Source organism: Marmota marmota, unplaced genomic scaffold, assembly GCF_001458135.2.
Source record: "Marmota marmota marmota unplaced genomic scaffold, marMar, whole genome shotgun sequence".
Lineage (NCBI taxonomy): Eukaryota > Metazoa > Chordata > Mammalia > Rodentia > Sciuridae > Marmota > Marmota marmota.
Window position 1 is genome coordinate 18,206,612 of NW_025999932.1, and position 139,939 is coordinate 18,346,550.

The 139,939-nt window shown below is 35.6% G+C and overlaps 1 long non-coding RNA gene across 1 annotated transcript; it reads right to left on the bottom strand.

Moving 5' to 3' along the window:
* Nucleotides 1–22,476: 22,476 nt before the first annotated feature.
* Nucleotides 22,477–109,362, bottom strand: LOC125616087. The gene is made up of 3 exons (XR_007346702.1): nucleotides 108,929–109,362; nucleotides 30,334–31,979; nucleotides 22,477–23,389 (listed from the first exon to the last, which is right to left on the bottom strand). It is a non-coding gene; the product is annotated as an uncharacterized LOC125616087 (long non-coding RNA).
* Between the last annotated feature and the right edge of the window lie 30,577 nt (nucleotides 109,363–139,939).

Here is a 139,939-nt window from a genome sequence, read left to right on the forward strand (position 1 = left end):
TTTTTTTTTTTTTTTTTTTTTTTTTTTTTTTTTTGGTAATAGTGAAGCACACCAAGCTATTTGGATTTCCTTTGTTGAAATATCTTGTTTTCTTTACCAATTACCTCATGTCTCTGATGGAAAAAAAACAAAACCAAAACAAAAACCTACCCCGTTTAACCATATGGATTCCTCGGTGCAGATGAAAAACTTCCCAATATTCCTTGCTTCCTGGTAACAAAAAGCCAAGCCTGTGCGAAGTTCCATGATGAGACTGGAGAAAATGTCCCAGAAGGGGATAGTCAGGGGATAAGATATCAGAGATAACAACTGACAACTAGGCAGATCACTGACTCTGTTTTTGCCTTTGAGAGTATTTGTTACTACGTTCAAAAACTATTTTTCTTGAAGCTGGGCCAACCCAGCTCTCCAGGTAAGCAAATTACATATTAGTGTATGAATATGTGTGTGTGTACCACGAATCTACTTTCTTCTAACACCACTAGGATTTATCTTTCCCCTCTGCAAAAAGTTAGACAGGTTTCTCTTAAGTTATCCAATTTCTGTCCCTCAGGGGTACAAAATGGTATCTTAGACTATCCCTGGTCCTTTTCCTAAAACTCCCCACTAGACTCAGTTCTGTTAAGTAGGCTTTTCAACTGTTCCCAGTACACATCCTGCTTATTTCTTTTCCTACCAGAGATTCCATACGCAGCAGGTTTACTTACTGGATGAACAAATGGATTCCTGACTGAGGGGACTTGCCTTGGCTGATCCCCAAGGGGGATCAGTCATGGTCTTTTCTGTATTTGGTTTCAGGTCCCCAGGTCCCTATTTCTAGTTCTCTTTTCTCATGACAACTGTCTAACTCTTTCCTTTTCCGTAAGGCCTTTCATCCTGGAGGTAATTATTGTATACTTTGGTACTTAATCTTATGATTACTTTAGCACTTTAGTGCATAGTTTATTATATTCTTTAATTCTCTGTGTCACAGAGAGTTTTAGTTACACCAAATTCTAAATGTTGGTACTCTGTCATATCTTTTCTTTATGTCCTCTAAGGAATTTATCACTCACTATCAAGCCTATAATAAGCTTTTAAAATAAATACTTTCAGAATTGGGAGGATTGATATGGATGAATCGTTTTTAAGTGTGATCAGTTTGTGTTTTTGATGCAATCCAGTTTGGTACTTGCTTCTGTCCTAGTCCCATTAAACTAATGAATCACATGCTTGCCCACAGAAACAGTAGTCTGCTGGAGGATTAGTTTGAAGTAGTATGTGATTCAATAAAAAAAAAAAAAGAGGTAATTTGTTCACCTTCTTTCCCAACCATCAGGGAAACCATCATAAACAGCTGAAACTGCCCTTACTCCCTCCCTACCAACGCTGAGCAAGGCTCTGTTGTTAAATAGTTACCCTGATTTTAATGACTGCTTTGCCATTTATGAACTGTGTGACCTTGCACAAGTTATGGAACCTCTCTGAGCCTCAATTTCCTCATTTTAAAATGAGGGTGATCATGTACCCTTTCACAGACACTTCTGGGATTAGCAGTAAAGTCTACAGTAGTCATCACTTATCAAGATTACCATGTGCCTGGCAGTACACTGTGTACATAAATTCTCTCCCTTAATTGTTACAACGTTTTTGGCACAGCCTTCTAGATGCTTAGTAACAGTGGCTATTATATTTCATACCTTGGCTTACATGTACACTGAGTCAGACTGGAGATTTCCAAAGACTCGTTTTTCATTTCCCAGAATTGGCAGAAAGGCTTACTAAAGTCAGGCTACCACCAGGGGCTTGCGGCCAAAGGCCAGTGTTATGGTTACTCTGAGCAGAGGCAAAAATTCTGGGTTTTGCCATGGGTCCGTGAAATGGTCTTGCAACAGGGAAGCTTGCTCTCACTGGTTTAGGAGATAAGCAGCATGCTCCTTTGAGTGGCTTATTAGCTGATTGACAGTACAGATTGGTAGAAATGGTTGATTTCATTAAGTACAAAAGAAGCTCACCTTGTATAAATCTAGATGACATTTGAAGGATGGAAAGGGGTAAAATCTGGATGTTGTGAACAGTTCTTGTTTCCTTTGAGCTAAACTAACTCTGAGCTATAAAACTGGGACTTAACTTTCAACAGGAAGGAGTTAGATTAGACTCTGGTAAGAATTTCCTAATTGTAAAGTTTTGAGCCAGTAGGCACATGAGCCACCCTACCAAGAATGTATTCAGGGCTTTTATCTTTTGTGTACAGATCCTTTTTTTTTTTAAAGAGAGAGAGAGAGAGAGAATTTTTTTAATATTTATTTTTCAGTTTTCGGCGGACACAACATCTTTGTTTGTATGTGGTGCTGAGGATCGAACCCGGGCCGCACGCATGCCAGGCGAGCGCGCTACCGCTTGAGCCACATCCCCAGCCCCTTGTGTACAGATCTTAAGGTGCATTTAGGAAGTAGAAAAATGACCCAGATGACCTCACACAGTAACTTCGCTGGACAGTGATTCTGTACAATCTCCTTTTTTTTTCTAAAATTAAATTTTATATAATTATGTTTAAATTATATTTCTTTCTCCTGTTAATCCAGCCAAGAGGTAGACTTCTGGGGTTGGGCTTGGAGATTGGTGTTTTTGAAAATAACTTCAAGTGATTTCATCTTGCAGCCAGGTCTGAAACCATCACTTTGGATAAAACACAATCCAGAGACTGGGAACTGGTCTCCAATCCTGTGATGATTTGACTGTGAGGTTGTCCCTTTTACTGTCACATTGTGGTTGCATCTTCCATGATGATCCACATTGTCAGGGCTGAGGTGCAAGAGGATTTTCTCCCCATTGGTCTTGCAATAATTTTATTAAGTTCCTGAATGTAGTAATCTTAATCTTTGTTTCTTACAGAGCTACTGTTACATCTTCTATTTAGTTCTTACTTGCACCCTCTCATGGGGGAAAATTGTATAACCTTTCCTTGTATGGTATCCACCAGAAGCTTCTGTGACTCAGTTAAGCACAGTCATTGAGATAATTAAAGACATTTTTTATGTTCCAAATTCTTTAGCATCCTCATTATACAGAAGATGTCCATGAGGCCCAGAGAGGTGAAGTAACTTGTCTAAGGTCATAAATCTTGTAAGTGGGAAAGCTTGATTCAAAGCCCCAAAAGTCGAGTCCATCTGTCGTCCTACTGAGGTCATGGTAGTAGGATCCAAACACTAGATGGCTAGAGATTGGCAGCCAACTGTCTGGTCAGATAAAAACTGGGCTATAGTCCTAGAAGGGTTTGCTGGGATTCTTTTTTAAACCCCAGTATGGAACTTCAGAGTAGACACAAAAGGAGAACTTCTTCTACTCACAAGGTAACAGCCTCAGTAGGTTGTGGCTCAAGGTAAAGGGGGTTGACTGGACAAACTGAGTAAACCAGTCAAGATCATTGATGCAGAAACCTTACATCAGGACACTCCTCAACTCTGGGAGCAAGAGAAATAGCAGATTAAGAATCTGTTCAAACTACCCGCCTGCAATGCCTGTGTTGGCACCACAGTGGGAGGGGAAGGGGCTGCAGTCTCAGTGTAAGAGCTGCTGGCATTTTATCAACACTTGCCCATGTTCCAGGCAACATAATAAGCAAGTTGGAGGCGTCAATCATTCCTTCCTTAGAGTAGCTCTGTGAGGTATAGAGCATTGTCATTACCATTTTTGCTATCACCAGCATGAAACTGTAAAAGATTTACCCAAGTCCAAAGATGGTAAATGTTATAATTGAGATAACTGAGATTTTAAAGAGCCTTACTCTCAGCCCTCCCCACATAATATGTTATGATCCCCTCCCCCCCAACACCCAATGCTTCTGTTTTGTGATGAAAAGATCAACTTGGAAAACTAAATTCTGGATGTTTCTGTTTGTCAGTCTAAGTTAAACTGATAATGTTATGAAATATTCAGTGTCTGGGGCGGCCATTGATGTGTCTTATTTTGTGTATGGGGGGCTAAAGGAGGAGCTTCTGTCTTCGAGAAGTCTAGCTCCCTTCCCCATTGCAAGTCTGTAAGCTGTGGTGAGAGACATGGCTACTTCATTCTAGAAGTGGTCTTGTGACTCAGGGTCAGTCAACTACATGTCCTTGCCTGGGACTTTGCTCTTAAGTGAAAATGTGACTGGGGAGGAATTTTCCAGAATGGTGATGAGGATGTCTTGAGGGCCCACTGAGTGTGGTGTTAATAAGAGAATATCCCAATCAGGATGCTTAGTGGGGGCCTTTAGCCATCTCCTGTCCCCTGGGTGTCGGCACCTATTTCTCAAACTCATTCTCCAGTGCCCTTCTCCCCCAAATCAGTGATACCCTTTAGTAGTTCCCCTCCTTCCTTCCTTCCTCCCTCCCTCCTCCCTCCCTCCCTCCCTTCCTTCCTTCCTTCCTTCCTTCCTTCCTTCCTTCCTTCCTTCTCTCTTTCTTTCTTCTTTCTCCTTCCTTCCTTCCTTCTCTCTTCTTTCTCCTTCCTTCCTTCCTTCTTGGTTTCTTTTCCTTTCTTTGTTCTTCAGTTTGAGTTGGCTCCTGTTGCTGAAAGCCCATACTGATTGCTACCCAGCAAGACAACTTACAAATAAATTAATTATGTACACAAAATACACAGACTCCTGATACCTATAAGTAGCTTTCTTCAGTGTTGTTTGACGCCCTTAAAATCATGTCATATTATAGAAAAGGTTTTATTTTCCTTCTCTTTTAATTCACTTCCATTTACTTTACTCTCAATCTTTCTTTTTCATCTACTTTTCTGATTTATTCTCCAGACTTCTTTCCAGCCAGGTGGGCCCCATATGGAGTCTTTAATACTTCCGTCAGCTCTCTCTCTGGGTGTTCTGCACCTCAGCTTCCCTAATCATAACCATGATTGCCTTGTGCTTTTACAAGACATTTGCTTATTTAATTTATTTAGCATACTGTTCAATTAATGACTTAGTCACAGTCTGCTTAATGTTTCTGTACCTCTCCAACTTGGAAATAGAATAAAAGAAGTGTTGCCTTTTTCACATCTCGGAACTGGTTTATATTGAAACAGAAAATGAGGATTTTAATTCTTTCATCACTGTTGTTATCTCTTATGACTCTGAGTTAGGCTGTTATAAATCTCCCGCAAAAGCACTTCTGAAGCTTGAGGGGTTTCATGGACTCTCTGGTTATTATGACCCTGACATAACGAACTACATTAGCTGTTGTTGAATGAAATAAAGTAACACCGAGGGGGAAAAATGCTAGTTAAAACTACAAATAGCATAGATGCTTTTGCCCCTAAGGAAGTGGCATAATTTTTCTCTGGAGTCTTTTGTTTAAAAAAATGTTTAATGGTCTGACCTTGGGAACTGATGCTTATAGGAATTGGAAGGAGACAGCACAACAGAAGGTTGGTAAATTGGGTTCAAATAAAATAAAAAAGAAATTGGATGGTGGGGAGCTGCCCAGAAGGGAGAGGGCCAGTCAGATAAAGCAGGAGTTTACCCAAGTAAAAGGGACATTTAGGAAACATTCTCTAGAGATAGTGATGGTTCAGGGATTTTTTGAGGCCAGAATGTCTAATGTTAAATTTTAAGAGGTTTATTTAAATATTCCAGAAAAGAAAGTTATACATACCCTTGATTCAATTCCTTTAGTGGGTATGAATGGGTGGGCACGATGGCCCACTGGGGAAGTAGAGGTCTCAGAGGGGAAGGAAAGTGGTGCAGAGTGAAAATGGCTCAGTACTGGATGGGAAGCATATAATACAGAGGAAGGGGAACCTGAGGAGGGTGAGGGTGGACTAGAGGCAGTTGAGTTATCATTGTTGTTACATAGCCAAAATTTGGGGGGAAGAAATTGACCCATTGGGAAAGCTGAAAAGGAAATACTATAACAATAACATCGAGGAAAGGATCAGTTGGATGAATAAAAGCAGAATAAAGGTCATGCTTTCCTTTTTTTTTTTCTCCTTGTCTCTTGCAATGCCTAAATGTGACAGAGTCTGCTGTTTCAGTAAACATAGGTCTTCAGTGTGTAACCACGTGGCATTGACTGTGTTGAGCACCTTCTAAAATGAGACGACCAGATCCAAGATATTTTCCTCCAAGAGCATTAGTCAAAAGCAGAAAATAGAAAAGAGTATTTAAATATCTAATAGAAATATATACTTAGAATGTAAATTTCTTAGTGGGAGTGTTTGTGGAATAAGATGATTTTCTTACAAATGATGGGCAAAGACCATTATTTGTTATTTTCCAATCCTGTTCATGATTTCAAATACAGGAAATATGACCATAGCCATAAATATTTAGTATCAGTCTTCTATGACGCAGAGCAACATTCAAATTTAAAAGATAGGACTAAAGTCCAGGGGAATGAACAATTCCTCAACTAGATTTCTAATAATCTAGACTAGAGAGACATAATGGTGGGGAAGGATGAAGTACTGATTAGGAAAGAAAAATGAATGAAGAGAAGGGCTGAAAATATTCTTTCCAACTTTTATCTTGTTTGGGATAGATTATAACCTTTAGGAGGTACAGGAAATAAAATTTCTTCTTGAGAAGTAAAAATGGCTATTTTATTCTAGGCTAACCCATTACATTATGCAGCAGCTGCTCAATAATCATGAAATTTTAGCTATACTAATGGTGTATAATCACCATACACAGAAAGCTCACAGGTGCCTTACAGTAGTGTTGAAATAAATGTTTTGGTTTAATGTTCCTATATTTGAATACTGTAAACTTTTAAAGAAATTCTTAATACTTAAAGTATTTATTCAGTTCAGAGTTAAAACTTAGAAAACAAATTTTATCATACTTCAGAGGACACATAGTTTCCATAGGGCATTGGCAGACACCCAAGCCCGAATTTCCCTACACCTTCCCTGAAAAACCACACACATCAAAAACAGTAGTGAATGGATCACCTATAAGCCACTTTTACAGCATAACTAGGACATGGTGACTTTATCTACTTAAGTTATGTGTAAGCAGGGAAGGACATGTACACATAGTTAAATCTAGAAGAGTCACTTCCTTAGCCCACAGAGAATGAGGATTTGGTTGGAAACTGAGTAGAAAACTATCAGAGGCCTGGCATAGATGAAGACTTCCCCAGAAGTAGACTGTTAGTTGATTATCTTTCTAAAAGAAAGTATTTAGATATTTTCAAAAACAACATTATTTTTCCTAATACAGATCGCTGCATTGACTGGGGACTTGGTGAAAGAGAAAAACAACCTTTAGGCAGAAAGGCATCAATTTGTGTGAACTGAAATCTGTTCATCATATTCAGTGTGTCATTTTGCTTCCTGTTCCTCATTTAAAAGTAAAATGTAAGGGAGAAAGAAAAAAAAGAGAGCAAAACATGACTCATTAGTTTAAACATTAAGTGCAATCCAATACAGTGAAAAGATAGAAACACAATTGATAGAACCAGCAGAAGAGACCAGATAAGAATCCTTGTGTAATCAAACAGAACTAAACAATATGGACAGTCACTGTGACTCGGGGAATGGACAGGGAAAATGGTTTTTATGGTACAGTGGTGGGCGAGAGCTCCCAAAGCTCAGGTGCTCAGTTGAGTACCCTTGAAGAGAGAGACAGTCCAGGGGCAGGCCACCATAAGGCCGAGAACAGAAGAATATCATTCTAGTTGATGTAAATATAACTCCTGCCACCTGTGGATGAAACATGCCAATTTTCAGATAAAACAGTTTCCTTTGTGGTAGGATCTGTTACACAAACACTTCTCTTCCAGCTCTCAGATTCTGGACTTGACCAGAAGCCCAAACCCACTTCCTACTTCCATTCCTCCCTGCTCCACCTGACTCCACGGCTCAGCATCCCATATTGATCAGGGGTCTTTCCCGTTTCTGGTGTCCATTGAACTTACTTTCCTCTTTACCCTTCTATGGCATTGTTTCCTGTTTACTTATCTTCTGCTGGACTGGAAGTTTGACTTATTTGCCTTTAAGAACTCGGTGTCTATCATGGTGTTTGGCACATCCCATAGACTCACCAAGCATTGGCAATGAGAAGACCTTCGGTATTCTCCAGAAAAAGAAAAAAATTGAGCACAGATGATTGAAACTTCTAGAGGTCTATATGAAAATATGCTTACAGTTGTGGTCACTTTTTCATATGTCCTGTGCACATGAATGAATAGAGTAACTCTCTAACCTATTTTCCAATAATGCTACCCTCCTTGTATTTTTCTGCAAATATAGGCAATATGGTTCATCTGTATGGTAAAATACCACATTCATAATGTTGTTCAACTGCTACCTTTCTCAAGTTTTAAAACATTTCCTCACTGCCAAATGAAATTCCATGCCCAAGAAGCAGTTCTTCCCCATTTCCCCCCTCTTCCCAGTCCTTGCCAACCACCAATGTGCTTTCTGTCTCCATGAATTTAACTATTCTTGGTATTTCATATAAATGGAATTATATGATATGCGACCATATGTGTCTGACTTCTTTTCTTAACATAATATTCTAAGTTACATGAAGGTTGTAGCATGCATCAGTACTTCATTCATTTTTATGGCTAAATAATATTCTACTGCATGAATCTGCCATGTTTGTTTATCCATCCATTTGTTGATGGACATTGAAGTTGTTTTTATTCATTGATTATTGTGAATGTTGCTTTTATGCACTTGTGTGTATACATTTTGGTTTAAGTACCTGTTTTCATGTCTTTTGCAAATATAAGTGGGAGTGAAATTTCTAGGTCGCATGACTATTCAAAGCTAAATTCCTTGTGAAAGTTCCAAAATATTTTTCATAGCAATGGAACAACCAGCGATGTAGAAGGTTGCCAGCTTATCTACATACTTGCCTACATTTCCAATTCATTTTTTATTATTATAGCCATTTTTAGGGGTATGAGGTGGTATTTCACTGTGGTTTATTTCCTCAATGACTAATAACCTTGAGAATCTTTTCGTGTACCTTGGAGTGATATCTACTTATATCCTTTGCACACTTAAGAATTTCATTGTTTGTCTTTTTGTTGTTGAGCTTAAATATTCTGGATAACAAACTCTTATCAGATATATTATTCACAAAGATTTTCTCCCATTTAGTAGACTGTCCTTTCATTTTCTTGATAATGTTCTTTGCTGTGAAAAAGTTTAAAATTTCGTTGAAGTCCAATTTATCTATTTTTTAATTTTGCTCATGGTTTTGTTGTCATCTGAGATTCCATTGCTAAATCCAGAGTTATGAAGATTTACTGCCATGATTTCTTCCACGTGTTTTATGGTTTTTAGCCCTTGTATTTAAGTCACTGATCTATTGTGAGCTAAGTTTTCTACATGGTGTGTAGCTGAAGTTTCCCTCTTTTTTTTTTATGTCTTTCATCATCCAGGCAAACACAAATAAATGCCCCTGAAATGAATTCCTGTCTCTAAGGCTTTGTTGTTTCTTCTGCCTACAATGATTTTCCTTATCTTCATCCCACCTAGGCTTGCATTTCCCATCATTCAATGTGAGGCACAAATACTAACTCTAACTTGTAATCTTTCTTAAACTCCTGTGGCCTCTCTCCACTTTCATCTCACCAAAATCAGCAGAAATAGTTTGAACTCTGAATTCCCAAGACCTCTTTTCCAGCAGTAATTTATATACCATTCACTTATTATCCAATCAGTTATCCACACATCCAAAGATTAAAAAAAAAAAAAAAAAGGTTGGGCACCTACTCTGCTAAGTACTATAAGCTTTTTAAGTTCTGTCATATGTCACACACACACACACACACATATTTAAATATTTATTTTTTAGTTGTAGTTGCATATAATGCATATAATAATATTTTATTTATTTATTTTTATGTGGTGCTGAGGATTGAACCCAGGGCCTCACATGTGCTAGGCGAATGCTCTCCTGCTGAGCTACAACCCCAGCCTGTATGTAATATATTTTTGAAGTTGCCTTCTTCTCTTACTGGTGAGAAGGTTTTAAAAGAGGCACATCATGTCATTGATCTCCCCCTCCCCGACAGCAACTGAGAGAATTAATAAATATACAAATGCAAGCATTATTCAAGCATACTACCACTTTCAATGTAGACAACTGGCTCTAAATTCTTGACCTTCCTGTATCTTGTACCAGCTTGAAGTCCTGATCTCAGCTGAGGCCAGGGAAGGTTGTAACAGTACACTTCTCCCAAATCTATCAAATTTACTGCACTATTTCTCCTTTGGACCACTACTCATCCTTTGTATGTTAGTGGGATTTTCAGTTTTTCCCGGGGGGTGGAGGGTATTGTTGCAGCAAGGTAATCATCAACTATTTTCTGGGAGCAAAACCCCTCAAATACAGTACTATTTCTCCTTCCTTGCTTATAGATTTGTATGAACGATGGTGCTAAATACATTTTAAGTTTTAGTAAAGCCATTTAACAAAATGCCAATGGGAGGAGTGGTTCATGCATCCTGAAGTATTTCTGAAATATGCCTTATGCAAATACTAGAGGGAGCTCTGACAGAAGGGTTCACATCTGGGGTTTGTCTGGAGGTGTGTGTGTGCCTGGGGGGTGGGGTGGGATGGGGTGGGGTGGGAGGAGGGAATGAGTTATCTTTCTTTTCCTTCTTCCTTTGTAAACAATTTTTCATATTTTTGTTTCTTTAGTCATCTTGCAGTGATGAAGGTGGTGAATTCAGGATTGATCACTTCTAACACAACATCCGACATTTTAATCATATCGCATGTTGCAGAAAGACACATTGTTGGATCTTTTCTAGGCCTTTGGAAAAAGGCCTAGAGGTTTTTGAATTGATAGATTTCAATTACCTTATTTCTCCAAGTTACATAAAATATTCCTCTGATAGGAATTTTCTGAATTTCAATACTATTGAATCCACAGTAGTGGTAAAATTTAAAAAAAAAAATCTATTGTTTGAAAAAGGAGAAGATAAAAGAGGCCAGGAATCACCGAATAAAGTCTGTTGGTCTGCTCAAAAAGAAGGTACAAGAGCCGTGACGTATTTCAATAGTTTATTCAATTTAATCTTTTTTTTTTTTTTTTAAAGAGAGAGAGAGAGAGAGAGAGAGAGAGAATTTTAACATTTATTTTTTTTTAGTTTTTGGCGGACACAACATCTTTGTTTGTATGTGGTGCTGAGGCTCGAACCCGGGCCGCACGCATACCAGGCGAGCGAGCTACCACTTGAGCCACATCCCCAGCCCTTCAATTTAATCTTAAAGTATAATTCTGATAGCAGCATTTCTAATTAGGTGGCTATTTTCAGTCTCTCCCGCTTCCCAGCACAAGTTCCCCAAAATACCTGCTGATTTTAAGCAGTGCATTAGATGGCACTATTCACATAGTTTAGAGCGGCATCGGCTTCAGTCATTTTTATTGCACAGACCCAAACATATACCTTCATTTTGAATTTCACACTGCTCCAGCTCAATTTCTAAAGCTGCTATTTTCCTGGCTTCCTTTTATGCCTTTGGTGAAACTAGGGTGAAAACCCCCCACATGTTTAAGAATGTGAGTGCTTGGGGATATCCCTTGACAGACACAGAGCATGTTAGATGTCTTCTGAGCCTTGATAGCTTACTTAAGCAATAAGGAAATATGGCAAATTATGGCTGTTGCTTATTCATGGCTACTTAAGATTCACAGAAATATGCCTTGCTCTTTTTTGCTTATACAAACCACCCAAGTTCACCTAAAAGTAATGGATGTCTTTATTATTTAAAAAAAATGATTAGGTTTAAATCACATTCTTCACTAAAATTTTTTCCTAATTTAAAACTCTTATTAGATATCTCTATATTTTTTCTTATTACTTTCTCTATTGCCTTTTAATTGAATTTGACCCTTTGGCATTTAAAAAGAAAACCTCTATTCTATCCCTCCTTATGCTTCTATTTATTTTTAGCCTCAAATCCAATAAAGATCATTTGCCAGGTCCAAGGCTGACTTAACTTCCTCAGAGCAGCGTCCATGTGGCACATGGACCAGATGCCAAATAATTTAATATGTCTTAGATGCCATCAGGAAAATATCCCAAAAGTCTAAATCAAGATGCCTTACATTAGGGCATAACTTTCTTTTAGAAATTTAGCTTGAAAAAGAAATCAAATCATCAAGTCATTATTTTCCTCCAAATAGCTGAGGAGTCTGCCCTCTTCAGTTTCCACCACCCAGCAAAGTCTGTTTTCCAGTTTTCCTGAGACCCTGGGACCTCTTGACCTGGGAAGGTACCACACCATATGTTAAATCCACTTAGACTAAATTTAGAAGCATCTTTTCCCCTACCTCAAGTGAGATCAAGCAGACTTCGAGCATGGGATAGACAGGGAGGGCTTCCCGAAGTAAGGGCTGCAGGGTCAGAGAAAGAAAGGGGGCTTTGTAATTCCTGAGACTTAACCCTTCTTATTCTTTCCAGAAACACCAGAGATTTTAGGACTACTGATTATAGCACACATTCTTTAGAATACCATCTTCCAGTGGGATGAACTTTCAAAGTATGTTTGTTAAACAAATTCCAGCTAATTGCCATATAATAATATATATCTCATTACAGTTACGCAATTTTCACAATATAGACGCCTGAGATTCTATTATCCTATTTCATAGATGAGGAAACTGAGAATTAGAGAAGTTCAGGTTCACAGATCTAAGACTAACACCCACATCTTCTGACTCCTAGCTGAGCATGCTTTTCATCAAACTCTGAAAGCTTGTCAAGTTTCAACACTTTATTGCCCCCACTCAATGATGGGGATTATGTGTGTCCGACTTAAAAGTTGGCTTAAATTTGTCTTGACTTGTTTGCAGAGCAAAGCTACAGTTCATTCTCTTCTCTGGTCAGGATATAATTATGGTGCTAGCTAGAAAGGGCCCACGTTCTGCTTTGGCTGGTTTGTCCCATAACTCCCAGGTTGATCTCAATACTATTAGGAGCTACCTTTGTTTGGGTAAGGATTTTGGAAGGGAGGGTTAGTGTTTTAGAGAATTCATGTCTTAAAGGAAAACTCAAGCAGAGAAATGCCCTTTAAGTGAGAGTTTCCATCCAAAACCAAACAAAAGTTTAGGGAGTTGTGATAGACTACATTTGCTTTTTAATACCCACCATATGTCTGATTTTATTCAGGGACTAGAGGAGTGGGCAAGTGTGTATTTTCACAGATTATATAAATAACAGCCCTGCAATCACTGATTTCTTCTAGGTGATAACATTTTGGATTGTACTAAATAAAGTGCTAGGGAAAAACTTAAAAACCATCACTAATTACTGATAGAGACAGTCCACTGATAGGTCTTTGGCTAGTGCCTGCAATAGTTTGCGCTGTGAATTTAGTTTAGAGTGGATTGTTTACAGCTAGAGATAAAGGTGGTCCCTTTCAGGGGTTTCAATAGTAATATTCCCATTTCCTGTTGTTAATTTCTCCTCTCCCCCCCCCCTTTTTAATGTTTCACATGATGAACTATAAATCTAAAACTGAGCTTAAAAAAAAAAAAAGGTCCAGCCATATTCTCTCCTTCTTCTGGGTCCTTTGTCTTCTTGGATGGCAAATGTCAACTTTTCCATTCTCTTTTCCCTCTATCTCTCAGTGGTGGAAGTGCAAGGAGATAGTGGGGCTCTGGTGCCCAGAGGGAAGGAAGGCGTTAACATTTGTGGAGTGTTCCCTGTGTCCAGGCACTGGGCTAACCTGTTACATATGTGGGGGTATAATATTTCAAAGTGCTAATTGTCTGGTATAACTGCCAATTCTCCCCAGCGTGGCAGCTAAATGGAAAAGCAACATGGCCGTGGGGACGATTTACAGGGGGGAAGAAAGTTCTTTCGCTTTTAAGTTCAAAGGGCACCATCTGGGTATGAGACAGGAAGAAAATTTGAAAAGGAATGCAGTCAGGGAGAACAGGTTTTTCTTCCTCATTTGAGACGAAAGAGATAAAGGAGCCTAGAGCTTGCAACCAAGTCATCCTAAAGTCACCCAGTTCTGAAAACACTGACTGGGTGTTCCTTTTAACTTTCTTTCCTTCCTTGATATGTGTTTGTGGCTGGGGCTTCTGAGGCTTTCCAGAACCTATAGTTTTGCATAGGATAGCAGATTGAGCTCCTTTCTTTGGTATTAGTAGCAATAAAGGGAGTACATTGATACAATAGACGTTTACTGAAGACCCGATTAAGCATAGTGGGCTAAGTGTTTGAGATGTTGCCACACTTCTTGAGGACTCAGGAGGTTTACAGGCTGAACTCTGTTGCAAACAACATCATCTCCTAGGAGGGTGCCAATGAGTATTGTCTAGCCTTTGTGGCAAATCTTTGTAAGTTCCCAATTTTTTTTTTTTAACTACATTCTGCTTATCCACCCTGGGTCCTCATAACTGACCATCTGGCTTTTTCTCTCTCCAGTTCAATTCTCTTCTCTGCATCTTTTGTCCTGTTTCCTCCGGCACCTGCAGCACACTGTCCTGTGTTCATTCTTTGGCACTATGCAGAAAAGGAAGGATTGTTTATTTTCTTTAGTAGACTGTCATTTTGGAAGGAGACGCCTGACTTCTAGGAGGGAAAGAGTTAGCATGCAGCTAGGAGAAATCTTCCCCATTTCCTCTTTCCCCAGAAAATAAACCAAACCCCTTTTGAGTTATTTTCTGGCCTTCTATTTTTAAACCATCTCTAAAGCAGCCATTTTCCTACCACAGTGACCACCAGCTGCTGGGATTGTGGAGCGGAGATAAGAGATTTTTAACTCTCTATTGCACATGCTATGTTGGCTGCTCTAGCACTGTGGCCACCTTGAGCACGCTGGGCTAGAGATTTGGGTCTTAGGTTCACACATAACCCACTACAAAGATGTCACTTTAGACAAATCATTTGTCTCTGTCTCAGTTCTTCGTCTGCAAGATGGATTTCTACTGCTACCAATAGGATAGAATGAGATGAAAGATATGCAAACATTTTCAAGATAAAGGTGTTTTTCAAATGCAGAGGAGTGGTATTATTCTGTGGAGATAAGGTGATAAAAAATACCCACTATTTAAAATATGTGTACTAGTTAGACTGGATGTCTTTTAAGATTGTATTTTAAAGGTAATCTATTTGGAGGACAAGTACCATTTGAACTGTTTTGGACACCTTTGTGTTTCATGAATCATTTAAAGCAAACAATTTTTATAAAGTAGAGCAGATTTTCTTGGCTATAAGTCACTTTCTTCCATTTTAAGCTAACAGGATAATTAAAAGGCATCATGTGTGGAAAGCAAGTACAAAGGACAATGGCTATGGGATTCTTTCTGCCTGTGATAAGTTGTGGTTTACTTCTAACCTTTGGAAAAAAGTTATCACTTTTTATATTTGCTGGTGACAATCAAATGGAAGAAAACAGTTTTAAAGAATAAAAATCTAAGATGTTTCATGGCTATGCAGATCTATTTTCATTTTCACAGATGGAAATTCTGCAGAGTTGGTTATAACATATTTATTTTATTCAGAACAATCCCAGTTGTATCTTCCGTTCTATAAAAAAAATTGTAATTTAAATGAAAAAGTATGCATTCATGTCACATCGTTGTCCTCTGTGGCCTACATTTTGATCTTGGTAGGTGGTGTATGTAATATTTTATATCTTGTTAAAAACCATAATCAAATTGTAAGTTTGTTTCTTTATGTGTTGTGATGTGGTAGAAAAATAGGAGAAGACTTAGTCAGGGATTAAGGCTGATGTAGTCCAGGTAGTTGCAATATGAGAAAGAAAGGGGGAAGTAGGTGACTGCAGAAAAAACATCTTTCCTATCTGCAGGAGAATGATGGAAAGTGGAAGAAGACTGAATTTGCCTCAGAAATGTAAAGCCCTCCCAGGATTCCATTAACTACATTCCTGGGATGAGATTCACAACTATCATTTTTCTCATTTCACCCCTGCACCCCCCAAATATTTGCCCAATTTTGACAGAATTTTAAAGTTGCATGCACAATGACGTCAATATTTTAACTTGGAATTGTGAATCTGCTGAAAGGCAAGGCACTTCCTCTCCTGCAGTTTGTTCCACATATAGGTGTTTTCAGTAAACATTTCTATTTCCTGCACAGAGTTACAAATCATTTTGAGATCAGGGAAAACTCCTCCTCCTATGGTTAATTGTATCTAGGGGCAGGACTTACTGCCATACCATGCTGATTTTGAGTGCTTACTAAATGCTCTTAGTGAAATATTGAGAAATGATATGTATCTCGTTTACATGGAATTTGCTTACAAAAGGTCTAGACACATCTTCACAATGAGTAGAATAATGTCTATCATACAGCCAATTAGGCAAAGGCCCACAGATAATTGAAGAAAACTAGTGAAAATTTTCCCCCAAATTAAGTATGATTTTAAAAAGAAAATCTTGCTCTTGGAAAAACTAGAAGAAATTATTCCCATGTGGAAATAATGGTAGGTTATCCCATTTGCCTCTAGATCCTATTCCTGAGGACATTCCCTGCTTTGGTCTGTTTTCTAAGAACACAGCTTCTATGAACTTTCATGTATAGGGTTCTGTGTGACCATACATATGTTTTTATTTCTTTGGAATAAAAGCCCAAGAGTACCCTTGCTGGGTGGAGTGGTAAGTACATATTTAGTTTTGCTCATTGGTTCCATTTTAACCTCATCCACAGCTTTATAAATATTCTCTTCACAGCACTTTGAATTGGCCATATCTTTCGTCTCAGAACTGATGATACACTGCGGGTTGAAATGCTGGAAATCAAAGAAATCTCTAATGTCTATAGAAAATGTTTAGCCTTGTGCTCTTGGCATATAAATATATATGCCTCCATTTTACAAAAAGCAAATAAACTCATATCTGTAAATATAAGATGGACAAAGAATAAAATTGCCCACCACATATCAGATGAAATCCAAAACAGCATTATTTTATGAAATATATCAGCAAAAGCTTAATTAGGCTCCAGTTATATCTCTTAGATATTGTCTTCAGTAGATTTTATGGATTCTATATAATAAAAAACAAAAATGGAAATATCAAAAGGTTATAAAATTCAAAAAAAGCACTAAAAAAGAGAATCACCTACAAATAGCTGAACATGTTGAATCAGGAGTTGTCTTTCACTGTCTGGCACAACTGTGTAAATTGGTGTGAAGTGCAGAGAAAATATCCCGTGTCTCTGGTATAATTGTAAAGTTGGGAATACTCTGAGCTTTTCCCTAAATCCAAGTGCCATGTTTGTAGTACATGTATCTTCATGTATTTATTAAGAGAAATATACATACTGTGATGTGTCTTTGGTGTATGATATAATGGATTTTTAAAAATGTATATACTCATGTAGATGACACTTCAGTCAAGATACAGACTATTTCTCTCAATCCCCCAAAGCTCCGTTGGCCACATTTTGGGCAATCTTATATTCCGTAGATGACCATTATTCTCAGCTCTAACTCCAGATGTTTAATATCTACTTCATATAAATGAGTCTTATCTCATGTAAAGTTTTATATATGGTTTCCTTTATTCCACATGAAATATTCCTACCACATATTAGTAGCTTATTAGTAGTGTTACTTTGTATGAGTGTTTTCCTATTGATGTAAAATTGAGCTATTTCCAGTCTGATATAATGAATAGCACTAATATAAATCAGTTATATGTACACATGTTCTTATTTTTCTTGGGAGAAAAGCAATCAAGTGAAATTGCCAGGTCATGGGATGCATATTTAACTTTTATAAGAAACTATCAAAAAGTTTTCCAAAGCCATTGAACTAAGGATTTACAATTCTAGGAGTTTGTTTATATGTAATATAATCACCAATATATTTGACATTAAATCTGCATTCTTATTCTTTTGTGTTCTATTACTCTGCCTCTTTTTCATGTGGGATTTTTTGTATCCCTTGAATTCTATGAAATTTAAAAAAAATTTTCCTTTTCCTTCCTTAACTTTTTAGTTACACATTAAATAATCACATTAGAAATCATAATATGTATCTGTGACCTGTAAGGGTGTTATGTCAATTGTATGTTTATCACTTCTCAGATCATATAAGGATCTTAGGCCACTTTACCACTACTTATTGTCATCTTTGGTTTTGTATTACATTTCTCATGCATTTTAATTCTATAACTTATTATTATTTTATTTTATGTTAAATTATGTTAAGGTGAAATGATAATAGCTTTCAGTCAATATCTATTTATATTTATCCACACACTTAAGATTTCATTGTGTTTTATTCTTTGTGGCATTTCTGTGCTCACATTTGTTATAATTTTCCTTTTGCTTAAAACTTATTTTAATATTTCTTGGATTTAAGTGTATTGGCAGCAATTTGCTGCAGTTTTATTTTGTCTAGAGATGTCTTTATTTTAGAAGACTGCTATCACTTGATATCCATTTCTAAGTTAGCAGGTTTTTTGCTGTGGTTTTAACCTGAGAGATATCATTTCATTGTTCTGGTTCATTTATTTATTGCAGTGCTGAGGTTCAAACCCAGGGCCTCCAGTGTGTGAGGCAAGCCTCTACCGTCCTACATCTCCAGCCCTTGTCTTTATTTATTTCTATTGAAAAATTCACTATGGGATTATTTTGCTCCTTGAAAGGAAAAGTTTATGATTTTTCTTTAGCTGCTTTGATGGTTATCTGTTCTTTTGTTTTCATCAGAACTTAATAGCATACAGAGGTGTGGTTTTCTTTGTATTTATCCTGCTTGGGGTTCATATTGCCTTTTGAGTCTGTTGCTTGTGTCTTCTGTGTGTTTGAAGATTGCCTTGATATTATCTTTTCAAATATTGCTTCTTTCTGTCTTGCTGTTTTCTCCCCTGTGGGACTCTCCTCGCACATTTATTAGACTATGGTAGCTCCTCCCACCTTCTCTTAGTCTCTTTTCTCTATCTTCAAGTTTTGTTTTCTCTAAACTTTAAGCTGAGCATTTCCCCTTCCTGCTTTGGACCTGTTTGTCAGATCCTTATCTTTTCCTCTGTGTGTTACTATGCCTATCTATTGCATTCTTCATTTCAGCTTATTATATTTTTTTAGTCCTACAGATTTTATTTGATTCCCTCTTAGAACAGTTTCCAGCTTTTAAATGATATTTTGCATTTGCCCAATATTTTCTTGAGCTACTGTACAGTCTGTGCATCAGGACCGCATCCATTATCTCTAACACCTCTGTATCTGCTTCTGTCATCTATTTTGTCTCCAGGTCCGGTCTCAGATTAGTTCTCCTCCATGCTTGCCTACTTTTTAGGAAAGTGGCCCCTTAGGGCCTAAACTTCAGTTTTATGAGTTTGCAGAAACTTCTTCCCAGTCTGATTCCTCATGTCCACATAATCCTAAACTTCTCAACCTACATTTCTATGCTGTTTACGAAGGGCAGAGAGTAGAAGGAGAAACGTGGCATCAAATGTGAAGCTCATCTCAATGAATTTTCCTACTATTTGGAATCCTGGCTCCTTTAAGTCTGGGTTGCCCTAATAGCTCTTCAAAACTTTTAAGTGGATTCTTAGTGTTCTGTCAAGGTTTTCTAGTTGTTCTTGGTTGGAAACATGGTCGATGCTAGTCTGTCATGGTCGAAAGTATGCATCTTATGTTTTCATAGCAAAGCCAAATGATTTAATAGCCACAGAATCTCTGGGGTTGTGCCTCAGTCCAGAGGCCCATGAAATTTTTAGCTTCAAGGCAGAATCAAGTTGCGTCAAGGAAAATTAGGCCAGCTGTTCTTCCAAGTCAGCCAGCAGCAAAGCTGAGAATAAATCAGGAAAGAATGTCCCTGGCCTCAGACACACCTGTAGAAAGAGCACACAGTTGATAAAGCCCATTCTCAGGAGCATTCCTGGTCCATTCATGAATATTTCAAACTACCTGAATTTGCACAATTATTTGTCTGATTTTTATATTACAACAATTATAATAGAAACAATTATAATGGAAATATTATAGAGCATGATGCAATCCCCTTTCACCCACAGATAGAAGTGGAAATTGATAGACATAATTATCTCATCAACTTGGGCAATGTCTGTGGAATTAGTTGAAATATTTTAATTAAATCTCCTGCTCCCCCTCAAAGCACATATACGTGTATACGCAAACACACATACACAGAAAATCCTCCAAAATTTTTATGTGTCAATTTAAATTTAGGATGCATGAAGAGAAACATTACTAACTTCTGATTCAATTTTAATTAAACTAAAATAGTGAGAGAATCCCTTTTTACTTCCTAAGCTTTCAGAGTTTTTTGTTAGTAAAAATAGAATTAGTATAACTAAAACACTAAATGCACAATTAATAAATAATTGATTAATTAGTATGATCAATCAGAGTAACAGAATTAGAAAATAAGCTTATAAAGACAAATATGGCTCACTCATTTCCTTTCATTTATAAACAATTACATCTCTTTCTGTCTTAAATTCGGGCATTTTAACTTTTTATCTTTTTCATTTCCCTATATTCTTAACCCATTATGTCCCATCATCCAAAATGAGAAATACCTATAAAAACTTGAGTTGAGCAACAAATATACTACTTAGGGTAACTTTGACATATTTTGTCTTTAGAAGTCTGTTGTTTTGAGAAAATAGGTGAATGATTTGGCCATTTGAAAAATATATTTCATACATAAGGATATATGAAAATATATAAATGATATCTGAGCTCTAGATCATGATTTCCATCTTATTTTAATGCCTCTGCATCAGTTTCACTGAAATATTTGCAGAGTTGAAAACTTGGGACTTAATGGGTTAAGATTAACCTCAAATTCCTTAGGAAAAGAAAACAAACAGCAACAAACAAAATTTAAAATATTAGGAACATTTTAACCATTTAATATACTTAGGAAGAAGCATTTCCTAACAGTTCTGTGTGTCTGTTGTTGACATAGTGACGGTCTATGATGCATTTCTTCATGAGCAATTTAATTCTTTCTTTAAAAAAAACACAAATATTTTCATTGTGGTAGGGGAGTTTACCATTTAAACAATCCTATAATAAGTGCATAAGGAAAAAGAATTCCTTTAGTAAAGTCAACTCCTGTTTTCCATTTGTGCTTTCCCTATTTGAAATATCCTTTATTGAATTTTAAGAAGTGAAACATACATATTTTAGAGTAGGTGTAAATTAGTCATTCTGACACCCTAGTCAAGAAAATTGAATTGTATTTGAGGGAACATGACAGGTTTTGAGAACACAATTAAAGCCTTTGATATTAGCAAATGCATATTTATCTAAATTAATGTTTGGTACCTAAAATCCTTTAAGGGTGGTTGTCAAGAGAGTTCCTATGTAGGAGGGACACCTGTCTTGCTCTGCTTCTGAGAGGCAGTCTTTGACACCTAACATGCTCTTAAATGTTGTGATAATAAGGACTTGTGTTTTAATCAGAAGGTTAAATGCAGTCTTACATGTTCTTACGTTCCCTTTCTCTTTACGCACTCTCCTTTGGTAGTTGTCTAAAAGCCAGCACCCTGCAGGTTATTTTGCTCAGAAATGTTTGAACCAGACTGCCAAAAACCTTTCCCCACAGCTTTTAAAAAACCATTTCTCAGATGTATAGGAATTTTTATTTGTCGAAAATCTGCATGAATCTAAAATTAAACACAACAACAGCAATTCATGTTGAAAAGAATTTATAAAGAAGGAAACCATGGCAACCAAATCACTTATTTTTAGCTGCACCAACCCTTATCTCTACCTTCACCCCAAAACTAAGCATGCTAAAGCCATAGTCTTCCCCATGCTGCCTTACTCCCGTTGTAATTCTGAAAGTCGAAAATAGCAACAGGAATTGCCACATTTATGCTACTAAGTACTGTGCAAGCCATGCTTCTCTTCCTATTTACTTGCTCACATTGTCCTGCAAACAGCCTTTGAGGAAATTTTGTGGTTGTCCAGAGGAAGCTCAGCTATGGCGTACTGCTGGGTCAATGCCACTGCTAGTGCCAGCAGCAAATCTCTCGTGGTTAGATTAGGGTCTGATGTAATTACCCAGACTCCATATCTTATCATAAGTGAGCTGACTGCATAGGGCAAGAGCAGATGTCACTGCAGTGCATTCCAATATAAGATCCCCTTGGTGCCCAGGGATCCTGTCAGTGCTCGGTACCCGGATAGCCCTGTGTTTACTGTACTACAGCCTGTTAAGACCCGGTGTCCCATCAGAATGTCAGGCAGATGGACACTTAACAATGTCTATGCTTTCCTTAATCAAAGATTTACAAACTTCAGGCAGAGACTGTTTTTATTAGAATGTCTTTCAAAGTACTCTTCAGAAATTTTCACGATTGGATGATGCCAGAAAACATAAACCTATTTTCCTGTTAAGACTTTAAATAACAGTTCACTCTCAAGATTTATATATGTATTTGAAAATCATGTCGCCTGTTTTAATAAATATCAACCAATAGGACATGGGTATTTGAAATATGTCTTTGGTAATTCCTCTGTTTTGATTTCTGTATGCTCAGTTGTATGAAAAAAAAAAAAAAAAAAAAAGAAACTAAGGGTGTCCAAAGACAAGGTTCCATTACTCATTGATTCAGTTGAACTAGTCATCCCAGAAGGGACCTAAAAGAAACACAGACTTTATGATTGAAGATCAAAGACCTGCGTGATAGAAACAGGCACAAGAATATGTTGAAGGCGTGAAGGGCAATAACTCAATAATCCAATTGAATTAGATAGAAAATTGATCTTAGATTTTCTGTAATAAATGGAAAATGTGGTGGTTTAAAGGACAATGGCTTCTTGTCCATGAATCATGCTCAGTGTTAAATAAGAGACTAAGGAAAGACTGCATCTTATCACAGGAGTAGGAGAGCAGAGGCCTTGGCTCTGGGGGGTTTCCTTTTAGCCTCTTCCTTATTTGTTTCTGGGGCTCATTTTTCAGAATTTACCCCCATTAGATAGGTCTGTTTGCGTGACTTCATCTCACCCAAGGCTTCCTGGGTTCTGAACTATGGCTTTCAGGTCTATTTGCTTAAATACTTTGCCAAATTCTCAGATAGGTGCTTAAGAAAAGAACAAATACTTACCACTGATAAAAAGTGTCACATTTCCTCTGAAGCAAGAATACGAAGCAAAACAAAAGTATTGATTCTTTGAAATCAGAGGAAGTCAGAATATATTGTTTTTCAGCTTTAGTACAGAGAAACAAAAACAATCTTACTTGGAATTATGAAAAGAAAAGTGGGAATATCATACAGTTTATTTATTTCCACAGCTGCTGTTAGTTTATTTTCTATGATTGCATCTTTGTTTCCAATATCTCCTATTTTTGGTAGCAGCTCGAAGGATTTATTCAGCAAATATTTATTTTGCCCCTGTGAAACATGAGTCACTGGCATGATAAATGATAACTGCAGAAGTCCAACTGCAGATGCGTGGAAACATGAGGGAATCCAGGTGTGAATATGGTTTGGAACAACCATCTCTTGCCATCCTAGAGAGACACAGAAAAGAAACTGCTTATTCAGCAAGCAAAAATGTTAGGAGTGCAGAAGTAATGAGAAAGGAAAGATTTTTTTCCCCCTACTTTTTGAGGAATATTGTGAAATGGCTATCTTTGGAAAAAGCCAAATTTTGACACTATAATTCAGTAAAGTAGTAACAAAACCAAGTTTCTCATTTTTGAGCCTCTGGCCAGCTTTGTTACAGTCAAACTTTATTAATTTGGATGACTTTTTCATTAAAAAAAATATTTAAAAGTCAATAAAGCCCAGGCTAAGAATGTTTACGATATGGATATAAAGTTAGAAATTTATTAAATATATTATTTAGGTACTCAAGCAGCAGGGAAATTTTGAAATATTTATCAAACTGTTCTTCAGTTTCTGAGGTTCACTCATTCTCAAGAGTATTTAAGTTATTTGTGTGTGTGTGTGTGTATGTGTGTGTGTGTGCTAGAAATTGAACTCAGGACCTGGCATGCACTCTACCACTGAGTTAGACCCCACCCCCTTAAATTCTTTGTCATTGAAAGCAAACACTACTGAGAAAATCCTAAAGTGGGCACAAGATTTAAAGCTTTGTACCTTGATAGTTGGTGTATAGTCAGTATCTTTCTAAATGGATGTTTTAACGTGTCTGATGCACTATAGCATGATAATAAACATGTGAGACAGTTGAGGCAAAGGGAAAAAGCAGCATAGAAAGCAACTGAGATGAACTAAACCAGAGGCACAGGGGTGCAGAAGGTGTGAATGTCACAATGCACTGCTCCTTGCCGGGAGACAGCCTCAGCGCTTTCTAGCCACCATATGTGGGAAACGTTTCGCAGTGTCCATGAGATAAATCCAGAGCAGTAGTTCAGATAAAAGCACAATTATTCCTGAAACGTGTACTTGGGAAAAATTTCTCCCTCCCGGGGGGCCTCATAAAAAAGCCAGTGAGTCATCTGGTAAAACTCCTGCATAGGGTCCTTTTGGGGTGGGGGCAGGGTATTTCATTAAGGAGATGCCTCACAGCATGCCTCTTGGGGACCGAAGTCCATTCTGTCCTCAGTAAAGGAAGTCACTTAACCTCTTAGTCACTGAGATGCTTCCCCTGGAAAACCAGGGCTGGCTGACCTCTTGGGCTCCATCCAGTGGTAAAATTCTATTTCTTGGATTCTGATCATTACAGTAGGTTTTTTTTTTTTTTAAAAACTGTTTGCTAACATTTTTCAGCTTAGAAAGGCAGAATATTCTTGAAATAAGACTGTGTAGGTGTGTTTGGGTGTATGTATTCAAACTTCTTACTCATTGATCTACAGTACCAGACGGAGTCCAGGAAGGAAACAGAATTCACACCATTGATATAACAGGGAATATTTAATATTTAATTAAACTAACAGCAGGGAGTAGCCACTATGAGATAAAAGGGTTCTGAAGGACAGTACCCAAGGAAGGGAGACACTTGGAAAGGGGCATCCCTGGCAATGCTGAGATTTAGACTTCAGCAGAGAAGTTGCTGCTGAACCTTCTGGCTAGCAGGGAAGTTCACTGTGCCCCAGGATAAATCTGGCCCACTGCCTCCATTGCCTGAGGCTGGAGAGAGGAACTGGCATGCAGAAATCTTTCTACTGGGGTCCCAGCAAAGCTTTCTGGAGGGCATGCATCCCTGGACTGTTCACAACAGCCACACTCCAGGTGCAAGAAGAGATAAAACACCCAACTCAGGAGAAGTCTTTTCCTCTGGCGCTGACCCTCCTTTGATACCTTCTACTGACAAAGCTTAACATGGTACCAGTTGGCACAGGATACATCCTTCAGGGTTTCAACTCCAGTCTTACAAAAGAAGACATGGGAGGGCGAATTTAGAGCTCACAGGCAATAAATGGAATAGATAACCTACTTACCTTTCCGTAATCTTTAGGCATTTTATGTGTCAATAGGTGATGTGATGCTTTCTGTGGTATTCAAGAAGCTTGGATAAGAAATAATAGCAATGGTCCAGGGCATCAGTAATTTTTCCCACAGTCCATCAACAGTTGACAAAACTTGCCAACTCTTCAGCATTGACTTTCTAATATTCATGGCATGGAAGTTGTGATTTAGACATCAAAACCTTTGTCAGTAAGCATTCCTCTAAGCAAGGAGACTATATTTTGGCTAAATGTTAATTCATTTTTTTCAGTCAGTCAATAAATATTAGATGAATGCTTACTATAAGCTAGGTACTGGGGGCACAGAATATAATAAAATTAATAGACCCAAGGACTTTATAGTGATAGTGCTTTGAAGAAGACGCGAAAGTACTATAAAAGCAAATAATAGGGAGACTTCAGCTACTCCAATAGGGGAGGTTGGGAAGAATTCCTAATTGCAAAAATGAAATGAAAGGAGAAGTTAGTTGACTAACAACAGGGTGTGATGGGAAAATCACGGGGCTTTGGGAAGATCATGTGACCTATGGAGGGAAAGAGGGTACATTCAAGGAACTTAAGGAAGGCAAGAAGGGACCACGGAGGAAGGTGGATTCCTCAGCCGACTTTCTCTTCACCATAAGCTGTCCCTTGGCCTCTAGATTGCTGCCTCCACTGCAGATTTGGACTCACCAGCCACCCTGATTTCATAAGCCAATCTTTTATACTAAATTCCTTCCTCTCTCTATATATGAACGTCCAATGTAATGTATTGTGATGTATTGATGTATTTTTTGCTATATCATACCTTCTGGACACTTCTATTTAATCTCCATTCTCTGGAGAACCCTAATACAGATTTTTTTTTAAAAAATGATACTTATTTTTTGTAGTTGTAGTTGGATACAATACCTTTATTTATTTATTTTTATGTTGTGCTGAGGATCGAACCCAGGGGCTTGCACACTCAAAGCGAGTGCTCTACCCAGCCCACACCCCCATACAGATTTTTATAGGTACAAAAACACATTGAATCCTTCCTGAGGATTTAATCTATGCTTTGGTAGTTTTCCCTCGGGGCAATTTCTCCTTCCTGGGTATGCTTGGCAATGTCTCTAGACATTTTAGGTTGCCATCACTGGGGATGATGTCACTGGCATAGGCTAAGTCTCTTCAGATGCAAAAAGACAGTCCTGCAACTGAGTATTACCCCATAGTTGAGAACCTCTAGTCCATGGGAATGGACAGCCATAGAGATATGTCAAGCAGGACTGGGGTTGGGTGGGGTAAAGGGAAGGGCAGGCAGTGAGAGTGAGTAATTTTATTTCTAAACTATCTTGCTCTGGAGGAAGCCCCAGAGTAGATGCATTGAGATCAAAGGGATCTTAAAATGACTGTTAATGTTAGTTGTAAAACCAAGTAAAATGTGTTTGCTATCTTTCACACTATTTTTTTTCAAATCATGGCTATTAAAACTGTGAACTCCATCCCTCAGGTGAAGGAGAAAGTCAAGGACATCATTCAAATGATTTAACATTGGGGAAAAAAAATCAAAACATGGATAATGTTCATTGTTCAGTTATCTCATTCAAATGATATGTTACAGATTTCCATGGAATTAAGGGACTGATATTTTCTAGCATTTCAACTTTCAGATCTAAAAATACTTTCAGGTAACAATGCAACAAATTCCCCCAAATTTTCATATGGCTAGATATTAGTAAAGCCTAGCTCTATATGATGTCATGAATATTCCATCAAAAAAGTAATGAAAGATAAATTCTGAGAGTTCTAATTTGAAGTCACAGGACACTTTAGCTCATCTGAGGGAGACTATTTTGACTACCGTGGAAAGATTTTGATATTGTGGTGGTGGATATGAAAATCAAGAAAAAGTACATCCAGATGGGCCAGGAACTCTCTTGTACTCTTCTTATCAATAGCTTTTCAGCCAAGGCAACGCACCTACCTTTAACTCAAGAAGGGTAAGGTTTTAACTGTTGAACTTTTTTCAAAATCTCATTCTTTCTATTATAGAAATTATAAATTATAGATATACTTCTATAATCAGATTTGTATAATATTTTTAAAAGATATTTTAAAAATATCTCTTTAGAACAAATAAAAAACACTGAAAAATCTCTGTTGCAAAGGATTTAACTAGACTTGAGAGTTTGGCAAGCTCTTAATTCTCTTTCTAAATTCTGATTGAACAAGGTATGTTGGCTCCCCTAGAACTAACTTCATCAATGTGCCAATTTTCTCTACATTTTCAAATTATCAAATACTTTTTTAAACCTCAGAGAAAGAAAAATCATCAGGAATAATGAATGAATGTTAAAATGCCAATGGAAATATCTAAGATAAAACTGTGCCCCAAACAAGCATTAAAAATTCTTCTATCTTGATGGAAAAAAGAATGAATCTCTATGCTGGCTCAGAAACAGAAGTATTTCTTAACTAAATCCTGGAGTATCACAATTCCAAAGACTCTATTCATTCTCATGCTGGTGGAAAAATATATATCATTTTTTGCTATATCATACCTTCTGGACACTTCTATTTAATCTATATTTTTCAACTTCATTTTTCCACTTAGTATTTGCTTCAACTAAGCAAGCAAACAAGTCAACTTGAGTATTTGAAAGGAAAACTTGTGAAAACTCAAAGTCATTTTTTACTGATCAGCAGTGTGTATAAAGACAGTTCTTCCCAGTTGATATCATAATGAGATTTGGAGCTTGGAACTGTGTGTATTAAGCATCTGAGCAGTGAATCCAGAGGGCTTCTACGTGCAGCTGTACAATTATGAATTTGCTGGCTTCCTTATCTGTACTTGATTTGGCTCTAACAGGACATTTTAATGCCCACTGTTTACACATATTCCCCTTTAACTCACAATTCTGATAAGAGGAATTGCATTTCTTAGAGATGGAAGCAATCTAGACAGTGGCTACCAGGAGATGCTTATGAACATGCAGCTGTGAAAGGTCTGCAATTTTTAATGATTAGAGTGTAAAGTATTGGAAGTCCAATTTATAAAGGACCGACTGTCCCTTCTCTCGCTATGACACATTTTAGATCAATGAAAGCAAAGTTTTAAAAGAAGGAACATGTGGCCAAGTGTTCACAATATAGGCTTTGAAATCAGTCTATTCTACTACAGGAAACTTTAAATGTTAGAATATTTTCCTTCATGTTTATTTATTTACTTTTTATTCTTATCTTCCCTAGGCCTGAGTGTTGGCCTACAAACTATTCAAACATTTATGTGACTTCTGCTTATGTGTTCCAGAGGAGAAAAAAAAACCTTTCACTGTAGGTAGTAAAAATCAAGCAAAACAGACAGGGTCATGATTTGCCAAAGGTCAAAGGTCATAACCCATGAATGACTCAAGAGGCCCAGAGGTCAAAGGTGCAACTGGAATCCCATAACCTTCACTCCACTTTTGCATCACAAAGGACAGCAGTACTTTTCAAACTTCTGTGAAGAAATCTATATACATGTTCACATTTTCCCTTGAAAAATTATTTCAAAATGATTCTGCCCATGATTATTTTTCCTCTTGAAATCAAGTGGTATGAAATAGGCTCATTTATAAATTGAATATCTCCTTAGTCTTTTATTAGTATTCTATATCTGTAACCTAGAGGAGGAAGAAGTAACAGATATTAATATATTTTATAAATGGAAAATAAGCACAATTTTTAGAAGATTAAAACCCAGACCAAGAAGTATATTTATCTTCTTTGTTATTTCCTTTTTTAGTCTCCTGTGTGTTTACTGACCTTTCCTAAAAATTTGTTTTTCTTGAAAAAATAATGAAGTAATAGTGATCTCTTTGTTTTCCATTTGGAAATTATGTTTATGCAAAATTTTTAATACAAGTCCAAAATAAGTTTTTGCGATAGGAACCATTCTACTGCTATCTTAATATCTTTCACTAATTTAAAACAACTAATACTTCAATGATGCCGGGACCACTATCTAGGTCAGAATGTCTGCGCAGATCTTAGGATGTATTAGTAGCTGCAGATAGATCTACAGCATGTGAACTGGAGGGAAGATACAGGGCCTTGCTTTTCAACTCCATTGGTTTCTAACCTCTCATGAGCACTTAATTCCTCCCAGAGAAGGAAAGAGCCACAGTGTAGAATCCTGTGGCCCATGAAGGGTAATTGGAAAACATCTTTTGAAAGATTTACAAGGCTGCCAAGGATTTTGCCAGCTTTAAACCTGATTGATTCAGTGTGAAAAGATCTGAACAATTCTGACCTAAAAGTTTAAAGACAGACCTTTCCTGTGAAAGTATAATTTAGAGCCTGTAATAAAATCGTATTGGAAAATACCACATTGAAGAATACAGCCATAAATTGCAAAACTTAGCATTATGTTAAAGGATCTTTTCCCCCCACTTAAATCCTCTGAGAGAACACTAATTGTCCACCAGATACTTTAATAATGAAGTGTTTTGAGTTTTGCGTTTCTTTTTTCCCCTTACATAGAAGAAGTTCCTAAAGAAAGACAAAATGAGTCAACTACTTTGCCTTCCTAATTTGGTATCTTGGTTATAAATAATAATGGAATTTATACAACTTTTATCTTAATAGGTAAAACAAAGGAAAGTGAAATCTTGTTTATCTTTAATAAACAAAAGTAGACAAAATAGACTTGTTCCATATTTTAATTTTTTGAAGTGCTAGTTTTTATCATATATTAATTTCCATCTTGACAAAAATATATATACTCATAATTAGTGTAACATTTTGTGGATAGGCTTGACTACTTTCAATGACTCAGATAAATTAATGATTAAGCATCTTCCAGCTAATTATTCCAGGCCATTAATTATTTATCCAATCCATAAGTCTATCATCTATATTAACCTCTTTTTTTTCCTACTGTCTATTTTAGAAGCAGCAATTTGGATTAAACTGTAACAGAAATTTTAAGAACACAAAATTAAGTAGAATGCATTTTTTTTTCTTTATCTCGTATTAGGAAAGTTGAAACTTTGGTACTTAGACAAAAGTCTACTTACCTTTAAACAATACTTCCTTTGTGGGATAGTTTCAACTAACTTTGTGTTTCCTCCTCGAATTTCAGTTTGAAGTATTCAGGGAAAAATGCCATGTGCCTTGCTTGCCTGCGATTTGGGCGATATTCCATTTGCCTTTTGAGCCTTGGAATCATATGGACTTAAGCTTAGATGTTTACAAAAGGAATCTTGATTGATTGGTATTTTAGTCACTACATACATATTTACAAGTGACCAGGAATGATCTTTTTTTGTTTTAAATGTAGATTTGTGACACTAATTTTACAACAAAGTGAAAGCATCATTCTTCCTACTGTCAAATAAATAGATAAGTAAAAAATAAAAATAAACAATAGTGGGGCAGTGATAGGAAGAGAAAAGTAGAAAAGAAGTTTCTTTAAGAAATACGTAAGGGAGGGAGTCCTCTGTGGTATAAACTAGTGAAAAGGGCATTCAGAAAGGAAGGAGGGGCCAGACTGCTTGGTTCTCACATTTCTTTCCTGAAGAATTAGGTAATAAGTTGGCTCAGGCTTTCTTCCCCTTCCACATTCCAACTGGAGTTTCATGTCAAGGAGGTAATTTAACAGTCATCTGCAAATCCTCCCTCTCTTGCGAACTAGAAGACTCCCCATGATTGAAGCCATCAAGGGTTGAATGAATTCCACTGTATCAACTTCCAGCAGGCCTTTAGCATTTTCTGCAGGATGGTTGCTCATTATGTTGGCCTAGAACAGTTCTCTAAACGGGCATGGATCCCAAAGGTCTTCAGAACTTTGCAGTCAGTTAAGCTGAAAACTGTTAACTGCTCGAAAAATACCCCAGGGTAAATGAAGAGTCAGGTTAGCAATTGGCAATAGAAACCATGTTTTGATATGTTCCCATCACATCACAATATTACAGGAGTCATCCTACAGTAAGATTGGAATAGTGAAGGTTTTAGGGGGTTCTGATTTTGAGTTCTGGTGCCACCTAGTGGGAAGGCAGGGGAAGAGAAGATGAAGAGCAAACTGGCTTGGGTCCTCCTTCAGTGAAGACTTTTATCTGATTAATTTTCTTCAAATCTTTTCATTAAAACAAAAGAAAACAAAAACAAACAGCCACAACAAAATCATCAAAATTTTTATCACTTTACTGAGGAGAAACTTTCAAGGATTTCCTATTAGTTGAAGAATTAAGACCAAAGACCTATTTTGCCTATACCCTGGCCTCCTTTGAGTCCAGCCTGCCTGCGCAGGGTTTCTTGAAACTGCTCTTCTCCATGATTTTTTTCGTAACAGCTGGTCTGGTCTGCTTCTCAGAAATGTTCATCACCCTTGATCACGTTATCTTCCTATCCAGATAAGATTAGACTGTTCTCTCATTTTACAACGTCCTGTTTGGAAGCACATGGAGGTTGGCTTTGATGTCTCCAGTGTTTGTGTCTCTCATAAAATTCCCTTTTGAGAAATCCTCCACCTCTTCCTACATCTCTGGGGCAGTGCATTCAATCTCATCTGAGTTATATTATCAGCAATCACTGGGAGAAAGTGCTTTCACCTTCAGTTGGAGAGCAAGGTGAGTGCTAGAGGTAGGTGGGGGTTCAAAGTCCAAATCTGTAGTTTTCTAACTGTGCAGCCTTGAGCACATAGTTTCTCTGGCTCATTCTTCATCTGTAAAATAAGGATAAATATAGTGCTTACTATCATGTAATGGTTGTAAATCACCTTATACATATGAAAGTACTTACAACAGTGTGAAACATGTAGTTAATGCCTTATAAATATTTGCCGCACTTATAGTTTTGGGAGGTCATTTCAACAGGGTGCTGGTTACAGGAATGGGAACAGATGAAAAACTTTATTGAACAAGACGTTTCAACATGTGTACTAGAAACACCCAACCTATAGAATACTCCACTAGTTAAGGTTCTATGGGAATATAAGCTTGTGAAATGCCTCATGCTACATGTAGCTACACACTGTATAGAGGTGTATGATCTATGTATATATATATGTTAATTAGCATAAAAAAGGCTATTACAACCTATCTAACTTTGCGTAACTTGGCATAACCTAAAACCATGTGACCCAAGAATCCTTTTTAATATTACACCCTAACATCTCATTATACATTTGTGTTTTGGCAGAGGGATCCTTCACTCAAAACCTTTAAGGACAAAGTAAATAACGTGAATCAGGGAAGTGAGTCAGGTAAAACAGAGTGGGGGGCAGAGTGAACTGTGGAGAAGGCGAGGACATGGACCTCAGAAATGCATTTCAATTTGGCTTCTGAAGAAACACTGTGCCAGAGAAGACACATCTGACTTCTGCATGGGCCTGTAGAGTGGGAAAAGGGAACCAACTATGAACTATGAACTAAATATGTAATCTGGGAAGATTCATTTTTTAGAGATAAAAGAGAGAAACCGGATGAAGAGATCACGAAGGAAAGAGCTGCATCTTCAAAGCAGAAAGAGGTAAAACTTCTGTGTCTAGAAGTCTGCCGCGGTTGTGGCTGGTTAAAATCAAGGGGTCAGCAGGGCTGCCTTGCTTCTGAAGCAGGCTCTGGGAAAGAATGCACTTCCTACCCTTTCCTGGTGTCTATAGGCTTCCTGCAGTCCTTGGCCTGTGGTGCCTGTCTCCACCCCAAGGTGTGTGTAGCTCTTCTCTATGGCATCACCCTGACCTCCTCCAATCTCCCTCTTCCACTTTTTAGGAGACTGATTACATTGAACCCACCTGGATCTTCCAGGATGTTCACTTTGTTTTAAGGTCAGTGAGTTAGAAACATTAATTCCACAGGCAACCTGAGTGTTCCTGTCATGGATAGTCTCAGATTGAGGAGATTAGAATAGGGGTTCCTTGATGGGGAGCTACTCCTCCTAAGACAGAGAGGAAGCAGGAAGGATACTGAAGACATCATATGTAGGTGACAGCCAGAACTGGAGCTTCTTCATCCTCCCCTCCCCCGACCTACTGTGTGCATCGTCCTCTTACCTGATGATAATGGGAAAGGAAGTTGGGAAAGAGAAGGAAACTGAAATTCATTTGGCAAGAAATTATGCGGGCAAGGATGTGACTCTAAATAAGGGTGGAATGCCTTCGGGTAGGTAGGGAATTGTTCAGGCATCTGCTCTATGAAGCCCATGCTAATCAGAATAAAGATGGTCCTCCAGGAGAAAGGATCAGAAGAGGCTGTATTAGAAAGATAAACTTGAAAAAAAAAATATATATATATATATATAGCCTTCTTACAACTGAGGCTGGTGATTCCCAAAAGATGCTCCTTGTCCAGTCCTCTGGAAGATGGCATGCATTGGCAAGTGGAGTAGCCACATAGCTCTTGGATGGGTTTGGTTTTATGGGGCACAGTGATGGGGCAGGTGGGAGATGGCCTGTGTTCTGGGGTATTTTGAGAAATTTCTTCTCCCCCTCTGTCATGCTTAGAAACTGGCTTCTTCTATGGCCCTCTACAGATTCCTAGGTGTTTCTCAAATTGTTCTGTACAGAATTCTAGAATACCCCATAGCACAAGTTAGCTCGGTTTCTTACATAATCTTCTTGGCAGTGACTCCCCGAAAGCAAAGGACATTTAATTGTATTTTCAATCTCAGCAGAGCGTCTGCATTCATATCATTAGATTTACCACTCATGGAATATATGAATGATTTACATGATATAAAAATAAGCTTTAAAACAGTGCTGGGTAAAAATTTAAGTGTATATCAGAATATATATGTGGAAGCCTGGTATTCAAAGTGTGTTTCTCAGCCTCATTTGGGAGCTTGTGAGAAATGCAGACATGGGCACCTCCCCTAGACTTGATGGTATTGGAATCTTCCTTTTGGCTTTATCCCCAAGTGACTTGGGTGCCCATGAAAGTTTGAGAAAGTTCAAGAGAGGGTTTGACTCAGTATCTGGCACATAACATCATGAAGAGTGGATCACATTAATAAGGGTTAGATGGCTTATTTATGATTCATTTGCAGAAAAAAATAACACACAGGAGTTGCCTAGATACGGAAAAAGTGTGAAAGTTCTAAACAAGTGACCGAAGTGTACGAAATGGTGAACTAGCACACAAAGGTGACTATGACTGTGTTGAAGGAGTCAGGTATTTAATTTCCTATGTATACCCTTTGATACTACATTGTTACACTCACCTAATAAGTACCTGTTTTTTTCTTCCTTTCCACCTTTCTAATTCTTTTTTTTTCTGTGTCAATCAACAAATATTTACTGAGCCCTTGGCTATGCCCCATTCTGGGTATTGATAATCAAGCTGAAGTGTCTGACCTCATAGATATAATTGTGTCCCCATACAGTGATCCCTGAAATTCCTTTAGGCACTTAAAGTAACTCTTTTATTGCTGGCACCTTAACGAAGAACAGGCCTCACTTTCTTCTGGGTTGATCCGATCATAGAGAGAAATGAACACACACATATTTATTATAACACTTAAATTATAGATGGAAGTCCATCAAATCATATAATAAAATTCTAGTTTGCATGTAAAACAAAACCAGTTAGCCAATGTGGGCAATCCAAAATTCCCCTCATTCCATGGGCCTGAGGCAGTCTGGACTCTGCAGTAAGTTCATTCTGACTTTATGTGCCCAATCATCAGCTGCTTTGGACTCCTTCAGGCAATAACAGCAAGAACTTAGGAAGCACTCAAAGGACCCCTTGCTCTGAATCATTGCTAGCTTCTGCTTTGGGACTGAAACTCAGGGCAATATAGCTTTACTCTAAAAATCCTGGACACTAATTCAATCATATTGTCCTTAATGTAACACTCACTCAACCAGGAACTTCAGTAGCAAAATATTTGATGTATCATTCTCAGATTTTCAGAATAAGTCCACTTCATGATTCATATCCTGATTCTATGTTGTCTATTTGTGAGTGGATTGTTTTTGATATAACATTAGGGAGAGTGTTAGACTGTGGTATGCTGGTTTGACCTTTCTAAATGAATAAATCAAGTAATTTCATAAGTGGTTTGGAGTGTGGGTTTAAGATCAAGAAGCAAGGAGCATTTGTAGCCTAGAATATTATTCACCTCTATTAAATCTTGATCATTTAAAAATTGAAGGAAATTGGAAGTCAATCCTTTATTTCCTGGAGAACCGATTCAACAATCTAATGCACATCAAGTAACAATTATTGATAATTAAAATAGCTTTTTTTATCTAAGACACTTGAATGCTCCCTAACTTCTATTTTATTGGAGAAATATTTGAGGTACAGTTCATTTGAATCCAGACAATTCAAGGAATAAGTTCAACCCTTTAATTCTTTGATTCACTCCTTGTCATTAACTTATGTTTAAAAAAAAAACATTTATAATGTGTATGAAGCATGAGTCTATCATTACCAGGGGAGAAAAATCTGATAAATAAAAATTAAAAAAAATTGAAATGGAAACCAATTCATTTATACTAATATGAATAAAAGATAGTTAAAATGTTTGTGAAGAAATATTCTTGAGTAAGGAAAATTACAGGGAAAAAAATCTTCTGAGTAAGAAATCATGGCATATCCTCTGGTTTTTAATCTTTATATTTACATTTTTTTTTTACATTTATCTTAAAACTTAAATCAGTATTTTCTACCGAAATCATGTCTATCAACATATATTCATCCCCCATCTCTCTCTTCCTTTCTCTGTGTCCACACACACATTCCACTTTTTCATTTATAAAACACGTACAAATCATTACCCCAGCCCTTTTTACCCCACTTTATAAAGCTTTCAGTTCTATGTTTGGAAAGAAGTGTGATAACAGAATGAGCCTGCAACCAAAGAGCCCTTTGGTTCTCACCTTTGCCCACTGCTACCTGGATGTCTTATGAAGACTCTAGCCGACTCTGACAGACTGGGTTATCATAGCATGAAACACAATAAGGACCGTTTATTTTTTTTAATTTTTTTTAAAGGTGTCCAGCTTGTGGAGGAAGTGTAGGAGGTGGTCCTCCTCCAAGCCTGTTCCTAAGATCCTGGTGAAAGTCCAAGTCCAAGTGTGAGGTGCTGGTTAATTCCCAGCCCCACTTAGGCTCACTTGAACGCTCAGTCAGAGATTGCACGTCTTCACAGATAGCTATGCTTCCAACATATAGTGGCCTTGAGGGTGATGGAAAGTAGGGAAACTGAAGATCTAGTTAAATCCAGTTCCCAGAAGTCACTGAAGTCATAGAGCAGGAGGCGTGTGGTGTCATCATTACACCATAAAGTCAGTACAATCACTAGAAGAATTTAAAGGTATGTATGGTTATGGTATGTATGGTTATAAAGGCTATGTATAGTTTAAGGCATGTATGGTTATAAAGATTATGACCATAGATGCAATGATTTTTACATGGCAACAGGCCAGTCTAGATTGCTTAGATTTCTGTCTTTTGTGTTTTTCAAAAAGTAATCTATATTTTTGGCATTATAAGATTATTTTTAAAAATCTGAAACAAGATAAAAAGGTTTTGGATAATTTTTCAGCAGTCCTAATTTGTCTATGCTTCGCATGTATTTTTGTATAATTAAAAAAAATATTTTAAAATTCTTTTAGATAACTTTTTTCGAAATGGCTTCTTTTAATTGGCCTCTTGATATGATTGTTGCCATTGTGTAAAGCCACAGTTAGAGAAAGATTTAGAAGGACAGAGTTAGACTGGTACTTACCAGGGGCTGTAGAAGGGAGAGGTTAGCAAAAAGGACATAAAGTATTATTGAGTAGAAATAAATTCGAGGGATCTATTGTACAATCCATGACTATAGCTAATAGTAATATGTCGTGTTTTTGAATATCCTGAAGAGAGTAGATTTTAGTTGTTCACAAAAAATAAATATATGAGGGAATGTATATATGTTAATTACCTCAATTTAGCTCTTCCATAATGTATATATATTTTATAACCTATCATATACAATAATATACACATTTTTATTTGTCAATTAAAAAAGAAAGATTTGACACTTTGAAATATGAAATAGTTTTGGCATATGAAAAGTCATTTATAATCACATCTCAGGCATTAGCTGCTAACATTATTAACAGGGACAGTTATAGCTAAAAGTTCCTTACACAGTTATGAGGGAAATTTCACTAAATATAGTCAGTATTAATGAAAAGTGTTGACAAGAAGAGTTGAAAATAAAACCTCAAGACAACTTTTTGATTGAAAATTCTATTTGTGTTTGCAAATGTCATTTTTGAAGAGCATCACTTTATTGTAACAATAAATAAATGAGAAGATAGACCAAAGAAAATATGATTTAACCCAATATAGCAGGAGTCTTTTAGTAGGTACATACAGAATCCATAAGAAAGCATCTTGGTCACCCATTGGCCTATTCAGGTGTCCTGCCTAAAATCAGTGGTTGCAACGGTCTTCTTATAATTTTATCCAAATTACATAAAATTGTTTGTTCTTGCAACATAATCTGGATTTCCTTCAATTTAAGAAGGTAATATTTGTATATTTATTATAGAAGAATATTTGAATTTCTTGCTGAAAACATGCCCCCTCTTAGGGTCATGTAGGTATTTTGCTGCTAATATTTAACTGGAATATTTTCATTAAATCATAACATTTACAGGACATAAACCTTTGGGCACATGTTGAAGACTATAGACTTTTGGATGCCACTAAAGTAGATGGTTTTCCAGTGTAGCACAAGTCTAGAAAGGTTAGGCTCTATTTTACATGAGTTCTTAGATAATGCCAAATAAACTCCAAATTTATATTTCTTGAGTCATATCCAAAGTACAAGATTTTTCTCTTATAACAACCCTTATTAAAATAGGAGTATTAGATCATTTGTAAAAATTTTTGAGGTGCAAAACTGCATATCTGTAGTTTGCAAAAATGCACATTTAAATAGAAAATTTTCTGAATGTTCAGCTCTTAGCCACAGCACATTAAGTAGCACAATTAATTTTATATTTAATTTTATCTGAAAAACACAGAGAGTTGGTCATTCATTTCAGGGTCTTTTCATTTTGTTTATATAATCTGAACATAATTATTCCACTAGGCCACTTCCAACATGCTGACATGACTAAAGTGAACATAAATCTTAAGTTTTAGAAAGCAAAATTTCTCTGTTGATATTTTATGTATTTTTGACATTGCTATAAGGCATATTTCATAAGTAAACTATGTGCAGAATAATGATTAAATGAATGAATTAAGAGCCAGACTGCCAGAGAATGAACCAACTCTTCCACTGTGCAATGAATTATTTATCTAATGTGTTCCAGAGATTTTCATGTGTAAAGTGGAGGGTGCTAAGATTGTGTTACTATATATAGAGGTATCACCAGTATTAAATTGAATTCATATATGCAAGCCACGTAGAATAATATCTGACACATAATCAATAATCAGTAAACGTGTATCATTATTATTAACTTAAAAATATACAAGAACTTTCCCTTTCTTATGCCCCACTTATAGTAGCAGTTTTTTCACAAATTTCTTGCCTGTGTGTCTCTCAAAACTCTAGCTTATGTTACCAGATCATTGGTTTTCTTATTTTCTCCTAAATTCAGCTCTTTTCTTTTTTTATATAAACCAATTTAGATTTTATAGGCAAAATTCTCTACCCATTATTCTAGTCAGCCCAATAAATGTCTGGAGTCTGTGCAAGTCTAGAGCAGGTAAATAAAGTGTCTTTCCCAAAACAAAAAGTGACTGGCTTAGGAATATCAGGCTGTGCTGCTATTTCTTACATTTTATAACATGTATATTTTGGTATATTCTTAGAATTTTCTCAGTTGTATTTGTATGAGGTGTGTGTGTATGTGTGTGTGTGTTTGTGTGTGTGTGTGTACACGCACGTGCATGCCTGAATTCATTTAGTTTTTCTTCCAATACTTGAAAATATATGCTGACAGTTATTCTTAACAATTAATGGAATGTAATTTAATGGGTTGAGTCTGGACTGGAAGGCAGAGTGTTTTATTGATTTCTCATTGACCCTGCAAAGTACTCTTCTTTCTTCTGGAGTCCAGTGGAGTAACACATTTAGAAATGACCTTTTTGAAACATTTTGAAAGTTCACTTTCCTAAAATTATTTTCAATATGTAAGAACCTGATAAAACTGTACTGTGGTATATATTTTAGCAACATATTGTACCAAAAATATTAACACCAGTGATTTGATTCTCTTAGGCTTTTCTGTACTTAATTTTACATTTCCCTTGAATTAAAAGAATATTATTGTTAAGTAATTGTATTATCCTAAGGAATCTGGGGGATACCTTTTCAGTTGCTTATGATAGTACAATTATCAGAGACATGTGGCAGAATACTCACAGAAATATTTTTTATAACATTGGTGGAATACTCTCAGACATATTTAAAATCAGTCACATTGAAAAGCATATCCTGGGCTGGGGTTGTGGCTCAGTGGTAGAGCACTTGCCTTGCACATGTGAAGCACTGGGTTTTATACTTAGCACCATATAAGATAAATAAATTGAATAAAGGGATTGTGTCCATGTATAATTTAAAAAAAGAAAAGAAAAGAAAGCATATCCTTATCAGCCTCAGAATTCTAGTCATGGAAATTTAAAACTTTAACACAAGATCCCATGTTATTTGATTAGACTCTGTATTTCTTTTGCTCTTGGATTTGAATGGCCCTCTTTGCAAATGATAAACACCCTCAAGATTTGGGGGGATTCTGTATCACTCATATTATTCTCTTCAAGGTCATATTATTTTTCTTTCTCCAACGTCTTTTGCAAGGGCAATAGTAGGATATAATTTCATTTTGAATATCTCTTACAGAACTATTTGATTCAATTTTCACAGATCTTTGTACTGTCAGAAAGGGATCTGAGGCTTTCTGTTAGTTTAAACAAGATATAAATGGCAGTTCCATGATTTTACTGAAAAAGGACTGGAGTAGCTGCATGTGGAAGGGAATGCATGGATGCTATTTGCCCAATATTCTTTTTCTTATTACATAAATATTCTATCAAATTGTCTTCACTATAAATCTAAAAATTATGTTATTAGGTTGGAATATGGCATCTTGCAATACTTTTAAACTTGTCTATTTGCAGATTGGATGACAGCTTCTCTTAAACTCTCATCCTCCCCAGATCATGTTAAAAATTCAGTGTCACTGATTTCTCTTGAAAATATGTGGACCATAAACACAATGGGCCCATAGATCAGACTTTGCAGAAAGCTACAGGAAAAGTGTAAAATGCCTGCCAAGCGGACTCTAACATGGGCAGAGGGGAGTTTGGCGTGTGCAGGGGAGGAGAGACAAGCCAGGGAATGGTAGGCATGTAAAGGAATATTCTTTCAATCCTATCTCATATCTTTTTGTATTTTGATGGAAAATTATTTGAAAATAATGTTCTTTACTTTTGAATGCTTACATGTGGCTAGAATATTCACTACACAGATCATGAGTCAATCATGACAGTTCAAAATATATCAATAAATCTTCGAAATGTTCGGAAGAGGTGACACTTGGTGAGAGCTGGGTAACTTTTCAGTGTGAGGCAGGTAGGAAGTAGAACCACTGTAAATCTGTTTAAAAAAGTTATCTCAGAAACTTTACCAGCCCACTGAAGTTTTTAAAAATATATATCTAGGGCTGGGGATGTGGCTCAAACGGTAACATGCTCGCCTGGCATGCGCGGGGCGCTGGGTTCGATCCTCAGCACCACATAAAAATAAAATAAAAATGTTGTGTCCACTGAAAAACTAAAAAATAAATATTTAAAAATTCTCTATTTTTTTTTAAAAAAATATATATCTATTTCAAACAATACTTCTTTTTGTGGCTATTCTTGCCTGGATATAGTTTTCCCTACTTATTGCTCAAATTTCTTTGAGATTTTTTTTTCAAATAAAATGTGCTTATCTCTTGGGGAAATCTACATACTTAGAAATGATGTATATACACATAAATTGAAGTAAACAATCTGAGAATTTTAAGCTCAAATGTTTTTGATTTTTGCTTTTAGCAAAAAATACTAATGAAAGTGTTTCCTTAGTATTTGTGTTTGTGTTATCATGGTTCCAGTTACTCCCTTGGTAAATAGTTTTGCTTGAAACAAACTTTAAATGTGCTCAAGTCAGTAACAATTAGCTTTGAGGGACATGCAACATTTTATAATCAGTATTTTCACTGTATCATTGTTTTTGTTGTTAACATCTGTGTTAACAATATCCTCTGATCTGATGGATAGGGCACAGCTGTAGGTATTAGCTTAGAAAAGAGGACATTGATCTCAACTAGATTTTTTTCCCCCTTGTACAAAAAGGGAAAATGCTGTAGGCACGTAAGACCATTACTCATACTTGATGGCTTGAAAGTTAACACCGTGCAGGATCTCATTGATGGGCCTAAACAGATTCAGGGCTTAAGACAAAGACAAAAACAAAAGACAAATGCATGAAGGTGTGCTTGCACATACATGTGTATGTTTGTGTGCGTGTATGTCCTTGTATAAATTGTTATGTTTGATGTTTAAAACAGCTAGGAGTCATTTGGAACTCTTACATTAAAATTTCTTAAACATTTCTTTAAAAACCTATCAGTTTTCCAGCAATGAACAAGTCCCTTAATCTCTTTTTTACTTTTCTCCCATTCACTCCACATTTCCCTAAGCTAGTACAACTACCTCTAAACTGAAACTGTTTGTTTAACAGTTTGGTCAGTAGACACATATTTACTTACTTATGATTTGATATCGACCACATGCTTCCATTTTAATGATCTTCTGGCTTACGTATATAATGATGTATGTGAACTTTCTATGGATTACATTTTTTTGAGAAAACTTGATAATTGGGAAAGATCTGCTTTATCAAAGTGACGAACTGAGGAAACTATAAATACAATTATGGCAATTAGGTACAGAAAAAGAAACAGAGGAGAATACTTTTTATCCCAATTCAGAATTAAGCAAGAGAATACTTTTATAAGTCACTTATAAAAGTATCTGGACAATTACTTTTATACTTTAACTCATTCAGATGCTGTGGGCTTTGGTTTCTTTGATAGTTCTAATATGTACATGTGAATTATGACTAAATCAAATAAGTACATAGAAATACATGAAAAGTGACTTTTTGTGATAGAAAGCTTTGAATTCTACAGTTTCCGTCTTTTTTTTTTTTTAATTCAACTTTCCTTTCTAATTATCACTGAAACCAATGGTCTGCTGTGTTTTGAATTCATGCCATGAACGCCCAACTGTGTGGTTCTAGTCAAGTGTGAAATTAATAATGGAGCTGGGTTTGTTGTGGCCTCTGACTTGCTTCCCACAATTTGAGAAGGTGTCAGAATTATGGCTTCTATTAACATTCCTTTGTGAGGGATATGTACACCAATCGGATCTGCTCCCAGCCTGAATCTGTAGAAGTAATAATTTTTGTTGTATTTCATTTTGAAATAGAGAAGATATTCAGCCTCACTTTGTTGGATTATTTCAAACTGCCCATTGTTTTAATGTGTCCAGCTTGACACATTGTACTGGATAAGATTGTGGCCAAAGTAGGAAAATAAAAAACTTAGAAAGTAAAATAAAGCCATTGAAAGATGCCTCATGTGATGAACAATCATATTCTCAGTTTCTGGAGAATATATATATATATATATTTCCATTTCCCAGGGAGCATAAGTTAACACCATATTTACCATCACTTATTTCCTACAAAACACTTACCTGTGTATTTAACCCTGAGGATAGGCCCGTGACAATGACAGTGAGTAGATTAAACTATGAATTTCATTTTTTTTGTTAAAAAAATCCCTTTTTGTTGTACATTCTATTTGCATCTCTTATGTATGTATACAACTTTTTCATGTCATGTAAGAGAAGTCTAAAATCTTAGGTCTAAAACAAGTGAGAAAACTTAATGCATTCACAGCAGGAGTGACAAACATTATTCTTTAACAAATTACTAGTTTTGTTCAACTGATTTGTTTTACTCTTTTAAATAAAATCTTCTCATCTCTAATATCCTTTAAAGTAGAGAAGATATCTCAAAAAGACTTAATGACTTGACCACAATTTTAGCTGATTTTTATTGCTGTTGTTAGTGTTTTAGCTTATGTTTCCCCATTGAGAGCTATTTTTGCAGGTTTTACTATGAAATCAGTTCAATGCAGAACTCTTCCTCCATTGAAAGAGAAGCATTTTGATTGAAGATCTTTTTCAGTCTTGAAAGGGTCAGTTAAATTTTATCCCAGCCAATGGCTTTATTGTCTGTGTTGACTTGAAGTGTTTCAAATAATAGAGCTTCTACTATACTTTCAAATCTGGTACTTTCTAGTGTGGGTTGCCTTTGTGCTTCTTAAGAGAAAGAGTGTTGAAAGCAATTTGAAAAGTAATCTCAAATTGTTTTTCTGAGAGAGAAAAATAGATAGATAAATATAGAACAAACTTTATGTCATATTATTTTTATGTTATGAGAGGTCACTTTCCAGTTTAAGAAAAATAATTAATTTTGTCAGGTAGACACTTGACAATTCATTTTTATCTTTATTTAGAATTGAATTGAGTCTGTTGATTCAGACTCCATGTTTTTTGCTTGTTTGTTTTGGTACTCGGGATTGAACTCAGGGACACTTAACTACCAAGCCACATCCTCAGCCCTTTTATGTATTTTATTTAGAGATGGGGTCTCACTGAATTTTCAGGACCTTGCTAAATTGCTGAGGCTGGCTTTGAAGACAGGATCCTCCTGCCTCAGCCTCCCTCTACAGTGGGATTATAGGCATGTGCCCACAAGCCTGGCAGAGAACCATGTGTTTTTAATCAGTGAAAATGACATAATATCTAAAAGGCATTTCAGCTAATTCAGTATTCTCTGCTTCCAAAGTGTGTATTTCATGGAAAATGTTAATGTTGTCCACAAAGGTATAAAATCCTTTCTCCCTCCTGCAGCCTGGCTAATCTTTCCTGAACATGCTCATCCGAAACTCTACCACTGAAGCTTTATTATCAACTTTCATGTTTTCAATGCCATAATAGTTTTCCAAATGTTTGTTGAAATGAAAATTCTTCAGAGAGAAGGTAATATTTGAAGAGCTATCTGCCATTTTTAACTATGTCAGAATAGCTTTGGGTCCATTGCTGAGATTTGGTGGTGATCAAAGGAGAAACATGCTAAGGGGAAAAGGGGAAAGATAGAGTATGTGACCTGGGGCTCTAAAGACCAACATTTCATTAATTTTAGGCACCGGTGACCAAGAATCCTAAGACTTTCATAGGAATGTCATATAGCATAAATACATACACAGAGCAAAGTTTTTCTCTTGCCATGTTTCATATTGGGCTTCAGATTTAGAGTAAGAGGGCACGATCTTTCTTAATCAAAAGTTTTGTTGGCATTACTAAGACAGAAATTTCAACGTATTAGTAGCTAGTATTATTTTCTAGCAACATGTGTTCCTTGCCAATTAGCAATAAATCTTTTGTTTCCACTGGAAGATCCTGTGATGATCTTACCTGTAGTTAATGTAGTTGGCAGCATCTTAGGAAGTTTTGCTTAGGATAGAAACCGGACATCCAGGAAATGGCCATGACTTTTCTGATTTCTGGTAGAATTTATATTCTACCTTGATTTTCTCTCTCTGAATGATCTCATATATTTTTATTCCTTTGAATAGTATACTGTGCATATGATTTCCAAATTAATATCTCAGCAAGACATCTCCTATGATCTACATATTCATACATACAGAGATACTCACTTCGACATCTAATAGTCATCTCTACATGAGCATATCTAAAATTGGAATATTGTTTTATTGGTGCTTCCAGTCAAATTTGGTTGTCCTTCCTTTTGGTTGGGTTCCCCATCTCAGTCAATGCATCAGCATCACCCATTTTCTCATTCCAGGATCCTAAGTTTGGACCTAACTCCTTATGTTTCTTACACCCATTTCCACCGTCCAGTTCTTCAGCAAGTGCAACACAAGGACCTTTGTTCCTCACCGTCTTTGCTGACATTGCCCAAACAGAGGCTGCCACATCTCACATCTGTGTTGGGGAAGCAAATCAAGTCAAGATGGCGCCTGGCAGTTTGCCAGGAGGAGTGATTTGTGAGGCAACGCCATCGAGCCATTAAGATGGTGAGGATTCCTTATTGGCTGACTGCTGTGTCTAGATGATGTTAATTGAGTCAAGCTGTGTGTAATCAGTTAGGTATATATACCTCTGCTGTCCCTCAGAGAAGTGGTTCCGCTACCTTAGAAGCTCGCTACTTTGAGTTCTCGCTCAGTTCCCGCTGAGTTCACTTGCAATAAAGTAGTTCCCGCTTCAACCTTCAAGTTGCTTGTCACCTCCTGGTTATTTGCCCAGCCGGACTGCGGCACATCTGGGAAGCTACTGCAGGCTCTCATTGGTCTTTTCACTTCCACTCTCATTTCCCTAAAATCTAATAATCTTCTCATGGCAACCAGAGGGGGTGTTATTATTTTTTCCTTATAAGTTAAGTTAGATCATGACCCCTGGAGGAGATGTGAAATTCTCTCATTGTACTTGGAACAGAATCTGCACCTTGGCTTCCAAGGATCTGCATTAGCTTACCACTACCTTTTTCTCCAACTTCAACTTCTGCCAAACCCACTCTCCCTCAATCCTTTCATTTCCTGTTCTTTGGACATCCTAAGCTTTCTCTCACCTCAGGAGCTTGGCAAACGTTCACTCTACTTGGAATGTATTTCTTGTCACTTTTTGAATGGATGTTCTTTCCCCTCAACTTTTAGATCTCAGAATAAAGGTGATCTACTCAAGAAGTCCTGGCTAACCACCCCATGCCTGGTCCACCCGTACTGTCCACCCAAGAAGAATGCTCATTTCCTTCCCTGTGCTTTTCACTAGGCAACAAACTGCAGGAGGTCAGGAAGATGTTTGTCTTATTCTTTGTTGTCACCCAGTGCTCCTCATGCTAGCTGGCTCTTGATTAATATTGGCTAGTGAAAGAAAAAAAAAAAATCTAGTTCTTGATTCTCTAATTGCTGAAAAGCCTGTGCATTTGGCTCTTTTTATTTTCTAGGTTTTCTTCTGTTTCTCATTTATTATCCCTACTACACTCTGAATACTTACCTTTTATGATCTCTATGAATCTTCTTGGACTTCTGTTCACCAGCTTTGATTCCATGGATGTTCGTAGGCTCATTTAGAAGCTTATCTGTTAGTCTTTTAAATGAAAGGCAATTTATTGGACACTGCAGCTCATAGAATTATGAGAAATACAAAAAGCCTATCCTTATGCCATTGGCACATTTTGGAATAAGTATGGGCCAGAGAATAAGGAAAAAAGGAAAGCAAACAAACAACTAATATTTTACAATGAGGTAAGGAACACAGGAAATCTAAAGAGCTCTGCAGATTTCAAAATGCTTTTTCCATGTTCCTCCTTGAGGATGTACCACATAGTCTAAATCCTGAATTCTCTGGCTTCCTAAGTTCATGCCTCCTCCTTTTTCAATTAGAACTTACTTTGATGAAAAACAAAGGATCTAGAGAGACTTGGTCTATCATTTCAATCATAGTGGTAATGGAAAAGTAGAATGGTTGCAGTATGTTACTATGCCACGACCAGATTCACCATCTTAAAATTCTGATGTTGCCCAGAATATAATATATCCTTGACAATCATTCACATCCACAGCAACAATACAATTTTCAATTAAATTATTCATTGTCATATAAGAAAGATTTGCTCAGGTTTTAGAATCTACAAGTGAAGTATTACTGTTCCTGAAAGAATAGGATAGATAGTGTGTTTTAAAAAATATTCAAGCAAATCCACCTCCTTCATAGTGAACATGAGGCTTTTTGATTTTTCTTTCTTTTAAAAGAGAATAGTTCAATGTTAACAAAATCTATCACTAAGCACTAGCCTTTGATTATTCAAATATGAATCTGATTAGGCAACCATCCAAGGATGCCTACTAAACATCTTGGATCCAAATTCAAAGAGCCAGTGGTAATTAAAGACTAGAAGAATCTCAATTGCATAGCAACCTCACTCCTGCAAAACAAAAGCACACACACCAAAACAAAGCAGAACTAACACAGAGAGTAACTCTTAAGTATTCAAATTCTGCAGGATCAAATTATCTTTAATAAATAAGAGATGCCTGATTTACTTAAATCTACTCAAGCAGAAGTAAACACTCTTCTGATCACTAACAAAAGTGGCTAATATGTCCTGTCTGGTCAAGGTGAAGAATGTTTATTCAGTCATCCGTCAGACATATTAACATATAGAAAAGTTCTCAAAGTTGCATAAAAATGGTGTTTGAGGTCTCGAAGCAATTTATCAGCATATTTGTAGTTCGATTTTTAATTCACATTTGGTAGAATTAGCATCCAACTGCCAGTGCGAATATAACTCACAGAAGATGGTGTTGATAAGACTGGCAGAAAAGAGAAATTTTATAATTTACTAAAACAAAACTCTAGAAGCAGAAATTTTACTGAATAATCCCTGTGCCACCAAGGGAAAAAAATACTTTTCAGGAAGTTGTATATAAAAAACTGGAATCTACTTTCGTTTACAGGCTCTTTGAAAAAATAAGAAATACCACTGGCAGCCATAAATAGAGTCACTTCCCTATTCTTCTTTCTTTCTTTTTTTTGCATGTTCTAGCTGTATAAGAAGATATTAGATATCCTTTAGTTTGTAACAAATAAAAAATTTGAGAATAATTAGGAAACAATCTCCCTTTCTTTTCATTTTTTTTCCTCCTAAAAATCAGCATGAGTCAGAGATTGAACTAAATATCATCCAATTCTTATGTAGGGGGAGGACTTATAAAATTTTACAGAATTACTTGAAATATACTTCATTCCTTTGCATTTAATATAATAACATTTTGATAAAGTTAAATTCCCAGAATTTAAGGGTTTTTGGTACTAGTGAAGATCCAGGAAAACATAGTACTTTCAAAATGTGACAATTTTGAATTTAATACAATAAAATGAAATCTCATTATTGTATCTGAAAATGATTATTGAGATATTTTATACACTTGATGAAGAAAATTAAGAGACTTCACAAGTAATAAAGGCAATTTGGTGAAATTCTGAAGGCATAAAATTATGGTAAATGTTTTTAGTTCTGGTATTTGTTATGTAAAATAGGTGTCAATATTATCATTACTTCACTTTCCAGGGTATTATATGAGCTCCTTGTAATATAATTTAGATTAGTGGAGTGCTCATGGAACAAGGATTCTCTGTTACCCTATAACTGATCTCTGCAACAGCTGGGCTTTTACCATCCTCAGCTGTTCCAGTGACAACAATCATCCTTTTAACAGCTTGACACCTGTCTCTTATTATATTTGAGAGCAATAGTTAATTTCTTTAAATTTCCCATCCCTTTTAGTGCCTTCACATTGCTTTATACCTCTGATGCACATTTACATGGTCTATTATATTAATTCTCTCATTTAATCTTGAGGACCTAAAAATTATTAGGAAGTTAATTGTGCAGGGATCAGAGGTTTTTCTCACTTACAGCATAACTCTGCTAAATGACACAGTTTGTTCCAGCTTCTTGCTGACACTGCAAGGGATTGTCTAGAATGAAGAGTTCAATTACTTTCACAGCACTAATCATATATCATTATGTAGAGGCATGAATCCTTAATTCCCAAGCCAGCGCCCAAAGGAGCATGGCAGCAATAAAGGACACATTCTAAATTCCTCCATTCACTGCAGCATGCAGGTAATAACCAAATACGATAATTATGTCTACTTGGCTGTGTTCTTTATTAATTTGAATATTCGATGCTCTTAATGAATCATGTTCCATTAATTTTTATTCACCCACAAAAATGGATTTTTTGTCAGAATTGATTTCAGATGCATTGTTCATGGCCAAATACATCTTTCCATTTTCGGAGAACTTTCCTCCCACCATTTACTTTCATACTCTGTATTTGTAACATTTCAAGGTACAAATAAAAGTCAGCAAATAACACTGAATCAAGCATCCCAGGTGAACCATGCTCCTCCCCACACGGCCTTAGACACACAGGTTAATGTGTAGCCAAGACTGCTCTCTTTTTCAGCTTTCCCAAGGTCAACAAAAACATGAAACCAGAGAGAAGAATATTGTGTTCCACAGGCAGGAAAATGGCCTCAGAAATCTCTGAGTAGGGTGTAACCTCATTACGGTAAATAGAAAAGTAACTGGCCAATCACGAGTTATAGAAAGAAGAAATTAAAGCCTGTGTTTAATAGCAAAGGACCTCTTGCACCACTGGAATAAAAAGCTGTCAACATTTCCCTCTCTCCCATTCCTCCCTCCCCAGCCAGTCTGTTTGCCTGGGCATGGAACTCCCTGGCTCCCTCCCTCTGCTGCGCGCCACAGTTTTGTTTCACAATCTGCCCAGCTGTGGCTGGAGGACGCTGACAAATGTCTCCACTTTAATTGGATGAATAGTTTCCAGATCTGGGCGAGAGTTATAATCAGATTGCCTTTTGGAACAGAGAGATGCACAGCTCTGTTCTTATTGTTAAATATTTCATTTTATTTTCTTGCCGAATCTGCTCACTTGCTTGCTAAAGCAGATACCTATTTATTTTTTCCTGCTGCTTTGTAGGCTATACTTCCTCTCAACTGTGAGAGTATTAAAGATGCTCTAAGTTGCAAGTGCATCAGTTTATTAACAAACAAGCAAAAACCCTCCAAATGGAATTTTCTAATGCAATCACTTTAATTAAGTAGTAAGGTTGGCTAGTACTAAGTTTCAAAGTACTTCACTGTTTTGATTTGCTAAATTTTACTCAAAATTGCAAAGGGAAAAATTTCCCCAGTTCTATACCTACCTACCTCCCCTGTCCTCTCCTCTCTGTCTTTCCTTCCCCTCATCCCTTCCTCCTACCCTCCCTTCCTTCCTTCATCCCTCCCTCCCTCCCTTCCTTCCTTTCGTCCTGTTTCTTGTCTTGTACTCTTTTGCAGTTCATACCATACCTGGATTTTAGTAGATATTCAGCTATGTTTTTTTTTTCTGTAACTGTTTTCTAAATCACTTGTAAATAGAGCTTCAATTATCATTTCATTTGTTTTTGAAAATTTATTCTTCAAATATTGAATTTGTGACTTCGGTGTTCTTCCTGTGTTCAGTCTCCTAGCACAACACTAAAACTAAAAATTTGCTTTTCCTTGTATACTTGAAACTGGCACTTTTTGTGTAGATAATTGTCTCTGTAGATATTCTTTGGGGGGCTAACTGGCAATAGTTTGCCACTATTTATTATGTAATTCAATTTGACTACTGCCAGACACAGTTGACAAGAGGTTGATTTCAAGAGTGTAGTCCTTCCAATTTGTAGACCTCAAATCAAATAAGGAAAAAATACAATAAACAATTAGTACAAGATCTCTCCCAGAGACAGAGACTCTACTCAATTTATCCTTAAAAGTATTACAGGAAGAAGACCAGCAGAAGACAGTAGACATCATTAAGTTTTTAATTGCATAATTAATAACTTAATTTATGACATTAAAACATTGGAATTCATGTTGGCCAGGCATGGTGGCACAAACCTGTAATTGAGCGGCTCAGGAGGCTGAGTGGGGCAGGATGATTGAGAGTTCGAAGAGCAATTGATGGAGGCCCTAAGCAACTTTGTGAGACCCTATCTCCAAAAAAAATATATAAAAAAGGGCTGGGATATGGCTTAGTGCTTTAATGCTCCTGGGCTCAATCCCTGGTACCAAAAACAAAACAAACAAACAAACAAAAAAATCAAAACAACAACAAAAACCTATTGTGCTCTTTGTAAATATTTTATAACACAGCATTTCCTACAGGTTTGGATTATCAGAATCCAAATGAGACCTGAAGATCGAGAAGTATCAGAACCAGGTTATAAGTAATATCTCACCCAATAGGGATAAATGCAATGACCAAGGAAATAGCTCAAGATCTGGGGAGTTGGTTATGGTAAATGGTCATTATGAAATAATTTACCTATGTATATTTTGAATAAACTGAAGTCTTCCTTTGAATTAACCATGGGTGCCTTTTTAAATCCCATAGACAACTTTTACAAGGTACCAATAATTAATTACAATCAGACTAAGTGAATGGAAAGCTCTGAGATGGGGATTAGGCACCTGTATTTTCAAAAGCATCTGTTTAGTCTACAGCCCAGTTGTGCCAGGCCAAGAAAAGTGCCCAGGGACAGCAAGGGAGACATACGGTTTATTGAGGATAGCTTACAAGAGATCAGTGACGGCTCCAAGAATAGTTTAGTGGCAACAGGCTGACAGATAGCACCACCATCCCTCACAGTGCTTTGTCAAGCAGCGTCAGCTCTCCCTCATGGTGTTTTGTCTAGCCGTGGCTGGCTGCACAAGTGACAAGCATCCTTTCCGTAGTGCCCTCAGTTTGTGTCTGTCCCCATGCGGGGGTGGGGGTGGAGGTGGAGTTATAAGAAGACTCAGCAGCAGCAGTGACATCATCAGCATTAACTAGCTTGGTTTGCTTGTATGACCAGCATCAGGGAGCAGCTGTCTCCGCACACTTTCTACAGGTCACACCAACTTGCCTTATTTCCCAGTGTGCACAAGAGAAAGCCACTGTCCTTCAAGATACCGTAAATCTGGACTTTGCAGCCCAGGCTTGGTCTTGTTGTTCTCTTAACTTCACTAGGTTTTGGGAAGCTAGAAATGTGGCATTCAGGGACCTAGTTCCTTACTGTCCCCCCCTTTCTTCAGTGATAATAAGCTAGTGAGATGAGTGAAAGTTGAGAATCCTGTGGTGGAGTCTCTACATAAATGAAAGAATGACAGCTTTGAACAAGTCATCAGCTCCTGATTCCCCCACCTACTCCCCATTCCGCCACCTACTCCTCACCTCCTCTCTGCTGTTTTTATTTGCTTTCCCCTTGCCTATACACGAAAATATTAAATTTTGAGTTGGACTCACAATCCTGCCAAACCAACATTTGTTCTCATATAAGCCAGGGCCTGGAAAATTTCAGGACATGTTTCCACTACAAAAGATTTTTCAAGTTACCTTTCTTAAACGTCTCACCCCATTTTAAAATTGTCATCCTGAAATTTATCTTGAAATGTCTACAGTGTTATGTATTTGTTTTTTTTAAATCAGGTTACTGAGATCTGTGGTTTGACTGTTGACATAGTACTTTCATTTTGTTCTCTAAAAGCCACCCCCTTCAAAACCCAGAAATCCCTTTATTCCAATATAATAAGATTTTGTAGTAAACATCACGTTCAACTTTATAATTTTATAGACTACTTATTAATGGTTATTTATGTATCTGGTATGATTTCCATTTCATATAGAAAAATAAGATCAAGTATTAAATATATTTTAAAAAGTTAGATTTTTGTACCTTTGAAAACTTTCACAAAGACAGAGTCACAAACCAGAACGTATACTGTTAGTTCACATATCCTGATTTGTTACAAAATGCTCACGTGCAATTTATTTGCTCATAATTTTATTCCCAAATCCTTGGGAGTGCTTATCTTTTTGTTTTTCCTTGTGTGACAGTCTCCCATCCCTTTGGTAGGTTTTATTGGATTTCTCTTTTTCCATCCATTGTAATTTATAAATGGCCAGTGTCTGGCCCGTGTACTATATATTGATTAGCTCTTGCTGTATAACAAATTGCCCAGAAATTCTGTGGCTTAAAAAAAATACCTTTCTAACTGTTCTTGAGTCTCCTGAAGGTTAACTGAAGTTCAGCTGGACTCAACTCTGTGGCTTTGCTTGGCATTCCACATGGGTCTATAGAATGCCCAGGGTGGCTGTTTCAGACTGTGGACAGGGTGGTCACCTTTCATGTGTTTCTCCTGGGAGCAGAAGGCCACCTGGGTTGTGCTTTCTGTTGAGGATGGCAGAGGTACAAGAGAGCAAATGGAAACACAGGGCATGAAAGTCTTGGCTCAGAAATTGCCCCCTTCTATTCATGTGCCGTTGGCCAAAGCAAGTTACAGGATTAAGCACGAGTTCAGGGAGGGAGAAGTACACTTTGCATTCCCTTGAGGTCCTGCATAGGTGTGGATGCAGGAGCCTGTTGGAATTCTGACCAATGAGTCAGTCTGTTACATGAAACAGATAGTCATTTTATGCACTCATAGCCAAGATTATTGACCTCTTAAATCACTCTTTTCCACTGAGTGGATCAACCTCAAATGTCTATGGCTCCTATAGTGTTCCTCTATAAAGCAGTGCCAAGTTGCTTCACTAAGGGAACAGACTCTGTTTTCCCTTCCTTATCTTATTTCCACTTTCTTCATGCTTAATTATTTCTTTCTCCTTCACATTATTTCAAGTTAAAGGTTAATACAACTTGGACTTTAAGTTAATACAACTTGTACACACACACAAACACACACACACACACAACACACACACACACACACATTTCTTTTGGCCAGTGGATCTTTTGTATCTTAGAACAAAATTGCAAGGGAGGAATAACTCTTACCTCTCTATCCTCTTGAGATTACATAAGGTTATTTATTTATGTTTCTGAAGAAATATGAGCAGAAGTAACCTAAGTATCTTCTAGGAAAAAAAAGCTTTAATTGTGAGATTCTTCAACACATTCATCATGGCCCTGTGGCCTCCACTGATATGGAGGCTCCGTGATAAACCATCACACAGAAGACAGATCCCCTGTACCACAGCCCCAAACCACAGCCAAGTTACTTGAGCAAGGAATGAAACATTCTTTAACTCACTGAGATTTGGGAATTTTCTGTTATCCTCAATCTTAACCTATTATGAATAAACTGTATTTTCCAAAACTTGTTTATTGAGAATAAACTAGAACTTGAGGCAAAAAAATATATAAATAAATACAATTCAACATCCTGAGAATAGCACAACCTTACAGAGCCACAAAAGGAAGATATAGGTAGGAAAATGTGAGTGATTTTTAAAAGTCCTTCAGTCTTTTTTTTTTTTTAATAGCTATTTGCAATTCAAATTGTTGGCCTTTAGAAGAGTTCCCACGCTGGTCACTATATCTGGACAAGTAGGAGAAAATGACAGTAAGTGTGAAAAGAAGTGGTTCAAAATGCCAGGAAAAGGGGACGCCCTTAGCAAACTTTCCTTCTGTGCTGTCACTCCCACCTGTCTGAGCTGAGGTTTGAATATGGAAGTATTGATTGGGAAGGTGTCTTCGGAGGAGTTTATCTATTCTGCCTTTGTTTTACATCAGACTAACCTTGGGCTGAAATTTAAGATGCTGCTCTTACAGCTCTCTGCATTGATTTATTCCTTGCCTGCCCTGCAAAATTGATTTTTGTCCCTTATTTTGGTATCTTGGAAAATACAAAGTTGAGACAGATTGTAATTGTGGGTAGAGATCCTTGGGCTTTGAGCAGAGAGGTGTCCTAATTCATAAAGTATTGGGAAATTTCTTAAGTTAGGACCAGTCAGCAACATTTCTTGATTTGTATGGGAAGCGTTATCTCCTTGAGAAAGTACTTGAATGCTGTGTATGTTTAGCATTCAGACCTATACAGAGGACTGATGGACTGACAGACCTGTACCTGCAGACAGGTGCCAAGGGTAGCACAACACCACAGCATTCTTGATGGCAAATGATGATGAATGGGAGAGGAGTGTGGAAGGCTGCCCCAGGGTGAGCAGGTGGGATGGATGTCCGTGGAAGCAGAAGTTCTAGTTATAGAACAAGGATGTGCTTTGATTTTCCAAATGCATGCCTATGGGCTTTGGAAAGAGAAGAGCTGACATAAAAGTAAAATAACTATGTAACTATCTTTGGGGAATGCTTTGAAATATTTAGAATGATATGTTGAGGATAAACTAGAATTCTATATTTTTTATTCTATTTTTTATGCAAACATTTTAGTAAAATATATATACATACAAAAAATGGGGCTTATAAGTGTAGAACTCAAAGAATTCCCAAGAAATGTACACATTTGTGGCACTATGATCCAGGTCAAGGATAGAACATTATCTGCATGCCAGAAACCTCTCTTACCCGCTTCTTATCTATATACTCTGAGGTTTATTGTTCATGTAGCTTAGTTTTGCCTGATTTTGAGCTTTATATGCACGGAAACATATAGTATGCACTTTTTTTGTATCTGACTTCTTTTACTCAACATTTAATATATGCAATTCATTCCTGCATGTCGTCATAATTTATTAATTTCCTATTGCCTTCTAGTATCCCACAGCATAAACACAGCACAATGTATTCATCCATTTTAATAAGGACGGATCTCTTTTTTCCTAGGTAGGGCTATTAGAAATATTGCTGGTGAAAGCATTGCATTTTGATGAACCTTTGTGAAAATTTCTGTTTGTTGTACAATTAAGAGTGAAATTGTAGGGCCATAAAATATGCATATGTACAGCTTATGACACCCATTTCCCTCAATAGGGGGTGAGAGTTCTACTTGTTCTATGTAAACTGGTAACACTTGATCCTTTCTTTTTTCTTTGTTTTATCTATCCTAGTGTTTTTAGGATATCATCCCATTGTAGTTTTAATTTGAATTTCTCTTGGAATGAATAATGTTGAGTACTTTTTTTTCATATTTATTGGACCTTTGGATATTATCATTTATGATTCTTTTGTTCAAAACTTTCTTTGGCTACTTTCCCGTTGTTTTGTTTGACTTTTCCTTATTGATGAGTTTTTGAAATTTTTTTCTGTTGTTACAGCATACTCTGAATTATTTCAGTCTTTTAGAGTTTGTTGTCTTTCATGATGGCCCAGGTTAGGTCTATTTGGGTGACTACTTCTTACGGTTTGGATGTGGTTTGTGCCCCAGGGTTCATGTGCTGGAAGCTTATTTCCTTTATGGTGGCCTGGCAGTACTGAGGTGCTGGAACCTTTTAGAGATGGGGCTTAGTGGAAGGTAATTAGGTAATTTAAGGTGCTGCCCTTGGAAGGCATTAAGGTAGTGTTCAGGAGAACCTTGTTATTTTCCAGGCAAGTGGACTGTGGTAAAAAGAGTGAGCCTGGTATATGATTGACCCTGGTTTCTTTTCTTACTATGTGAGCTTTTCCCTATGCATTGCTGCCATTGAGAAGTGATCCACCATGAAGTCTTCACTAGAGCCCAAACAGAGGGACCTGCCCAATTTGGGATTTTTGGCTTACAAATTTGTGAGCTCAATAAACCTCTTTTCTTTATAATGTACTGAGCCTCAGTTATTTTACTATAGCAACAGAAAATGGACTAATAAAATAGTCTATAGGTATTTGCAAAGTATGTTAATTCTGTCATTTTTAGCACAATAATTTACATGTTTTATCTAGGTAGATTTTGTTAATTGTCATATATTTTATAACTTTGCCAATTTTTTTGTCTGCTAGATGTCTAGGATAAAATGTCTGCAGATGTCTGTAGATTTCTAGGATAAAAAAATGTTTGTCAGTGTTTAAAAATTCATGTGTAATTATTTTCCTCTTTGGCCTTTTACTTTGATAAAATTTTCTTTATATTTTTTGAAATTATATTTTTGGATTCATAGAGACTTAGATTGTGGTATGTTTCTGCTAATTTATTCCTTTCACCTTTCAAAATATTCCTCCTTACAGCATGGTATTTACTATTATTTTATACCACTAATATTTACTGTATTCATCTGCTTTTTAATACATTTCTGAGTTCTTTTTTACTATTTTGTTACTACTTGCTTCTTTCCAATTTTTTCCCTGTTAGGTCATTTTCTTTTTTCATAAAAACTTGTTTTTTTTTAAATACTGCATTCAGTGAAGTTTCTCTCTCTCTCTCTCTCTCTCTCTCTCTCTATATATATATATATATATATATATATATATACACACACANTCTCTCTCTCTCTCTCTCTCTCTCTCTCTATATATATATATATATATATATATATATATACACACACACACACACACACACACACACACATCTGAAAATGACTGTATTTAATATCTATTTGTAGAAACCATTTTTATTGAGCACAGAATTTTAGGATAGCAGTAATTTTAAATATGCAATTTCTTTGTCCTAGCTTCCATGGAATCTGTTTAAAAATCTCTGTCATCCTTTAAGTTGTTCTTTTAAAGGTAATATATCTTTTTTCTATAGCTGATTGAAGACTTTTCCCTTTTCTATTATTTTCAATAGTTTAATACAATATGCCTATTTTGACTTTCTGTGTAAATATCTTTTTCAAAATTGTAGTGTTCCCTGAAGATGCTTATCAGTTTGTCTCTTTGACTTTTGTCAGTTAACATCCATTGTTTCTTCAGATATTTATTCCATCTCTTTCTTTTTCTTCCTTTTATGTAAAGTCCAATTTAAAATGTTTTAGACCTTTCCACTATGCCCTTCATAGTTCTTATTCTTTTTTATTTTACAATCTATTTTTTCCCTTAACTTATATTTTCTCTTGACTTGTTTTCCAGTTTATTGATACTGTCTTTTATTGGGTCCAATCTCCTGGTATACCAAACCAAAGATTTCTTAAGTTTAGATATATTTTCTAGTTCTAAAATTAACAATTTGATTGTTTATTTTCAATTATCTCAATATTCTCTCCAGCTCTCTCACTCCCTCTCTTCTTGTATTTTTACCGACATATTAATCATTATTATTTCAAGGAACATATCTGCTAACTCCAATAAATGGATCACCTTCTGAAGTTCTATCCCATGGTAATCAGTTGATTGGTACATAATGGTTTTGAGTTAATGCCATATATTGTTAATAATAAAACAATAGGTACACCAGATGCAGTTCTCTTCTGAGCAGCATTACAGTTGCCTGTATTGGGCAGACAGAGAATGAGACATGACATCTCAATGTTCCATTTCTAAGCTGTGTTGCTTTTAGAAAAATTTCATTTATTTCTGGTTTGTTCCTTATCTTTGACCCTAGACATTCAAAGTTTTCAATTGAAAATGTATTTTGTTCAATAGAATCCTTATCCTTGGAGAGTGTTATTCTTTGCAATGAGAGTTGATGAGGAAACTTCTGTAACATTACTTTTTAGTTTTCTTTTGGAGGCTTCTTCAAAATTTAGCAAATATCTTAAAGGGGAAATTCTCAAGCCTTAATTTTGTTATGCTAAACCTGTTACACTACTAACATCTCTGTTTTCCTATACCTCAGTCCTTTGCCAAGAATAAAAATATCTTCTCAAATCCTTCCTTTCCACAATTACAAAAAGAAAGAAAATATATCTGTGAACCACCAGCACACTGCTCTTTCAAAGATTTTTAGCTGAAGATACTGTATTCACTGGGATAACTTCATCTTGAAAGATGTTGAGAAATAGTCTGCTTTCTACTTCTCTTCCTCTTTCTTCTTCTTCTTACTGTTTTGATGACTTTTAAAAAGCAGACTATTTTTTTAGAGTGGTTTTAGGCTCACAGACAAATTGAGTGGAAAGTCCAGAGCCTTGTGGTTTGGGTGTGGAATGTCCCAAAAGCTCATGTGTTTAAAGCATCGTCCCCAAGACAGTAAGGTTCAGATGTGGGGTTTTTGGTAATGATTGGATCATAAACATTGTGACCTCATCATGGACTATTAAGTGATGATTATAGGCAGGTAAGATATTGTTGTAGGAAGTAGTTCAGTGGGGACATGTCCTTGGACACTTTATCTTGTTGCTGGCTCCTCTCTCTCTCTCTCTCTCTCTCTCTCTCTCTCTCTCTTCCTCTCTCCCTGCTGTCAGACTGAGCAGCTTTCCTCCTCCATGCCCTTCTACCATGATGCTCTGCCTCACATCAGGCCCACACAGTGGAGTCAGGCCACCATAAACCGCTAAAACTGTCAGCCCCAAACAAACGTTTTTTTCTTCTAAGTTATTTTTCTCAAAGCAATAAAAAGACTGACACAGAGATATTTCCCACATTCTGTCTTCTCTCCCACATGTGTAGCCTCTCACACTGTCAATATCCTCCATTATAGTGGTATGTTTATCACGCTTGATGAACCTACATTGATTCCTCATTACCACCCCAAATCCATATTTTAACATTAGGGTTCATTGTTGTTTTACGTTCTTTGGGTTTGGAAAAATGTACAATGAAACACATCTGCCATTATAGCATCATACAGAATATTTTCACGCCCCTAAAAATCCTTTGTGCTCTACCTACTCATCTCATTCCTCCCTTTCATGAACACCTAACAACCACAGATCTTTTATTGTCTCTAGAGTTTTATCTTTCCTAAGAAAGTCATGTAGTTAGAATCTTTATACATTGATTTCTCTAATTTAGTAATATGCATTTAACTCTCCTTTATGTATTTTCATATCTTGGTAGCTAATTCTTCTAGGTTCTGAGTAATATTCCATTATCTGGATGTACCATAGGTTATCTATCCATTCATCTTGGTTGCTTCCACATGTTGACAATTATAAATGAAGCTGCTATAAATATGTGTGCAGGTTTTGTGTGGATGTAAGTTTCCATCTCCTTCTAGTAAATGCCAAGGAGTATAATTCCTGGGTCATAAGAAAATAGTGTGTTTAACTTTGTAAATTACCAAACTTTCTTCTAAAGTGGCTGTACCATTACGCATCCCCAGCAGCAAAGAAGGAAGGTTCCTGTTGCTCTATTTCCTCTTCTGCACTTGATCCTATGTTCTGGACTTTGACCATTGTAATAGGTGTGTGGTGGTATCCCATTGTGGTTTTAATTTATAATTCACTGAGGGCATATGACACAGAGGATCTTTTCACATGCTCATTTGCCGTCTTTAAATCCTTGATGTGCTTTCCTTTTCAGAGGTTCACAGCTTAGCTCATTTTTTTTTTTTTTTGCTTCTTTCCCATTATGGTCTAAAATTCAGCATGTATCCTTGTGGGAAATCATATTTCCCACAAAGACCACTGAGACCACTCAACTTTTCAATCTCTCTCTTTCTCTTTTTATAGCTCCTTATAATCACTGAAACTTCCACTGGTTTTAGTCTTCCCCTAGTGGCTTTCTGCCTAGGCTAAAGCAGATTCTTCTCTTCCTGGTGCTACAAATTGACAAATGTTCCAAGGAAAATAATAGCTGTGGATTATTAGCTCACTTCTCCATGGTCTTCCCATATCTGATTTATTAGTTGGTATTTTTTTGTTGCTTCTGTAGCAATCTGAGCCTTTAAATAAACAACTTTTATACTTTCCTTTTCTATTTGTTCTTCGTGGGGCCATTGGTATGGCATGAGGTACACAATTGTCTTTCAATTTAGTCTTTCTAAATTTTATTTCCATGTGAACACTGGGTTTTCACATCATGGAGATTAGTGTAAATATGCCACATTTTTGAGCCAGGTGGTGGTGAATTACTATGTACAAAATTCTGTTCAGAAACAAAAATAACACCAAGAAATCCTTTATGTGATCCTGATAATGTTTAAATATTTTAATAATTTTTTTCTTATTTTTTTTGGGGGAAGGAATTCTGTAGTGCCTTACCTAGCTTTGTACCTCTATTGCTATGTACACTGATGCCATCCATGTTTGTATTACTTTGAGCACATCTATATCTTGGTAACTTGTAATGAGTTTATAAAGATTCTAGGTGTAAGAAAGAAAAAAAAATGGACTTTTGGTCATTTTTCCTAATGTTGTTTGGAAACTTTCTTTTTTAGGCTTTTGAACTTACTCAATTTCCATCAATGGCAAACTGTTCTCAAGCTTCGATACTTAGTCTTTATTATCTTCCGTTTTCTGCCCAGTAACAAAGTTTATTAGTTAAGCTAATAGCCCTGAATTGCGGTTCATTAATTGAAACTTCAGATTCACTGGTTTTAATAAAAAGCCCATGTTCACATCTTAAATCACTTTCAGATGTAGTTAATTTTTTTTCAGGTCATGTTTTGTTGTTTTTGTTGTTGTTGCTTCCTTTTCTATCTTTGTAGGGAAATAATTAACAGAGTTTTGATTCATTAATACCAATGAAATGGTTGAGTGTATATCATTACTAAGTGAAAAAAGATAAAATTCTAATATTCTTTTCTGGACATATAACTTGAAGATGCTTTTCTGATAGCCAGGATTAAAAAAATTTAAAAAGATCTCAGTTTTTGAGATTCAATAGTAAAAATGTAAGGAGGATCCAATTGGGTAATTTTTTTTGAAAACCTTGATACTCCAAACATCCTATTAATGATTCATATCTTGTTATAAAAGGCTTTGTTTCAACAGCATCATATGATTGAGAACTCTTATTTTATCTTTTTCTAACCATAGTTTAAATAAAATTTCCAAATAAGCATGAAAAATACATGAATGTACCAAAAATATTTTAATGTTTATATGTGTTAATGGAATAGTGTTTATATTTTTATTTGTAATTACACTACTCCATTAAAATCCCTAATAGTAGAAAATATAACTTTCAATTGCTGGATATTTTGTTACCTTTTTGGAAAAAAAAGTGGTCTTTATTATGTGCTCTGTTTTCAAAGTTGAGTGAAAGTTTACTTGATAGTTACAGTGCTTGAAATCTTGTGTAGTGAATTAGGTTCTATAAAGCTCCCATGTATTTATTGAAGTTTAACAAAATTGCATGATTCTCTACTACTTGGGTGCCAGCAGGAAGCAACCCCTGGGAGAAGGATTCACAGCTGGGAGCAATTAAGACTGATTAGTTTGTGGCTGAGAAAATCAAAATGGAAAGAAACCTCTCTTGGAGTGAGGGAGGGGAATTAGGGACTGCATTCCCCAGCATTTATTTCTCAGTGAGTGAAATTCTTAAAGGAACTTAGGGATGAGGAAAATGTGAATTGCAAATTTGGAAGTTTTCTTAGCTTAGTAAATATCCGCATAACCACTATGTGTTGGCTTCACTGGATATTTGCAAGAAAGGGAAGTTCAAGTAAATTGACCAACTTTTCTTTTTACACATTTCTCAGCTTTCTCATACATCCCCAGTTTTCCTTAATATTTCCATTTGACCTTATGGATAGAATACAGATGGTTTCATAATTTCTTTCTATTCATTTTACAGAGATTGGAGTAGCTGTGATTTCTGAGAAATTGGCAAAGCCCATTAATATTAGTTCCTTTGGAAAAAAAATTGCACATTATAGTGTATAAGATTGGTCTGAATTATCCTTTAGAAATTGTAAAATAGTCCAGTTAGAATTTTTAATAAGAGATATGCAGACACTTTATACATCATTCCTGAAACTGCTATCCTGGATAAAGAATTGGTTTCCAAAGAGCCAGATAAAGATGTGCTTAATAAAGCAAAAGAAATGAAATAAGCTGACAATAGAATGCATAGTTCTCACTAGTTTATTTTGCTTTATAGTTGAATTATAGATACTCATTGGAAACACATAATATTTCTTTTGAATAGGCTAAAATGGATAACTAACAAATTATAAATATAAATTTATACCATTGTGGGGTTTTTTTCCCAATATTTTGAAGCAATCTATCAGAGTTTCATTTATTCTCATTTTTATTTGTCTGTTGCTGCTGACTTTGTTGCTTTATGTGAATGCCCTGGTTAGTATGTTGAACTTTTCTTTTGTAGCAGAAATATTATGACTTAACATTAAGAGGTAGTAGGCAATAATGATTCTATTTTTCTTTCTTGGAAGACATAATGAATTGTTCTTTTTAAAAATATTTTTATTTTTAGCTGTAGTTGGACACAATACCTTTCTTTTTATTTATTTATTTATGTGTGGTGCTGAGGATCGAACCCAGGGCCTCACATGCACCAGGTGAGTGCTCTACCACTGAGCCACAACCCCAGCCCATGAATTGTTCTTACATGTAGTAATCTATCTAACATCATAGTCTTCTGCATCTAGACTGTCACTATAACTTTTCTCTCTCACTCTTCTTCCTGACTCCCTTCCTTTCTTCTCTTCTGAAAGTAAATGAGAGGGAAAGAAAAAGAAACGAAGATAGACCTGAATGGTTCAGCTATGCTTTAGTGAGCTGCAGAGGGGCACACATTCAAGAGGGAGAATGGCCACAGGCTTCAACAAGGGTCTGAGTTTTAGAAGGTTTTTCAGGGCCAGGTCATTGGAGGACTTGGTCAGTTACTTTTGGTGGGCTTACTTTTGACAGGCAGGGGGATTTGGGCAGATAAGGAAGATTGTGACAGGTCAGATTTCTGAGCTCACTTTTTCCTTGAGGGTTTTGTAAGTTTCCATTCCTTTATTCCAGACTCCAAAACAGGTATAATGAGTTGGGGGAAATGTCATCATATCTGGCTACTTCCTTCTGAGAAGGGGCACCACTGGGCTATCTTCTAGAGTCTGAAGGAGGAACTTAGCTTTCACATGTTCTTGGGTGGTAGCCCTGGAGATGACAGAGATATGAACGGTTAGAAACCTCTGAAAAGATTAATAAACATGGAAGAAGGGAGAGAAAGAAGATAATCAGGAGAATGGGAATCTTTATAGGCCAAATCCAGGTCGGGGGTCCTTCCCACCATCTAGGGAAGAAAGAGATGGTTGCTAGATTAGCAGCTTGTTTCTTTAGCTTTCTTACTCCTTATTATTCCTGACTTATTAACATAGAAGCAACATTCTTCCCTGAAGAAGAGGCAGAGGCCACCTTGTTCTGCAATAAGAAGATCTGGGCCTTGACAATTTTTCATGAGGACAGACACCAGGGAATCCAATTGATTTTGTAAAGTCAGTTCCAAATAGGTGACCTGTTGGGTATCTTCAATAACTTGTTCTGACAACTTTTTATACTAGTGAATAGAAGTTCTTCATCACACTGCTCCTGTGCCAATCCCGGTGGATATCTCTAGCCCTGTGAATAAGAGAATAAACTGAATGGCCCTCTTTTGTCTGGTGTGCACCATTATAGGGATAGACAAACTTTGGTTGTTAGGTAAAACATCAATTCAAGGAGTAAGAAAGACCAAGGTACAGAGACCAGTCTAATTTTTGGTAGCCAGGGGTACATATGAGCTTCACAAAGAAAAAATTCCTCAGAATTTGTGGGGGGCAACAGGGGTGTGACTGACACAAGTGTACATCTTAAATTCCATTAAAAGAACTATTATATTTTCTTTTAAATGCCCATGTATGGCTTTCTTTGGTTGTAACTGTTTTTTTTTTTTTCTAGGTATTTAAGACCAAGCTGGTCAAATTGACCTTGTTTCTATCTATTTTTAAGAGTCAGCTGAGTTCCCTCAGGGGATCACTCTTGGGAACTTGAGAGGAGCCTTCTTCTCCTCATGCCATCTGCCAGGATGGGTCAGTGTCTTGTTGACCACATGGCTTCCCTTAGAAGCATCAGGGACATCTACCTCTCCAATGACCCTGCTCTTTTCTGGGGGCTTCCTGTTCTCCAGGGTCTCATTGGTCCCCCGATGGAGAGGTGATATGGCCCAGAGTTGCAAAGTCCTTAGAGAAGTCCTGTCATTCCTTGATTGACAGGATTCAGAGGGCAAGAGCAAAATACTGGCTTAGTTTTTCTTTCTTGGTCCTTTTATTTCCTTAAGTTTAGTCTCTAAGCATTGTTGTAAACATTTTACATTGTTGTAAAAGCCAGTTTCACCAGTCTTAAAATAAGAGTACTGAGCTCTTTAACTTTAATATTCATAAGACATTATTTTACCCCGCCTATTTAATTGGGGTCAATATTAGTACTGGAGGTCAGCTTTACATCTTGTCTGTCCTTTAGGTGATGGATTATTAATTCAGTTTGTTATATTAGAAGTTATACTTCTGTAAGGCACTAACAGATACTAGTTATAAGGTTTATAAAGAAAATACACAATGAAATTAAGAGGAATAAAAACATATTAAGTTTACACTTTAAAGACTTATATACTTGGAAGATATGACAAAGAAGATAGTAACAGTCCCATGATTACACTGTTGTTTTTATACTAACCAAGTTTAGCTTTCAAAGAAAAGTTCAGAACCTGTAATTTAGTGTAATACTCTAAAATTACAGCCCAAACTGTACAAACCCTAATTCCTTTAAGACTAGTGTCTCTAAAGAATAAAACTTAACAGACACAAGAAATTAGCTTGATAGATAAGAGCAGATTAATGTTTTAAGAAATCCTTGTTCCTTCAACCCATAGAATATTACACTTTGGTTTATATCAGTACATTAATATTTGACCTCAGGGAAAAATCTTGAACAACTTTAACTGATTGTGCTACTTATATATGACCAATTTAGTTACACAGACACTTTTTGAAATTTCCCCTCCACAAATCTCCTGCAACATACTTAGATATTCTATAATTTTTTACTTTATCACACAAAAGACTTTCACATCCAGAAAGATTTATTTTTCCTTCTAATTTTCTACTAAAACATATTTTCATACCTAGGACCTTTTCATATCTCTCTCCTAGCTGTTAATTCCTTTTTAAATTCACATTCTGAAACAACCGTGAAATTTCTGAGTTTTTCCAATTACTCCCCTTAATAAGATGAAATACTTTGTTATTTACAGTACTTTAATTGAAACAGGGCTGAAAATTTTTGGACCCTTTGAATACAGAATTATACCTGTTAGAACTTTAACTCTTAGTAACTTGCTTTAGTGAAGATCCAGAAAAAAAAGCAAACTTAAATTCTTTTTTTTATTTCCCAATTTATACAACATATTTACTGTTCAAATATATTATCTTATGGAATTTAGGAAGTCAAGAGTACTTGATTTTATATTTAGCAGTTGATGTGTTAGCACTTGAACTTTGTAAATTAATCAGATGTCTTCTCTAACACATTATGATTAATCCCACTGATGTTGATGTTAAATGTAATCTACTCATTTTTAACTGTAAAATCCAAGCTATCAGACAAATGTGATTAACATCACCAGCTATCTCTGTTGAAGAAAAATCCTAGAAACAATTCATATTACATTCTAGACATTTTGTAGAAACCAACACTCTGTTAATTGTCTGACCACCTAGAAAAACTTGTGAGTTAGTAATTTTAAAGTCACATTTATTCTCATCTGTTTACCTAATTTAAATTGAACTTTTTAAAGTCACATGAACTGAAAGGTATTTAAACCCATTTCTTTTTTAAATTTTAATTTATGAGCACTCACTTATCTATATGCCAATTTTAATTATGGTACATGGCCAAAGCACATATGTAGGCACAATAATATAGGACACAGGTGTACACACATACATAAAACAGACAGGATTCAGGAATTATAGCTGTTGTAGGTAGATTTTTCACAGGTAGAAGACAGTGCTACAGATGTTTATTAAAGCCTCTGTTATATTTTAGCTATTAGAAACTAAAATAGAGCTTATTTATCAGACTTTCACTTTATGACTTAAATACAGAGCCTGTGCAGTTGGAAATTCTAGGAGTTAAATCTAACAGCCATGGTGGACACTGAGATGTTTGAGAGTTAACCCTTGAAAATTTGTCCTCTGAACAAAGATAGAGTATAAAAAACTCTATAGTTGGATAAAAAATGATCAGAAAAATATTTTAATTTATGCATGCAGGATCAATTGTGAATTCACCATAAAACTGAGAGTTCAAAAATATAGAATTTTTAAAAACAGGCAATCTAAAAAAGTGGTATGGCTGTAATTAGTAAAGAAACATGCAGAACATTTTTATCAGATCAGAGTGCATTTTCAGGTCAGATTAGAGTCAGTTCAGATACTGAAAGAATGAGAGAACCTTGAATTCCTTAGGTAAAGATACTCAAGGTAAAGAAGACTTGTATACGTAAGATCATTCCATCTTTCCTCCCTCTGCTGTAGTATTTAAGGAGGAACTCATTAAGAAAGCAGGGTGGTACAGTGCAAGAGCAGATAAGATAGCCAGCCATTTAGGCTTAAATTTAAAAGTGACACTTTTTTTCCTCCATTGGTCTCAACTGGTTCTCTGAAAGCCTTGTAAATCTTGCAAGCTCTGCAAGCTCTTTTAGCCTTGGAGAAATAGAGATCTGGCAGAATCTATAAAGTCAGGGAAGCTGCTGTTTTGAGCTTGAGAGGCAAAACCTCAGACAGAGGGCACTTTAACCACTTTTTTCTTTTGTAAAATCAGTCTCTTAAGGTGTGGGTCCTATAGTGTGTTTCCTCATGAGACCCTTTTTCATTTCCCTTGGTAATCAGGCCAGGTTGGATGCAGAAAGTTATTAGGCATCTCCTTTATGTCAACTGTGATTATGTCATCTCCTGCAATTACTTTTGAGGAGGTCATCCACTCTGGAAAAGAGAGAGAGAGAGAGAGAGAGAGAGAGAGAGAGAGAGAGAGAGAGAGAGAGAACATAAAACATGGGCGCCTGTGCCCAGAAAACTGTCTCTTTGGCTAGGGGACATCTCCCTGACCCTGTAGCCTCTATGGATCAGCAGTTTCTGCCTTTCCTTCCATGACCTCTTTCTGGGGCCTTACTCGAGTGGAGGATACTAAATTCTTGACAACTACTTTAATTTAGGGAAGGATATTTGCTAGCTATTTGTGCCTTTAAAATTTCTTACATTTTTTCTCTTTGTCCTGATATTAACAGGACCATGATTCCATACGATGTTCCTCAATTTGAAATGGTAGTCAAGCCTGTTAGTACTCTGGGTGATATTTCCACTAAAGAAAATAAATAATTTGGATTCCTGAACTAGGACAGATAAGAGGCAGTGTTGCTCTAATTAAGAGAGACAGATTTTCTGGTCTTTTTTTCTGCCAGATGAGAAAGGACAGAGGAAAATGTGTCTTACGAGAGTCTAGGGAAGGTAGTCTAATTTTAAAGCAAGGAGAGCTTTATTTTGAGAATCTCTCATAATGGGTCCCTGATTAAGAGACATATAGTATGGACAGAATTGAGGTAGAAGCATTTCTGAAAAAGAAGAAATGCTTGGCTCATGCTTTGGGGATTAACAGGTCACCTCTTTCCAAAGACCTCAGATCAGACCAAGATTTCACCTCAGGATCTAAGATTCATTGGGTGAGGGTGCCCTCCATCATAAGTCCAAGTGAATCAGAAATAGAGAGAGGTAGTGGTCAATATTTAATACCCCTTAGGGCTGTCAGGGTCAGATTTGGGACATGAGACCTTCATGCAGCACTGGGGAGTGGCCCCAGCCAGCTGCCTTCAGTTGTCTCAAGCCTTCCTCCGTCCCATGCATCAAATTTCCCCCACAGAAAAGAAACTGACTGAAATTCCCAACACCTGGGTGAAGGGGGATCCAACACACCTCTTGACTTTTGATAAAGAACAGGGTGACATCATACTTTTTGTGTCCTCACTGTCATGGCAACTCTAGGTCACCTTGACCCAAGTCGACCAGTTCTAATTGGATTCCTAACCATATATTCTTACAGATTTAATGGCTAGGAAGAACTGTCCTCATCTCCAAGAGTTTCAGGTTCTGGTCACAAAAGTCTCCTCCTTCAGGAAAACTCTTAACAACATTAGTTTGGGCCTGCATTTTTCCTACAGTGAACAGATAGTATGCTGTCCACAGAGGCCAGGCAGGGCTGCAGGTAAATTGCTTCTTGGAAAAGAAAACATGCTGGGGTCAGCACAGTGGGCCCATTTGTTAGAATTATACACAACACTTAGCTTTTATAATGGCACAGATCTCCTTATGAGCTAATGTTAAGATGTCTAATGCCCTTTGATTTTTGCAAAATACCTTTCTTTTGGCATTACCTCTGTGTTTAGTAGAGATCCTATTATCTGTGTCAGTTGGGGTTTCTTGGAAAAGTTAGTTAAGACTTTTATGTGCCACATTACATCTTTTAGACCAATATGAGGGATAAATAATGGGGCTAGATAATCACACTAGCAAACACAGAAACACAGATCAAGCCTGACCATTTGGAGGTAAAGAAGATTTATAGGTCTCAAATTGATTCAGAAAAGACCTGGTGATTCTGATAGTCTCTTTGATAGTTACCACACACTCTTGTCTATGAAACTTTCCTTCATAGCCTCCAGCTTTACTTACTTTTGGTGGGTGTTCATCTGCTATTTCAAGGGCAGTAAATGAGGAAGAGGACTGTGGGTCAGGGCCTAATCTAGGAGGCTTATGGAGTGGGTAAGTCAGCGAGAATTAATTGTAGAGTAGAGAAAGGTTGGCATATGAGGGCCTTGAGTGAAGGTAAAAGAAAGCTTGGAGTTAAGGAATCTCGGCCCATATGCCATTTTTTTTGGAGGAAATTGTCAACGTCTTGGAGGATTTTTGGTCAAAGGTCCCAAATTCTGAAGTTGGGCCTTGACTTATGTTGTCTAATTTAGATTGTGGCCATATCTGAGTACTCATCCTAATAAGACATTTGCTTTTAATGAGATTACTTAATGGGGAGTCCTGTGGGATGGACTAGTTAGCCCTTATGTTAGATAGATTTGACTGAGGTGATGTTAGAGACAAAGCATCCATTGATGTCTCCCGTCACTGGACAGAATTCTACTGGAGAATGAGAGGGTGTCCCCTCCTGCAATCACAATGGTGGAGGACCCCCAGGATCCAGAATAAGCCAAATGTGAGGGTCTCAGGCAGTGTGCCTCTTCAAGAGACTGGAAGGAATCTTAATTCTCTGAAGAATGAGAAGGCTTAGTGTTGCAGGTGGGAACAAAATGGCAGAAAGCAGCTTCTGATCTGGAGATCTGAATATATACCAAAAGGAAGGAAATGGAGAGGACAGGGTTAGAGGGAGGATCCCTCCAACACCAATAAAGGACCTCATATAGGTTATTGCTCCATCCACATGGAAATAGGGCAGTAAAAATTTAGCCCAAGATTAGGGTTCATTTCAGGTCACATACCAGTGGCCATTGTGCTCTAGTGGATTCAGAGAGTTTGAAGGGCCTCAATATATAAAAGATAAAAGAAGAAATGAAGTGGAGAGGTGGAGAAGAGAAATGTAGAGGTTTGTTAGAACAGAGAGAGGTAGAGAGTTCAGAATCCCATCTCAGGTTTTAGCACCAAATGAAAGAGAAAGAAAAAGAAATGGAGATATACTCAATGAAGCAGCAATGCTTTCTTAAGCAGTGGAGGAGCACATTTTCAAGAAGGAAAATGGCAATGGTTACTACAAAGATCTGAGTTTTATAACATTTAGCTTTAGAAGGCTTACTTTTGGTGAACAGATAAGGAAGATTGTGACAGATCAGATTCCTGACCTCCCCTTTTCCTTGAGGGTTTTGTAAGTCTTCATTTCCACTGCTAGAGATGCCAAAATATCACATACAAAGAACACAGTGAATTATTGAAATATATTTTCAATATATCACTTTGAAGTACTGATGGTTCAAAAGAACATAAGCAACATAAGTGAGGGGGAAAAATTAAATTTAGAAGATGTGGATAGGTAGAATAAAAAAGTTACTAAACCAAAATTTGTCATAACATTTTATCTCTAGACACACCAGTAGTATTTCTGTGCAATCTCAGTGTTCATAAGTCATTTTATTATTTCAACCACGTTACAGAATGATCATTGCTAATTCAGGATGTCACATGAGAGTATAACCTTATTATTGCACATATAGAAAAGCTTTATTAAAGATATATTAAAATAAAGTACTTCATTTCTAGTTTGTGCAAACTATTGACTAAATTATAGAAAGTTGTTCTTCAAAATTCAGCAATTACTGGCCAGAGATTTTAAGAAAGGGAACAAAGTGGAGTGACAGGTGTGGTGTGGGGCTCTAATCCAGGAAACAAGGTTCAGGCCTCAGCAGGTAGAAGATGCAAGTAGATAGTAAACATGCTTTATTCAGTGATGACTACAGCCCCCAGCCTCCAAATTCTGCCTCAGCCCCCAGCCAGTTCCATTTTGCCCACCTTTCACTCCCATTAACCCCTGGATCTTTTCCTTAGGACCTCTTTATATGTAGGCCAACCAAAGAAGGTGCACAGCCAACAGGTTACATAAGGGAGTACATGCTCACAAGTTAATGTTTATGACCTTGAGTATAAATGCTGAATGAGTGTTTCTGGCCTTAACTAAGTATAACATAGCTGATTCTCAGACCTGGCTATACACCAAAAACATAACATAACTTGCTAAAAGCCTTGGCAAGAGAGCCAACTATAGCCATTTTGGGCCTGTCCCAATAACTGGTTATTGCCAAATTGGCTTCCTGTTGTCTAAACTAGTAGTTCTCAACTTTTTATCTCTTAAGTTTCATGAATTCTATAAATCAGCCCAGGTTTTAATATTATAGACACAAAATCTCACACTTTCCAAGTTAAAAATGCACGTATGTGGATGCATTGCTTAATATCATTCACAATAACATTAGAGACATAATTTACTCTATTAATATTGGGGATGTATGTTTTTGTCATTAGAGGTTAATCCCTAATAGTAGTATATCTCTTATAGATAGGGTGAATCACATCACTGTCATCTATGTCTATAGAACTGCCACCTAGGCTGATCGAATAGTCAAAAATAGCTGACACAGTGGGGCTAGTATGGTGTGGAATCCTACAAAGAAGAACCACAGAAAGCAGGGGTAGATAGAAAGCCTAGTGAATAAGTTAGGCGAAAGCCTAAGTTTCCAAGTTTATCCTGTTTTACTCATTGCAGGTAGTATCATCAAAATGTTTTCACTTGCAATTGAATGTGAGATTTAAGTCAAGAAGAAATCCTAGCAATATTTTAGAAATAATTCTTATCACGAATATTCTTCAAACTGGGACACATGTAGTCCTGGGTGTATAAAATAACGTACTAAAGGATAATAGAATTGCTATGATTTGGATATGGTTTGGACCCCAAAGTTTCATGTGCCGGAAGTTAGGTCCTAAGTGTGGTAAATTAGGGAGGTGATGGAATATCTCTAAGAAGTGGGCCTAGTGAAAGGTAATTAGGTCATCGAAGGGGTCATTAGGGTTGTTATCCTTGGAAGGGATTAATGCTGGTCTAGGGGAGAGATTTAGTTCTCAAAGTGTAGGTTGTTATAAACTGAGACCACCCTGTGCACTTGGTGCCTTTTTGCATACAATTTCCTTTCATTCATTCTCCATGTTGTGATCCAGCCAAAGGGCCCTCACAAATGGCCTGAACAGATGAGACCTCATCAACTTAGACCAAAATTGTGAGCTATATAAATCCCCCTTTTTTTAAATAAATGAGTATCTAGCTTCAGGAATTTTGTAATAGCAATAGAAAATGTACTAATACAAGATCCTGGATGTTTTAAGGTGCATTTCTTAGATTCTGCACCTTCTTGTGACTATTTCCTTAAATTAATCTGTGACTACTTTTCCAACAATGTGTCTTCCATTTTATGAAAGCAAGTCAGTCCTCATCCCAAGTTTCATGGAGGTTTAGACCCCCTGGGGTACCTCTATGGAGGTAGCAGAGAAGGAATGACTGTGACTATAGCACAGCGTACCTTTGGAAATTTTCATCTTTCTTTTCATAAAACTCTTTTAAGTATACAAAATGACATTCAAAAGCAGAACATTTTGGTTTGCATGGGATCTTCTGAACTCAGGTATCTGGTATATTTATGCTGTGGGATCAATGGCTGCAAATATTTAGGCATTTTTCCATCCTCAATTGCCCCATTGTGAAAAATGTACTACTTTTGAAGGATATTGATGCACATCTATATCAGTATTAATGAAAAATTCTGAGTGATAAAAATCTTCCTCTCATGTATGTAATAAGCAATTATTTCCCCTTATTCTCAATATTCATCTTGTGAGATCTTTTAAAAAGTAATTTCAAAAAGCAAAATAGATTATTCACTTTGACTTTTTGACCCTAATTTTTTCAAGGGCTACTAAGTTTTAGATACTCCGGCTTAAAGCCCAAGGTTAGAACTTTATTGTGATTTCCTCCAGGTTAAAAATAATCATATTGTGAAATATTTATTCCAGTTATAGCTTCATCTTATTTCATCTTATTAAATATTTATCATTTTCTACCACCTATTGACAAAGCCAAGAATCATATTCTAGCTCATGAATGGGTTTGTATTAACAGTATATAATACCTTTCTCTTTCACTGAGTACTTTAGAAAAGTTTGACTGTGATGAATAAAGTTGATTGGGTAACTTCTTATTTTGATACTTGATTCTTATTTAATTATTCTACAAAATTGAATCTAGGACAAAAATGTACATATCTTTAATTTAATAATGCACAAACAATATTCACAAACAAGAGTGTTTTGTTCAATATTAATTAGTACCTTATATGTGCCAGGCCTCATACTTTTGCCTTGGATAAAATATGCTAACTGAGACACCATATCTAACCCCAATAGTTCAAAGTCTAATGGAAGAAATTGATAATTACAAAGTAGGAAATGATGTTAGAGTATCATGTATGAGAAAGCTAGATTCAGTATGTTCACCTGAATCAGAATGGTTTCTAAAGGAGTTAGGAGTTAGAGCATGTGAGAAGATTTGTACTTGGGTATTTTAATGCTCTTTATCCTACCTACAATCTGAATCTCTAAGAGTTAAAAGTTTATGGGACAGGCCCCTTAACTGGGGAATAGATAAGCCAATTTTGGCATATTTCCCCAATGAGATACTGCTCAGCAGTAAAAAGGAACCGACTTAATAATATATACAACAATATGCATGAATCTCAAATGTACTCTGCTAGGTGAAAGAAGTCAGATATAAAAGTATGTCTGCATTTATGATATTCTGGAAAGGTCACAATTATGAGGACCTGAAATAGATCAAAGGGCTTGATCAAAGGGGCTTGGCATCAGAGAGGTTGACTTCAAAAGTCATGGCTGAATTTGTAGGTGATAGAATTATTCTATATCTTGGCGGCGGCCAAATTTTATAATGGTTCACAGAAAAAGGGTAAACTATTTTTTTAGTGTAAATTATACCTTCATTTTAAAAAAGGAAAGAGTTATTCCCATAGATTTAGTACTTCATAGGTTCAGAAAACCCTGTGCACATACACATGCCCACCTATAATACTGCTATGGTGACTCATTCTTTGCTCCCCTGTGGAAAGGTAGCTAGCAGGGCTTCTCAATGCAGGCACCCATAAATTTTAGGCAGGATAATTCTTCATTGTCCGGGACTGGAGTGTGCTTTGGAGGATTTGTGTCAACTCTCGTGAATACTAACTAAATTGCAGGCACATCCCCATTCATATTCCAAAGTCTCTGAAAGAATACATCCAAATCTCAGCTGAAAATCACATTAGAGTGACATCCTGGACTCTCTGCAAATGAAGAGGAGTGGGTTCCCTGATTCATCAGAGAAGAAAAAAACAGGAATGTTGGCCCACTCTTTTCTTTTTTGGAGGGGGAAGATTGCTCATCTGTTGAGAAAACCCATTCTGATCTGTGCTTCTGGAGAGTAGTGGAGTTAACTTTGCTATTGCACCCCATCTTGGGGCTGTGGAGTAGAAATTATGGTCACACCAGTGTCAGCAAGCCATCTCAGCACATGTGCCCTGTGTCCTCCAAGCTAATTTTACCAGTAGAATTGCTGGCACATCAGCCTCCATCACTCTGACTCCTATGTCTGTGTTATCTGATCTTTGGAGGGAAGGAAAGCAATGCTGCTTATAGATCCTCTACCTCAAATTTACATAACAGTAACCAATAGAAATATCAGATCTGAGTTACTACATATCTTCTAAACTTCATTCCCTGTCATAATATACACCCTGAGCAAGTTAACCCAGACCCAGGAACTCAAAGTAATACTATAGCACTGGAACTTTCTGAAATTAGTTCAGTAGGTATGTACAAAACCCAGCGCCATTTGCTTCTTACAGCACACCAGCGGTTTCTGCATTCTTCTTTCACCTTTGAATGTAGCAGGTCAAGGTGACATAGCAGCAGTCTCTGCCCTGGTAACCTCGTGTCAGCCTCTCTAATTGTATCACTGATAGATCGGGACTCACTCGTGCACTGCAATTTGTACTCTGCACATGGTATAAATGAAACCTTCAGTGTTAGGTAGAGACAAGCTTTTTCTTTGAAGCATGGGACCACTCTTTTTTTCCCCCTAAGGAAGAAAGCCTTTATTTTGTGGGATAATGGAAGTGTCATAACACAGAACATTATCAGATCTTTTTGTCAGTGACTTCAAAAGCTAGATACACTACCCCATACATCCTGAGGTTGAAAATTCTTGTTTTAAAATAGTATTGATGGCATTATGATATGACAGAGGTGTCCTAGCCTCTGGAAAAAAAAAATAGGCAATTCATTCCTCTCACCTTATCATAAAGCCCTTCTAGCACTTTCCTGTTGGCATGTTTGTTCTTTGATATAGTACCACAGACTGTTTCTACAACTAGTTGGCTTACCTAAAATAAATAAATAAATAAACCTGTGAAGCTAAAGTATCGGTAGTATGTTAACTCCTCACTTTGTTCAAAGTGGCTGAATATTTTCAATATGCAACATCAATGCATTTTGCTTCTTAATGATTACCCATAAAAAGACCTTCAAAGGGTTAGCCAAGGTAGTATTGAGTGGGCTTCAGGCACTTGAACAGATATGGTAGGAGGGATATGGACTTCTCAGAGGCCTTCAGGTAACACTCATAAATAATTCCTCTTTGTAACCACTGGCTTCTGAACGGAGTTTCTGAATTTCCTACTGTCTTCGAAATTACATATTCATTAAATATGAGACTATTTTAAGTTATATGATCAGATTGGGGCTACTATGTATTGTTTTAGTTTGGAGGGGAATTTAATTCAATAGACATTAACTGAGTACCTACTGTGCACTGGGAATAATAAAATAGTAAAAACATATAGTGAAACTCTGTGCTAAGTATTCTACTATATATTTATGTACATTGATTCATTTAAATCCTCACAGTAATGCTATGACATGATTATTGTTGATAATATTTCAATTCTACATATAAGAAAAATGAGGCTCAGAGGGAATATATAACCTGCTTTAGGTTATCCAGCTGGTGAGTGTTGGTTTGGGATGGAACTCTCACAGTTGGCTCAAGTCTGCTGATAGGGTTAATGCTAGAAGGGAACAGTTTCGTTTCAAAGATAGTTTTGTATTTGCATATAACTAAAACAAAAAGCATGCAAACTATTTTCTCTTTTTCAGAATGGCTTTAATTATGAGACAATGTCTCTCTAAGTAGTATTACTTTATTCATATTTATGTTTTTCCCCAAATTAATTATTCCTTATATGAATATCTCTTCTGACAAATAATATTAGTTTTCTATGTAGGTAGAGAGACAGATATTAGAAAAAATTGAATGTGTAGGTTTATCACAGCATAGTATAACATTTTTGAAAAATATTTTTTGTGTTTTGTCGGTGTAGACAAAATATAATTATTTTTTGGTTAATATATTCTAAATTGAGAAATTGTTCAGAAATCAAAGTGGGGACAATCATCTACTCTACTCTATAAACAAAAAGGAGAGTCTATGGAAGACATTAATTGTTTCAATATTTTGTTGTTTTTGTTGACTTTAATACATGTCCTATGTTTTGTTATAAGATTTTTTTTTTAGCTTTATTTTATTCATTTATTTTATGTGGTGCTGAGGTGTGAAGCCAGCCTCACACATGAGAGGCAAGCGCTCTACCACTGAGTCACAACCCAGCCCTAAGACATATTGTTATGGTAAATTCTCCAAAAATGTTTGGTTTGTTGGTGACACAGGCTTCATTCTTGAGGGCTGGAGGAACAGAAGGAAGATCCATATATCCCACTTCTCATTTTAGTATCAAGCTTATAATGGATAAACTAAATATTCTAATGACTTTACAAATAATTTACTTCATTCAACTTTGGTAATTAAATTAACAAAGTCATCATTTAGCTTTCTGATATAATGGCAACAATTATCTGCAAAAAAAAGATGATGAAAGAATAAATTTGCATCTGTTTTAGAATGTTTAGAATATTTAAGTAATTTAAAAAGTGGAATAAATAACTTCAATTGTGCAAACTCACTTAAGTAAAACTTGGGGTACCTGGGTGTGGGGTATGGTTCTTCCACTAATCAGCTGAATGGTTTGTATAAATCACATAAACTCTTGGACCTTGGTGAAAGGTTGAAATAGGAAGAAGATGAGCTAGGTCTTTTTGTTCTCTTATCCAGTCACTATTCTGATTTTACAGAGATGCCTGTTCTCCTTTGGAGAGGTGAGGGATGAACAGGGTCTGAATTCCCCCCACTCTAGAGTTGGCCAAGGGGTTACCAGGAGATCTCTCCAATTGTAACTACCTTGTTGAGTACCTACTGCTTTTGCAGTTCTGTGGAAGACCAGAAGGATGTTAGCTCCTTGCACTTTGTAGTGCCATACTTACATGTAATGAACAATGCGATCTCATCTGAGCCTAGGTTTTCATATCTCAGAACTGGAAAGATGTCAAAGAAAGTGAATTAATTCTTTGTAGAGCATTGATTTTTAGAAAATCCTGACAAGGCTAAAAATAAATTTTATCAAACAATTGATCATAAAATATTTATCTGATATGGATTTCTTTTAGATGTATATTTGCTTATAATAGTTATAAAATACTTTTTGTTTTTATATCATTTTATATTTTTAAAAAATTATTTTCTAATACCTGATGTGTGGTTCCTTTCTTAGATTGGGTTGCTCTGAACCAGATTCTGAGATGAGGACTTGGTTAAAAGTGATTTGTTAGAAAATATATCCAGGAAAAACTTTGCTGAATGGGAACATGAAATGGGGAAGAAAAAGAGAGGAGATGACAGGGAAAAATTCAAGGGAGATTGCTGTAAAGTTAAATCCCATTGAGGACATCTGTGGCTCAATCCTGCAGGGAATGTTTGGAGACAGGTTGTGTCACACCTTAGATTTGTCTGCATAAAATATAAGGGAGATAAATTACCTATACATTGACCCCATTAGTCATTGATTAACTACTGTTAGGATGTTTGGTCAGGATGGGAGTATGTAATGTGTCAGGCACTTTTGTCTTTTCCTGTTTATAGATAAAGGGATTCTGGCAGATGGAGGTAAACATCCAACAAAGAGAGTAGGTGCTGGTTCAGAGAAACCGAAAAAAAAAAAAAAAAAGCATGTTCATTGATAGGCAGAATTAGTATTGTCAAAATGGCCATGTTACTAAAGCATTATACAGATTCAATGCAGTTATCATCAAAATAATAATGACATTCTTCACAGAATTAGAAAAAAATCATTTGGAAAAAAACAAAAGGGTCCCAAATAGCCAAAGTAATCTTGAGGAAGAAGAGTGATACTGTAGGCATCACAATACCTAACCTCTAATTACACTACTTTTGTATAATAATAAAACTATACAGCATTGTAACAAAACCAGCATGGTATTGGAATAAAAATAAATATGAAGACCAATAGAATAGAATAGAATAGAATAGAAGAAACAGAGCCAAATCCACATGCTTACAGTCACTTGGGTTGCTCTGAACCAGATCCTAAGATGAGGACTTGGATAAAAGTGATTTATTAGAAAATATATCCAAGAAAAACTTAGCTGAATACCAAAAAAATATGTTGGAGAAAAGATAGCCTTTTAAACAAATTCACTAGGAAAACCGGATATGCATACATAAAAGAATTAAACTAGATCATTATCTCTCACTCTGCACCAAAGTAAAATCAGAAAGGATGAAAGACCTAGGAATTAGACCAGGAATTTTGCAACTGGTAAAAGAAAACATATTGATGTAAGCACAAACTTCCTTACCAAGACCTCTAAAGCCAAAGAAATAAAGTCAAGGATCAATAAGTGGAATGACATTAAATCAAAAAGTTTATGCAAGTAAAGACATGATTAAGAACATGAAGTTAGAGCCTGTAGAATGGCAGAAAATATTTGCCAGCATCTCCTCTGACAGGGGATTAATATTCAGAATATGTAAAGAACTTAAAAATCTCAACAACAAGAAAAGAAATAACCTGATTAATGAATTGGTAAAATAACTAAATAGACATTTCTCAAAAGAAGAAATATAAATGGCCAACAAATATATAAAAAAAAAATGTGCAGGACTCAGGATATCAGATAAGAGGAAGGCTGTATTTCCAGTTGCTTTGTGGCTTGGGATTCAAAGAAAACACATCAAGTCATATTTGGAGCTAAACCAATCAGAATTTCCATTTATTAATACAAAAAAAGCCAGGAGGGGTTGAAATAATGTGTTCAAAGTCCTGAAAGAGAATAACTGTCAACCAAGATGGCTATACCCAGTTATGCTATCTTTTAAAAATTGAATAAGAAATAAAACCCTTCCAAGATAAGCAGAGAAAAATAACTCATGACTACTAAGGTGGAACTACAGAAAATACTTAGAAATGCTTTACACAGAAGAAACAAAAAATGAATCCCTGAGCTTAAAAATGAACAAATATGGGGCTGGGGATGTGGCTCAAGCGGTAGCGCGCTCGCCTGGCATGCGTGCGACCTGGGTTCGATCCTCAGCACCACATACAAACAAAGATGTTGTGTCCGCCGAAAACTAAAAAAAAATAAATATTAAAAAATAATTAAAAAAAATGAACAAATATCATTGAAGAGTATCTAACAATTGATAACAGGATCAAATTAAACATTAGAAATTATTTAAAATGGCAGGAATAAACACCTCTCCATAATAACATTGAATGTAAATGGTCTCAACTCTTCAAATAAAAGACATAGACTGGCAGAATAGATTTAAAAAAACAAGACCCAAATATATGTTGTTTGCAAGAGACTCACCATACAGGCAAAAACAGCCATAGGCTAATAGTAAAAGGATATACTATGTAAATGGAGCCCCCAAACAAGGAGGAGTAGCTTACTCTCATATCTGACAAAGCAGACTTTAAGCCAAAATTAATCAGAAAATAAAATCACTTCATCCTGGTAAAGGAAAAAAATTCAACAAAAGATAAAAATATTGTAAATATTTATTTATGTCCCAAACATGGATGCACCAAATTACACTAAAGAAACACTACTCAAATTAAAACCTCTGATAGAGACCAGTACAATAATACTGGGTGATTTCAACACATATTTCTTATCAATAGGTCATCCATACATAAACTCTGTAATGAGTCTTTGCATCTGAAAAATATTGTAAGTCAAATGGTCTTAACAGACATCTCTAGAATATTTCATCCCAAAACAGCTGAATATACTTTCTTTTCAGTGACTCATGGAAACTTCTCTAAACTAGATCATAGTTTAGGCCATAAGTCAGATCTTAGCAAATACAAAAAAAAAAAGATATAATTTCTTACATCTTCTCAGATCATAATAGAATGAAATTAGAAATCAGCACTGAAAAATCCTACCGAATTACATAATATTCCATGTTATGTAATATAAACATGGAGACTGAACAATGCACTCTTAGTGATGACCGGGTGAAGGAAGAAATCAGGAGAGAAATTTTAAAAAATTCTTAGAATCAAGCAAAAAATAGTAATGCATCATATCAGAATTTCTGGGACACTTTGAAGGGAGTTCTAAAGGGAAAGTTTATAGATAAAAGTGCCTACATAAGAAAATGAGAAAAATCACAAATAAGCAACCTAATGATGCATCTCAAAGTCCTTGAAAAACCAAGGCCCAAATCAGTAGAAGAAAGGAATTAATTAAGATCAGAGATGCAATCAATGACATTGAGAATTAAAATAAATAAAAAGAATCAATGAAATGAAGAGTTGGTTCTTTAAAAAGATAAACAAGATTGATATGGCCTTAACCAATGTCACCAAAAGAAAAAGAAAGATCCAAATTAGCAAAAGTAGAGATGAAAAATGAGAAATCACCACAGACATTACAGAAATTCAGAGGAAAACTCCATATATGACCTGCTGAAATTGAATCAAGAAGACATAGAAAACTAATACAGACCAATAACCGGAAAGAGGTAGAAGTAAGTGTTAAAAAGCCTTCCACCAAAGAAAAGCACAGAAGATGGATTCTCCCATTCTGAATTCTACCAGACATTTAAAAATGCACTAATACCAATGTTCCTCAAATATTTCCATGAAATATAAAGGGATGGAACTTTTCACAATATAGTGATAGGTACATATCCATGTTTATAGCAGCAAAATTCAAACTAGCCAAACTATGAAGCCAGCCTAGATGTCCATCAGTGGATGAATGAATAAAGAAAATGTGGTATATATAATATATATGAAATGGAGTTTTATTCTGTCATAAAGAAAAGTTAAATTAGTCATTTGAGGGAAAATGGATAGAATTTGAAATATTATGTTAAGTTAAATAAACCAAACTCAGATTTGTTTTTTTTTCTGCTATGTGGAACCTAGATAGGAAAAAGGAAAGGAACATTGGGAAATGGGCTTATGAAAATTGAAAATTGATGGGAGGTCAGTGGAATGGAGGAAAGGGACTTTGGGAAGAGAAGAGGGAGGGAAAAGGGAAGGAAATTGAAGTCCATGCATGTATGATTGTGTCAAAATGAACCCAACTATTATGAATTACTATAAAACACTAATGCAAGCATTAAAAAAGAAAAAGAAATGAATAGAGAGATGTATGAGTTACAGACAGAATACTGACCAGATCTGCTGCAGGCCATTTGCAACTGCATCCCATGATCAACTGTAGAGCTGATGGAATAGTATTTAATAAAAGAGTTTCTTAGAAAAAAACAGGGTATAGATCCACCTAATCTGATAGAGGTAAATGTTTGTATTAGTTAGGGCCCTGCAGGAAACAGATGGCACACCACATTGGCTAATCTGTGAAATTTAGTAAACGTGAGGGCAAAGTCGACTCTTGGTGATCTGTGGGCACTAGTGGTGGTGTGCACTCCCATTCTGTAGGTTGAGGGAGTAAGGAGTAGGGGCAGGCCTCTGAAGAGAAGTGGAGTCCTTCCCCAGCAGACAGAACCGGCTGGCCTTGGAATGAACACTCTGTTCTCTCCCTCTACCTTCCTCATCTTTCCTCCCAGGGCTCTAATGAGTTGAGCAAGAGGCTGGAGGACCCAGGAGGCTCCCACTTAACTTCCTAATAGAAACTTCACAGCACAGAGCAGGGTCAAGGAAAGGACAGAGGCATATGGGGGCCAATGAAAGTGTGGCACAGGGTAAAAGATGGATTATTAAATTAACTTAGAGCAAGTTAAATTGCCCAAGACCACACTGCAAGCCATTTCCAACTTCCTCCTCAGGAAGAGAGTCTAAAACATTTCTTCAGAATCTTCAATAAAATAACCTATTTGTCAAACTTCAACTTCTATTTAAATCTCTTACCAGACTGTCTGACTTTTCTGGAAATACTAAAAAATAACCTAATTCTTAGTAGATCCATTTCATGTTGATCTCCCAATGCTTGAGTTTCTGTGCTTCTTCTCTCAGAATAAAATTATTTTCTTCAGTCACATACATGCCTTTCTTTTTTTTCTCAAAATGAAATAATTTCTCTTTGTCTATCAAATAATATATGCTTACTATAAATAATGCAAACTATACCAATTTTGTTAATAAAATTACCTTCAGTCCACCAACCAGAAAATCATAATTATCACATTGCTATATATCCATCTAGCATTTTTCATATACACACATAAAAACAAATCCTTATTTTAAAAAGGGAAGAAATTGTAAAATGATTGTTATTTGTTCTTTTAACGGTTTACTGAATTTCTTTCATATTTAGGTAGGTAGAACTGCATAACACTTTAACCACTGTCAATTCTTTAAATCCAAAGACTGTCAAGTTTTCAAGCAATTCATAATATTTGATGAATTCCACAGTACTGAGCATGCAGATGATTTCCAAGTTTTTTTGGCATTCTTTGCTAATATAAATAATGTGTTTTTATTTATCCTTGGTCTTCTTGGGCTAATTGTTTAGATTTAAATGTCTTGATGAAACTATTTTACTAATGGAAATTCTTTGGTTTCTTAAAACCCTGAACTACTTTTTTGAATGCCATTTCTAAGTGATATCTTCAGTTTGGCCCAAATTTTATTTTGTCTACTTGACTATTAATGACTTTAAGGAATATTTCCCCTGAATAATTATGGTCTATTTTGGTTGAAATTAGTAGAAACCATTTGATACTAGTATAAGTAAAAATGGAACATATATTATGATACTACAGATGAGAAGCCAGGCCAAAAGTCAACACTTGTTGTGGAGATATCAGTAGCCATCTTTCAATAGCAGATGGAGTCAGGTATAGTGGCATAGGCCTAGGACTGCAGCTGTTCAGGAGACTGAGGCAGGAGGATTGTAGGTTTGAAGCCAGCCTCAGAAACTTAGTGAAGCTCTAAGTTACTTAGGGAGACCCTGTCTCAAAATAAAAAAAATAAAAAAAGACTGGGAATGTGGCTCAGTGGTTAAGGATCTTTAGGTTCAATCACTGGTACCAAATAAACAAACACAAAAACAATTGATGGAACAATTAATCTATATATCAACAAAGAAAGAAAAGACTGATTAACAATTTCATTGTTTTACATTAACTGAAAGTTACTAAACATAATTTTGTTTAAAACATTAAAATAAAATCTCTGTGTTTGTTCTTTTACTGAATATAATAAGAGTGTATGATATTACCCTTTTAAGCAGCTTTATGATCCCCTCCTCTTGTCCTTTCATTAAGGAGTTAAACATCTTTCACAAGAGCTCTTTATACATATACATATGATTCTCATAGTTTTAATCTTTTTGAATTAACTCTGACCTAAAATATTGAGGGAACAAAGGTGGATAGCAGAACATTTTTTACTTATCACAAAAGGGATTTGTGTGGGTAAGGGTGCACTATTAGAAATTCGACTCAAATTAGTTTAAATCTCCCTCAGGAGAGAGGGCCAATTATTGGATTATAGAAAGGTACAGATAACTGATGCTCTAACTTGATCATAGATATTGTCAGGAATCTCTACATCTCAATTCAATTTAACCTATGTTGGTTTCATTCTCAAGCAGTTTGTCTCCAAGTGGTGGCAAAGAAGTCCACAGAATTTCTAGGTTTATTATCACCAGTTTAGCAACAGGTAGAGAGAAACTGTTTCCCATTGATCAATATCCTGGTCTTGCTCCCTGGTCTGACTTAGGGTTCACCATCTCCCTGGAGCACTACTGACAATCTGTCCTTAAGGCATGTGTGTGTGTATAGTTTACCTAGACATGTCATCAGAGAGTGGGAGAGACTTTTCCAGAGGCTGAACACAGAGAAACAACAAAAGAAGAAATGAAAAGGATTACAAAGAATAGGACACAATATAAACAACAAAAAAGAAAGTCCCTTTCATCATAATGAAGGGTAATATCCAAAATGAACATGTGGTAGGTGTGTGACGAATAGCAGCAACACTTACGTAGCTACACCTTGTAGAACTTTAAGGTAGAAGAGCCAGAAACAGTGTTGTTAGGAGTCTTTAGTTGATGCTATCTTTCCATCACAGATAAATAAGTCTGAAAAGATACAAGTAAAATTACAAATAACAAGAATGTAGGCAATGGAAATAATATTGGTATTCTTGAAACCTTCATACAAATTGCCCATATATTAGGTTCCAAAGAAACATTGCTAAATTCACCAAGATTTAACAATTTTAAATCCACCTCCCCATCATCTGATCACAATATGCTTTATACTAAAAATAACAATAATAAATGTAAAATAGTAAAATATGGTCAACAAGAGTTTTTTTTTGTTGTTGTTTTTTAAATGCAACCATGCCATGGGATAATTGAACAACTCTTTTAAACAAATTTTGAGTCATAAGAAATCTAAATGTATACAATCTGAAAAATACAATTAATAAAGATGCTGTATATGATGACTTATATACAGCTAAATCAGTATCCACAGGAAAAAAATCTATTGTTGAAAATACTTACAATAATAAACAAAAAGGAATCCATGCCTATGAAATTAATAATTTAGCACAAGAAATTAAAAAAAATAAGGAAAAGGACATTAGAAGGAATATATTAAGATAAAACATAATAAAATAGGAAACAAAAAATGTAGAACTCTTCCACAATTTCAAGAGTATATTAGAGAATTACAGGAAGCCTTGCTTTCAAAGCAAGACACCATTGTTATATACTCTTAAGTTAATTTTCTATGGAGTTACTATTTAATGCATGAGGATGGCAATTTTCTTTTAAAGATACTATCTTTATTCCTGAGGGGGAAACAGCAAGTGAGACCTAATAATTGAAACCAACATAATTCTCTGTCTCTATACTAAATAGTACTGGGACCAAGCAATAATAATTTACTTGCATACTCCTGAAATATTCGCTCCTGGAAGATAAGACGGCAAAAGAGCTGCACAGCTAACTTATCAAAACTAACAGTTTGCCCCACAGGACTCCCTTCAAGATCATCTCACTGATAGGTTTGAACAATCCAAATAAACTACCCGTTCTTAGCACCTCTGTGCCTTGATGTCACTCAGCAAGGGTCCCAGGACCCTATAAATATCTCTTTCTTGCTTCCCTTTTTGAGATACGGCTAAGAATCTTGAGTTGAATAAATAGTTTAGCTTCACTAACAAGATTTTTGTTTTCTTGGTGCTACTTTGTGGCATACAGGGCAGGCTTAGCTAAGGAGGCCATGTTAACTTATGTTCTTTGCATGTCCCTTTAATTTGGTGAAGATTAAGAAGTTGAGGCTGTGAGAAATTTAATAATTTATCCAAAGTCATGACCTATAAACTAGAGTGGAGGACTCAGGCCTGACACATGCTCCAGCTCTCCTTCCCCCATTACTGCAGGCTGCTTGCCTGCCTGTCTGCCTGACATCTGCCATCTCCATTTCTGCATTTTGCTGGGAGAATCCGAGCTAGTTCCTTTAGCCTTCACTTTTTCTTCAAAGGAGCTCAGTGACATCACAGGAGAAAAATTCTTGAATCGCTATTTTTATTACATCAATTCCTAGAGAAGTTGTGTCCTACTTTTCATCTTTGCCAGAACGATCATCAAAGGATCTGTCTGATTGAATTTGGGAAATAAAAGTAATGATAGCTCCTCATATATTACTTCATATATTGTTTTGTCTATTTATATGTGCCTGCTTGAACCTGAACAAGATTTAAGACATTTAATTCAAGTTTGTGAAGGCTATAAAGTGCATCAATTGGTTTTACATGCATTGTCTTTTTCTGAGTTGGATTTGATTTGAATCAAGTCTGAAATTATTCTCATGCTATTATCCACATAATAAACCTTGCTACTTTATTGTGTTTTATTTTCCATTTTTAGATCATAAAAATTTTCATCATCCTCCTATTGGCCAAAATTTAGCTCTGCAATTTGACTTATAACTGTGCATATAAAAATAAAACACATTTGTTAGTTGTATATATTTTTAAATAATTGGTATTCCTTGGAGAAGTGCTGTATGTGAATATGTGCTATCATTTGATTGCTTGACTCATGAAAAATACCAATACATCCTTTTGATATATTTTATAAATTGGCTTAAATGTAGGTTTATATTTAGGTTATATATAAGGTTTATATATTGGTTAATAATTTTACTGGTTAAGTTTGGGATGCATGATAAAATTATCTTTTACTAGTCTACTTGGGATGCAAGATTAGTGATTATCTTTTCTATATGAACAAGTACCAAAAGCTGTAAGTTGAAATGGAGATTCAATTGAAGTCAGAGTAGCACTGATTTAAGAGCAGAGATAACTCTTTAGTCTTCAATATCCAAGAGCCAGTAAAAAACTGTTAGGCCTTACAACCTTTTTCTTTTGTCTCCTTTTGCTGTCTTTTTTGGCCCAAGATAAATTTCAATTACATAAACCCTATTTCCTGTTGCTAATCACCTACTTCAGTCAGTATTCTTTAAATAGTCATTAAAGCTGGGATGAGATCTCTGTCATTTCTGAAACTAAGAGAGAATTTGGAGCAGCCCATTAACAGAACAGGAAATTCCCTAATATCCTCAGGATATGTATAGAAACCCATCACAATTAAATACAAGAGGAACCAAGATCTCCAGAGGATATTTATTAAATAAACTTGCCTAAATTCATTTGACAAATACATTATCTTTCCAAAAAAGCCTAATTACCAAGATCCATTTATCTAATTAAGTGACCCTCAAATACCCCTTTTTTTTTTCTTTTGAAACTCCTCAATGATAATGAATCACTAACAATGAAGCCAGCTTGTTAAAATGGGTACCCAAGCAATCAACTCATTTGTGTTTCCTATGTTAGATAAAGACGTTCAAAGAAAACACAAGCCACAATTCCATCCTTTAAGATTGAATAAAATAAATTTTCCTAAACAATTCTCAAGGAAAATCAAAATATTATTTACTTCATTGTTACTTGGGGCAGAAACAATAAATGAATAAAAAATAAACATTAAACACTATGAATCATATTTGTAAAAGAAGGGAATTTCAACTTTTTCCTCCAATGTAGTAAAAAATAATAGCAAACTATTATTCTAGAAATTCAAACAATAACTCTCTCATAAAAGGGAGAAAGTACACATTAAAATTTCTTTCTGTAAAATGAAGACTTGCTCTGTATTAGAATTCAACACAATGGAGCCTCATTAGTTATCAAACTACTCAAAATATCTTTTGATGTGAAGGTTCTTTCAGTTTAACATCTCAGTATTATCTTTTTCTATATAACCCCCTCCCCATTCTCTCTATGCAAGCTTACCTAAATGCATAATTCTCTTCCAAACATTCTTCTTTCTTTCTCTGCACTATATGCCCATGGCTTTCTTCCTGTGATGAGAATATATTCCTTTACTTTTCTTGGCCTGTGTAAGTGATAAGAGACAGTTATAGAGAATGGGAAGAACAAAGATATTGACAGATGGAAGAGATGGATTTGAATCCAGCCTCTACTTCTTACTGAAGTTCTGTTTTGTCATTTGTAAACACTGGCAGTTGATTAATCTGAAGATTAAATAATGCAACTGGAGTTTAAAAGAAAATTCTGAACATGGAAAGGTCTGCATTAATCCTACCTTCCCTATAGGATTGTTTTCTTAGCAATTGCAGCCATGGTGATCTCTTCTTTGAATATCTTATACCAAGCCTGCAACCCATGTGGTCCTTTCCACAAATCTTGTATAATTAGCTTAAAGTACATGAAAATCATTTACTGAACACTTGGTAAGAGTCATCCTCAATGTTAGATGCTGGTTGCTATGGTTCAAATATGGTTTGAACTTGTCCCCATGAAAATTTATCCATTGGGAGCTGGGTCCTCAGTGTAGTGATGTTGAGAGGTGGTGAACCATCAAGCAGCTGAACCTAGTAGGAAGTGAACATTGGCCTCTCCCTTCTTTTTGGCTTACTGTCTCCCTATGTGCTCTCTCCCTCCTGTACAGGTTCCTGCCTGTGATGCCATCTTCCATGAAATCCTCACCAGATACGGGTAGCTGCTAGTGCATTGCTCTAGATCCTCCACAACCATGAGGCAAATAAACCTTTTTTTCTCTACAAATTACCCAACCTTCAGTATTTCATTATACCAGTGGAAAATGGACTAAAACACTGGTGGAGACAAAAAAAATTCCACAATGATTTCATCTTCTATGTTGAGTGAGGAGTCTAGTAATTAGCACTTTGCAGAGATGAAGGAAAAAATTAACTATTAACATCTGCCTCTTAGCCTCCGTTGAAACAGTTATAAAGGGTGACTCTGAGGAAATAGCTTCAGTAGGATGCCCTCCTCGTGAATTGATCCCTTCAGATGTTGAAGGAAACCACAATTGAACTGAGAGAAAGGGATTGGAACAGTGAAGTGACTAATAAGTAAAAATTTACATGCTTGAAGCTTCAAGAAATATTACTAATAGATGCCAACACAAGAAATTTACTATCAACTAAGAAACCACATACCTGACCTAGAAAATCCAATGATAATTGCAACTCAGAAACCTAAAGCACCATAGCAGGTAAAAGGCTGCAAAAGTGTAGCCCCTAGGAATAACACTTTTCTTTCTCTTTGCCATTATGATGTAATGTCAGAGAATAAGGACAAAGAAGTAGCTTCTGGAAATAAAATTAAGGGTCTAGTTTTACTTCCAGCAGGGCCTGATAGCTGGATTTACCCAGCCAAGAACTAAGCCCTTTCAGGGCAGGACAGAAGTCTTTCTGAATTGATTATTCCTACAAACTAGAGTCTATCCAGACAACATTGTCTGGTGTGGAATTCATGAGCATGTGTGTATAAATGGTGATGCGACCAGGTAACTCTCCTCTTGTTTCAATTACCTGGTCAAGAGAAGTAGTACATAAAAAATATGGAGAGGGCGTGTTCCAGAGAGCCAAGGCTTTAATTTGCCTACAGTAGCTGTCTGGGATCTTGTTTTTATTTTCCTGTGGGTAAGTTGTAAATATATTTTCAATATGTAAAGAAAGGTAAACAACAGATAGTTTGGTGGCCAAAGGGACAGGTTGTGGGAAAAAAAATGCTAGTAGTTCCTGATTTGCATTTTCCCCATGTTGTTTATTTGTTCATTTATTTATTTTTATTAATGTTATATTTTTATAATAAAATCTAAAGTTTATATTTCCCAGAATTCTTTGCAGATGAAAAGTGTATATGGTCATGGTTATGCCCTAAAAGAAGGGAAACCAGTTACTTATTCTGGGTTTTATCTTCTTGGTTAGAATATATCCATAGTGGTGGTGAATTATCTTAGGGGAAAAGTCTAAAGTTTCATGATGTCTAAGAAGCAACCTGGGTGTTTCATAATCTTGCCGCTGATGTATACTGTCAGTGATTTACTGCTGGATTGCTGATGGGAGGGAGAAAAAGGAAGGGAGAGACTCTGTCTAAACATTTAAAATTCTTGTCATATTTGGTATATAGAACCAGGAATTGGAGGAATTGGGTTGGTTCAATAGGAGATGATGTTGTCTCTCCCTTCCAGGGGATGTTTGGCAAAATCTGGAGTCACTTTTGGTTATTACAACGGGTGTTCGGTCAGGAAGACTCTAGGGATGCTGCTAATATCCTACCATGCCCACGAAATCTCTCCAAGATGAAAAAATATTCACCAGAAATATCATCAATGCCAAGATTGAGGAACCCTGACTTGGGTTAAGTGTTAATAAAATTGAAAAGAAGATTAAAGTTTGAAATAAATGATCCTTTTGCTTAGAGAATACAACAGGGGCAGAAAAACAAACTGGAAAATTAGGCAGGTCCAAATTAATAAGGTTCCTATAAGCCATGTGAAAAAGTTTAGATTTGTACTCAAGGCAGTTAGAAATCATTGAATGATTGAAACAGGATACAAATGATGAGATCTGCATTTTAATGAACTACATTTGACTTTAGTATGCAGAGTTGACTGGAATGAGTCCAGCTGTAGGCCATTTTAGTTGCCTGAATTGAGAGACCATAGCCCTAAGATAATTTAATAGAAAAATAATATAATAGAATAGAATAGAAAAAAAAAGAATATAATGGAACATTCTGGATATTTGTGAGGTGGAAACAAAGTGTTTGACAATTTTGACATTAGTGGTGAAAAGATAGAGGGTTCAGGGCTCATCTCATTTCTGGCTTGTTCTGGAAGCATGATGTGGAGAAAAGAACCATTTGTTTGCTTTGTGTATTGTCTTCAGCATAAAGAAGACAGCAGTCATGAGGCAAGGGACATAATATTGACATCATCACCAGAGTTCTCTATAAATATTTGGAATTGGGAAAGAATTGCCCAGATAATGGGAAAAGTTAATGGAAGTCATCTTTGAAAAATAAAAAAAAATAAGGAACTAGGGCCCAGTAAAACTTAAGACAATTTCCTATTATATTAAATACTTCTGCCATGTTGAAGGATGGTCTCAGACTGGAGTATTGAACTAATTATGTGTTCTTCCTCTTCCCCACAAATTGTGGTATAAAGGTGTATTAAGAATTGTAATGCAAAAAATAAAAAAAAATAGATGTAAAAAGCACATCAGCATTCAAGACCGTTTGCATCTTTGAGTTGCTTTGGTTAAACATATCTCAGCAACAGTAGGAAACTTTCTTTTTTTTTTTTTATTGTGGGTTGTTCAAAACATTACAAATTTCTTGACATATCATATTCCACACTTTGATTCCAGTGGGTTATGAAAAGGAAACTTTCTTAATGTCTTCAAATACTGTTAAAAATACTAGAATCAAAGACATATTTGAAAATTATACTTACAAAATTGTTATTATATAATAATTAATTTTATATGAACATAATTGTGCACTGAAAGACATTTCTATCAACAATGGACTGCATATATGAAGGTGGTCCCATAAGATATGAGCAAGTGATATCTCAGCCACTTTAGTTTCTGTAAATACTCCCTATGGTGTTCATGTTATGAAAAAATCACCCAATGATGCATTTCTCAGGATATTTCTGAGTTATTAAGTGACACATGACTCCGTGTGTGTATGTGTGTGTGTGTGTGTGTGTGTAGGTGTGTATAATATTTGACTTTAGAATTTTGGCAAATAAGTCCTAATTCCAGGATACATATTAAGAATTTATAAATGCTAAATGCACTAAATGCACATTAAAGAGGCTCTCCTTTGAGAATAGAAATTAATGCAAAAAGTCTATAATAAACTTTCAGGTCTTAGTGGGATCTCTCAGAACAAATAGTCATTAATTCTTAAGACTATTAATTCATTATTTCTAACACTGAAAGCAAATCTAGATAAGGGAAGATTAAAAACTCTGGAGTTTTTTTTTTTAATCATATTAACTGCAAAGTTTAAGCCTATTCAAAAATGATTGAAATGATTTGGGGCTACATGTAAGGTAAATAATTTGGATGCCTGAACAGTCAAACCATGATTTGTTCTAAAGTGAATTAGAAATCACACCACAAATTAATTCACAAGCACAGCACACCCCATAATGTAACCATCTTTTCCCACCCTTTGGTTGGCATGTTCTAGTATTAGTTTTCTAAAAATCAGATAAAAACAAAACCAGAAAGACCACCCCACACACAAATTCTAGAAGTTAATTGTTAAAAATACACTGTGTATATTTTAATATTTCAGACAATTAAAAGAATTTTGCTTTGGCTGATATTTATATGTAAATTCTCACAGAGTACCTCTAGAAATATGAAAACTATGGAAGCTACATCTGCGAGTGCTTTATGAACACTTAATATACGCTATTGAGTTTGCTTGAATGCATTTTTAGTATCAATTTATTCTTTAATACAGCTTCTTATTCAAAATGTTCCAAAGCACATTGTAAGTCAGAGAAGTTCATTTTTATAGAAGTGAAAATACAAAAACTTCTTTGCTCCCTCTGCTGGAGAGATGGGTGTTAATTTAAAGAGACAATGTGATTTGGAGCTCTGCAAAGCCATGTGCATGTTTTATTTCTTTAACTCAAGAAGTGGCTCAGCAAGCAAATGTCATGGCATCTAGAGAGGCAGAAATGAGGCACATTTTAAATTTACTTGGTACATTCTATTTCAAAGGATGAAAATAAAATGATGCACTTTTGAAAAATGTTAACTTGAAAATGAAGATTTGCATGTTTGCTTCTAAAGCTTACTTTAGTGTTTATTGCATGGTTTCATTCCCTGGAATTATCTGTCTATTTATAAAGATGGAATGAGTATTTTCTCTTCCTTTATAGTTGATGTGGGCTCTTGAATATTACATTTTTTTGTAACATCTATTCCCAAGCCAATAAAGCAAGAGCAGATCTTGCATGACTTTCAGCATTTAGAAGTTTATTTATTTCTACTTTTCCCTTTCCTGGTTCCTAAAATAATGTTTGCCTACATGTTCTGGTACACTTATAGTGAACATGTGCTAGCTAGTCAGACTGTACATTAGCCTGTAGATATAATAATAATATTCAATGTTAATCTTCTCATTTATTTTGTGCTAGGAATTCTGTTAAACTCTTCATGTGAATTATCCTATTTAGTAACCTCACAACCATATGAGTGTTCATATTTAAGACAGCTCCAATTTTTACAGATGAGGAAACTGAGGTATAATAAATAAGTAAATTGCCTATGTTCAAACACCTAACATTTGGCCAAGCCAGGCTGTTAAACCTGGGTGTGAAACTGCAGGTGGGAGCCTGAACGTTTAACCATTGTCCGCATGTTTGAATGATGTCTGTAGTTAAGTGTCACATGCAAATTGTATGGCTGTTTTTAAACCAATAAAAACTTATTTAGGTTGCTACAAATCTGCTATTTCTTCTCGTCAGGCATCATATTAATGCCAGTTACCTGGAAAATGTAAGTTTGTAGGAGACTCATTATTCTAGAAGAATGATACAATGACGGCGGTACGGTGAGGCTTTATGGGGGGAATACATGGCATATTGCACTTCTTGGTTAAGAAGCTTGCCTCTATTGATTCTCTGGGTCAAAAGGTCAAATTGTGCTCTGGTTTTCTCATAGTTAAGAAAGATGTGACTCTTGTGGGGAAGTCATAATAATAAATTTTAAGAAGATCTGCATGATGCACTGTGCCTTACAACGTAGAAAAATATGCTCTATAAATACTGAGTAAAAACCTATCAGGCCAAAAGCTGACTTGATGTGTAGCTACACTCTTGTGCATCACATATGGTAATGGAATAGAAAATTACCTGGAAAAAAATCTTTTACACTTTTAGGAGATTCAATTCAATGCCCTTATGCTGAAGAATTTTGAATTAGGGTGTTAACACCTTATTTAATGGTTTGAATACCGACTTCTCACCAATTTAAAGGAAATGTAATAATGCATCTGCTTCTTTCTGATGATAGAGTATAACTATAATACAGGACCATTGAATCTATTTCTCCTAGACTGAGTCTATGTTTTCTAAATATCTTAGCAGATGATTGCTGATTAATTGGTTTGACCAATTACATATCTGGTTATGAACGACTCATAGGTCTGCTATATTGAGTGAAAACAGTGATATGAAAATTTAGATTTTGACCATGCAACTCACAGGTTAAGATACAGGAATTATGATATTTAAATCGATTAATTAATCAGAAATAAACTATGCTTAACAAATTAGTTAAGTATGAATAGTTAACCTGAAAATTGTAAACTAAATCTTACCCTCCATAGCCACATACTTAATTCCTTAATTCCTCAATGAGAAATTAGTAATTCTATTTCTAGTATGTTATATAGAAATAGTTCGATTTCTAGTAAAACACAGTGTGATGACATTGCACAGAAAAATCTCTTCAGGAGAAATAGTATCAGCAACATTAAGAATCATTTAAATGGCCCAGTGGGTATCAGACATATCTGCCATGTTGTCTCGGGAAGCTAGAGCTAAAAACAAAGAGAAAAATTGTTCTGCCATATTATCACTGAGAGAATGTGCTAATAGGCAGATGAGGCATATGTGTGGAGGCATTTCAGAGATTCCATAATTGTTTTGGTGAAGTTTGCATTTTTGTGACCAAAAAACCTGACAAGAACAATGTAGAGGAGGAAAAGTTAATTTTGGTTCAGGGTTTCAGAGGTGTCAGTCTATTGATGGCCAATTCCATTGCTTTGGGCCTGAGGTGGGTCAGAATATCATGGTGGAAGGGTATGGTGGAGGGAAGCAGCTCAGGACATGGCAATAGGAAGAAGAGAGAGCATTGCTAAAAAGGGACAACATATAAACCCCAAAGGTACATCCCTAGTGACCAACTTTCTTCAGACCACTTCCCACCTGCCTGGAATTACTGCCCAGTTAATTCACAACCGATAGATTAATCCATTGTTATGTTACAACTCTCACAATCCACCCATCCCACCTCTGAATGATTCTTGCATTGCACATGAGCTTTTGGAGGATACCTAACATCCAAAGCATGGCAATAATAGAGATTGCTGTCTGAGGCAAGATAATTCTGCATTGCTTTTAATATGGTTTTATTTTACAATGAATATGACCTGACAAAATACAAGTACATTTGTATAAGCTACATTGAACATGAGCAGCAAATTAAGGGTCAAGGAGGATGTGACTTTTGAAGAACAATCATCACTTTTTTTGGTAAAAAACTGTAAATACTATTTTGGAAAAGAAAACCTTTAATATAGTGAATATCATAATTGAAAAAGTCTGAAGTCAGAGATGTCAGATAAATTCAGTGAGGCTGTGTTTAGGAGGGAAGAATAAAATATAGGCTGATTAAATTATGCTACAACCACATAATGGGATTCTATGCAGCTGTAAAAAGCGTCTTTTAGATATATTTAAAGATACTATAGATAAGTCAAAGTTGAATTCTAAAATATGTTTTAATAAACCACACAGGAAGGTTAGGAAAAAGAAGACAGAAACAAAGAGAAAAACAAAACAATAAAAAAAGATAAAATGGCAAATAAACCCTAATTTATCAATTGTTTCAATAACTGAATAATTTGAAAGAATTAATTAAAAAATAGAGTTTTACAGAGTGGGCAAAGAGTGTAGCAAATTAATGGAAGTGATAGCAAATACCTGTAATCCCTGTAGTGGCTCAGGAAGCTGAGGCAGTTTCCCAAGTTCAAAGCCAATCTTAGCAACTTGGTGAGACTCAAAAGCAATTTAGTGAGGCCCTGTCTCATTAAAAAAAGGAATGTCACATAGAGGTAAAGCATCCCTGGGTTCAATCTCCAGTAACAAAACCAAATAAACACTCAAAAAAAACCAAACTATATTCTGTCTGTCCACAAGAAATTCACTGATGTAGGTAGATTGAAATAAAACAATGGAAAAATATACACCATACAAATATTAATTAAAAGAAGGCAAATGTGGCTATATTAATATTATGTAAATAGCATTCAGAGCAAGAAAATTTCTAAAGATAGAAAGGAGTACACATAATAACAAAGGGTCAATCCACCTGGAAGACATAGCAATAATAAACATGTATTCCCCAACAGAGTGCAGATCCTAAAACTTCCTGTTTGATAGTAATATTTTTGTAAAGATAAATGTATTAGCTATGTGGGATACTTTGGTGTTTTTATTTTATTATATTTATAATATCAATTTTATATTTTTCTTGGCCTTTCAAGATTTCTAATATACTAGTTGCAACTTATCTGCAAAGGATATATTTCAAGACCCCCTATAGATTCCTGAAACCCTTGATAGCACTATATATACTGCTTTTCCTTATATATACATAAAGTGTAATCTAAAAATTCGGCAGAGTAAGTGATTAACAACAACAATAAAATAGAATATTTATAACAATTGGAATGTGTTTTCTGTACATGTCTTCCACACACAAATTTAATGCCTTCTCATTTTAACTAAGTACTTACCATGCATTATGGCTATAACTTTTGCAGTCTGAGGTGTGACAGCAAAACTAGAACAAATTTCTTTTTTTCCTCTTCACAATTTTATGGAAAGAAGTTTTTTTCTTACCATAGAACCTAGCAACCTCAGCATATGACTTTCTTCTTTTCTTCTGTCGCTGCATTGTCTGTGACTTGAAAGAGTAATCAGTTATTCTAAAGGATGTGTGAATTGGTAGACTTGGTGGATTTAGGCTGTCTCAGGTGACCAGGCTGGCAGCTTGACTATCTTTATTTCCATCCAAAGGTCTTTGGGTTGTCTGGGTTGGTTCTACCCTGTGTCTCTCATCCTCCTGGACCAACTGGTTACTAGGAGTATAATCTTCACATGAGAGTTTGACAGAGGCCCAAGGAGAACAAGAGAACATGTGTAAAGTATCTTAGCTTTGCTGTTTAAACTGGCGTACTCTTTTTTTCTGCCCAATTGATATTAGTCAAAGTAAGTTACATATGGCCAAACCCAAAATTTGAGAGGCAAGAGAATATGCTCCACTTTTAAAGAAATTACAAACTCCCTTACAGAAAGTGTGGGTGTAGGGAAGAGTTAAAAATTGGGCCATTGGTGAAATTTAGTAAGCCAGTTATCCATACTATCAATCCCTCTGCTTAAACAATCATGTGCACACACGTGTGCCCCCACATATATGCACATGCAGCCAACATGTCTTCTCACTGATGGGTTTCGATTGATCTGTGTTTAATGGTAATGGTACTCCATAGGACCTTGATATACAATTTATTTGTAAGTCAATATAATGAAGAATAAATAGTCTACTATTTTTTTCTGCCCTACACTTCAAAGAGACATGCCCAAGAGGAAAAAGATGGGCAACAGTATGTTCCAGCCATCCAGTGACAAAAGAAACTCTATAGCCTCTGCCTGGACTTTTCCTTGTCTACCTTGTAAGTGAGTGTGTATAACCCTTCCTCATTCTACTCTCTCTTTTGGGTCTCTCAAAAAATTATAACCAGTTTAGGCTAGAAGAATTTGGATAATTTAAAAGCGATCTAGTCCCCAAATACTCAATCCACACTTCTTTTAACTCTTATTTTCTAAGGTGGGAGAGTAGATATTTGAGGACCTTTCCCTCTACTTAATAAGAAGAGATCATTTTAGTTGTTTTGTATATTAACTTCTCATGTAATATTTCATGACATAAAATAATTCGAGCACCCTTCATAATATTAATATTACCCCCTTGATTAATAGATGAGGATATTGATACTCTGGATGAGAAAAAGCTTATTTCTAAGTACAAGTAACTCATACTTGGCTTTTCAGGATTCAATATTGCATTTGTTTTTTTATGCTGCATAACAATTACCATGGTCTGTGGCTTAACCCAATACACTTTCATTATCTCAAAGTGTGGGGCAGAAGGCCAAGAATAGCTTAGATGGACCCTATGCAAGGTTGCAGTGAAGCTGTCATCCAAAGCTGGATTTTCATCTGGAGGCTCAACCAGGGAAGGATTTGCTTTCAAGCTTACTCAGTTTTTGGCAGAATCCATTTCCTTGGAGCAGTAGGATTTATGTCTGTTAGCTTCTTCAGAGACAGAGACAGAGATAGAGAGGGACCTAGCAAGAAAGGTGCCATACTCCTAGATAATTGTGTACATTCTAGCCCATGTTTTATTGGTTAGAAACAAGTAACAGTTCTGTCCACTCTAAGGGAAGAGGATTACACAAAGGCATGAACATCAGAAAGTCAGACCATGGAGAGCATCTTAAAATCTGTCCATTACAAGTACAATATTGTCAGAATATTAGTGGGTGAGAAGTACGTTCATTGTAGGTGAATTAAGTGTGACCTTTTAAACATTAGACCCCTACACTTCATTCCTTTGAGTCCGGACTGGACTTAGTGACTCATTTTTAACAAATAGAAAGTGGTAGAAGTGACAGAGTGTGACATTTGAGGCAGAAGGCATTGTGACCTTCTTCTTACTCTGGGAAAAACCAGCTGCCATGCCATGAGGACATAAAGAAATCCTGTGGAGCAGTCCATGTGGCAAGAAACTGAGAGATCCTGTCAAAACAGCAAGGGGTTTCTGCCAAGGGCTACGTGAGTGTTAGCCGTCTGTTAACGGGCACGTGGGTCAGCCATTTTGGAAAGGGATGCTTTAGCTCCAGTCAACCCTCTCCAGACCTGCAGCTCTGGCCAATGTCACCTTGTCAGGAAACTGGAGCCAAAACCACTCAAGTAAGCCACTCCTAAGTTATTAACCCACCCAAACAGTAAGATCCACAAGTTTTACCATTTTAAGTGACTTTAAAGTAAGTTGTTGGATTAATTTTTTAGCTAGCAGTATGAAATTACTATGGACAAAGAACTGTTTGTTCTCTGGTTTCCCATCCATCAAGGAACCTCCCAACTAAAGGTTATAGGGAAATGTATTTCTGAGAGATCACATTTTATATTTTTGAAAATATTCTTAAAATTTTTTGGTTCTATTTTTTTCCCCTGAATTGACACTAACCCATATAGAAACGTCCATTTTTGTTAGCATCTAAGAGTTCTTTGTAGGAAAACCAAAATGTCTACATCATGTCCCAAAGCTTTGATTGGAGGGACAGTTTTCCATGCAAAAGGCTGTGCTTTAGTTAACATTCAAATTTCAGAGCTGACTTCAACCTTTCCCACCATGTTCTAAAGAGTGCATTCTTGCAGCACATGCTCTTAGGTCAGCACATTTTCTACAGAGAAATGCTCCAAAGATAGAGCAAGAGAGATGAGAACTTTTTTTTTTTTTTAACCCCTTGGACTGTTCCAGGTGAGTGACACCTCAGTGCTGATGCAAATGAATTTGCTCAAAGGCTTCACCTGAGAGAAACAGTCAAGAGATAAAATCTTCCTAGGGAACGGGCAACCAAACAAACTTCAAAGAAATCAGGTATGTGACAGAGAGCCAGGGGATTGTCCTTCTTTCCAGCTGTGAGAACAAGAGCAAAACAACAGAAAAGTTCATCAAACTGGAGTGCTCTTCTTAAGGGGATCAAAATAATTCAGTCCAAATGGAAAAAAAAAACCAAAAAACTAAAAAGGACAATTCTATGTGCCCATCAAAATAACTCTTTACAATTGAGTGCTCGCACAAAATGGCAATTATTCTTAACTTCTTTACCACTCTTATCTTGTTTTCTTTGTTATTGTCCATGCATTCTACTTTTATAGTTAAGGGATGATTAACTAATGATAGGATATATTCACTTTTCCACTTCCAAAATTATCCTGGAAAAGTCTTTCTCCAAATTCGTCTATTTCACAAATTGCCTTATTCCTTTTCCTTTGGCTTGGTATTTCCATGGTCAAATTGAAGTCAACGAATGTCTCTGCCACTGTGGAAGAAGCAAAATGCCTATTAGTTTAATTTAATCCATACTAAGTTGTGATATTTGTGCCTTAAAGGAGTAAATTTAACAAGGCCTGGATTTAATTTATCAAGTATACTGAAGTAGGTAAATAACAGCACAAAGCCAGATGCATGGGTTGGAAGTATAATGAGATTGGTAGGTAAGCCCTCCATAAAATGACTTGAGGCAAAGGAGAATCCAGACATAGCAATTATACTTAGCTAGAAGAAGCAGTTCTAGAGAGTGTGAAGCAATTAGTCAGATTTACAATCTCAAAGTAGAAAAGGGAAAATTACTTAAGTTAAACTAAGAAGCATCCTAAATCATCATTACACTGTATCGATCTCAGTTGAAAGTGACAGGCTAGAAATGCTTGGTTTATCTTTACCATTAAATATTTCCATAGTGTTTGACCAGAACCAAGAATATATAGCCCAGCATTTGAACTGTAGTAAATTAGAAATGCATAGGGTTTTGCAATGTGTGCATGTTTTTGGAAGAAGTTTCAGAACATTTAGGAGGGTCGATGTTGATCTATATGCTAGTTGTATTTTTTTTAGCATTCTTGTCAATACACCAAAGCAGAGGGTGGGCATAGACATTTAACAAGAATGAAGTGTATATGGCAGTGATTTTAAGTGAGGAAAGAAATCACTCTTTTGGCTGTTTGGCTTTGTATCAAAACATGTCATTGTCCATTTACTTATTAAATAGTCCTGAATACTTCTGACCAAGTTAATTTTCAAAACAGATTTAGTGTCCCTAAAATATTGTAAAAGATATTTAAAAATATTCATCCTTATGTGAAATATCTACTATATAGTCAGTTGAAAAACTGAGAATTTTTAAAACTAATTCGTGTAAACACAGTTTAAAATGTCAAACTGATCGTATTGCAGTCATCTGACCACTTCAATTAGAATTTTGGATGGGGAAGAGGAACATAAAATCACTCTTGTTGGCCACAGGGATATATCTGTGAATTTGTGTTAGCACTACTTAGAAAGTTCAGTGCTTATCATCTCCTTATTTTGGTTAAAGTTTACATATAGTCATTCTCCATAAAGAGAAGCCAATTATTATTTCTATCTATTATCTATTAAACATATGTCTTGAAGAGAAAAGGAAGAAAGAAAAGACAAATTCAAATAGTATCAGTAGGCAGATGATGTGCTCTGTATGTGTGTGTGTGTGTGTGCTCACTCATGTGCTCTCTTGTTCCTTAAGATCTTGTAGTCAACAGGATCAATTGCAGGAATGATTCCTCCCCCCCAACACACACACACACACACACACACACACACACACACACAGAGTCATCTCTCAGAGTCTGTGAAGGATTGGTTTCACTATACTCCCCAGGGACACTAATGACCTCTTTACTCCTGGCAAGGAAGCCAGTGGTGACCATTTCAGTGGTAAAATCAAATTTTCCTAATCTGGTGTTCTAATAACCAAGGTCAGTACTTGACAAAGTAGCTGAATTTGTCTCAGTTTGCTCCTTCAAGGCTCATTTTGTACCCTACCCTTTTGTCATAAATCTTCTCCTTCATTTTGCTTCACTCTTACTTTCTTAGCAAGGTAAATGTGTCTCTACAAGGAAATATTCATTTCCTTCTTCTTCTTCTTTTTTTTTTTTTTACAAAGTGTAGTTTTTGTGGATATTTTGGCCATACAGGCCAAACATGGTACTGGTTTCTCTTGTGGAATAGGAATAGATGCACACATTCTCTAATAGTAAACTTTCATACTGAATTTGCTGAAATCAAATACTTTTTTACCTTTCTGTTTAGCTCTTTAAAAATTGTAGTGTTTTCATATTTTATATTCTTAATAACTGTGTAAGGTAGACAGGCTAGAGGACTTTATTGTAGATAAAGAAACTGCAAATCCAAGACAATTTGAGGATGGGAAGGAAACCCACTTTTTGGATGCCTGGTTCCACTTGTTTTAGGTACCACTATGCCTCTCTAGTACTTATCTGAACATAAACTGACTGAGTTTGTCAGAGAATTTGTAGATATTTAATTCTGACATCAAAGCAGAGAAATAGTTGATTTTATTCCAATAATTGTAGTGAACTGTGAGAGTGGTGATCTTGTAATTTCAGTGTCAAGCAATGCAAGATTACTGGATTTAAAGCGCCAGGATTTTGTAATTAGAGTCTACTTGAGACCAAAATAAAGAATCCAATAAAGCTGAGATGTTCTGTATTCTATTGATAAAATAAAATATTCCCAAGTATCTATTCAACAACCAAATAAAATTTTCTCTCAAATAGAAAGCATGTGAATCCAAGTCACTTCTTGTCAAACTTCCATTATGTAGACATCAGGAGACAAAAAAGAAAGAAATTATCAATTCATTGAACAATTAATCATATGTGTTTTTTCCTTTACCTGATAAGGACTTTCAATCTGGTTGAATCTGCAAGGTCTATATTATTGCCCCATTTTACAGATAAGAAAATCAAGTCTCAAACTGGCCAATTGCCAATAGCATAGATCTCAGATTTGAATGGTATGTGCTTGAGTAAACTTCCATTCTTTTTCTACTCTCTCAGAACTCCTCAATCAAAAGCCAAATGTCTCCATTTCCTACAGTTTCAAATATACTTACATTTGTTCAAGTCTTATACTAAATAGATATTTATTTTTTTAGTAAATTAGCCAATATGTAATTAATAGCCAATAATGTTGTCTGCCTGAGTAACCAGAAAAATTTAAAAAAAAGACAAAATGTAGAATCAAAATGCTCATTAAATGATTGGTAATATAAGACTTATGTAAGTAAGTACAAATAATTAAGCCATGGGCTTAATTTCAGTTTGATTTTGGAGCTAACACATGCCTATGATATAGTATAGTATTCTTAGATTATAAAAAATCCTTCTGCATAAAAGGGGAATCTCAAAGATTAGATATTTGCCAGCATAAAAATGTTGAAGGCTTTGCCTTATATAACTACATGCAAAATAGGCAGATTTAGTATGCAAAAGTCTTGTGTTTTCTACTTGCAAATTTAAATTTTAATTACCTTGGCACATGATTTCAAAAAGACTCCTTAGTTCTATAATTTTAAAAACCACATAGATTTATTTTCCCAGAAACCAAGTGTATATGATTAATTGCATGCAACGCCCCTAAGAGATCCTTTGCTTCATCATATAAAGTTTCTGTTTTAAAAAAAAGTATAATAAGTCATTAAGGATTCATTCTCAATATTTTTTTTGAATTTCAAATATTGTTTGGTAAATTCTAGTTCTGACAGTAGTGAAATGATTTAATTTGAAATGGGCTCCTGGTTATGCTGAAGAACTGTAATAAATCAGTTAAATGGAAAAAAAAAATTGAGTGTATGTCACTGTATTAGCTCCAGGCCATTCAAAAGCAGCTAAGACTTTGTTCTACCTCAGAAAGGAATGTTTAATTCATTACAACAGGTAGGGAAAAAAAAGCATGTTTATGCTTTTTCTTGGTATTTTGCTTGAAGATTAATCTTTTCTTTACCACTGGATCTGTACAAAAACAAATTTATTTGAAAGGAATTAACTGTCACACAGTGTGTGGGTCTCAGTTTTCTTAAAGAGAATAGGAAATGGCTGGGCCTAAACAATATTTCAGTTTGAGGGTAATGTGCTTTCTGGTTTCTACCCTGTCAGATTCTCACCCTGGTCTCTGGGGAGGCAAGGCGAGATTGCCTGCTTGACATATTTTGCCTAAAGCAAGTCCTGAAACTAGGATTCATATTATTCATTCGACTGAGTGCTGATTTCCATAGGCTTGCCAAGGGTTAGATACAATCCATTTTCTTAAAAAACCTTAACATTGCTCTTTTCCAAATGAAGTTGTATTTTGTACAAAATAACAAAGGGAAAAGGGGAAATAGGGAATGTTTAACTCTGAGGTTGACTTTTTTTTTTTTGCCCAGTAAGCAATAGAGAAGCAGATTTTTAAATATATTTGAAAATATTATTTATTTATTACTCAGAAATACCCCTTTTATGCTTGCAATGAAAAGCAAAATAATCAAGCATTGACACAATCACATTAAAAATCATGAGATCTTATATTTTTTTCAAAATCTGCATTGGTCTGATAAAGTAAATACAATGTGACTTATTCTGTCTATTCCTGGATATCAACTTCCACTGATAAAAAATATTCTATGATTGCAGGCTGGTCTTTGAGGAATGCATTACCCATGAGCGTAGTTAATAAACATCAGGGAAGATACACAGCCTTCAGAGACTAATAGTAGATATTTTGCTATGTAGAATAATTGTTTAAAAATAAGGAACTTCCAAAATTATGTTCAAAACATAAAAAGGTATGTGAACATAAAGTTTTAGTTGTTCTTCAGGTCCAAGAATAAAATTGTAGAGAAGTTCTATGAGGTCATAGAAAATTCTCACTTTAGAATTAAGTGAAAGGGAAAACAAGTACCCCAAAACGTACGATTTATCTGTAGTATGGATGGGATGTGTTATTTATTCTCCAATACCTAATCATTACCTTTGAATTTTGTTTTCCATTTGGTATCCAGTTTAAAAATTTCTAATATTTCACAATAATATATTTCCTCCATCGTATCATTACTTTAATTAACATAATATTTTTACTTATTTATGTATGAGAACAGAGAAATAGGGATCATAGTTATAATACTGTATAGCACAATGGGGCAACCATAATCTACAACAATTATATATTTTAAAAAAACTAGAGAGGGAGAGTTTGAAGACTCCTAATCACTATCTTGGAAATTATTCTTTTTTAAATATATTTATTTTTTAGTTGTAGTTGGACACAATACCTTTATTTTATTTATTTGTTTTATGTGGTGCTGAGGATCAAACCCAGGGCCTCTCACATGCTAGGCAATCGCTCTACTACTGAGCCACAACCCCGGCCCAATCTTGGATATTATTCTTTAATGACTGCTACAAATGTTTGGTCTTCACTTTGACAAAGGCAAAACAATTTCTCAAATGATTCCTCAAACTAATTCCTGTGAATTCTCATGTCAGTTAATATCATTACCAATGGCCCAGGCTGGATGTATTTGAAGAACCTGTGTGCCACTTGTTGTGTTTTACCCTCTGTATCCCACAAAATGCCAACTTATTCTTACTTTCCCTTAAAAGCCTATCAATCCACACCCTTTCCCCCCAATTCCATTTCCATTATCTGTAAGAAACATGAAAAGTTAATTTAGAGTTTTGTAATAGGGATAATAAATTTCCTCTATTCTACAGAATTTAAATATCTCACCAGTACGTTCCTCAAACACCCAAATATCAACTCACCCAGGGTTCAAGGCTTAAGCCCTTTCTGTTGTAGAGCAAAACTAAATAGTTATTTGCTGAATTGATTCTAATGAACCACAAGAGCCAATTGAAGAACCATCAAAAAGGATTTTTGTATGGAAGTTAAAAGGTGGAGATGAGAAAGAAGGAAGAACATTGAGAAGGAAGGCCTACTTTGGTCCAAAACGGACATCAAAAGGTCAGGGAGAAAAGTTACTTGTTTTTCAAGAAAAGAGAAAACCTCAGTATCTACCACATAATGTATTTGGAAAAGGACACTGTGAGGAGATTCACCAAAGTACCTAATTACACAGCTTGACCTCCTGCACTCTGCTTTCCTGTGTTTCAGTGAAGGATTTTTGCTAAAATGTTTACTTGGTGGGGATTCTCTCATTATCTGTCCCTTACTGGATGAACAACCAGTAGGAAGGATGCTATTCTATATCAAAGTACTTTGCCCAGTCTTCATCTCATGACACCCCAAAACAGCTGCAAGATTTAATACATTAGAATGCTAGGTTAACTGCTTAGCCTCTACACCCCATATGTACTTGGGAGTTACTGAATTTGATCAACTAGAGAAATCCAGAGTTCAGTGGGGTTTAATGTTATCAACTATGACTTGTTAAGTCTAAGGGGTGCTTTCAATTGGCTTTGATTTATCTTCTCCCCCAACCCCCATATTGCTTAAAGTTATATAAAAAGGCCAAATATTGAACATAGGTCAAAGATTTTATGTAATACTTGAGAATTAATGAGATAGTCAGTTAGATTTACAAGCAGTTCAGAAGAACAGAGGAGGGTATTTGGCCCATGAAGAGATTTTTACCTTTGGGGAATGCCTTACACCTGGGGTAAGGGAGAGTAATAAAATGTTTTTTCATTAGATGGAAATGATTTTGTGCTTATAAACAAGAATTATCCACACTGCTATTGGTTATTTACAACTTAGAGAAAATACTTTAAATGGTCACGAAATGTACAAAACCCTTTAATACAGAACCTGAAAAAGTATTCTCTAGACCAAAGATTTGCAGACATTTTGGGTAAAGTACTCGATAAAAATTTTTTTTTTATATTTTATATTTTAGGTTTTGTGGTCTTCATAGAGTATCTATTACATATTCATCTTGTTTGCTTTACGATCTTTTTATAAAGATCATTAATAGCTCAAAGGCTATACAAAAACAGGCTGACAGCTAGATTTGGCCCCTAGGTCATTGTAGGCCTAAATCCCAACTCTCAGCATGTGTAGTTTGCCACTGAATTCATCCAATAATATTTTTGGTCCATTTCAAATATTTTACAATTTTATCCAAATTTATATGAAAACATTGTTCACTTGATGCAAAATAATTATTTCAGTATACTAATTTGATTAAAGCTTTCTACTTCTCTAAGAACTCCAAGGAATCCTTTCAAAATTAATTAAATCTAGTCTTCTCAGATCTGGCATTCAGGTCTCTTCTAACCTCTTTTAACTGTTGTGGATTTAGTCCCTGATATTTCTCAATATACTAACCACCCTTAAATATGCCACACTTGCTAACTTCTGTACATTTTTTCGTGTTTTAACAGTACTCAGAATTCTCTCCCCACTTTGGAATCCTAAACTTCTTTACAAGGCCTATATTAAAAGCTTTATGTCCCATGAACTTTTTTCTGGTCTTTCTCCAGAGAAGATATTCTTCTTTCAGCATTTTCCACATTGAGCTTATTATCTATATCCATTGTGCTCATGTGCATATTTTCACACTCTTCATTCATCACTATACTGAACTGCTTCCTTATTTACCTAATTGATGCTTGCAAAGATAGTTGCTTGGCACTTTGGTTGCACTGCATCATTTGTTTCTTCTCTTATTTCTCTTTTTAATCTGCTGGGATATGATTCAGGGTTGTTATACTGAGGGCCTTATTTTTCAAAGCTGTTGATCAGAGGTTTCCTGGGTTCCTTGTCACCCACAGGGCACAAAGATCATTCGCAAAAAGGAGGTTTGCTTTGTCAGAGTTGGCAAGAAAGAAGGGGGGTGGAGACGTGACAGACATGCACACATAGACAGAATGTGAGAGGGGATGGTGGGGAGAGCTAGTAAGACAGAAACCAAGTCTTCTATAACCAAATCTCAGAAATGACACGCCATCCTTTTTGAGGTGCCAATGTTCCTTGACTTACCATGGGGTGCACTCTGATAAACCCACCCAGATGAAAATATAATAAGTCAACAAAGCATTTAGTGCCCTCAGTATACCAGACATAATAGCTTAGCCTAACCTACCTTAAATGTGCTCAGAACACTTACATTAGCCTACAGTTGGACAAAACAAAGCCTGTTTTATAATACAGTGTTGAATATCTTGCGCAACTTATTGGACAATGTAGTGAAAATGAAAAACACAGAGGTTGGATGGTTGTATTTTCTCACCATTGTAAATGAGAAAAATTGTTCATCAAGCCATTGTAAATCAGGGAATGTCAGATTCTATTTGTGTGGTTTTTTTTTTTAAAGAAAGAATTTGTTCTTGACAATTATTAATTCATAGGAATAGAGAGCCCTGAATTAGAGTTTTGCAGTAGTAATGAAGGGAGATTGGGCTCAACTCTAAAATATAAGAAGAAAAGGAGGAAATTATAGCTGGAGCAGAGTAGAGGTGAAAGTGGTGGGGGACTGGCAGATGGAAAATTACTAAGAGGAAACATCAGTGGGGGCCAGGATTTGGGCAAAACCAGGTTTGTTGCTGAACGTAGGTGAGGGTGATTAGATATAATGATGAGGAATTAGGATCTGATCATGTTTCAATAGTGAAGACATATTCAGTAAAAGGCGAGTGACTCACCGATGTAGGAGATTCAACCAAGAGATTTTATTGGGGGACTGCCTGAAGGGGAAGAAGAGAGGCAGAGAGCAGAGAGAGAAGAGAAAGAAGAGATAGAGAGCAGAGAGGAAGAGAGGAGGAAGGCAGAGTATGAGCTTGCAAGCTTCCGCTTAAGAAGGGTTGAGTAGGTGACGTGGCGGGTGCTGATTGGCAGGGTGGCTCAGGAACGCGAGCAGACACTGTGTCCTGTGGGGATCCGATCCGTCAAGAAAACTTTTGAATTTGGTGCTCTTTGGCTTGGTGCCCTTAAGAGAGGAGGGGGAGGGGTAAGGGATTCCATGATGTTCTCGAGAGAAGGAAACTTAACTTCAGGGGGTGTCTCCCACACAGGCAACATTCAGAATGAAGGATTCTGGCTAAAACACCTTGGTAGGACTCCTCCTAAAACTGGGGAATGCAAAGGACTAGTTGTGAAGACTTCAATTAATGTCTGACTGACATTCAGTTGTGGAGGGGCTGTTTGTCAGATTCCAGCTGCAGCCCCCAGTTGAAGGAGATTATGCCAGGTGTGGGTCCTGGGAGGTAGGGTCACTGGAGGCCACCATGGAGTCTGCCAGCTACCAATTCTGAATACTTTGTCTTCACCTTTCGGATGAGGTAATATTGTTGCTTCTACTAAACTCAAAGAACTGCAAGATTAAATGCTATTATAAATTCATATGGAAAACTTTTCTTGTGGAAATAAAATAGAAATTATCCAATTGATCATGTTTATAGAAAAAGTCAGAACAAATCTTCAACCAAACTTAATGTTTACTGAAAATCCTTTATAATGTCCATCCATATTGATATTATATAACTATGCATTTTTCTATATGTTATCTAGGTGTTCAGCTTGTGGAAATCCAGATTTTTCCTTTTGTCTCTCTATGGTATCACACATTTTTAACAAGTAACCTAGAATTTTAAATGTACCTTTGGAAAAAAAAATAGTAATCTTACCATAAAAGAAAGGCTCTCAGGCATTACTGAAGGTCTCTTATCTTGGAAGATTTCAGCTGCAGCCCACAGTTGAAGGAGATTATACCAGGTGTGATACTGGGAGGTAGGGTCACTGGAGGCCACTTGTCCTAGAAATCTTTGAAGAGTCAATTTAGTCTCTTTTTAGACGCAGTAGAACCCAGAGAAACCGTCTTTAAACTGGTTAATATGCTTTAACCACCATCGCTTTAATTGCTGCAAAAGTGATAGCAACTGCAATATGTCATTCCTCCAGTAGATGGCAGAAGCACACTACACAGCAAATTGGAATGCGTGAAAACTTGTATGTTCAAGGCATGAACAAATTGATCTCAACCTGTTTTAAAAATCTGTTTTTGTTGTGTTTGGGGCACTGTAAATGTAAATGGAATTGTAGAATTACATCACAGACCACTTCTGACTCTCACAAGTTTTGCTGGTAATCTTTAGAGTAAAAACTAGTTCATAAACTGGATTGATATTATAACGGATTAATCTTTTAGTTATTTCATTAAGGTTTTTTGGTTTTGCACTGTTTTAATAAAGCAAACTGGATGTACTATGTAAATCATTCTAATTAAGAGAAAGGCATATGGCATTTGGTAATTGTAAACCATGAAGATCAGTTATTAAGGTAGTACTATTCTACAGAGTTAAAGAGACATGGAAAGACAAACATTTACATTCAGTAGCTGTGTTTCAGTTATGTGACATCGGTATTTTCAAAGAATGTACATATTATCACACATATTTTAACAGCCTACATTTTAATGATTCTATTGCTATTGTTTCCTGTTTGTACTCTTGCTAATTTGACAATACAGTAATTTGAACTAAGGGACATTATCCAGTGATGATCAACTCACTGAGAAACAAGGAAGGTGAAATTTATATTCATGCAAAACCAACATAATTTAGGCAAAATTGAGGTAACTTTTATTGTGTTGATGCTCTATGGAAAAGGTTTCTACAACCAAATTCAGCAAAATAAATCTTAATTTTCTTAATGTTTTCATTACATAAAATGATTTGTATTCCTGCTTAAAAAGAAAAGTGAGAACACATCCCCATCAAACTTCCAGTCATTTTGGTCACAGCAGAACATTATACCCAGTCTTCCTTGGGAGGCGACTGGTATTTGGAAGGGGTCTATCCAGGTCAAAGAGCCATGTGTAGTAAGAATAGTGTTAGAAGGTTTGCAGGTGATGCTTGGTGGTGGGTAGATGGACAGAATTTTAGCCTGTGATAGCGTAAGTTGTCAAATCTGTGAGCTGAGCAGTAGCATAAAAGGAAATGAATACTGAATTTTGTAGCTGGGAAATCAGAACGAGACTGCATGAGCTGTGAGATTGATTTGGGCAGTTCAGGAATCAGTTTTTGACTACTCTACATGCCTGTGTGCTTTTCCTGTGTGGAGGACTTTCTGTTTAAGGGCACCAGCACATTCCATGGATGCCTTTAGGGAGTGTCAATCTACAAAGTCCTTTCTGACTGTTTCCTGAGTTTTGCTGATAGCTCAGAACCAATTAGATTGTAAATGGGATTTGGATTACCTCTTGCTTAATACATTATCTTACATATGCTTACAGTAAAGCTTTGCTGGCATTTTTCTATCTGCTGTAGAAATCTTTCATGACAAGTCCATTTGACTGGACATTTTATTATCTCAAAGTGCTTGGTTTTGAACCATGGTTTTAGAGAATTTATTATACCTTCTCTTTGATATTCGTTAAAACTTGAATCTATTTTGGCACATATCCTTCAAGTACCTTATTATTGCTCTTTCTTTGTGCAGAAGAATGTTGATTTCCTTTCAGAGATTTTTTATTGAATCCTTATTTACCCAATTTTCAATGCCATAGAAATTTTTAAATAGCAATGGAAATAGCTTTCCTTAAGGATTTATTGATAATATCAATGAGGTCTACATACCCTTACATTTCTTTTCTACATACATGTTTTCCTTCATTTTAAGTGCTGTGTTAAATTATTTTTGAAATTTCACGATTGTTTATAACAAATGAGCATACAATATAGATATCTTGAGAATTATTAGAATCTTGAAAAACTTAGCAAAAGGAAAAATCAGATTTGAAGAATTTAAGGCTTTGCAAAGAAAATGGGGTTAGAGAACTTAACCTATGTGGTTTTTATATCTGATGTTATTGGAAATGTATTAATTTTTATTTACCTTATTTGGTATGAAAGAAGGTACAACAGTCTCTATCCTCTTCAGTTACAAAGAAATCTTTGCAATTAGTGAAAAACATATGACAGTACTCAGTCTTGACCTCAATCTTATTTTTATTTTGTTACTTATAACAACTATTACTTATAACCAACTGATGTTGGTTCCTACTTTTTATGTCATTTTGTTCCTTTTTCATTTCTCTAATGACACCATTGCTCAGATATTTGACTTTCCAAAAGCTCTGGGTGACTTTTTGTATGTTTTTTTTTTTAAACTTGCTAAGGTATTTTTTATTTTTTTCTCTAATTTCCATGGTTTTATGATTTTAGCTGTGCTTCATGTCAAAATATATGCTGTTAATCCATCTTACTTAAGCCATAGCTTCCTCCCATCTCATAAATACGAATGCCACCCAAATGCATTCCCAATGCATAGCATTATCATCTCTTAATTTGTTTCTAAAGGATTTTTTTGAAAAGTCACTAATAATTTCTGCTTTGACTCTCAATATCACATTCCTTTCTTTAAATATTTCTAACAATTTTATTCAATAATTTAAAGCATATTTACTAAATATCTATATTTTGAACATAGAAGTGAACAATTCTTTTAAAAACCACATCCTCGTCAAATTTCCAAGGTACAGGGGAAGGTAGACAGACATTGAAGACTTTGTTGAAAGAACTATAAGGAAGATATTGTTGTCTACAACAGCAGAACCTAGGTGCAGAGAAGGATAAGATGAGGCATTTCTTCCAGGCAAGCAGAACAAATCAACTTTAAACCTAGTGACTTTAGACAATAGTTATTATACTCACAAACTCAGTAGATCAAAGATTCAAACAGGACACAGAGGATGACTGACCTCTGGCCCTTGATGTCTGGGAACTCAGGAGAGGACTCCAAGTGTAGAAGTTGGAATCCTTGGGAGGTCATTGGGAGGTCATTCACTCACTGTCTGGTGCTTGATGCTGGCTGTTGACTAGGATCTTAGTTAGGATTGCTGGCTAGAGCTCCTCATAAGGGCTCTGCAACTAACTTTAAGCATTGTAATTGGGTCCCAAAGGTGAGTGTTCCAAGATAGTCAGAAAGAAAAAAGCTGCATCTCTTTTATGACGTAGCCCTAGAAGTCATGTAGCATTACTTCTGCCATTCGCTACTATTTGGAGCAGTCCTAAGCCAGCTAGATCCAAGTGGAAGGAGAATCAACTCCACTGCTCAATTGCTAAAGGGCAACGTTCTAAATGTTTAAAGTCCCAAAATGTTCCTGTGCTGTAGCCATCTTTGGAAAAATAGAGCCTGACATAGCAACTTCAAAAAACTAATATTTAAGTTGAAGCTAGTTAAAGGGAAATAAATATGAAAATATATTGTTCTCAGAGAAAGCAGTGAAAGTAAAGATCCTAGAATGAAACAAAACAAATGACTTAGCTGGAAATGTGAAGGCCAGTTTGGTTGAGACACAGAAAGTGAAAAGTGAGAGGTAGATGAAAACTGAAGAGATCAGTTATGGTAGGCCTTGTAAATAGTTCAGACTTCAAGCAGGACCTTAAAGGGTGTGATAAAGGTATACAAACTTCATCTAAGAGAAACAGGAGGCCATGGACAGGTTATATTTGATAGTAACATGATCAGATTTGTGAGTATAGATGCCAAGATGCTGATCTCAGCACAGCCACATAGGAAGTAACATAGTGAAGTGAGTATTCTAGTGGTCCAGGGAGAAGATAAAAGTAGCTTGGAAATGGGTGGTGGTGATGGAGATCAAGTCAAGTAGATGGATTTGAGATATTATTAGTTATATATGCAAGATTTGGTCAGTTGTTTGGCTGAATGATCAAGCATGTAGTTATATCTAAACACGTAGTCTAAGTATATTGCTTTGAAATTATATGGAAATATTTGAGTAGCAGGAATAGCACTTGGGGGAAGAAGATCATGAGTTAAGATTTAGAGATATAGATCTTAAAGTGCTTTGAAAACTATCTTGAGATGTCCAATGCTAAGTGGTTTATATGGGTCTGGAGCTTGGGAGGGATGAAGTAAGTATTCATTGGGAATCATTAACATATAGGTAATAGCTACAGTCATGAAATGGATCAAAAGAGGTTATTAGTAAAAATGGGAGTAGGTTCACAAGTTAGGTTACTTAAAAATTAAAGAAATTTTATCAGGCAGAAAAAGAAAAGTGGCTTGGGAAAAGGAATCAGACTTTTCTTATGTTTTAAAGTCCTTCAGAGAAGGGGCTATTTATTTGCAGGATCAATTTGAAATATAGTTAGAAATAGGAGTAGAAATTGGGGAATGGTTTGACATTAAGGATCTTATTGCGGGTACCCTTTTCCTAAAGAACACAGGAAAATTCATAGACACAAAACTGGAAAATATTGAATCAATAGTGATATATATGTTTATAATCAAAATGAAAAACATTGTTTTACATAGATTTAGCCTAGTTTTTGTTTGGTTTTAGAATCAGGGTTATATTGGCCTCATAGAATAAGTTTGGAAGTGCTCCCTCGTTTTCTATTTCATGAAATAGAAGTATTAGTGTTAGTTCTTTTTAAAAATTCTTGTAGAATTCAGCTATGTATCCATCCAGTCCTGGGCTTTTCTTGGTTGGTAGGCTTCTGACGGCGTCCTCTATTTCCTTGCTTGAAATTGAGCTGTTTAAATTGTGTATAACATCCTGATTTAATTTGGGCATATCATATGCCTCTAGAAATTTGTTGATGACTTTGATATTTTCTATTTTATTGGGTGCAAATTTTCAAAATAATTTTTAATTATATTCTGTAGCGTCTGTCATAATATTTCTTTTTTCATCATGGATGTTAGTAATTTGAGTTTTCTCTCTCCTTTTCTTTATTAGCATAGCTAATGATTTATCAATTTTATTCATTTTTTCAAATAACCAACTTTTTATTCTGTCAATTTTTTCAATTGTTTCTTTTGTTTCAACTTCATTGATTTCAGCTCTGCTTTTAATTATTTTCTATCTTCTAGTGCTTTAGGGGTTGATTTGTTCTTCTTTTTCTAAGGCTTTTAGATGCAATGTTAGGTTCTTTATTAGTTGACTTTTTCTTCTTTGAGGGAATGAAATCCATGCAATGAACTTTCCTGTTAGAACTAACTGCCTTCATAATGTCTCAGAGATTTTGATACACTGTATCTGTGTTCTTATTTACCTCTAAGAATTTTTAATCTCTTCCTAATATCTTTTGCAACTCATTGTTCATTCATTAGCATACTATTTAGTCTCCAGGTGTTGGAGTAGCTTTATTTTTTATTTTTTCATTGATTTCTAATTTTATTCCGTATGGTCTGAGAGAATGCAGGGTAGTATCTCTACTTTTTTGAATTTACTACGTTTTACTTTGTGTCATAATATATGGTCTATTTTAGAGAAGAATCCATGTGCTGCTTTTGCTCATTGAAGGATGATATATTCTATATATCAGTTAAGTCTAACTTATTGATTGTATTATTGAGTTCTATAGTTTCTTTGTTTAGCTTTTGCTGGGAAGATCTATCCAGTTGTGAAAGAGGTGTGTTAAAGTCACCCAGAATTATTGTATTGTGTCTCTTAAATTGATTTTGTATTGTATGTGTCTCTTAAATTATTGTATTGTGTCTCTTAAGTTGATTGATGAACATAGATACTCCATTGTTTGGAGCATATATATTTATAACTGTTATGTCTTGTTGATATATGATTCTCTTAAGCAGTATGAAATGTCCATCTTTATCCCTGTGATTAACTTTGGCTTGAAGTCTACATTATTTGACATGAGGATGGAAATCCTTGCTTGTTTATGCAGACCATGTGAAAGGTCTATTTTATCCCAACCTTTTACCTTTAGTCTGTGCATGTGTTTTTCTATGAGGCAGCATATTGTTGGGTCTTTTTTTTTTTTTTAATCCCATCTACAGCCTATGTCTTTTGATTGGTGAGTTTAGTCCATTAACATTGAGGGACATAATTTGTATTTCTGGTCATTTTTGTTTATTTTTGGTATTTGGCTTGACTTGGTTTCTCCTTTGTTTGACTTTTCCTTTATTGTAGTTCTTCCCTTTGCAGATTTTCATTGTTGTTTTTCATTTCCTTCTCATGGAATATTTTGCCAAGAATGTTCTGTAGTGCAGGCTTTCTTGTTGTAAATTCTTTTAGCTTTTGTTTATCATGGAAGATTTTTATTTCATCATCAAATCTGAAGCTTAATTTTGCTGGATATAAGATTATTTGTTGGCATTCATTATCTTTTAGAGCTTGGTATATGTTGTTGTAGGTTCTCCTGGCTTTGAGCATCTGGGTTGAAAAATTTGCTGAGATCCAAATTGGTCTTTCCTTATAGATAATCTGATTTTTCTCTCTTGTAGCCTTTAAAATTCTGTCCTTATTCTGTATGCTAGGCATTTTCATTATAATGTGTCTTGGTATAAATCTGTTTTAATTTTGTACGTTTAGTGTCCTTTAGACCTCTTGTATTTGATATTCCAATTCATTCTTCATGCTTGGGAAATTTTCTAATATTGTTTCATTGAAGAGATTGTGCATTCCTTTGGTTTGAATCGCTGAACATTCCTCTATCCCAATAAATCTTAAATTTGGTCTTTTGATGGTATTGCATAATTCTTGGATATTCTGTTCATGGTTTCTTACCATCTTCACTGTGAGTCAACTTTATTTTCAAGATTGTATATTTTGTCTTCTTTGTCTGAGGTCCTGTCTTACAAGTGATCTAGTCTGTTGGTGATGCTTCCTATTGAGTTTTTTATTTGGCTTATTTTTTCTTTCATTTCAAGGATTTCTGTTTTTGTTTTTGTTTTTTCCAGAATCTCTCTTTATTGAACCTGTATCTCTTGCAACCTGTATTTGCTGTCTTATCTCTTTGTTGGTTTGGTTAATTTTTGCCTGTATCTCCTCACTTAGGTCATTCTTTAATTCCAAAATCATTTTAGTTATGTATATTCTGAACTCTTTCTCTGACATTTCACCTACTGAGCTATCTATGGATTCTATTGTTGTAGTATCTTGGCTTGTTTCAAGTACTTTCTTCCCTTGTTTTTTCATGATGTCTGTGTGTCTTCCTCTCTTGCAGTGTGGATCCGAGGTATTATAGCTTCTGCCATATTGCCTTATAGTGATAACCCTACAGGTTACCAATACCTCATCTTTTAGAGAGAGCTCAATATTACAGCACTCAATGTGCCCAATATGTAGCCAAATATCAGCTTCTATTTTTATATTTACAGTTTTGTCTCCATAATTGGAAATGATGAGTTCAGTTATCTTCTACCATATAGTCAACAGGAACCTCTAAAACTGTGAGCCGAACAAATCTTTCTCTTCATATGTTGATTATCTTAGATATTTGTTATAGTGATGGAAAACTGACTAACTCATACCCTAAGAACTTGCCAATAAAATTATTCTTCTATTGATATATATTATCTATGACTCTTGACCTATTACTTCCAAGTAGTTGTTCATCTTGAAGAGAATGGTTGGTCATAATTATGAATAATGATCCTATTAGTGGGATACTTTTAAATCACTAGAACCTAAGAACATCGTATTTTCTCAGCAAAGGGTGACTGAATGTGTTGGCAATGTGCATTATTTAATGTCAATAGGTTTAATGTTTTCCAGTCTGCATGGAATTTATTACTGAAATATGTGTTTACAAATTATAGTACTATATAATCATAAATGGATTGTTGATTTTCTATAGAGTTAATTAATTAATTCATTTAAAATATACATTGAATATCCACTACCTGCTAAGTATAGTTCTAAGTTCTGTGGTTTATGAGTGCAGTATCTACCCTGAAGGAGCCCACATTGAAAGAAAGTAGAAAAATCTAAAAAATGGCTCACTGCAATTCATGGTCTTATGAGAGTTCTAAGAGCTGTTACCTAAATCAGCAGCTTTCCCTGATGCTGCTGGTCTAAAAGGTAGTTGAGTTCTGCATAAGACAACCTTATTGCTCTTTCTTCTATTTCTTATTGCATTTTCCTTTTAATATTGCAAATATTTTAGAAAGGAGTAACAAGGTTTCATAATAAGAATGGGTTAATTGCCGCAGTCTGGCTGGGCACAAAATCACGAGCCACCACACAGCTTGTAGATTCAAACAGCAACTCTTTATTCCCGAACTCACACCAGCCGTCTACAATCACGTTCTGGGGAAATCCACGTTCTCTGCCCAAATCCACCCCCACTGGGCTTCTATCTCCCAAAAAATACTGTCTGAATCCCGTGAGAACTCAAGGGGAACTCAGGCAGCAGGATATGCCCTATTCCCAACAGGAATAACCTTAAACCTGGAACCGCCCTAAACCCAAGGAGAGCCCTAAACCCTGATCCGCCCTAAACCCGGATCCGCCCTGGTCCTTGAGCAAGGTCACCTTAGATGCAATGTCACTGCAAAATGTCCTATTTCCACGAGTCCTTCCACTAAGCAACATGGGGTACGCTGGCAAGGAAATTGTCATACCTACTTGGCTAATGGCTCCCAGCAGTTAATATTTTACTTTTCTCTATAATAGCTGGGCTCTAGAGAATGGGGTGGGGACTGACCTATATGCTGAAAGCATTAAAATACTGTTTTCCCCATAAGCTTAATTTTTCCTGTGAGGTACTACACTGTGTCAAGTATTGTGTTTGATACCTGATTTTGAATCATTGTCAGTGGGTTTCATGATCACTAATGAGTATCTGAATGACCATGTGAGGATTCCTTAAAGCAGAGTACTGAGTTCCATCCCAGAGTTTCTTTTCTTGCATTGTTGGGAATCACACATGCAAGGCAAAGGCTCTGCCATCGATCTATACCCCCAGTCCTCTGCAGTTTCTGATTCAGTAGATCTGGGGTGGGACATAAGAATTTTTAACTTTTACTCATTTCCCATGTAATGCTATGGTTCCCAGAATCACACTTTGAGAACCACTATTTTAGATGTAGTCCATGTCCTCGATAAATTTACAGACAGGTCGGGGAGACTGGTCAGTAAGCAGGCCATAACAATACACTGTAGTAAGTTCAAAGGGGAGTGAAGATTTGAGTCAAGATTGCTTAGAATAATCAACAACTAGATTTATGTCAAGTGGTGGCTTAGTGGTGTGCAGACAGGCAAAGTGAAGCAAACATTTGATACAATTATGAAGGTCCTCTGTCCCCAAAGCCCAACAGCATACACCTTTTACAGAGAGGAAGAAATGACAATGTTTTCTTGATTGCTTGTCTGCACTGATTGGTTTCATCTGCTGAATGCTTCCCTTCACAATTCACCTCACCTTTGTAGATTTAACCTCACATCATTTGGGAACAACTCTTCTCTCCAGTGTCATCAGATAAATGGAAGCTGTGTTTGTGTTTCCTGACAGTTATATGAAAGTGCTTTTGCAACTTTGGGTTTCATCTTTCTTCCTTTTATGTATAGTTGCAAATATAATGAATTATGTCAAAGCCTAAATAAAAGTCCTTTCTTTCTTTTTTTTTTTTTTTGGCAAGACTTATCTTCTGACCCAATTTAAAAAATATCAACTGAGAGATTATTTTATTCAATAAAAGAGAGAGAGAAAAAAACCCCTAAACTTTTGAAGATAGATTTTGTTAGTACAAAGAAACTATGTGAATACTCTGTAATCATTTTACTTGAATCATCAGAGGGTAAATAAAAAGTATTTCTTTCAAATTTCACTTTAGAGGGAGACTGAAGAGCAGTTTCAAAAAATTCAGGTGTTGTCCTCAGATGTCAGGCATTTAGAATTGTCCCAAGTAGAGAATAGATGTCCAAAAGCATACTTTAGCAAATAATGAATGCTCTTGCCTCACATCCCTAACTTCTGAATTGCCTTGATATAATTCTCTTATAGTTTCAACTTGTTTCTTCAGGCCCTCCTGTCTATTTGCACATTTTGTACACTGTCATGGGGAAAAATGAAGTTTCTTGCCTGCTAACATCTCAGAACTACTTGTGAGGTCTATTCCTGTCTCCTTATTTTTCTCCCATACACCCAACTTTATGTCATTTAATTTTCCCTAAGACTTTGCTGTTTTCTCTGGAATGCTGTGGAATAGAACATAGGCTCCCTAACCCTAATTTTATTTTTAAAAAGCACCAATAATCCTCATTATTTAAAAAAACCATTTATTTTTAATAATTATGAGAAGAAAAACATGGATAAACAAAATTAAAATGTGATGAGGATGATACAGAGTTGCAAGGTGTATTATAGACCCTTGTTGGTTTTGTAATGTGATCCAGATTTGTCCTTTAAATTCCCCTTTCCTGACTCTGACCCTTTTGATTCTGATTCCCTAAGCTTCTGAATATCCTAGAATCTTTAAAAGGCATTTGTCTCATAGGATGTAATGCCAAACCTTCTCACCTCATTACCTCCTTATTGAGTTGCTCTTCCTCTTGGTCCCTTTTCCTTCTGTTAATGACAACCTGACATTCCTTTATTCTACAGTGGGCACCTGACTTTTTACTGTTCACATGCATCAGTGTCACCATGGACCAAAGTGAATCATTTTCTACTAAAACTAATTAAATGTCATAAAGATCTGCATATACCTTTCATTTTGTTACCAAATCTCACCAAATATTTTCAGTGGCTTATTTGGATCTCCCCAGATTACAGTAAATGAATTAATTAGGTGAGTCCTACTGTATGCTACAGAGAATTTCCTGGCCCTTTCTGCTTTCTCTCTCTCCCAGCTTCTCAAAGCAACAGGCAAATTTATACATTTCTCTATTATGTCCTGGTACAAATATCTATTATAGCCAGGAATCATTGTTTTTAAGGAACTGAAACCTGCTTAAGTTTCCTTAAACCAACAGTGAGGTTTAATATAAAGTTCTGGATAAATATAGTCAGGTCATAGGGGAATTGTCATTGAAAACAAGGTTTCTCATCTGAAACCATGTCCATTCTTTCAGTGTCCTGGGCAAAATGGTCTCTTTTCAGTCTTTATTCATGAGCCAGGTCTAATCCACTCTCCATGATTTTAACTTGATTTTTCTCTTTCACTTGGTCCCTCACAGCTCATTGACTTCTCAGCTCAGCCTCTCTTTGAATAAGCAGAAGAGATGGGTAGGGATTTCTGACCCATATTTATTTCATAAAAATTTTGTCAGAACCACGTTTGCTAAAAGGTTAGATTAGCTTACGCTGCTTTTAGAAACAAATAAAACTGAAATTGTGCATATAAGCATTTTCTCAAAGCCAATCGTTTTTACAATTATCTGAAAAGTAGACCTTTGTTGCAATAGGTAAGAAATACACATCTTTAATATGCAGCAAAAAAATGCATTGACAATTGCAATCTCCCTTGTTATATCTACAGTGCATTCAGATGCTCACTTTAAGAAGAAATCTGCATGCTAATACGTAATGACAGAAACCTAAGTTAGTGCAAGATATCTGTCAACCAAAATAATGATCAATGACTATCAACAACCTCAGAGAAGGGAGAAAATAAACTTTGTAGCAGATGCTTTTCAAAGTAAGCTTGAACTATAGCTTTATCTGATTTGTAAAAATGTTCTTACCATTCTGCAAATGCCACATTCTGTACACATTTGTTAGTGCTATCTCTTAAATTACTTACCCCCCCCCCCAAAAAAAAAAAAAGAAACTTCAGGATTTTGTAGGGCAGGTAGCTCAGAAAACACACCAAGTCCCAGTTTTGTCCAAATTGAAGAGTCTTTATTTAGTCAGCTTGCTGGGGACTGCCTACCACAGGACCCATAACTGTCTCTGCAAGGAACAGCCCCAAGCCTGAGCATTTTAGGATATTTAAAGGTGAAAAGTATATCTGGGTTGACAGAGCTGTAAGCAAGCAGGTACAGAAACTGGATTGGGCAGTTAGTGAGACAATGCAATGGGTACATTGGTATTTTCCACAGGACTTTCCAGATTGGCATAGCAGCAAGCAAGTAGAAGGGAAGTGGGTCAAAATGATCCTAGTTGAGTACAAGTTAGAGATGGTTACTAATGTCTAGACAATCAATCTCTAACAAGGTACATTGCCCAAGAAAAAAGGAAAGCAAGGAGAACAATTTTACATTGTGTAAGAATTGCTATTTTGTGTTGCCAAGTATGTTAAGCTAGGTAACTATTAATGGGTACAGCGCAGGGGCTTTCCCACGGGAGAAGCATTTAATACATGATATGGAGTCTCAGGGTAAAATGGAGTCAGTTTGGTCATTGCCCATATAGCCTGGCCCATAACAAGGAGAGAATAAAACAGAGGAAAGCAAGAACAATATTAAAATACATGGTGGGGCATTGAACATTAATTTTCTTAACTTTTTATAAGGTACAAATTCAATGGACAATGTTGAACACCTCATTAAAAAAGACTGACTCCAGGTAGAAGCTTGTTTTTGAAGGGAGTCAGGGTGACATGAACCTCTCCTGATACAATCTTCCCTTGACTTCCCATTCTTTATCCATTCTTCAGAATGTGGAGCAATCTGCTATTGATTTTTGTGAATGGTCCTCAATTTAATTAACATAATTTATAATTATTTGTTATCCAACTATGTGTTTGTGTTTTGAATCTTTTTCTTTAAATTTTGGAGTTTAAAGTTTTCCCTTTGGTAAGGAATTGTGAACAAGTCAAAAATAACAGTGTTGTGGAAGGAGAATAAGGCAAAGAGGGCTTAAATCATGTAACTGGTCCAAAAAATCTGATTGGACTTATTAGAATCATTCAATGATTGGACAAATGTTGTTGGCTCCCTGTTTCCTGAGGAGCATGGACAGAGAAGTCCTGGTCCTACTGACGTTTCCAGAAGCAAAAGCAAGGCCTAATTGCAAGGTGGAGGATGAAAAGTGGCACCAGATCAAGTGGAAGGGCCACCTGTCCTTTCTGAAATGTATTTATTCTGTGAAAAATATATTTTTTGATCTTTGTTTCAAAACCAGATTGTTTGTATTATGACATGACTAGTATGCATACGAACAAGTTATGGTAAAATACAAGCTGCAATACAATCACTAAGGAATTTTGTATGTTGCAGCTTTGTGTTAAAAACAAACTGAGTCATGTACATTTATTCAATGTTACTTTTTTGCAACTGTCACCAGGCTTTAGACTCCCTCAAGCTGTTCCTTTTCCCTGTGTCACGATGAGTGTATCCTTTTAGCTCCTCGCTCCTTCATACCGGATCAAGAGTCTCTGATGTGACTCTCAGGTATCAGAGCCAATGCCACTCAAAATTTAGTCCATTGTGAAAAACCACTGGTGAAAATATTTTTAAACCACTGGGGAAAATATTTTGAAAATTAAAAATTGTAGTATATGTAATGAAAGATTTTTAAAAATGTTACTTGTGAAATTAAATATTCAATGGAGGGACTTTAATGTCTACCCTGGAGTTTAGGCTCAACTGTGATATCAGGATCAGAAAGTGTGGAACAAAGGTGATAGAAAGGGTAGTTTCAATTCAAAGGTGCTGTTTTCAGATTATCTGTCCATTTCAACTTCTACAGTTATGTCTTTTGCAGGAAAAACTCAAGTTAGCACCTCAGTATATTCACCTGGAAAGAGTTTGAGAACAAGCTTCTTCCTCCATCTGGATAGAGCTGAGTAGAAAACAGCATGCAGCAAGAAGTACATGATCTGCTGTAGAAGAGGAGCAAGGAAACTTGGTGGCACCTCATGGGATAAGCTTGGAAACAGAATTAAATCATTGGTGAGTTAGTTACCTCAAAGGCCAGTTATCTGGTTCTGAGGTGGAGATCGGTACAAAGTTACCTTTGTAAACTCTGACTAGCTTAGCAGTTTCATGAATGCAGGTTTCCCACTTAATGTCTGGAGGAAGGACACCAGCCAATATTTTCTGTAGCAGACCACACAGTCTCTATGGCAATATGTAAGTCAGTGTGTTCCAATTAAACTTTCCTTTCAAAAGCAAACAGTACACAGTTTGGCTCATAGGCCATAGATTGCAAATCTCCTTCCTAATATATTTTTGTTCCGAATCTGGGATGCAATAAAGTTTTATCATCATTGTCAGGTTTTGAGCTTCTCCCCTCAAGTCAATCAATGCAGCAATCAATCTTGGGATCTTGGGACATGGATGCAGAACTAAATCTTTGCATTGTCCTTTCACAAGGGATTATAATAGTTGATGAAACAGTCCACAAAATAGATACAGGTATCCCATATGGGAGTAGTATTTGTTGATGAAATTGTTTTCCTTTTTTTTAATATTCCTCAGATTTTAGGGTCTGCTCATCTTGGGATAAATTCTAAATGCTCTCTATATAGCCTAAATAGAGGTTTTTCATGGCCACATATTGGTTGCTTATATTTATTTTTTCATCCTCAATTATTTAGATTGAACTCATATTCTCTGTTCAAATTCAGGAATCAAATGAACATTGAATTTCTCCTTTGCAGTAAATATTGTGCTCTTGTCCATGCTGAGAAAAAAAAAAAGATACTTTTCCCGTTTTCTGTTGTGCCCTATTACCCAGCAGAGTTAACAAAAGTGGTGTTCCATTTGACTGACTCCTCAGTAACTAAAGCTCTTTATTTTAACCACCAAGGCTTTTGTTTATTAACACCATTTTGAATTAAAGTTTGAAAAAAAATTATACATGTCCTTATTTTAAACAGTTTGCTAACCAGAACCACATACTTTAGTCCCTCAGGTTTATGAAATCCCTCACTGTTAATACTGAACTATATGGTATCACACATATCAAGATTCAAGATTAATAATGAATGCAGAAATGAATTTACAAATACATGCAAAACTTTATTTTTATTTCTTTATGGGAAGGCGGGAATAAGGGGCAAGAGGGAAATCAAGTCTTTTTGCTGTATAAAAGCTATTTGAATTACTTGAGTTATCTACAATTCACAGAGCTATAAATAGTTTGCAGACAATGAAAGGTACCATGACATATATTTAGATGATCTGGATAGTGTGCCAGACAATACTTACTTTCTCATTGAAGATATCCAGTGCTATGGTTTGAATGTATTGTTGAAATTTAATTGCTCTTGTAACAGTATTAAGAGTTGGGATCTTTAAGAGGAGACTATGTTATGAAGGCTCTGCCCTCATGGATAAAGTAATGCCTTTGTTGAAGTGAGCTCTTTATCTCAGGAGTGGAGTCCTGTGAAGAAAGAGTTTAGCCCAATTTTCCTCTTTCTATCTTGCACATGCTCACTTGGTGTTCTGCCATGCTACTGTATAATGCAAAGGCTTTTTACCAGATGCACTCCTTCAATGTTGGACTTGCCAGACTCCAGAACTATGAGCCAAACACATTTCTATTGTTTATAAATTACCAAGTCTCTTGTATTCTGTTATAGTAGCAGAAAATAGACTAGGAAATCCAGTAATCTTTTTTGTTCAATTTAAAAGTCTTTCACAGCTTAGCTCTAAAGAACAAAGAAAAGAGAATACATGAAATATGATGTGCATGAAATATGATTTTCTCCAGATTCTAAAGAAGAATTACTTAAGAAAGCATAGGCATGTCCTTAATTTCTATGCTGATTCCACTTTTACCACTCCCACTCCAGTTCTACAGAACAGACCAGGGACGAGGGTTATGCCTCTTTAAGCCTTGCAGTTGAGCCTGAACATACAGGTGCTCTGCAGATCTGTTCTTAGCCATTCCCATCTATATGAGTTTTGGTGTGTCTTTTCTGTTCTCACATTTTCAGAGAATAAAGATCAGAATTATTGGATACATTTACACATAATATGCCAAGAATAAAACTAATTAAAATAGATAGTAGGCTAAACCTATATTGAGGAGAAACTGAATATTTTCCAAAATGCTTTATATTTTCAAGGCTCCAGCCTTTCCATAGGGCCAGTCAAGCTTATTATTATGCAAGGTACCAACCACTTTTCTCTTTCCCTAATTGAAATGGGTACTCTTTTGAGCCTTCTGGGAATTAGAAAAAATTATGTATTTTTATGGCTGTACCTTTAGTTTCCAAAATGAAAGTTTGAAGAAACTGTTGTAGTAAGGACTCCATTACATCTTAGCTCAGGGCCATTATTATGCTCACTTTCTATCAAAGAGAAGAGGAGGAAGGAAGGTTAATTCTTTCATTTACAAATATTTTTCACTTCCCGTTTACTTTTTCTGTTTGGGAGAATGAGTCTTGCCACTTGTTAGAGCTAAAATATAAATATATAGGTTTTGAGAGACCTCCTAAGACACAGAGGTTGGTAAACATTTTCTATAAAGGTCCAGGAAGTAATTTTTTTTTTTTTTTACTCTGGGACTAGGTGGTATCTTTTGCAAAAACTCAAGTCTGCCACTGCAGCACGAAAGTAGCTACAGACATCATGAAAATGAATAGCCAATGCTGTTATATAATAAATGGTATTTATAACAACAGGGTCCAAGGTCTCTAGTGTGCCTTGATGAAAAGTTTTGTTTTTGTTGCTGTCAATCAATTAAGTGCTTGGTTTAGTGTTTGTAGTAAAATATTTTTGGCCATTGAGTATATTCAGAGCATTTCCCCCCTCCCCCTTGTTTAAGATAAAAAATGGTGTGCAAAAAATGTTTGGGAAAATAAGAATTTTAAATTAGACACAAAATTAGGAAATAATATGACAACTGTGATTTAAATCTGTAAATTGTTCCCCACATATGATCCCACTGTCAATACACTGGTCATTAGGAAGATTTTTATCTATAATATATGGCTTTATCTGTGCTTATTTTTTCTTCTCCTGTATCACGTTTTCTTCTGGTGCTCTTGGTGTTTGGAAAATAAAACTTCCATTGACAAATTATACTTTAAAAGCATGGATTTGTGGTGGTTGAGAAGGTATTGAGTGTGTGTGTACTTTTATCATTCACAAGTCTCACTGGCTGGGGGCTCTCTGCTGCTTCTAGGTTCTACCTGTATCTCTCTCCATGGTGCTGAGAGGCTTAGAACAGCTAGGCACTGAGTTTAAAGAGAACTGTGAGCCTCCAGTACAGTATCAGATTAAGTCTTCTTTTAACCTGCCTCCTAGAGGACTTTTAAAGGACTCCCTCAGATACCCTGACATATAAATGAGAGGATAAAAATGTGACAGAAAGGCATGTTATAAAATAACCAAGAATACTTTCTTATATTTGAAGAACCTGATAGAAAATTTGCAATGAAACCTCAAGTGAGTCTGAACCTATATAATACCTCCCCCGCAAAGAATTTGCCATCCGTTGGCCACTCCTCAAATTCCATATAAGAAATGAAAATGAGCTCTTCATGAAGCCTCATAAACCCACCACCACACTTAGTCAAGAAAATATGTGAGCATCTGCACTTAACGAGACATCTAAGTATCCTATTTGGGCAGAAATTCCAAATTCTGCCCATCCTACAGGATCCTTTTCTACAAAAAATCTCTGAAAATCACTTTGAACAGAACTATTTCCTTACTTTGGATTTCTTATTTACCCTCAAAGGATGCAGAATGCCTGTCTCTTTATATCCTCTCTTTCTCTTTCATATATATATGTACATATATATGAGTAAATGAGAATTTTATAATTTATTCCCTGTTCCATTTAGATGTGTTTCATTTCACTAAAGTTCTCTTAAAGTTTCACTGAAAGAAACACCTACTTATAACGTGAATTCCTTCATTTGTGAGGTTAAGCATAGTTCTATATGTTTATTGACAGTTTGTACTTTTTTTTGGAGGGGGGAACCTACTTAAAATTTTCTTATTTCCCCTTTAAAACATAATATCCTGGTGATCATCATAGCAGAAACAACAAGGCAAAAATGAAAATTAAATTGATACAGCTGTTTCCTTCACCAATATTCATTCATGATAATAATTCAATTTCTTCACAATCTATAAAAAGAAAGCTTGTAAGAAAGAAAAATGTTCTGTGAAAGATCAGCTTGTTTTTTTCCTTTTTAGCAATTTGCAAATCTTGGTATTTTTCCTAAAACAAAACATTGTCTGCTCAAATTCTGGGTAGGTTTTAATCTATTTGTACATAAAAATATAATTGGTTATACCAAATGAAGTTGTAGTGAAATGTTACACTAAATAATCAAAACAAACCAGACTTATAAAAATAAATATGGCAAAACATAATAGGAATATGGTGTCTCACTAATTTTAATTATAATACTCCAAAAATTTGTCAAATTTATTTTATCAGTGGACTATAGTGGTGGAATTACATTGCATGGTATTTTGATAGCTCACCTTCTTTCCAGAGTTCTCATCTCTTTGGCTTACACATCGTCTTTAAAGAAACATCCTTATGCTTTGCATATAGCAGAATAATTACCTGGTCCCTATTTACTCCTTTTTTTTTTTGATATTTTATACTAGAGATTCACTCTTCTGTGCATGGTGTTCCAATGGAAAGATCATCATCCTTCCTCCTTGTCAGTGATTCTCAACTCCTTTCCAACATGTCCTTGAATTTACCTCAAAAGTAGCCACTGAGGGTGGATAACAGGGTGGGAAGGTCAAATAGAGACAGACAGAGTCCTCTCCTAACTTAAATGATAAGTGGTTTTCTGATCTTTTTCATGATGATATAACATGTCAATGTCAATGTAGAGATCCAGCCAAAGATGACCTCATTGACTTAAGGGCCAAGAAAAAGTGTGAGCAGAATTCAAGCTTGAGAGGAGTGCCAATCTCTGCTATTCCTTTAAACAAGCTTCCCCTCATCTGGAACAAAGCAGAATGGCGGATTTGAGTACATTTTCTTTTTCCTACTTTGTGGGTCAGGGCTATCTAATCCTATTTCTATCCATCAAAAATTTAAAATTAACAGCAGATGTTTCCTCATAACCTTTTAAAAACAGAATTCACATATAATGTTATCTTATTTGCATAATTTGAATCATCCTTTCTTCTTCCTCCTTTCCTTTCTTGCTCTGGTTTTATAATTTGTAATTTATAAGAAATATATCTCTTATATTCTAGGCAGATAAATCAATTTTCTACACAATTAAGTGAATTTTTTCTTAGCTATATAAAAAATTTGTATGTATTTTTTTCCTGGGTCAGGAGTCCACTTACATATGTCAGGATTTAATTGTATTTTACATGACTAACATCACTGTAAGGTAGAGAAGCTGCTAAGTGACATGGAAGAGCTCTTCTGAAAGTTCTCTTAGCCTTAGAGATGCTTGGAAGTAGGGATCCTCTCTCTTTCTGTCTCTCCTCTAGGACCTATAGCCTAAATCTCCTTGGTTGTGTCTCAAACACTTAGACCCTGGAGATACAGTGAAGGGCAACTTCAGGCCTGATAGTTCCATAATCAACAGATCCTTCCACCAGTTTTCATAGGGAGCTAGTTGCTTTTCCCCAGGAGGCCACTGTGGTGGGACCAAACAATCTAGGGCAGTGAGAGTTTCACAAGGACTGGGCAATTTGGGAGCACATTGCCATGATCACCTGCTCATAAGGAAAAACGCGAATTTTCTCAACTTGTTCAACATGTCTTGGTGTACAAGTCTTGCAAACTGGAAATAGAGACTAGGCTACATTGAAGATTGGTAATAAAGGTCACCTAAAGAGTGACATACTTTTGCTGGGACATTGCTTAACAAAACACAGACTTATGTGGAAGGGGCTCTGGATTCCACCAGTAACTTCTACTCTCCTTAAAGATGCATGTTTCTTGTTTCTCTTTTTTCTTAGATGTGTGGTCTTTGGGTTCTGCCATGTTCACCTGGGGTTGTGATGTGGCATGTAGAAGAAATCCAGGGAAATTCTTGGAAGCAATACTAAGCATGTTACTTTTTCAGTAACGTTTATAGAACTATTTGCAAAAGTATTTGAGATGTGCAGCACAGAAGTCTGGGTCTCCTTGGAAATGTCTTACCCTTCTCTTTCCTTTTTATGTTCTCAGACTTTCCTTCTCACGGCCTCTGTATCAATCCTATAAATAGTTTGTATCCTCCCCACTTTTGATGGGTTGCCAGAGAACACAATTGCTAATCTGCCAGTATCTTGTCCTTTTGGGGAGGTCAAGCCTGGGTTTCTATTTGTTTTGAAGGGATCATTTCAAAATTTGTTTTTTGTCACTTATGGTGTCTTTGCCCTTCCATTTCCCTAATAAACTTTTCAAAAAAGAAACACAAGAAAAATAATAGGTCAAATAACTGGTTCTATAGGGCTGGGTCTCACGACCATCTCTGTATCTATCATTGTGGTTTATAGATTCTGTGATGGTACAAACTGGTCAGGAGCACATGTCTGGGCTCAGTCTCTAGTCTAGGGTGGGAGGAAAAAAAATGCAGTTGTTCAGAATGCAGCCTACAGTGTTATGCAGATTAGGCACTGGGTAGCAATCAGAAACACTTGCACAGGGGATTTGTGCCTAAAAGCACATGCTGCCTTACTTCACCTGAAATACCGAAAATGCTGAATATTGAAAATAAATCTATCAAAATGGTATAGTGGAGGGAGTGGGCAACTTGGGCTTTTGTTCGTAAGACCATTGTCACCTTGGGCAAATCACTTATATCATCTGATTCTCTGGGCTTGTCTGTGACATGAGTGTAAATAACTACATTATAGTTTTAAGACTGGAAAACAGGAAACATGTCTGTACTCTGCCTCTAGTATCTGGCACACAGTGTGAACTTGGATGGTGGTAGCCACTGATATTTGTTTTTCCTGTAGAATTTTGTTGTGAAAGCATTTGTGTGTGTGTGTGTGTGTGTGTGTGTGTGTGTGTATTCTTACAGCAATGCACATTCCATCTGAATACTCTGCCTAGACTGTAAAACTTCTTTCTTCCCCCTTGAAGCACAAAAGAAAATGTTCCATGATGTGTAAAGTATACATTTCCCTTGCTTCTTTTGCTTTTATCCTGTCCCCTCTAAGTTCCTACTTTTAGCTTCTTTTTTCTTTCTATTCTTTTATCTCTGTTTTAAGTTTTCTCTTGTTCCATCTGTTTTCTACCTCTGACTGCCTGGTGCAGACTCTCTGCCCACCCAGGGATTTTGGTGCTCCATCAAACTTGTGGGTACATTTCATCAGATAATACGAGGCTCATTAAGTTTCCGAAGCCAGGATACAATTCCAAATAACAAAGTATCATACTGATAACCTATTTCCTCTGAGATATGAGAAGAAAATGATGCCTAATTATATGGAAAATAGTTATCTACTAGATTTGCCTGCTTATTCCTACAAACCACACTGATACATTGCTTTAGAATTCAGAGCAAAACATTTTTTTAAAAGGAAATGTAAACACGTATTCTGTGCAATGAAGTCTCTGTGAAAAAGGGGAGGGTCAAGATCCAAATTCTCCAGTCATGTGTGTGGGTGTGCATGATGACAGCCAAATCTCATTGTGATTCTCATATTTGGATGGTATTAGCATATTTCTAAAGCGTCTTCCTTTTCAATAAGCAGTATGTGTTCTGTAAATGTCATCTCATATTAAAATGTAATTAGGAAATTAATCCTCTTCTCTTCATAATGATAGTACGTTTGAAGTTCAATATGCACATTTTTCAACTTGCACTGTATAATTTGTTCTCTTTTCTGATCATATACATTGGGAGTCCAGGTCAATATACAAATGTAAACCAAGTATAAATAGCATTCACTTGAGATATCATAGTTAGATATCTGTGGGACTAAATATACCTTTCCTCTATCACTGAATTTATCATAATTTCACCTCATCAACAAATATGTGTCATGCTCAGTTTTGAATGCACTAAACTCATCCTTTGACATTTTTTAACATCTTTTCTCTGTGCATTGAAAATTGCTTTATTATTTTCAGTATGGAACCCTTCCTTACTAAAGGGAATTTATGTAATTCTCTTAGCAGAGTAACTTGTTAAGTACTTTTTTGATGATGGAGATGTTGGTACAAAAATACCCTACATTATGTAATTGAGAGTGTTTGACAGTGATTTATGCATTTGTAACACCTTGAGACTGCCATTAACAAGTGTCATCCATGTCAAAACATAGAAGGTAATTACTTTGTGGAAAGAGATGTTACCCAAGTAATTCCTTAGAAGTGTATGTTACTTCCAGTAGAAATGAAATCGTATCCATTGCCAATGAGAGCATTTCTTAAACTCATCAATGTATAATCTTAATCTTAATGAGGTCCCAATCACATTTGGCTGTCACAAGCTTTTAAACATCTCCTAGATCTGTTACTTCGTTCCATTAATTAGTATGTATATTTTCAGGAGCCTAAAATAGACACAATATTAAGCAGAAGATTTTGAGATGTGTTCTTGACATCCTGTTTGGTTTTTACACTGTAGGCCAGAACAGCTTAAGTCTTCCTTGAACAGCTTCTCTATTCTGATAAGATAAGGAACATATGTTACAGACATTCTGCAACTTCACATGAAAGCCCTATTAATCCTTCCTTTTTCTTTAGGTTTTACTAGAAATTAAGAAAGAAAATTTGCTCTAAAGATCCAATGTACATATTTTTAGTATATTGGGGAGGTTGCTGGTGAGGGTAGAAAGACTGGTACCAGCATTGGTGAATTTGATCAATTCTCTGATTTCTCATAATTAAGAACTAGTTAGGATTAAAAAGTCAGCAACATGCTAATTCTACCAGAAGACTTATTAACCATTTGGTAGGCAGGGATAGTCAAAGAGTACGTTTTGATTTGATTTTGTAGGAGAGATACTGTGGGATATAAAACCAGCTCACCTTGAACAGCTCAGAATTTGAAAGTCTGACTCAGAATCTTTATGCTCCAGTGACATATTTCACTTTTAAATTTTACTAAGCTTAAAGCATATGTGACAAATATGTGGTGGAAACATGTCACTGTAGGTCATGTCTCAAAGGTGTTTTTGAACAGTTAGTCAATGGAACTTGTCTCTGTACATTTTCTGCAGCATTCTGGTGACTATAATAATTTACAGGGTTCCATCTGAGTCATATAACATGTTGCTACTTTTAAAATCAGCTTATCATTTTAAGACAAACATCTGCGTTTCTGTGACATACTTTTAAATGGTTTCAAATGTTAACTTTGTCCTGGTTATTTCAAGAGTTGTAAATAGCACTCTAAGTAAATTGTGGTACTCCATTGGCATCTTCCATATGGGTTTTACGTAACTATGCAGTTAATGAAGAAAGACATAATTGTGTAATAATTTTGAATAGATATGATTTGATATAATGATAATTCTTCCTACAGAAAGGCTTTTGTCTGAAACTCTATGTAACATAGGGTTCCATAATTAAAAAAAAACAGTAATAGTTTCAGACTCATGAATATTTACTCCTTTGTGTTGGAAGATTTTAATATATTATAATTTAATATGTTATAGGATTTTTGTATAATATAATCATATCTTCAGCAGTCAATACTGGAGATGATATGTATTAATAGTACCAACCTCACTCTACAATAAAAATAGCTCTTAGCAGAGGGCAAGTCTGTATTTATTTGAAAATAAAAACATTTTTATTGCCTTGATTTATAGATTTAGATGCTGACATTAAAAAAAAGTTTTGTTAATGTATTCAAGTTCATTAGAGTAACTGAACTCAGAAATAAATTTAATAAAATAACATAGATGAAAGCACTTCTTAAACTGTAAAGTGCTGAAGCAACATCACAAACTACAAACATCTCACATCTCTGTCCTAGCTGAGGAATAACTCTTTGGAACAGAACTTGTAACACAGAACGTTCTGTGCCTATGATTAGTAAAATATTTCCCACTGTGTCAAAAACTTAAATAGGAGAGGAAGTATCTGGATTGGCTCTTTGCCTGCTCATGATCTCTAGTTGTTTTGGCAATCTTCAGAGAACTATATTTGAAATTCCATCACGAAAAATGCAGTATGAGGCATTTGTAAGAGAAAAAATTCAAAACACTCAATTAAATTTAGAAGATATTAAAATCAAGTTTTTTCCAAATCTTTTCAAAAATTTAATTGTGCATGTTCTTTGCATTTCAAATGATTAAAGAGATATTGTAATAATGTCAGCCTTGAATGGAATTGCCATTTATATAAACTTATTTTAAAGGTTACAAATACCTCTAGTTCATGGATCTTATCTGGCCTGAAAAGAAGGTGGTCTATGATGTAGTATTAATCCCCTTGGGAATAATCAGTGTTTTAATACATATTAAAAATGTAGAAGTGTCTCCTTGGGAGGAATAAATTAGCATATGTGTTTTCATTGAAGATTGCAACTTGTGTCCTTGTGCTTGGCATAGTAAACAGAATGTTCCATTACTGGGAGAAATGAAACTGAGAATAAAGATAAAAAGCTTTAATATAAGCAGTATACAATTTAAACATAGGTTATTTAAGTTGGTTTACTGGCACTTGGAGACCATTTTCTAATAAAAGTTATGTTTTGAATATTAAGTAAAAGAATAGAGCTAGTTCACACACACATAAGCACACACACACACACACACACACACATCCTACACAAATTTTACCTTAATGTACATGAAAAATTGAGCCTATTAAATGGGGAAAAAGATAGAAAAGAAGATGACTATGCATCTTGAGTCTTGGTGTTGAGGCATACTGATTTCTTTGGAAGAGGCAGTTTTGTTGGGAATGAGTTGGTAATTGTTAGATTCTTGCAGGGTTTAAAATGTATTATGTAGTTTTTCTTTTTTTATCTCATTAGTGATATTATGTTTATATATAATATATATGTATGATATAGTTATATATATTATAGGCATGTTATATATACATATATAACATATAATACATATATAACATGCCTATAATATATACGTATAACTATATATTATTATGTATAACTATATATTATTATGTATAACTATNTATATATATATATATATATATATAATATGTATATTATGTTTTATCAGCCATGTCAATTTTTCCTCAAGTTGAAGTTGGAGAGGTTGGAGGATTGATAATGAGATCAATGGTTAAGAGGCTATTAGGCACAGAGAGAGAGAGAGGAAAAACAAAGGGAGTTTAAAGGGACTGTATTCCAGGATAAAATGAAGATTTACAGTACTGAAATTAACTGGAGCTTGGACGATATATATCAAGCAAAGAGAAACTAACATATAAGCAAACTAAGGGAAGCTTACATATAAGCAATCTCCTCCTTGGAGATTGCTGAGAAAGAGCACCTGGTCATCCATTCTCAAAACCGCCACCAGGTGGGGCCAAAACCCCAGAAGAAGTGGTAGTTGTTGGGACATTAAGAAGAGCATTTAGGGTGAAGGAGCCTGAGGAAAGAGAGAGAAATCAGCAATCAGCATGGAATATTTATTGTCCTATAACAGTCTAAGCTTTCTTGCTCATGGGAGAGTTTTCTTGCTCATGAGGTTGATGAGCTAGTCTATGATTCTTTAAATGTCTAACTTGTTATCTTTGCTCATATTTTAAAACATTAAGATCATGAAAATGGAAATTACTATTAGTCTATTACAAAGAAATAAAAATTGTAAAAGGTACATAACACTTTAAATTGTCATTATATTTTAAAAGGCTTAAAGCTGATGAAAATGTGATTGCATTTTGCCTTTTGTATCTGGAATAGCTGGGAGAAAAATGGCCAATCGCCATGATTTCTTTTGCAAAAAAAAAACTTTCATGTATGTCTAGTTGGAATTAAAAACAAATTGTTAAAATAAACTGTTCAAAGAATAGCTAATGTATTTTTAAACCACATTTTAAAAACATTTTGGATCATACCAAAATAGCTGATTATATGAAAAGGATTTTGCACTTTACCAATAAAAAATAAGTATAATTATGTGCTTTATTTTGTGGTGCTGAGGAATTTTATATTTAAAAGTAGTATAGAAATTTAATGTCATCACTTTTTTTATATTATTTTCAGTGTTACCATTTTTGACATTAAGCACCATGATTAATCTAAAAATAGTTTTCTTTGGAAGAGATCTGCTCAAATATGTTAACATTAGCATACAAATGATAAGTAGTTAAATTTATTATTAGTAAATGGGAATCCTACTATTGTACATACTTCTCTTGCAATCTTATCTATTTTAAATGCATTCTTTATCATAATTATATCAAGACAAATTTAATCTTAATGTGTCAGAAAGTATTATCATCTCACAAGCAGTACTCCAAGGTTAATAATGTCTGGGAATATAAAGTGTTTTTGACTGTAAGATTAGTCTTCTTATTTGAAAAAGGCTTTAAATTTCATTTCAAAGGAGATTTCACGCCCCATGAAATTTAAACTATGACATTTAGAAAACATTCACTTTATTATAATGCACTGAAAAATTATAGTGCAAATGCTTCTTGTTCCTATCAATCAAAACTGTTGTTGGAAATGTAAAGGGATTATTTTCTTAGGTAAAAATTATGTGATATGCTGGGGAAAAAATGAATACCTCCAACTGTTCATCCTGAAGTCAGGTAATTACTGCTTCAATTATGTTTTAGAATGCTTTGAAATTGGGTCCTACAGTTGGTTTCAGTAGAATTTATGTTTAGATAACCTTTGTTCATTGAGTTTTCTATTTATCCAGCTTCTATGAAGTGATCCACATGCTTTAACAGTAAGTTTGGGGGACATTTTTAAAACACTCTTGATATTACTTCTGTAACATAAACTAATACTGAGACAGTAAGGCACAAAACTATGGCATCTTTAAATACTAATATGAAGATTTCACTTACCCTATAGCATTTTTAGATATTCTGACTAGAGCTTCTTTGCTTTGACTTTCTTCTTTTCAAAACAAAATATATTTTAACAACATAAAAACATCTAAGGAATTCAAAATAGCTTCCTACAAAATTCAAGCATGATGATAATACTTTTTCATTCTTTAGTCTTAAATAATAATTGCCATGACATGAAATTACACTTTAATGTCTATTTTTTAAAATTCTAAATCTGATTTAATCTCACAAAATTTCTAAGAAGCTCCTTATGATGGAAGCTATACTCAATAAAAATTAATTGAGCAAATGCACGGATATGTTACTATATGGCAGACATGATGTGAGTTATAGCTGTTTTGGTGTCAATACTAATTAAGTCATATTCTGACAAAAGATGGGTTCATATATTTCATATCTATAAAAATCTTGTTATCTTCAAAAGGAGCAGCTCATTTAAGAAAACACATGCCAACCAAGCATATTATGAAGCATATATCTTTTTTTCCATCCAAGTTGGTAACCAAATGAGAAATAGCTTACAGGAGAATGAAGATGTCCTTCTCATTATTTCTGAAGGCAATTGGTCCATGGTTGAAAGTGTTGCTAATCTTTGACAGTCTACCCTGATTTATCCATATATTAAATTTCTATCCATTGAGGTGTTGCACAACAATAAAAATAAAATAATAAATACCAATATTTGGGCAAATTGGAATGATTATTGACTGCAAAATTAATAAGAAGAATGATTTATTAAAATAATAACTTAAACATGCAGCAACAATGAATGACTACAGGTTGAGATGGAAATAAATGGAGATAAAATAAAAGACTTGCTTTTTCCAGGGAAAGACATATTTTAAAAAATTGATTAGTATTAGAAAAATTAAAGATGCATGTGATAATTTATAAGCAAACTGACAAAAGGAATAAACAATACATATAACTTCCAAACTATTGGAGGGAAAACACGGAAGGATGAAATATATATTTCATTAATTCAAAGAAGGAATGAAGGGATCAAAAGGGATCAAAAGGATTGTTAAGTAAAACCATCTGAATGAAAGACATTATGTATAAGACATCTAAACCATAAAGCTATAGATAAGGCTACATAAAAGATAAAGGTAAAATGTTGAAAAAGGCAGCCAGGTTTGTACTATCCAAAAGAAAATTGCACATTTCTTTCAATATCAGACAAAATAGAGTTTAAGGTCCACAGTGTTACTGGAGATAAAAATGGTTGATTTAATAGTTTTAATTCCCATAAACATAAAATAATTTAAATTTGTATATATAGCAAAAAATAATTTCAAAAAATTATAATATATATATATATATATATATATATATATACACACATATATATGTTTGTATGTATAATATATATTATATATGTTATATATATTATATATATAACAGGCAGAATTGAGGGATCACTTACAAATCCACAAGTATAGTAGTAGAATTTAATGAGTATCTCTTAGTAATGGATAGAAAGCAGACCAAATTGGTAAAACAGAAGATCTCTAGCATGTGATTTACAAATACAACCTAATGAACACATACAGTGCTTCACTTCATGTAATTACAGAATGCTCCATCTTTTCAGAGCATCTTTTCACTTTCAAAAGTTTATGTAACGAATTTTGATCATACTGCAAGTTTCAAACTCAATGTGCAATGAAATATGAGAATTTTTATATTGTTAGAAATTAAAACCTCAAAAAAAAAAAACACAAGAGAATAAGTCCTTTTAGGCACAGTAAATATTTCAAAGAAAATGATAATACAAAAATCATGATGTCTTAAACTATTAGGAAATGGTTCCAACATTACTTAGAAATGAAGTTGAAAATCATTTAGTAATCAATTAGTAATGGGCTAAACACCAATTACGTCCTGGGGTTGTAGCTCATTGGTAGAGCATTTGTTTAGCACATGTGAGGCACTGGGTTTGATCCTCAGCACTATATAAAAATAAATAAATGAAATAAAGTTATATAAAAGGGGAAATAAATACAAAAAAATATTAATGTGATAAAAGAATTACATTATAATAAAACAATAAATTTTTTGAACAAAGACAAAGGTCACAAAGGTTCTCTGAAAAGGTCACAAAATGAACAAAGTTTGATCAATGATACTTTTGAAAACGAATAAAATAGAAGGTCACAAATAACTGATAGAAGGAGTGAGAAAAAATGGCTTATTCCAGATGTTGGAAAAAGATAATTGGAAGATTTTATGAAAACTTGAGAACAGCTCCTTTGAAAATTCACATAAAATGGGCAAAGTCTTGGGAAAAAAATGTAGCTTAATAAATCTAAGGAAGAGCAAGCCAGACTTAGTAGTCAAAAATCTTCCAGCAGAGAAAACTCCAGGCTCTGTGGACTTTAATGAGCTATTATTATAACAGAAGAAAAGATAATAATGGCAAAGCATAATAAATATAATAAACTTCAAGTTAAGATACTTAGAAAGACTTTCTCGTGGTTACAGATGGTATAATCATATTTCTGTGAAGTTTCAGGGCCTTGGGCAATAAAGAAGCAGATGCTTGCTGTTGAATTCATGTCCATCTCACCCGGCATGAACATCTCCATCCTCTGTATCTTAATCCTCAATCGCTCTCTCTCTCTTTTTTTTTCTTTCTTTCTATCACAGTCTTAAAGAACTGAATGTCAGGCCAAATGCATTTTGGCATATTTTCCTTTCTTTGAACCTTTCAAGATATAGAAGATGAAAAAAAAAAACCCACATGAACATGTCATACTTAGTACTCAAGTCTGGCAATACATAGACATTTGGACTACAAAAGGAATAAAATCAGCAGAGTAGAAGGAAAGTCGTATCTTTTTAATCTTTGGATTTTAAAACCACATGAATGATCATAGTGAATCAATTTTACTTTTAGTAGGTCTGCCTCCAACAAGTTTGATTGTATCAGGGACAGGAAGTATCAGTTGTTTGGACATTAAAAATATGTATATTGGGGGCTAGGGTTGTGGCTCAGTGGTAGAGCATGTGTCTTGCACTTGTGAGGCACTGGTTTTGATCCCCAGTACCACATAATAATAAATAAAGGTATTGTGTCCATCTATAGCTAAAAAAATAAAATGGATATATTGGACATTGTATATATTGGACATTTCTAGAATCTTACTTATAAAAATATATAAATTTATATTTGTAGCCACCAGCTTTCAATTCCTTTTTCCTTACTTTGAAGATGAACATAGTGACATAATGTTATTACCTGATTGTGTTTCATAATGAGATGTTGCAACAATAAAAAAGATGATAAAATGATATTTATCATGCAACTGGCTCACATTTCCTGAGATGTATTTAATACTATCCTCAGGGCTTTAGTAGCAGTTAACATTTATCAGAATGCTTTAGATATTTGACATGGATTATAGAAATCTAGTAACTATCCCATGGTTATAAAGCTATTAAGTGGCAAGACAGGATTCAAACAACCCAAGATGTCTAGGTCTAAGTCAGTGACTCTCAACTCTAGATCGTGGCTTGTTAAAACACAGTTGGCTTGGATCACTCTTAGGTTTGGAGTGGAGTCTAAGAATTTCCATTTCTAACAAATTCCCAGGTGAAGCTGATAACAGCTGGCCCAGTGATATCATGTAGAGTACCATTGCTATAGGACCTATTCTTTGAAGCACTATGCTTTATTGGCTTTCTCTAGCATCTTGTATGACCCTGTGGACAACTCTCAGACATGTTCTACCATGATCTGTCTTTCTAGATAGGAAAATCTAGAAGAAAAAGGATGAGCTTACCCAAATCAAGGAGCTAGTAAATAGTAGAATCAGAATTTGAACCCAGGTCTATAGCCTCTGATTTCTTTCGGAAAAGGTGGGAGGGGTAGAGAAGTACATACGTATAGAGGGAGCATGCTCACACTTATTTTAAAAAGAATTCAATATATATTTTAAGTTCTCATTAAAATCCAACCTTTATCTGTAGAACTCAAGGCAGTGAATTTTTGAAATACAGCCTAAAAATCATTATAAAGTCCAAACTTTCAACCACCACTTTTTTTATTAGTTAAAAATGGCCAAGAATAATCTATGTATTCCTAGAACCATTTAAAGAAAAATCTATCAGAAAGATTTGCCTCATTTTTAAAATTCTGGG